This window comes from Zootoca vivipara, chromosome 7, assembly GCF_963506605.1.
Source record: "Zootoca vivipara chromosome 7, rZooViv1.1, whole genome shotgun sequence".
Taxonomy (NCBI): domain Eukaryota; kingdom Metazoa; phylum Chordata; class Lepidosauria; order Squamata; family Lacertidae; genus Zootoca; species Zootoca vivipara.
Window position 1 is genome coordinate 90,944,227 of NC_083282.1, and position 125,934 is coordinate 91,070,160.

The 125,934-nt window shown below is 46.2% G+C and overlaps 4 protein-coding genes across 7 annotated transcripts; 1 reads left to right on the plus strand and 3 right to left on the minus strand.

Moving 5' to 3' along the window:
- Positions 1–16,615: 16,615 nt before the first annotated feature.
- LOC118088993 (uncharacterized) lies at positions 16,616–31,704 on the minus strand. Its single transcript, XM_035123286.2, has 6 exons — positions 31,284–31,704; positions 24,790–24,940; positions 20,567–20,618; positions 19,554–19,614; positions 18,259–18,695; positions 16,616–17,671 (listed from the first exon to the last, which is right to left on the minus strand). Exons 2-6 carry the CDS (start codon positions 24,900–24,902, stop codon positions 17,258–17,260), a joined length of 1,077 nt encoding a protein of 358 aa, XP_034979177.2. The 5' UTR covers positions 24,903–24,940; positions 31,284–31,704; the 3' UTR covers positions 16,616–17,257.
- A 399-nt stretch (positions 31,705–32,103) lies between these two features.
- On the minus strand, positions 32,104–43,308 carry ZGPAT (zinc finger CCCH-type and G-patch domain containing). Of its 2 annotated transcripts, XM_035123284.2 has the most exons (7): positions 43,048–43,308; positions 41,343–42,092; positions 40,611–40,744; positions 38,867–39,025; positions 37,665–37,796; positions 35,953–36,370; positions 32,104–35,055 (listed from the first exon to the last, which is right to left on the minus strand). In XM_035123284.2, exons 2-7 carry the CDS (start codon positions 41,936–41,938, stop codon positions 34,917–34,919), a joined length of 1,578 nt encoding a protein of 525 aa, XP_034979175.2. In that variant the 5' UTR covers positions 41,939–42,092; positions 43,048–43,308; the 3' UTR covers positions 32,104–34,916. The 2 variants fall into 2 exon arrangements, with proteins under 2 accessions (XP_034979175.2, XP_034979176.2); XM_035123285.2 differs by lacking the exon at positions 43,048–43,308 and having other exon boundaries at positions 41,343–43,035.
- Positions 43,309–43,510: 202 nt separating this feature from the next.
- On the plus strand, positions 43,511–63,830 carry ARFRP1 (ADP ribosylation factor related protein 1). Its single transcript, XM_035123293.2, has 8 exons — positions 43,511–43,598; positions 47,076–47,175; positions 48,412–48,499; positions 49,318–49,400; positions 50,183–50,264; positions 51,980–52,050; positions 61,538–61,638; positions 62,837–63,830. Exons 2-8 carry the CDS (start codon positions 47,083–47,085, stop codon positions 62,922–62,924), a joined length of 606 nt encoding a protein of 201 aa, XP_034979184.1. The 5' UTR covers positions 43,511–43,598; positions 47,076–47,082; the 3' UTR covers positions 62,925–63,830.
- Positions 63,831–85,767: 21,937 nt separating this feature from the next.
- TNFRSF6B (TNF receptor superfamily member 6b) lies at positions 85,768–103,172 on the minus strand. 3 transcript variants are annotated; one of them, XM_035122833.2, is made up of 5 exons: positions 102,912–103,172; positions 96,817–96,979; positions 95,022–95,397; positions 90,557–90,769; positions 85,768–89,904 (listed from the first exon to the last, which is right to left on the minus strand). In XM_035122833.2, the coding sequence occupies exons 2-5, from the start codon at positions 96,859–96,861 to the stop codon at positions 89,618–89,620; spliced, it is 921 nt and encodes a 306-aa protein (XP_034978724.2). In that variant the 5' UTR covers positions 96,862–96,979; positions 102,912–103,172; the 3' UTR covers positions 85,768–89,617. The 3 variants fall into 3 exon arrangements, with proteins under 3 accessions (XP_034978724.2, XP_034978726.2, XP_034978725.2); XM_035122835.2 differs by lacking the exon at positions 102,912–103,172 and adding an exon at positions 102,589–102,839; XM_035122834.2 differs by lacking the exon at positions 102,912–103,172 and having other exon boundaries at positions 96,817–97,910.
- Positions 103,173–125,934: the final 22,762 nt, after the last annotated feature.

The window sequence follows — 125,934 nt, forward strand, 5'->3', positions numbered from 1 at the left end:
CTACATGTACATGATTCCTAGCAGCACATTCTGGCTAAGAGGTTGGAGGCCACAGTTCCTTCACGATCAAGTGGGTTAATAATTAAGAATTGTTATCTAGGTACTGTTGGTAGTTCCTTCGTGTGGAGACCAAAGTTGGCGGCTTGTCTTGTTTGAGCAACGCGTGCATTCCCCCTTGGCCCCAGTGGCATTCAGATTCAACGGCGGGAAATGATGCTTTCATGTTGCTGAAGAGCCCCCATCAATACCTTACCTGGGAGCCAGCCAGAATTAACCCACCGACAGCTACGCAGGTAAACAGAGTGCATCTCGGTTGCCTTCATCTCTGCAGTGGAGTGCCAGGAACCCAGTTTCGGGACTCCAAGCCAAAAGGATAACATTTGCCAAGGGAACGGCATTTCACCGGCCCCTGGAATAACAGGATCCCTCATCCAGCAGGCTCTTCGTACGCAGGGGGGAAACTGAGGCTGTAGTCACCGGACTACAGTTCCGATCACCCACCAACAGTCATCGCTAGGAGGACTCAGCTGCACCACCAACGCTGAAAACTTATAACTATTATTTACCTTGGATTCAATGGGACTTACTTTTGAGCAGATGTGGAAATGCTCTGTTAGCATTGACCAGGAACAGAAGCACCGGGGTCCAGTTTTGCTTCTCAGTTCATTTAAAAACTTAAGGATAAACAGCCACGATTACTCAACACTTAAGACAGCTGAGCAATCTCTGTGTCGGTTTAACTCGCCCATAAAATGCATACATCGAACGCAATCCGAATATAGCTTTCTTAATGTCCTCTAGTTTGCCTCGGAACCAATGGGCCTAGCTATACAAGACAAAAGATGTGAAATATTTAATAGGCGCTAATGTTGGGTCAAATGGAGCTGTCCAGCTGTTCACCAGGGTTAGCAGGTGACATCAGTAGTCATGCCTCGGTTTGAGAACGTTCCGGCATGAGGAGCCTACTTTCAGTTTAAGTACTCTCTGATCTGTGTGGTTCGCGCATGCGCAGAAGTGCTCTATCGGCGCTTTGTGCACGTGCGGAAGAGGCACTCGGTTTAAGTACTTTTCAGGGAGTGAATGGCTCCCCGGAACCAATTGAGTACTTAAACCGAGGTACCACTGTACCCCTCACAAACGCAACCTCTCTCCAGGTAGTTTCCGGCACGACTCATGACATTGGAATTAACCTATAAGAAATAATAATAATAATAATAATAATAATAATAATAATAATAATAATAATAATTTATTATTTATACCCCGCCCATCTGGCCGGGTTCCCCCAGCCACTCTGGGCGGCTTCCAACAAAACATTAAAATACAGAAATCAAACATTAAAAGCTTCCCTAAACAGGGCTGCCTTGAGATGCCTTCTAAAGGTCTGGTAATTGTTGTTCTCCTTGACCTCTGGTGGGAGGGCATTCCACAGGGCAGGTGCCACTACCGAGAAGGCCCTCTGCCTGGTTCCCTGTAACTTGGCTTCTCGTAGCGAGGGAACCGCCAGAAGACCCTCAGCGCTGGACCTCAGTGTCCGGGCAGAACAATGGGGGTGGAGACGCTCCTTCAGGTATACTGGACCGAGGCCGTTTAGGGCTTTAAAGGTCAACACCAACACTTTGAATTGTGCTCGGAAACGTACTATAAGGATCTGAGTCTAAGGCAGCCCTCGCCAACCTCATAGAAAGCCTTTCATAGATCTCTGACAGAATCACAGTGTTGGAAGGGACCCTAAGGGTCAAGAGTTTGGGTGTAACCTTTGATGCCTCCCTTTCTAAGGAGGTGCAGGTTACAGCAATAACAAAGGCAGCATTTTTTCATCTCCACCAAGCTAAGCAGTTGGTCCCTTACCTTTCTCGCCCTGACCTAGCCACTGTGATCCATGCGACGGTCACCTCCAGGCTCGATTATTGTAATTCGCTCTACGTGGGGCTGCCCTTGAAACTGACCCCGAAGCTCCAGCGGGTACAGAATGCCGCGGCGTGGCTCCTCACGGGGTTTTCACCGCGGGATCACATTCATCCGGTGCTATACCAGCTGCACTGGCTCCCGGTGGAGTACAGGATCAGGTTTAAGGTGCTGGTTCTAACCTTTAAAACCCTATATGGCCTGGGACCTTCGTACCTACAGGACCACCTCTCCTGGTATGTCCCACGGAGGACCCTACGGTCTGCAAATACGGTAACAACACCCTGAAGATTCCGGCCATGTTGGTTTGGATTTGGAGTCCAACAATACCTGGAAAACCAAAGGCTCCTCACCCCATCCCCCACCCTGTCTTAATAGATCTTGCCCAAACTCACCCTTCAGATCAAAAACTGACACTTAAAAACACACTAAAAACCACCTAAATGTACCCGTTTGTTGAACAGTATCACTGCAGGGCAGTGATCTAACTACTGTGTGTTCTTTTTGGTCTCTCTAACTTCCTATTATACAAATTCTGCTGAGACCGGAGCTAAAAATGATTGTGTTTAAAGGCAGTACTGTACGTGCTTCCTGTTAAAACTCCAGTGAACTGCGTTGGTTCGTGACTCTGCTTCTGATAAAAAGGAAAAAGAAAAGAAAATTCTTTTAAAATCAAGAGACTTATGTACAAGAACTGCTGGTTGTAGCCAGGGGACTTATTTGAATAGTTTGTGTTTATTGCTTTAGGCAGAATGCTGCAAGCTTCGACAACGCTGCCTCCTAATTCCCTTAGGATGGATCCTTAGGGATCACGCCAAAAAAGTGGCTCCAACGAGCACCCAGCCAAATGCTTAACTTCAGAAGAGTCTGGATGCTGGATCAAGCATCCTGGAAGTCCAACATCCTAGAAGCGGGTTGGACTAGATGACCCTTGGGGTCCCTTCCAACTCTACGATTCTATGACATTGCTCTCATGGTGGCAAACCAGGTTCCCCAAGTCAAAAGGGCAACAGCCGTGCTCTCCACGCAGGCAGGGCACAAAAAGCTGCAAGCCCTCCCACAAGGCTTGCCCGTCAGCAGCTGGCCTTCAAAGGTAGACTGCCTCTGAAACTGGAGGCTCCATTTTGCCTAGGGAGGTGGAGACTCAAGCCCAGGGGCCAAATGCAGCCTTTCTTTAAACCCTCCAGTCTTTCCCAAGCCACACCTCTCACCTTGTTTCTCCCCCCCCCCCTTTGAATGTTTTTGCCTTGCTGGAATATGCCCTTTGGGTTGGAATTTCGGTCTTGAACCGCGTAAGGCTTTGTAGAGCAAAACCAGCACTTTGCACCACAGATCGGGCCACAGCCAACAATCTGGCCACCCTAGTCTGCACAAACGTGCATTTCCAAACCGTCTTCAAAGGCAGCCCCATAGAATCATAGAATCGCAGAGTTGGTGTCAACTAGTATCAGGGTGGATTTGAGTTAAATCAAATCAATTTAAATCACGATTTAAATTACTAGTCAGTAAGCCTTGATTTAATTTTTTTTTTTAACAGAAAGACTCATTCTTGCTGGTATAATCTTAATATTTACAGCCAGATGAAGGTTTCATTTTTTTTAACAATAAATTTTCAGAGTAGTTTTTACAGTTACATCAAAAATTACTGATTTGGTTATACTATTAGAAATACATAGACTGATAATTATGAAATTATTGTGAGGTTTAATAAGTTAACTGTTTCTGCTGTACTTTATAGGAAGGAGGAAAATAATCATTTCCTTAATAACAATTTAAACAATTTATTGAACTAAAACAATAACATTATAGCATATGTATACATGTTTGTTAACTGATGATTCAACATTAAAAAACAAACATAAAAAAAACATAGACTGAATTTTAGCACACAGGAAAAACTTAAAACAAATCTTATTTCCTGATGAATAGCCTTCGGACTACAATGTAACTTAAATAGACAACTATCTTTAGAAAGGTTTTTCTTCCAGAAGCATTTAATTTTAAAAATCAAATTTAATTTTTTATAAAAATCAAATTTATTTTTTTTAAAAAATCAAATTTAAATTTTAAAAAATCATTTTTAATTTTTTTTTAAATAAAACAAATTGTTGATTTTTATCCACTCTGACTAGTATAACTGCTTTCAATGCAAGAATCTCAACTAAAGCACCCCTGACGTGTGGCCATCCAACCTCTGCTTAAATAACTCCAAGGAAGGAGAGCCCACCACCTCCCAAGGGAGATTATTCCATGTCCAACACCAGAGCCGGATTTAGGTTTGATGAGGCCCTAAGCTTCTGAAGGTAATGGGGCTTTATATGTCCAGCTGTCCTTTGTCAACAACAAAGTGTCGCTGTTTTTTGTCTTGAATTTATGCTATATGGTAGTTTATGGTAGGTACCTAAAGCCATTTGCACATAACAAAATACCGGTATGTATTTTATCAACGTAATTGTCGAACTGAAATACAATTAAGAAGAAGCATATTAATAGTGAAATAAGTATTAACCTCTAACTTAAAATGATTTTTTAATTCATAACAAAATAGTGCAAACACATTGGCATTTGGCAATAATAAAAGTTCCTTTAGAAACACAATTTACAAAGACTCATAATCTAATCTTTAGACACTTGCTATAATATGAAATCATAACAGGTGTAAATATATGATGCAAACTACGAATAATTATAAATGGCAGAATGTAGGCACCCTATATACAGAAATGAGGAAACCCGTGATATTTTAGGGAGCGGGCTAGCAGGCAGGGCCCATGACATACATCATAGGAGCCCACACAACACAAAACACAGTTGCTGTAGGTAGGTTTGATTTTATTTGTTTTTATCTTATGTTTTGGAAATGTACATCCAGTTCCCCCCCCCCTGTAATTTTTTTGGGGGGCCCCTAAGAGAGTGAGGCCCTAAGCTATAGCTTGTTTAGCTTACACAAATCCGGCACTGTGCAACACATTGCGCCAATCCAACCTAGAGGTTAACAGAGCATAGACACCATAATTTAGTATACCCCTGCACACCTGGGCCACCAGTCAAAGCTGATGGAAGGCACTTTGAGAGACACAGAGCCTAGGGCTTGCCAATCAAAAGGTCGGCGATTCGAATCCCCGCGATGGGGTGAGCTCCCGTTGCTCGGTCCCTGCTCCTGCCAACCTAGCAGTTCAAAAGCACATCAAAGTGCAAGTAGATAAATAGGTACCACTCCGGCGGGAAGGTAAACGGCGTTTCCGTGCGCTGCTCTGGTTCGCCAGAAGCAGCTTAGTCATGCTGGCCACATGACCTGGAAGCTGTACATCGGCTCCCTTGGCCACTAAAGCGAGATGAGGGCTGCAATCCCAGAGTTGTCCGTGACTGGACCTAATGGTCAGGGGCCCCTTTACCTTAAGGAACCCAGAAGGACCCCCAAACCACATACCTGCTCCTTCCCAGGGAGTGTAACCTTACCCAGAGCAAGGCACAACCCATTCATGCCTCAGTCTTGCCCAGTCTTGCCCAGATTAAGTTTCAGTTTATTGGCATTCATCCAATTACAGAGGCAAGACATTGATCTGGCATATAATCTACCGCCATACAGGGGCGTAGCCAGGATGAAAATCAGGGGGGCCAAGGGGCGGGGCCAAGGGGCGGGGCCACATCGGAGCAGCCCGAAATCGGGCTGCTCCGACTCCCTCCTCCCCCTCCGCGATCGGAAGGGACGAGGGGGAGCCAGGATCAGCCAGAAATCGGGCTGCTCCGACTCCCTCCTCCCCCTCCGCGATCGGAAGGGACGAGGGGGAGCCAGGATCAGCCAGAAATCGGGCTGCTCCGACTCCCTCCTCCCCCTCCGCGATAAGAAGGGACGAGGGGGAGCCAGGATCAGCCCGAAATCGGGCTGCTCCGACTCCCTCCTCCCCCTCCACGATCGGAAGGGACGAGGGGGAGCCAGGATCAGCCCGAAATCGGGCTGCTCCGATCCCCTCCTCCCCCTCTGCAATCGCTGGGGCAGGTGGAGGGAAAGCCCCAGAGCCGCGCAAAGCGGTTGCCTGGCTTTCCCTCCGCCCGCCCCACAGCCAGCCGGCTAGAAGGGACGTCTCCCTTCTCCCTTGCTGGCTGTGGGGCGGAGGGAGGGAAAGCCAGCCAAACGCTTTGCGCGGCTCTGGTGCTTTCCCGCCGCCCGCCCCACAGCCAGCCAGGGAGAAGGGAGACGGCACCGGGCGGGCAGTGGGGCAGGCTGGCCAGTGGCCCTGCTTCTGGGGGGGGCAATTGCCCCCTCCTGCCCCCCCCTGCCTACGCCCATGCCGCCATACCTGCAGATGTAAAGGAGAAGCAGAGCTGTGTGTCATCAGCACATTGCTGACAACTTCAGCATAAGAATTAAACAGAGTCTCTTCTGCCTTTTGCAGCAACCTTGCTGCAAGGGTAGGGATGGGGGACAAACTTGATTCAGTTTGCATTTGAAGGCAAACGTACATATTTTGCACTTTGTGCGATCCAAAGCACAGATATATTTCAAAATTTGCACTCATATGGCTCTTGCAGAGCGGGTTCTCCAGCCAATTAACGTGCACGAAAACGCACACGCCGAGGTAAAGCATGCATAAAAGCGCATATAATAGTGGGCACAGCATACAAAAATGCATTACATTCGGGGGAATGGGTCTGCGGAAATGTGCTTGCTACGCACAATTGCATACAAAAAGGTGCATAAGGATAATTTTGCTTGAAAATGCAGATCGATTTCATAAGGACTGTTTAAAAATTTGCAAAGGAGTGTGGAAATGTAGAGAACTGAAGATTGGGGAAATGAGAAACTGAAACGGACAAATTTGCCCATTCCTGTTAATAGTGCCAGGAGCAGAAAAGGTGGTAAAAATAGTGCCAACTGCAACAAAAATCCCTCTTGTTGGACAACTTTTAAAGGTCCCAAGGCGGCAGATCTCCTCCTGCTGCATCTTCTCATCCCCTGTGGCTGCTGGTTCTAGTTTCTGTGCAGTCCAAGTTTATTCCCCCCCCCCCCACCTCCCGCAGACTGTACAACTCTTCGTAAAGTTTTGCTTCATTCATTCCCTTTTGCCAGCTGGCTCTGATCAAAAAGCTTTTAATATTACGAAACAAAGACTTGGGGGTGGGGAGAAGAGGAGAAGGGTGAACAGGCTGCAAGGAATCACTAACCGGTCCATCCTGGAAAGAGTTAACAGGACAGTGGTATGTTATTGGCCAGCAAAGCAACCGCCTCTTTGGGATCCTGGCTTATTCCCCCCCCCCTTCCTTCCACCTCCTCTTCCCCTTTCCCTTAAATTATTATCAGGCTAACAAGTCTGGGCTGTTCTTCAGCCAGCTCAGGGTGTCAACTTGCAGGCTGCTGGTTCTTTTCTTCCCTTCCTTTTCCTCCTTCTCTTCCTTTCTTCCAAATCGTGTTTAATCTTTAACTAAAAAAAAATGCTGATCTGGCCTTTAAAAAAAATTTTTATTTAAAAATCAATTTACATATTATGCAATCACAGCAAATACAGGCATTTTGCAAGAGAGGGTAGTGCAAAATGGCCTGGACTTTGCTGGCCGTTGCTCTCCCCACATTCTGGCTCAGAAGGTTTCTACACTCCCCAGCCTCCCCATCTTTCACCCCCAACCCCAGCCTGAGAAGTCCGAGTGTGGACGAGAGAGAGAAAGAGAGAGAGTGTCCCCTTTCAGCAGGCATTTTAATGGAAACTATCCGATTTGCAGTTTCTGAAGCAAAAGCACAGCTACCCTTCAAAATCCACGCTTCTCTGCGCTTCGCAAAGTCGCTCTCCAACTGAATAACAGGGCTGAAAATGCACGTTAATGAAAATAAATGCGTTCGATGGGTGAAATTGCCTGCAGAAATGCGTTCATCAGAATTCTGACAAATTTTTGTGAAAAAATTGCAAGCCGATGGAGAACAGAAATGAAGACTGGAAAAGTGAGAAACAAGGAGAAAACGAAATTGGCAGATTTCCGCCCCCACCCACCCCCGTCATTCTGTGTGTCTGGCAGGTCCTGTATTTTTCTCCATTGCAAACCCTTCACTAGCTTCAAACATTGGAGCCACGCAAGGGCCCTTCATAGCTTCACCTGTGCTCTTCCCACAGCACAGCCAAGCCACAGTTGTTGGTGTCCTATCCTGCAGGGCCGGCCCTGCTGTTAGGCAGAGGGAGATGGCCAACTCAGGTGGCAGGTGTTGGGGGGCAGGCACAGAGTGGCAGGGACGGATCAGAGGACAGAATTTGGCAGGCCATGCAGCTTGCCTTGCTAGCCGGCTAAACTCCCATCACCTCTGCAGACAGAAGATCCAGTTGCTGCTCTGATCCGCTTCAGTACATGGGATTATGGGCCTCTTGTCCCTTGCCTCAGGCAGCAAAATGCATTGGGGCAGCCCTGATCTGAGCCAAACAGTTATGGTCCACCTAGTGGAGAACAATGTGGGTCCTGCTTGCAGATTTTCCATGGGTATCTGGTTGGCCCCTGTGAGGCAGGATGGGCCACACAGGCCTAATCCTTCAGGTACTTCTTATGTCCTAGACTCAATACCCAGCATCTCCAGGTGGAGCTGGGAAAGGCTCAGAAACCTTGGAGTAGCGTAGGGCAGCATAGTAGGCGTAGACAATATGGCTTGATAGACTAATGGTCTGGCTCAGATTAAGGCAACTGCAGATGTTCCTAAAGCTGCTTCATGTGTCCATACAGTGGAACCTCGGTTTATGAACACCTCGGTTTACAAATTTTCGGTTTACGAACGCCCCGGACCCATCTGGAACGGATTAATTCACTTTCCATTACCTTCAATGGGAAAGTTTGCTTCCGTTTATGAACAGACTTCCGGAACCAATTACACCCATGCTTCGGGTTAAGTACGCTTCAGGTTGAGTACTCCATGGACCCGTCTGGAATGGATTAATCCACTTTCCATTACTTTCAATGGGAAAGTTCGCTTCAGTTTATGAACGCTTCAGTTTAAGTACTCCGCGGACCATCTGGAACAGATTAATCCACTTTCCATTACTTGCAATGGGTCAGACCTCACCTGGAGTACTGTGTCCAGTTCTGGGCACCACAGTTCAAGAAGGATACTGACAAGCTGGAACGTGTCCAGAAGAGGGCAACCAAAATGGTCAAAGGCCTGGAAATTATGCCTTATGAGGAACGGCTTAGGGAGCTGGGTATGTTTAGCCTGGAGAAGAGAAGGTTAAGGGGTGATATGATAGCCATGTTCAAATATATAAAAGGATGTCATATAGAGGAGGGAGAAAGGTTGTTTTCTGCTGCTCCAGAGAAGCGGACACGGAGCAATGGATTCAAACTACAAGAAAGAAGTTTCCACCTAAACATTAGAAAGAACTTCCTGACAGTAAGAGCTGTTCAGCAGTGGAATTTGCTACCAAGGAGTGTGGTGGAGTCTCCTTCTTTGGAGGTCTTTAAGCAGAGGCTTGACAGGCATATGTCAAGAATGCTTTGATGGTGTTTCCTGCTCGGCAGGGGGTTGGACTGGGTGGCCCTTGTGGTCTCTTCCAACTCTACAATTCTATGATTCTAAGTTCGCTTCAGTTTATGAACGCTTCAGTTTATGAATAGACTTCCGGAACCAATTGTGTTCATAAACCGAGGTACCACTGTATTCCCATCCTTTAAGCTATAGCATGTTGGCGGTTGATGGTGGCACCCATTCCCCACTATTTCCCAGACATATCTGAAATCTCCTTGCCCACGTTCTTGGCTTCCCTGCCCTCCCCACTGCCTGTCTCAATGCCTCCTGGTCCTCCTCACCCTGGCCTGAGTGATGGGCCCGAGATGCCCTCCTCATGGACCTTTCGCAGGGCACGATGTCAGATGTTATTCAGAGTCACAAGACGAGGGGTTGAGTCAAACTCTGTTCCAGAAGCTCTCCGGGACACACAAGCGCAGTTGTTGTTCGGAACAACACCAATTTGTTCCAGTCACCCGGCCAGCACTTCTCCCGCTCAACTTCCATCCATGCGGTGACTCGGTGGATTACAACGAGGACATGAAAGAGAAGTGTCTTGCTTGGTTCTCCTTGTCTCTGCAAGAAGAGCCTAGCTGCTCAGTCAGGCCGATGGACCATCCGGTCCGATGCCCTGTTCTCAAAATGGCCAACTAGGTGCCCTAAGGCAGGGCTTGCCAAGCTTGGGTCTCTGACTGTTTTTGAACGGCAATTCCTGTGGGGAGCACGAGATAAAGAACACAGCGGGAGACAGAATGTGGATCCGGAAGGTCGCCCAGAATGAAAGCAGGCACCCCCTTTTATTGTAAAGTTTCAGAACTGTCAATGATTAACTAGAGGTGCATCCTTCATCCAATGACAAGTGGTCAACTCCAAAAGAGGTGGTGTCCTTGCATAGGTCACATCCTGCCAACACCCCAAAACTCCGCCATAGAGGAAGTGCCTGGTCCTCACATACTCCTCAGACCTCGCCCTGTCACATGCCTACTCCTTAAACATCCCCCTCCTCTCAATCTTGTGATCCTTGGGGTTTTTCCACCACTCTGCCATTTTCCCATTGTCTTCTTCCTAACCTGGGTCTGACCCTTCAGGCTTGGACCAGCCTCCCCTGTTCTAACCTGCTCTAACCAGTTCCATCAGGATCCTCCCAACTCTGGCCAGCCCAGTAGTGACCTGCTGCCCTCTAATGTCCCCCTGACCCAACTTGTGGATGCGTGTTTGTGCATACTGACGTACAGGAAGGTTTGCCAGCACTGTACGTTGTGTTTAATAGCTGAGGTTTTTGATAGCTAGTTTTATCTGATGCGGTTTGCCAGCATCAATCTAAAATCACTGCTACAAATTCCCATCATCCTTCGCTAGCAGGACCAGTGGTCAGGGATGATGAGAGCTGCGATGCAAAAAGAGCCAGAGACCCAAGTTTGGCAAACCCTGCAATGCTAAATCCACAGCAGAATTCTCCTCTCCTGCAGTGGAGCCTGCTGGATCAGACCACTTGCCCATCTAGTCTAGCATCCTGTTCTCACAGTGGTTGACCTGTGGGATACCTGCAAGCAGGACCCAAGCACAAGAGAAGCTCTCCCCTCCTGTGATTTCCAGCAACTGGTACTCAGAATTGCAGCCATCAGCAGTCGTTAACAGCCATCTACAGGTTTACCACTCCCATCAGCCCATCTCCCATTCCCACCCACCCCCACCACCCTCTGTATATATATAGGGTCTGACACTTCTGTTTCTAGTGTATCTGAAGAAGTGTGCATGCACACGAAAGCTCATACCAAAATATAAACTTAGTTGGTCTTTAAGGTGCTACTGAAGGAATTTTTTTATATTGGTATTCAGAAGTATAGGTGCCTCCCAACTGTGGAGACAGAGTATAGATTTCATGGCTAGCAGCCATTCATAGCCTTCTTGTCCTTTAGTTTGCCCAATCCTCTTTTTTAGACACCTGGCTCGGTGGCCATCACTGCCTTCATGAAGCTTGCAAGCATGCAGGGACTGGCTGCAGATAAACACTCTGATGGGGATCTGTCCTCCTCCACACCCTTCTCCCAATTAATCTCTGTCTCCAAGACCTGCCCCTGTGGCATCACTAGAGAGCACCTCCAGGTCTCAGATTTGGGCTCTACAATCTCAGGGTCTAGGATGATCCTCAAATTCCTGATATAGGTAGGTAACCGTGTTGGTCTGCCGTAGTCGAAACAAAATTTAAAAAATCCTCCCAGTAGAACCATTGTTGTTGTTGTTTAGTCATGTCCGACTCTTCGTGACCCCATGGACCAGAGCACGCCAGGCTGTCTTCCACTGCCTCCTGCAGTTTGATCAAACTCATGTTTGTAGCTTCGAGAACACTGTCCAACCATCTCATCCTCTGTCGTCCCCTTCTCCTTGTGCCCTCAATCTTTCCCAACATCAGGGTCTTTTCCAGGGAGTTACATGTAGGTAGCCATGTTGGTCTGACATAGTCGAAAAAAGAAAAAAAAATCCTTCCAGCAGCACCTTAAAGACCAACTAAGTTTTTTATTTTGGTATGAGCTTTCGTGTGCATGCAAGGAGTTTTTTTATTTTGTTTTCCAGTGAGTCTTTTCTTCTCATGAGGTGGCCAAAGTATTGGAGCCTCAGCTTCAGCGTCTGTCCTTCCAGTGAGCACTCAGGGCTGATTTCCTCCAGAATGGAGAGGTTTGATCTTCTTGCAGTCCATGGGACTCTCAAGAGTCTCCTCCAGCACCAAAATTCAAAAGCATCAATTCTTCGGCGATCAGCCTTTTGATGGTCCAGCTCTCACTTCCATACATCACTACTGGGAAAACCATAGCTTTAACTATACGGACCTTTGTCGGCAAGGTGGTGTCTCCAACTACCGTAAGTTTGTTATTGGTATGAGCTTTCGTGTGCATGCACACTTCTTCAGATACCACAAGCGTGCATGCACACGAAAGCTCATACCAGTAACAAACTTAGTTGGCTTCTAATCCCTGTGGATGTTTCAAAATAGCTTTTCCAAGGGAACCAGGAAACGACCTCTCCAGGCAATGAGAGGTTTCTCTCTAACCTTTTTACATCCTCTGCTTCTTGGTTCACCTCTCCTGCTTGGCTGTTGGCTGGCTGCAGACCCTCCTCCCCTCCTTGTGTCAATCACAGGTGACCTGACCGCATCCTCCTCCAACACACCCAAGGGCATGCAGGGCAGTGCAGATGGCACATGCATTGCTGCCTTCCAACAGCGGCTGGCGAAACTCAAGAAGACTGGCCATGGCAGCTGCCACCACTATTGCTGTTGCTGCCGCCACACTTCCAAAATCTGCCGCCCAATGTAGTTTCCTCACTCCATCTAAAGATAGGGCTGGCTTGGTGGCGTTTTGAAGCCTCCCAGGACCCTGCCTGCCCTCGTGGGCCACTTCCATCTACCCAATCCATCCATCCATCTCCATTCCACTGGTTTTCATTCCCAAAATATCTTGCAGCTGTTGAGCCTGCTCATTTCTTAACAGGCTGTTTTTGCAAGGGAGTAAAGCCTTTAATTTTGATTTTTTTTAAAAAAAAGTATTTTTACAAATCTCTGGGTTTCCCCCCAGGCATGCTGGGACTTCCCCTCTTGTTGACCAGTGGGCCTGTTTCATCTACAAAGGTGTCATCACTCTAGGGCTGCATTCAGCATTAAAAGAAAAGGTGTGAATCCAGTCTATCGTACCAGGACTATTATTTTCCCCATACACCTATGTGAAAATATGAAGACCAGAAATCTTGCTATTTCTACTGGCAGGCCACGGTTGCCAATTCTTTCCCTGGCAGTGTCGCAATGCCTTTAACAGTTGCACGACCAGCAGAAATTCATTCAGTGAAGTTTATTTTCCTGGTTCTGGGACAGTTGCATGTGATGAATAGCTGTCTATCATGTAGCTGTTAAAGACACAGTAGCCCTGCTTACTCAAAAGGCGGCAGCCGCCAGGATGTTAGAATATTAGAATAGAATGACATTCTCCATTTCCTTTGGAACAGAGTGAGTGGAGACAAAAGCCACATCGTTTTTCCTACCTTCTTTATTTATTTACTATTTTGCAACTTCATAGGTGCACCACCATAACCAAAGAGTTTGATGTGAGATAATCGACGCAGCGGTTCACATACCTGCAGGTTAAATCCAGCCACCTGAGCAACAGGCCATTGTAGGACTGCATTTATTGACTGAGCATCTTTGACACAGAAGCGCTAGAAACACGGAATGCATATATTTTAACAAACACCCAGAATTTTAAACACGGCTTATTAAAAACAAACATGGAGGCTGAAGGCACCCCACTCCTACCCCACCCCAATAGATCACACACAGCCGCCAATGAAACCCTGGCAGGATGGGCACAGATGTTAAGGGAGACAGAACTGAGATTCTGGACAATTCTGCTATAACTCATTAGGAGGTGATGCCAAGCAAGTGCTCATTTTCAGCTTTGGTCCCCCACCAGCAAAACTCATACACTTTATGGCCGGTGTGGGGAATGTTACTGAACTACAGTTCCCATCAGCCCTGGCGGCCATGGCCAATGCCCAGGAATATGGGAGTTGTAGTTCAGCAATACATGGAGTGCCAAGTGTTCCACAAACACACCTTTCAGCAACCTGGCACCCTCCGGGTGTTGCTGAACTACAACTCCCATCTGGAGGGTGCCAGGATAGCATCAGCTGCCTTACAGCATTTCTGATTGAAGAACACAATATACATACATGAAGTTCAATGGCCACTTTTTTCTATTTACGGATTTATTCTAGGCAAAACCGAATTTTTCTTGTTGAACCTTGTCTCATTAGATAAGTGTTAAAGCATTCCCACTCCTTTTGGACTACATCAATGGGTTTAATTCCTTAATGATTCGTTCATTTTTGCGAGTTCCAAGTACTGTACTCGCTTAACTTTAATTCCCATTCTTCTCTAGTAGGGATCTGTTCACTTTTGCTTATACCAAGATGAGGACATGAATTGAAATATGGGGGGGAATTGTATTAGATAGATAGAATGAATCATGGTGAGATAGATGGAAGTCGAAAACAAATAGAATAACAAAAGAGATCTATTCCAAAAGGGAAAGTACTTTGTTTGAGAACTGATGGCATGTTTATATTTGCACAAAAACTCAATTAAAAAGAAGTTCAATGGCCATTTATATAAATGCTAATTAATAATTGCATCATTATTAGAGTTAGTATTACAGGGACAGCTCAAGGATAGCAAGAGGTACTGTATTCTCAGGATTCTGATGCCACAGCACCCTCTGGTGGTGGCTAGCCTGAAGTGCTACAGAAGCTTTGTTTCTCAAAGTTTGGAGCGGGGCACAGTTTCCCTTCGCCGCTTATTAAAACTGTAGCAGCCTTCTCCAAGCTGATGCCCAGCTGTGGTGGCTGGGGCTGATGGGAGTCATAGTTCAAAACATCTGGAGGGCGCAAGGCTGGGGAAGATAGAATCAGAGGCTCCCTCCACCTAACATATATGCATTTTCCCAAATACTTCCTTCCCTTGCCCCAGACAATGAGCAGGTACCCTCGTTGCCTTGCAATTATGGAACTGCCCACTTAATATTGACATGATCTGGCACCTCACCTCTCCTATTGCCTGGCTAGCGAGAATCCTGGTATGTCTTTCATTCCCTCCTTCAGGATATGTAAGGGGGAGGGGATTTTGATTTCGTTCACATTGAATGGAGAACCTGCTTAACTTTCTCTCTCCAAGACTCTGTGCGAACTGAAGCACACCCATCCCGAGAAATTCACACGCCTCCGAATTTTGCAATGCCGCTCTACAGCCGAAGAAATGGATGTAAAATTGCAAATATGCAGGTAGCTGAAAATGTATGGATCAGTAAAAATTAACATACAGACATGCATTCTATTTGGGGAGATGGCTTTGCAAAAATGAGTGTGTTAGGCAAAATTGCATATACGCATGCATATATTAGAAGAATTTGGCACTGAAATGCTGATTGATTTGCATGGAGACATTTTCTTCTTTTTTTTAAAAAAAGTTACAGGTAGGTAGCCGTGTTGATCTGACGTAGTCAAAACAAAATAAAAAAATTCCTTCCAGTAGCACCTTAGAGATCAACTAAGTTTGTCATTGGTATGAGCTTTCATGTGCATGCACACTTCTTCAGATAAGAAGTGTGCATGCACACGAAAGCTCATACCAATGACAAACTTAGTTGGTCTCTAAGGTGCTACTGGAAGGAATTTTTTTATTTTTTTTCTTAAAAAAAGCTAACTGATATTGAACTGTGGAGAACTGAATTTAAGATTTGAAAAATTCGAAACAAAAATTCACAGATTTGCCCACCTCTGCTCAGGAAGGAAGTCTTCCTGGGCCTGGGAGATGATGACGACAAAAAAACGAGGTGGGGGTGGGAGTGGCATGACATGGCAAGAAGACTGAAGACAGCACCTCAAACTGCAACATTTTGTTGCAGACCAAAATGCATTTGGAAATACAGGCATTGAGCTACCTGGTATTTGCAGCAGCAGCATACGTAATTAATTTGCTGTTACCCATTTTTTCTTTTAATTATGCTGCTTTCTTCATAATTTGTGGGGGGGGTATGCTCTCCTGGAACCCCAACTGGTCCCAGTTTTGGAATCATTGGTCTGAACCCACAACAGGTCAATAATGCACACATGCAAGGAAGAGCAGCTTAAAAAAATGTTTAGGGGGGATTAAAGTAACAGCACACCTAGCAGACACATAAGATTTGAAGGCGGGATTTGGGGAGGAAATGCAAGGACCAAAATGCAGGGACCGACAAAAATATACACATAATAAAAAAGGGCTCTAGTAGTTTTACAGTTAAAGTCCCATTCAAGGTGGCTCTGCTGGCACAAACACCAGTTCAAGAGTCTATTTCATTCCCATTCATGCCCCTTAAGCTACCTTTCATTCATTCAAAACTTCCCTGAATGCTACTTGATCTTAAAGCAACACAGCAGCTGTTCTCCAGTCTCCAGTAACCTGTTCTCCTGGGTGTCCCTGTTGCTTTTAGCCAAGGAGGCAGGTACTGCCTCGTGAGAAAAGACCTGGAAGGCAGAAAGTCCTTTGTTGCAAAAATTAATACCTGGATTTGCAAGGGGTGGGGAAAGGAGGGAGGATATTTTTTGCAGAAAGTTTAGCAGTGCTTAAAAGAGGGGAGGGAGGATGAGAGCTCTGTTCTCTCTTCATAATTTTATGAACCTCTATTATTCATTTTCCACCACCCCCTTCTGAAAAACAACTGTGAATGCTTTGCAGCAATAAGTAGGGAAATGGCAGCTCTCTGGGTGTTGGACTGCAGCTCTCATCATTCCTGGTCATTTCAATCCGTGACAACTCAGATCAGAAGGGGAAGTTCCAGTGAGGCTCTTAAAGCTTACTCCCAAGTAAGCAGGTGCAGGGTTGCAGCCAGACACGTTGATGCTCTTCGTAAAGTTCCTTGTGGTGCTAAGTGATCATCTGAAATGTCCCCCAGCACTGAGGTTCTGCTCTGGCACCTTCCTCTCCTCCCCCGACCACGATATTTTAAGGCTTTTTTTTATTGGTCTTTGTCATTCTACCAGATTAATTGATGCCAGTTGTCATATAAGCTCCCTGCAAACAAATGAGAAGAAATGCTTAACAAATAGCCTAACCTCCGTGTAAGCTTTGTGCAAGCAGATACAAGAAGTGGTCAATAAAAGATGTCGTCTGGAGGTGCCCTTTCTCAGTGTCTGGCATGCAGAAATCAGCGTTTCGGGGGCATCTGCCAGTTAACATGCAACTGCAGTCAGCGTTTGATGGTTTCCGAGGGCTGACATGCAACGGCATTTAGTAACCATGTCCACTTAATTCATTTACATCCGCCTGAATAGGTAAACCGAACCAAAGAGTCAGATTTCAAAATGGGCCAGCATGTTTTGATTCTGAAACTGAAATGCCAAGTTTTCGATGCTTTCGTATAGGTTTTCTGCTGGGGCGTTCCTCTTTGGCTTTCTTTTCCTCCTTGAGTTTTTCCAGTAAGTATCTACAGCCTCATAAGCAGGCTCTGCGCTTGGCTTCCTGCCATTGCCTACCCACGATTCACAGCCAACAGACTCATAGCAGGGTTCGATAGCGGGAGGCTGGAAGAATGAGGGCTGGTGCCCTGCCCTGCCATCTGATTCCTGATGGGCAGGTGCCACCAGGGCATTTCCTAGGCTTTTCTCCCCTTGGGATGGTCTCTCTCCACTGTGCCCATCAGAGCCCTCAATTTTCTTCTTCTCCTTCTTCCTCTCCTTGCGCACCACTGAATACATTTCTTCTACCTACAAGAGAAGCGGACATTAGGGGAGCGTCAATAAAATGGTTTTGGGGGTCAGTTTCGTGCACCTTTGATCCTATGAAAGCCCTCAAAGCAGGACAGCTTTTCTCTTGCGATTCTGCACACACGGGATACCCCAGGGCACTGGGGAATTTGATAGATAAAATAATAATAATAATAATAATAATAATAATAATAATAATAATAATAATTCAAAAAGGCTGACAGATTTTCAAAATGACTTTCATTTTTTTTAAAAAAACAAAATAAATTGCAAACTGGAAAAAGAGACATGGGGCAAATCTACACTGGTTGGTTATAACGTTAAAATGTGTTATAAAGATGTGGCATTGGAAGGCGCTGCAGAGCAGCAGTACACTGAGAATGGGAAATTGCATAGAGAGCTATATTATGGTTTTTTTATAGCCTTTAACAGGGATTTTACAGATCAGTGTAGATCCAGCCATTAATTGACAGATTCGCACTTCCCTCTTCCAACCCCAGTATAATTAAGAGCAAGGACCCCCCCCCTCCATCTGTGGTGGCGGTTTACTTCAATTGCACAGAAATGGGAGGTCTCTTATATTGTACCTGCACTGCTTGAGAAGTGTGAAATGTCGTTGCTAGAGATCCCTGCTGCGATGCTTCAGAGGTCCCTGCCTCCATCCTCGCGTGCTGGTGGGCCTTCATCTTCTTCCCTTTCAGAACACAGGCGTACTCGGCTCCTGTTGCTCGGTCCTCTTGCCCCATAGCATCCTCCTCCTCCTCCTCCTCCTCCTTCGTGATAGGGCTCGGTTCCTCCGTCACTTCTTCCGACGCCGTCATGGATTCGTACAGCACATCCTCAACTCGATTTGGGAAGCTCAGGTTTGAGTAAGTCTGATCTGGAGACAGCGGGTCCTCTGGGGGGATCCGGGGCAGCCCCCTCTGAGGCAGGATGATGAAGCTGCAGCTGGATATCGTCCCATCGTCTTCGCTCAATGAGTAAGGGATGTTGCCACTGGTTGACCTCAGATCTAGAGGAGGAGCTAGATGCAAGTAGCATAAGAGGAGGAGACTCCAGAATCAGAATTCAAAATGACTTTAACAGATTGGAGAACTAAGCGCAAGTTGACAAAATGAATTTAAATAGGGACAAATGTCAGGTTCTGCGCTTAGGCAGGAAGAACCAGGTGCACAAAGAGAGGGTGGGGGACACCTGGCTTACTAGCAGTACATCTGAAAAGGATCTAAAGGGTCTTGATGGACCACAAACTTAACGCGAGTCAACAGGGTGATGCAGCAGCAAAAAAGATAATGCTATTCTAGGCTGCATCAAACTCTAAGCTGGGTTTCCCTTTCCCCAGCCACGCCCTGCTCCTGCAACCACAAAAGTGTTGAGTCCTTGCAAAGGAGATGCTTTAGGATTTGTATGTGCACAGTCAAAATTGTATGTGCCTAGTTCTGCCTGTTGATATCAGGCGGTTGTCTTCTCTGTACGCTTTCTGGTTGCCTGCTAAAAACACTCTTGTTTGGTCAAGCCTACCCAGGTGCTTAGAGTTTTAATGTGATGTGAGTTTTAATCTGTTTTTAGTCTATTGCTATTGCAACTTTTCAAATGTTTGGAATTTTTATTGTTCGTTTTTCTTAGGAATGTTTTTTATTTATTATTATTTTTAATGGCTTGAGGGTTGTTGATGTTTTTTTAGCAATCAAGCAGTGCATACATTTTATGAAACAGATAAATGAATAGCCAAAATAAGCTTGGGAAATGACTCATATATTATTTGCAATTTGCAGCGGCCTGGGCAAATGCTCCTTTGCCTTCAGCCTTTGTTGCCTCTCAACTTGGAATCCGGAGATTTGAACTGGATGCCAGAGTCTTTGGGAAACATGCAACAACTTACTTTTTGCCTTGAAATTTGCCCTGTACAGCTGGTGCGAGTTGACGACCGTCAAGAGCTCCGCCTGCAAAACAAGAAGTTGTGTCTGGGTGGTGGGCACAGTGGCTTAGGAAGGGGGGTGCGGGTCGCCCCGGGTGTCATCGCTGAGGGGGGGTGACAAAATGCCAAATTTATGTGTTTCTGAATAAATAACTCCCGCACCCACAACACCCACCCTCCTATGCCACCACAGGAGCACCCTCCCCCCAAGGGATTTCCAGAAACCAGGAATATTGCTGCCTCCAACTTTGCAGGCAGAGCACAGCCTTTATGGCTAGTAGCCTTTGACAGCCCTCTCCTCCATGAATCTGCATAATCCAGAGACACAGCTAGGTGAGACAGGGGGCACTGGGCGTCACACCGTGGGGCCTGTAGCGTGCCTGAGCCACACGTCTCTTCTGAGAGGGAGGTGGCGGGCAGACTTCCTGCAAACTCCATGCTGCGTTTTCGAGCAGCACAGAGTTTGCGTCTGCCCACTGCCTCAGCCGCCCTGCAGCTGAGGGGGAGGCTGCGGCGAGGCTACCTTGGCTTGTCCTGCCCCCATGGGCAGTTGGCCCCGCCCCTCTGGACAGCTTGCTCCGCCCCCAGCTGCAGGGCGCACACGCTGCCACGGGCACCTGTGCGGCTAGCTAGGCCGCTGGGTGGGCGGCTGTCTGCATCCCTGGAATTGCCGCAAATGCTGCGCACACACCCAATCAAGTAAATAAATAAAAATACTTAACTAAAAGCAGAAGTAATCAGAATGTTTTAAATCAAAATGCTTGCTGAGGTCACTTGGATGATGTTGTGGCGCATTCTAGCGACGCAACTGGCAACCCAACTGAGCAGTAGCATGGCTTCTGCAAACCAACCCATCACATCGGAGGTAGCTTGGTCCTGGCCCCCACCCCACTCCCAAATCCTGGCTACGCCCATGTGCGCAAAGAATGTACTTGTTATTGGGAAACCAAATGTAGAAAGGAAAGAGGTCCACTCACTGCTTCCTCCAGCATCACACCATCTTGTGGAATTGCCCTGTTCTTCTCTTTCCTGAATGGCAGAAAGAGAGTTGGAACGAATCATTCATATCACGGGGCAGTTTAGCAACACCCTGGTCAGCTGGTGGGAGTACAGAAGGTCCACGTATTTTTGCTGGACTGGATAGCCATCTGATCAGGAGGCCCATTGCACACAATGTAGGAATCAGGCCTTTTCTGTGGTGGCACCTATTCTTTCGAACTCTCTCCATTTAAACACCACACAGATGCTCTCTCCATCCCCTTTTTGTTACCTGCTAAGAAAACCTTCCTTTTTTTTGGCTAGCCTTACAAACTTCTGTCATTTTCATGCCTCCCCATTACACCTCCCCCCCTCCCAAAATAGCATCTTTTTCTGAACTCGGAATCTTCAAATGCTTTAGTGCAGGAGTGGGGAACCCAACCCGGAGAGCCACATTCTCTTTTGGGCAACTTTCTGAGGGCCACATGCCAATAGGGGTTGGGGCAGAGGTAATTGCGTGAAACAGAAGCAACGGACGTGAATCTTGGCTTTCTATAGCAGGCTTGTTTCTAAGCACACTCCTCTCCAAGCAAACGATATTGAGATTCTTAATTTTGCACATGTGAAAACTTCTGGATGAACAAGATGCTTGTATTGAAATGAAAATTCTCCAGTCCAAAAATATGGTTCAAAAAGCTTCACTTACAGAACTGAACTTAAAAACAAATAAAATTCTATTCACTCAATTGCATATTTCGTATACTGCTCCCAGCATAAGGCATCTAAACTTAGCTTACATATTGTCACATATAAAACAGCTTTATTTGCAAAAGCAGCTAAAAGAATTCGTGCAAGTCGTAAAAGACAACGCTGTAGATTATGCAGCATTCGTGCAAAATAATTTGTGCAAGTCGTGCAAGTCGTAAAAGACAACGCTGTAGATTATGCAGAGGACTCAGTTAATTTGATTTATTGTAAATGGTTGCTTATTTCTGGATTTTTCTTAATAGGTTTTATTGGATTTGCTGCTTTTGTACTGTAACTGGATTGGTAATGGCTTTTGTTGTTGTTTAGTCGTTTAGTCGTGTCCGACTCTTTGTGACCCCATGGACCATAGCACGCCAGGCACTCCTGTCTTGCACTGCCTCCCGCAGTTTGGTCAAACTCATGTTCGTAGCTTCGAGAACACTGTCCAACCATCTTGTCCTCTGACGTCCCCTTCTCCTAGTGCCCTCAATTTGGCTTTTAGTCAAATACAATAAATGATTGATTGATTGATTGAACTTAGTTTACAAATAACTTGCATTCTGAGCTAAAAACCCTTCTCCGGTGCAGCCTCTTTTAACTTTTTGCTGGAGACAGAGACAAACACATCCATTCTCTTCAGCGCCTTAGAACAAAAAGGCACCACACCCAACATGAATGCCTGCAGATTAGCACATGCATAGACTTGAAATGCTCTATCTTTCCTGCGGCTATGAGGTGTTGATCATCCTGTGACTAAGCCACAGAAATACAGCCCCACAAATGCTTAAGGTAAGCTTTTCTCTAACTTCTTGAAAATCAATGTTAACTGGAAATAAACTTGTAATACAAGCAGCATGTAATAGGGGAAGAAACGGAAACATCTGAGAGAGTGGGAAGCCAGTTTGGGGGGGGGGATTGTATTGAATTTGTTTTAATTTGGCACTGATGTGTTAGAAATGTGGGAAATGAATAAAAAATTCATTAGCATGAAATTTCCAGACATGCTTCACACCATATTGTACAGACACATTATATACCTTCCATTTCAATGCACACTAAACCAGGGGGGACAACTTGAATAAAATAGGGGAGGAGGGAGTAAGCCCTACTCTGCATAACTGATCACTCACTGCTCACTCACCACCTTAGAACAAATCTACACCACCAGGTGCCATAGAAAAGCAATAGATATATCAAGAGATCCAACGCACCCTGGTCACCATTTCTTTCAGCTCCTGCCATCGGGACGGAGATATAGATATGCAGGCAAGAACGAGCAGTCTCAGGAACAGTTTCTTCTCTAGAGCGATTTTGGCCTTAAATGGAAAGCCTGGACTTTGACGTCATCTTATTTTACTTGTTATTTTGTATTATATTTACTGTTTTTAAAATTTTGGATTATGCGGAATGCTTTATCGGAGTGGATGTAGCAACCGAGTAATTTCGTTGTTCCCGCAAGGGGACAATGACAATAAAGATATCTTATCTCTTATCTGATCACATGATGCCATGAATGGACACCATTTTTGGCAATGCCCATCAAACTTTGGGAGGGCCAGACCCCTTGGCTGCTATGAGTTGGCTCCTAAGCACTAAACATTTGTACTCAACAACCCAGAGACATTCTCCATGCTCAAGGCCACATTCCAAGCAAAAGCAGGCAAAAAAACCCTCGGAATGCAAAGGGGTGTGGCCTGGGCAGAGGGGGTGTGGCCTGGGCAGTGTCCCAAGGGCCATGCGGAGAGGTTTCGAGGGCCACATTCAGACCATGAGCCTGCAGTTCCCCCACCACTTTTGCGCTTCTTTGTCGTAAGGAAGACACCCAATTCCCAGGATTGTTTCGCTAGCTCTTCCCAGCAGCTTTTTCAGCTAAATGCTGCAGTAGCTTTAGAAAGACTCAGCGGAGAAATTGGGGGCAGGGGGGGGTGTCCTCCTCAAACCAAGCTGCTGCTTCCTGCCCAAACTGCCCTGATTTCTGTTGCTGGCTGCTCGCTTCCTTCCTGCCACGAGTTCCGTCTAGCAAAGGGGCTCCTTGCCTCCGAAGAAGTTCATTTTCCTTTCTCACTCGTCTCCTTTAGCAACTAGTTGTAGTAACTGTTCAACATACCAAGCAGTCCAGACCTTGAAGGACGAACCGTTAAAAAATTCACCGGATAAGAGCTGCCTCTGCCGGTAGTTGGAGTGTTGTAATCCTATCACGGGAGCCGGCAGAGAGGACATTGCACAGACGTTTCGGGGGGATGGGGGGGGAGGGACCATTTTTGGCCCAGCTGTGAACCCAACTGGTCCAACGTGATTCCATCGATTGGATTACTGCAATGCGTTCTGCATGGAGCTCCCCTTGGTGCTGCAGCTCAGAGGCGGTTTTCGGGGGGCACGACTGGTGGAAATACATTAGGCACCTCGCTGCGTGGGATGCCACAGCAGTGTTTTAGAATAGAGCGCACAAAAGGCAGGGGGCCAAATTTTAGCATCAAAGTCTGAGAGTTCGAAGTCAGCTGTGCTGAGGCACATCTGCTGCCAGGAGTGAAACCCTACATTGGCTGACTGTTTGCTAATAGGCCAAGTTCAAGGGGTTACGATTGGTATCTAAAGCCCTTGATCCCTTATCTCCCAGAGTGAGCTGTACTGCCCCCTGTTGGTGGGGGGGTGATCTAGCAGGGGCTGGCAGAGGGGCGCTGGAGGTGTAAATGACTATCAAACTTTGAAAGGCAGGCATCACTGGGTCAAGTCCATCTGTTTTGTTGAACTAATTAAACTAAATTGTTTAATTATCCACTTCAATTGGCGGAACTGGCACTGTTCAAGGGGTTGCATATTCCGCCCGTGCAAGAAACCAATCTCTTTGTGTGGCAACACCCGGACTTGGGAACTCCCTGCCTCATGACATCAGGCAGATGTCTTCACTGTACACTTTTCGGTGTTTGCTAAAAACCAATTTTGTAGCCTACCTAGACATGCAGAATGCTGGTATGTGCTTTAATCTAATGTTTAGCTTATCAGTGGTTTTGGTTATTTTTTAAGGCTTTAGGTTGTTTGTTTAAAAAAATGTTTTTATTAAGACTTTCTTGGGTAGCAACAGGGCATACAGAGTCTCTGTTTATTAAATTGTTGTTTTAAACTCTCTTTTTTTAACGATTATTTTTGTAAACTGCTTTGAGGTTTTAGATTCAAGTAGGTAGCAGTGTTGGTCTGACGCAGTTGAAATATAAACAAACAAACAAACAAAAACTGGTCAGTGGCACATTAGAGACCAACTAAGTTTGTTACGAAAGCTTATACCAAGAACAAACTTAGTTGGTCTTTAAGGTGCCACTGGACAATTTTTTTATTTTTTTAATATGCTTTGAGGTTTGTTTGTTTTTCAATCAAGAGGCATGTAAATTGTATGAATGAAATGAATGGGATGTTGCAGAACCTTGCCAATTAAGGAGAAGGCTTGCCAATTAAGGGTGAGAGGAGATCAGATGCTTACCTCCTGCAAAGTGCGCAGAGGGCCAAGAGAGAGGCGGTTATGCCAACCAGAGAGACAACAAGGAACGAAGGGAAGAAGCCGCCAGCCCCCACTTCCTCCAGGGGTGGAGCCATCAGTGGATTCCCCTGCGAGATGCACTTGGCATAGGATGCTGTGGAGGAGAGGAAGCACAAAGGACCATCAGACTCCCGGGATGCAGTTGGCCTCATTCATTCATTCATTCTGCCTTATACAGCAGGCACGTCCAACAGGTAGATCATGATCTACCGGTAGATCACTGGATGTCTGTAGTAGATCACTGGTAGATCACTGGCTCCCCCCAATGAAGCTCAACAACTATGCCTCCCCTAATTTACGTTATTTACATTATATTACGTTTCAAGATTATTGTCATTTATTTATGATTTGGTATGTTATTATTTCTATATTATTGTTTTTTCTTTTTTGCAAGTTATTGTTATTATATTATTTTGTATGATATTATTTCTACATTATTGTTGTTTTAGTGTGTTTGTGAATGTATTTTAATTTGAATTCTAATAAAGTTTATTTTAATTAAAAAAAACAAAAAACTATGCCTCCCCTTTAAAAAGTTCATCAACATTTTTGCCCTGCAGCCCATCAAAACGGTGCTTTCCTCCTCCCTAAAAAAAACACTCAATAACTTTGACCTAAACCCCTAAAACATGGGCCCTCCTCCCCCCCAAAAAAGCTCAACAACTTTGACCTGAACCCCCCAAAAAGGGGGGTAGATCACTGCCAGTTTTTAACTCTGTGAGTAGATTGCAGTCTCTTGGGAGTTGGCCAGCCCTGTTATACAGGATCAGACCATTGCTCCATCTGGCTCAGTGTTGTCTGCAGTGAATGGCAGTGGCTCTCCAGGGTTTCGGGCAGGGGGTCATAGAATCATAGTATTTTAGGGTTGGGAGGGGCCAAGGGTCATCTAGTCCAACCCCCTGCAATGCAGGGCTCTTTTGCCCAACGTGAGCCTAACTGAGCTAGTATCCAGGTCCATCCTAGCCCAAACTGGAGATGGTGGGGATTGAACCAGGGACCTTCTGAATGCGAAGCAGATGCCCTACTACTGAGCGGCGGCCCTTCCCGGTAGGATTTGTACCCTGCCCACCAAACACATAGGGTGGCATTCAATTTCTGCATCTCATCGGTGCAAGGGTTTGCCGTTGCCCAGAGAGAATCCCCCCCTCCCTTCCCATGCAGCCCAGATAGACAAACACACCAATGATGGAGCAATGAAATGTAGTGCCTAAACTATACTCAAAAGTCAGATTTAAGAGGCAACGTGAGAGAAGCACGCCGTTAAACTGCGGAACTCTCTCCCACAGGAGGCAGGGGTGGCCACCATCCTACAAGGCTTTAAAAGAGGGCAAATTCATCGAGAAGAGGGTCTCAATGGTTGGAGACTGAATACCAGTCGCTGGAAACCACAGGAGGGGAGAGAGCGCTCTTGTGCTTGAATCCTGCTTGCAAGTTTCCCCACAGGCACCTCGTTGGTCTCTGGGAAAATAGGATGCTGGACTAGATGGGCCATTGGCCTGATCCAGCAAAGCACTTCTTATGCTTCTGTGCTATTTTGTTTTCATGTTTTACCCCCCATAAAGATGGCCCTCGCAATCAACTTGTGGAACCCACAGGCAAAATGGATTTTAAGCAAGCTGGTTGAGCGGTGGATCCTCGGCACAACAGTGGAAGCTGAAAGGCTCCTCCTTGCAGGCTTTTAACGGAGCATGCAAAATATCACGGGCCCCAGACACAGCTTTGCGGGTTGCACTCTGCTTGGCCGTGGGTTTCCTGTGCCTCTGAGCCACAGGGCCTGCAAACCCGAGGGAGCTTTCGCTGCATCGACAAACTGCCAGCCACCACTGAGCTGTGGTCTCTGCTGCTCCCCGTGTTGCAAACAAGGACGACCTGCTATGTGCATGTGCTCAAAGGTCAAACAGCACACAGGAAGCCGAGTGCGGCATTCGCCACCAGGCTCCCCCTAACATGACTCTCTTTGTTTCCAGTACCATAAGGACAGAGGCGGATTTAGGGCATCGCGGGGGCCTAGGACACACCTTCCCGCTTCCGTCCCAAAGCCTAGTTAAGTGCTGGGCTATACAGCTGCAAATAAAATGTTTTAAATGTGTTTTAAGTGCAATATACAATGTGGCACTAGATGGCGATGGCGAGCCTTATGGGAAATTCAATGTATTTTTTTTTAAAAAAAACGCTAAACAATAAGAAGCATTTTCAAAATGGTTTTTATATGTGTGCAGATCCCACCCTAGAGTCCTCCTGCCACCTTCCCAAAGCCTAGTTATCATGTTCCCTGCTTTGCAAAGGAGGGTGCTAGATCCCTGCCAGAGCCTTGTGCCTCCTCCTTAAATCCCGGGGCCTCCCTTACCAAGTTTTGGGAAGGGGGCACAAGGACCAGGAGAGGTACCTAATATTGGCCTTGCACAGGGCGCCATATTGCCAAGCTCTGCCCGATAAGAACAATGAGAGGAGCCTGCTGGATCAGGCCAATGGCCCACCTGGCCCAGCATCCTGTTCTCACAGAGGCCAACCAGATGACTGTAGGAAACTCGCAAGCAGGATTCAAACCCAGGAGCACTCTCGCCCCTCCTGCGATTTCCAGAAAGCGGTATTCAGAAGCATTGCTGCCTCCAAATGTGGAAGCAGAGCAGAGCCATCATGGCTGGGAGCCATTGAGAGCCCTCTCTTCCTCCATGCCCTCTCCTTTCTTATCTTGATTGGCAGCCGTTGCTGCCTCCTGTGGGAGGGAGTTCCACAGTTTCACTGTGCGCTGCACGAAGGACTTTATCTGTTCTGAATCTTACAACATTCAGCTTCATTGAACGTCCACAAGTTCCAGTGAGATTATGCCAGTTCTAACCTCATAAATTTCTACCTTCTCTTTTCTCCTACTCCTACAGACCATCCAAGTGTCCCCATTTTCCAGGGAAGGTTCCGGATTCACAGGTTTTTTATTTGATCCCTGAATCAAATTTTGATCCCTTTTCCTTAGGGGCGTCCCTATTTTCATTGGAGAAATGTTGGAGGGGATGGAGTTATCAGACTCCCAAGCCATCTGAAGGCAGCCCTCTATAGGGAAGTTTTTAAATGTTTAATGTTTTTATATACATTGGAAGCTCCCCAGAGTGTCTGAGGCAACCCAGTAAGATAGGAAGGGTATAAATATATAATAATAATAGGACACCCCTATTTTCATTGGAGAAATGTTGGAGAGTATGGTCCTAGCAATGACGATAGTGTAAACCCATAAGCCCTGTTGGAAGGTCCACCTGTATCAGTTTCCAGACTGGCAGCCATGTGTCCATCTGTGGAGTCTTCCAGGGGCCATATGCCAATGGTGGGCGGGGGCCAGAAGCAAATGTGGCTGAAAACGATGCAAATTATACCTTCGTGTGGGAAGCTACTTTCTATGCACACACTTGCAGGGTCACCTACCTCTGTTCTCCATCCAGGCAACCTAGAGAGACTTCGAGGGCACATTGTAGCCAGGCAAAAACACCCCAGGTGGTTATGAGTTAGGGCTGGTGAAAAGGTGCTGTTTGACTTCGTCCCTTGAGGCGCACTCCCTTGTGTCTCAAAACAGGCGGGTGCCAACTCTGAGCAGAACTAACATTGGCTACAACCCCCAGCTTCCAAGCCTTTCCCACTTTCGGCGTGTTAAGCAGGGCTAAAAAAGCTCAGTGCCTACCGGTAAGCACTTGCTTTGCTTTGCAGAATGGCTGAGTTTCAGCCCTGGTTTCTTCTGCTAGAGATTTGTGAGGCCTTCCTCGTCCTGGGACCTTGGGAGAGCCTGTGCCAGACACCAGGTGGGCAAATAGCCTGGCCTGCTAAATGAAGATAGAAAACTACCTTGTACAGAGTCAGGTCATCGGTTTGCCTACCTCAATATTGTCTACACTGACTGGCAGTGATGCTCCAAGGTATCAGAAACAGGATCTTTTATGCCCCCCCCCTTACATACAATGTTGTAACTTGGAGGTTTTTAACCTTTTTGAGTCCACGGCTCCCTTGACCAACTACATTCTTTCTGCGGCTCCCCTGTGGGGCTCAGGAGCCCAGTTATGTCCCCCCTTGCCTGCAGATCTGGCAGTCCCTCACCCTTTTTGGACACCCTCCCCTTGCGGAGTGTTCCCTCAGCCTCCTCCCCTCTCCTTGGGAGTCCTCCGGGCAGCTGCCCCTGGCCTCTGAGCCGCCCTCCCCAGCCCCAAAGAGGGTGCCACCTCACACCCCTGGGAAGAGGTTGCCCCCAGCTTTAGTAGCCCGACGGAGACTGGCTCCCCTTGGGAGGCAGCAGGGGGCCACAGAGCCAGTATGGCAGAAATGCTCCCTTTCAGCGCTGGGCACTCAGCTCCCAGGCAGGCCTTGCACACAGCAAGCACAAGAAAGGCCAGCGCATCGCCTGCCTGCCTTCCCACTTGTCTGTCCATTCGCAACAGCAAGGGCTGGCGGACTGGACGGCTGGCCTCCCTCACCCGCTTGCCTGCTTACTCTGAGGCTGCCTCGGCTCCTGGCAACCAGCACTCGCTGGCCAGCCCCAAAGGCACTATTAGCCTGGGGAGCTTGCAGCCAGGGCTTCTGCAACAAACAGCTGTGCAAGCCTTTGGGAGGCAGAGACGCGAGAGGGCATCAGAGGAGGGAGGGAAGGGAAGAAAGAGGGACAGAGGCCCGTGTTGCCCACAGCACCCCTGACCTTCATTCAAGGCACCCCAGGGTGCCACGGCACACGGGTTGAAAACCACTGCCCTAACTAACCTGAGCCCTGTTACCGAAAATAAACCCACTCAGTCTTGCCACAGCCTGATGGTTATCAGCTTGCGGTGACACAGAGGCGGGATTTTTCATTGCTTCCTCCAGCGTTACAAAATGCAGTCCCTGCTCCATCGGTTTGGGCGTTTTGATGGTTTTGAAGACTTACCTGCTTACGGAAATTCCCTTGCTCTCTCAACCAGAGTCTCCTGTTTTAATTGCTGCGTTTTAAAGGGATTGTCTTATTGTATGTTCTAATCGCAGATGCTTCTATTTAATGTTTGTGTAACTGGTTTTTACACTTTGAAAACCACTGGGAAGCCTTTTTTTAATTTTCTCGACCTTGCTTTTTTTTAGCAGCTCTGAAAATACTTTTGTAAAAGGAAAGGAAGATGGTGAAGTCAAATGAATTTTAAAAATGCAGTTAAGAGGGTTAGCATCACAGGATGTTGGATGCCCAAAAACTGGAGCCTGAAGCAGCCCAGGGTCCCAACACAAGCCTCCCATCGACTCATCTCCTCCTAACAAAACGAAGTCACAGTCACTGCCCCTTGTGAAGAGGCTGGGGCTGGACTAGAGGACTCTTTGAATCCCTTCTAACTCTACAATTCTAACATTAAAACAGACTGGATAATCCAACCTCAAGATCAAGAAACATTGATTGGAATTGTGTGATAGCTCAGTCAGCAGAGCATGGGGCTCTTAATCGCAAGGCTGTGGGTTCGAGCCCAGCATTGGGGGAAAGATTCCTGCACTGCACGGGGTTGGGCTAGATGAGCCTTGGGGTCCCTTCCAACTATAATTCTATAGTTCTACGATAGTCCCCCCCCTCTTATAAAAAAGCTAATGGGGCATATGTGATTCTTCCCCTCATTTCGGTCTCACAGCAGGATTTAAAGCTTCAGAGATCATAAATTTAGGGCACTTCTCTTGCTCTAAAGCAGCTCTCGCCAACCTGGTGCCCTCCAGATGTTTTCGGACTGCAACTCCCGTCATCCTGTCATAGGGTTGTCATGGCTCGGACTGGTGAGCACTGAAAGCCCACAACATCTGGGGGTTGTTGGAGGATGCTCTAACATTGCCGCCAATTTGGAAATAGATGTATTTATGGCATTTATAAAATAAAAAAATTCCTTCAGTAGCACCTTAAAGACCAACTAAGTTTTTATTTTGGTATGAGCTTTCGTGTGCATGCACACTTCTTCAGATACAAATGGCATTTATATCTCACTCCCCACAAGGAACTTAAGATGGCTACATAGCTCCTGCCCTCCTCATTTGGCCCCAACAACCCTGTGAGGTAGGCTAGGCTGAGATGCAAGGACTGACCGCCCCAAAGCTCACCTACTGAGCTTCATGGCTGAGTGGGGATTTGAACCCTGGCCTCCCAGGTCCTAGATACACCCCACTGGCTCTCCTGAAATGGCTGAGCTCTTCCCTCCCTCCGCTGCCAAGTCCTGCTTACAAAGCAGAGAGCCACCTCTGAAAATGAACATGCTAAAGGCATTGCCTGGTCCCTAACTGGACAGAGGCTTGGGGCAATTGCAGCAGCATTTTAAGCACTTCCCACAAGTCCAGCACATTTCCTTGAAAATAAATCCCCTGGGATGCTCATCCCAAGCCGAGCATGCCTAGAATCGCAGCCTTAAGACAACTTTTAGAGGCGTGGAGAACCGCCACAGTTCAGGAGGTTACTCGTGAAGGTTACTTACTTTAGCAGTGCAGGAGGTAGGAGGAACAGAGCCAGGCATAGAGCATCTCTGTAAATCTTCCCCAGCAATCGGAATCCCTTGATCGTTCGGCTTGGCCTCCCCGTCTTCTAGAATAAAAGGTCAGGTCCCAGCTTTCTGGGTGGCTGCAGGCAGCTCTATCGCACGGCTGACTTTCCCAGGGTGGGTGGCTGCCTCTGAGCAGAGGCCACATGCACCCTGTGGCAGAGCCTGCTTCCTGCCAGCATCGCCCAACTGCACGCTGCTTTTCAAAACCAAAAAAATGAAAAGCAAAAGTACCAGGGGCAGGTAGATGCGACCAGAAGTGTGCTACGCTCCCCCCCCCCTTGTGGAACATCTCAGCAGGGCCTCATCCCCTTGGAGGGTAGGTTTATCAACGGCCAAGGTAGCTGAATGGAGCTTCCAGGTGTGTATCTCTGAAAGTCAGCTGCTGTGAGGGGCGGGGTGTTGTTCCTTCCCACCTTGCCTATGTGCTTCCCAGAAGCGGCTGGCCAATATAAAAATATATATATATATGCTGTGTTATGTGGACACGTGGTTTGACCCAGCAATCGTGAGTTAAATTAAGAGCTCTGTGCAAGTAACCTCATCCTATTTCAGGCCAGAGGAAGAGCAGATTTATTTCACTGAGGTTCTCGCGGGAGAAGAGAAACACTCCCATGCTTTCTGGAGCCAAAGAGGGGCCCAGTATTATTCGGTTGGAAGGAGAAGGCTCCGACATGAAAACCTTTCCCCAAGTAATATCAGAGAACCACTAACCACCCTTTAAAACATGTTATCTACCACACATAAATGTAGCCTGAAAACTTTATTTTGGATGCAAAATATGAGGTTCCTTTCCAGATCTTGGTTCTTTTTTTTTTGGTAAGGAATAGATAACTAACAGACAGACAAAATAACCTTTAGTTCCCACTTACTAAGGGTAGCAAGTGAGGGTGGTCTAAGGAGTGAATTATGACTGGCACAAAACCTGGGGAATCAGGACTCTTGCTTCCTTTCCCCAATTGGGAGCTTCGTCTGGCTAGCCTTCCCCCCCCCCCCCATGAGAACTGGAAACCTGCTCAGCATTTAAGACCAGGAGAAGCTGGTGCTGCCAACCTTCCACGATGCTTCAGGCATAGCATGTGCCCTGTGGTTTACGTGGACCCGGACGCAGAACCTGCTGTCATGTGCGTATCTGTACTGCCCGACCTTGAGCACATTTGCTTAGAATAAGCACCACTGGATTCAGTGGTTCTTAGTCCTAGATTTTTTTTTTAAAGCAAAACAAGCATTGCAGCCTTAAACAAGAACGCCGGTGTGTTGAAGAACCTGACAAGACCCAGTCACCCTAGCAAAGGAGTAGCTTTTTCAGATTTACTGAGGATAACACCCCACCCTGTTTTAAACAGGGAGCTGAACGTATTGTACCCAGCAGGGTGGGATTTGGCACCTAGCACAAATACAGCACATTTTAATGGGCAGATTAGGAGAGAATTCCTTACGTTTGTCTCTATGTCACTATTCCTCCTTTACTTTACCAAAGGTGTCATGGGCTTTGAAAACACTCAAACTCAGGACGCAAGGGAGAAACGTGCGAAGAGGAAGGCACGCTTGGCAAATCCACACCGTGTTCAACTCCCACCCGGAAACCAATGTCCCTACTGTGGAAGGACGTGTGGATCCAGAATTGGCCTCCACAGTCACTTACGGACCCATTGTTAAAACCATGTTTATGAAAGACAATCTTACTTGGCTATGAGGGATCGCCAAAGATTGCTCCTTTAGAAATGGGAAATGGAAGGAGAACAAGATGCCTCTCTAACAGAATTCAAGGATGTGGGGGGAGGGATGTAACAGGAATTTAAACCGAGTGGCTGCTCTTCTTCTGGCCCCCAGTGCTTTTTACAGGGTAGATTTATCTCTATTAGATGGCCCAGGCACAGCTGAAGAAAACCAGACCACTTCCTTGCTGGGGAATTATATTTTGCAAACCCGACTGCAAATGAAGATGCATCGTATATCATACATGCAAAAGCACACACACACACACTAGAACCTGAGCTACGTAAAAACTCCCAAGACCCAGAAAGGAAACTCCCAAGACCCAGAAAGCAAAGGAGCCAGCATGACAATTGTTCTTTTAACTCAAAATAATCTTTACCAACCTGAAAGGAAACATGCACAGGAAGCTACACAGATGTCTAAGCCTGCCCCGAAACACAGAACCCACCATTGTTCTTCACCACCGCACAGCTCAGCAGAGCATTCTTCCTGAGACCAAACAGTTTACCCACTTCTCTGATGCTATCTCTCCCGTGGGGCTGCAGGGGTGAGCAAGAATGAGAGTGGCTTTTCTCTGCTCTGCTGTCAGTATCTGAAGGCAGATACTTCAGAAGGGGGTTGCATGAACACAGAAGAACTCACCACCTGGTGGTTGTTGTTCTGGGGTGGGGGTAGACATCACCTGAAAGCCTCTTGTACTCCTTCCTCCACCCCGTCCATAGGATTCCAGGCTAGATTTGGGAGCGCGGCAATGCAGGCCCAGCCTGCGCCTGGAGGCCACACGTGACCAGCTTTGCACACCGTTTCAGACTGCAAAGCATGTGGCCATCCCCATGTTGTTGGGACTCCAACTCCCATTAGCCACAGCCAGTGGTCAAGGATGATGGGAACTAGAGTCCCAACAACATGGGGACGGACGCAGATTTCCCCACCTCTGATTTAAGGAGACCTTATGGGGGGCGGTTCTGCCTTCAAACTTGCCGGGATTGGATGTGACAGAGCACAGGGGACTATAGGCCAAGAATCCACAAAGAACTGAACTGCTGCTGGTGTGGGCCAGTGAGAACGACCAGCCGTCCTCCGAGCTTCTTTTCACATGGCTGTTAAACCCTCCCTGCCCAGGAGTTGCACAGGGAGGCAACACTGCCACACTTCTAGCACCTGACTATTGGTGCGGATGCCGCGCACGATGCTGCAGCAGTTCCTTCCGCCAATCAGGAGGACTGCACGGGTGCTAGAGAACCCGGCACAGCACCACCCTCTCTCTTCCTTCTTCTCATGGTGCTTTTCTTTGCTGCAAGTTGGATGGGGAGATCACCCACCATCAAGAAGTTTGCCAAGGAATCCTGGGAGGCAAGGATGGAGAGAGCCGGAGACAGACAGGGAAATGGCCAGGAGAAGGGCAGGATTCTGCTAGCGGCTCCCATGCCTGATTAACGTTCTCTGCAGCTCCAAGTAGGTGCATCACCTTGCAGCTTTTCTCTTTAGGAAGCCAATTATGCATAACAAAAGAGAGGCAATGACCTGGCACTCTCTGGATGTTGCCAAGCTGCCAACACTCATCAGGCCCTGTCAGGGATTATAGGAGCTTGAGCCCAGAGACACCTATTATACCCCACATTGGCTACCTTTGCATTAAGGTGTCCACGGCTCTGGGCCACTCACCTCATCCTCAGCACCTGTTTCTCAGCCCTGCTGTGCAGCCAGGACGAAGCAAGAGCAGGACTAGCCTGTCTGCCAGCTCAAGAGATAGCAAGGTCTCCCTCCCTCCACACTTGTAGAATAGCATGGCTGCTTCCAGACCAGCGAAAATGGCCCAGCCTGATGAAGGGCGGGAGAGAAGAAGAGAGGCTAGAACTCGGTCATTTTCTTGTGCGTGTTGGCTTTCTTCTGCTCTCGCTGGAGACTGGCCTCCTGAGCCCGCAGCTCGCTCAGTCTCTTGTGGGCTCCGGCAAGCTTCTCCTCCAGCTGAGCTGTGGCAACCGTGTGCCTGAAAGCCCCAAACCCAGAGAATTAGAAGGATGTCCCGAGAAGAGAAAAGGAACATGCACAGGGAGGGGCCTACTCTATTCCCTCCCCATCCCTACATCAAACCAATTTCTGGGCACCACAATTTAAGGATATTGACAAGCTGGAATGTGTGCAGAGGAGGGCAAGCAAGATAATCAAGGGTCTAGAAGCCAAGCCTTATGAGGAACGGTTGAAGGAGCTGGGTATGTTTACCTGGTTAAGAGGCGACTGGGAGGAGATATGATAGCCATCTTCAATAATCTCAATGGCTGCCACATGGAAGAGGGAACAAACTGGTTTTCTCCTACTGTGGAGGGTAGGACTCAAACCAATGACTTCAAATTACAAGAAAGGAGATTCAAACACCAGGAACAACTTTCTGAAGGCAAGAGCTGTTTGAAACAGTCTCCCTTGGGAGATTGCGGACTCTCCTTCCTTGGAGGTTTTTAAGCAGAGGTTGGATGGCCATCTGTCATGGAAGCTTTAGCGGAGTTTCCTGCATTGCAGGGGGTTGGACTAGATCAGTGTTCCTCAACCTTGGGCCTCCAGCTGTTTTGGAACTACAACACCCATCATCCCCGGCCACTGGTCCTGCTAGCTAAGGATGATGGGAGTTGTAGTCCCAAAACAGCTGGAGACCCAAGGTTGAGGAACACTGGACTAGATGGCCACTGGGGGTACCTTATAACTCCTAGAGTTCTATGATTATGTGATGCAAGAGCCTGGTGCTCTTCCGGATGTTTTGGACGACAACTCCCATCAGCCCCAGCCAGTACTACTGAAATATTTCCAGCTAAGCCAGAAATATTGGGAAGCCAAAACCCACAGTCTCCATTCTAGATCAGATGCCACATGCAGAATCGAAAGGTCTCATTACCTCCCGATGTTGCGTGCCAGGGCTTCCTGGATCCCTCGGATGTCCTTCTGGGTTTGGTCGATTTTCTCCACCATCTGGAAGAGGCGGACGCTCAGAGCCTTCTTTGTGCTCTTGCTGGCGTGGTAGATCTCCTTGCTGCTCCTCTCTAGGGGCGCCAGCCCTGCCTCCTGCTCACCGAGGTCCTGGCCCTGAAGCTTCTCATTCAGGAAGTCAAACACATTTCGGGAGGGCTTTGGGCCCTGCCGGGTAGGCCGGGCAGCTTGGTTGCCTTTCGCCCGCCGTTTTCTGGGCTTGGCTGGACCAATCTTCCCCTCCCTCTTCTTCTGGAGGATCTCGGCACACTCATCCAAGGACTTGCCTTTGGGCAGCACAACGGCTAAGACTGGCTCCACTCTGCCCTCTGAATTCTTCCCCAAACCTGAAGCAGGAGGAGAGTCATGGATGGAGGACTTGACCTGGCATGTGTAACAGACTTGGTTGGATGAAATAGATGGGCCTGTCCTTGCCACTGCTTGTCCACCAGGTTTCTCTTAAGCACAGCAACCCAGGTGTCATATTTGGGGGGGGGGGGTTTGCAGTGATTTTTAAGGAAGTCATTAGCTTGCATCAGGCGTCCCTACTGGGAGTCATTTTGGACTCACAGCTGTCCATGGAGGCGCAGGTCAATTCCGTGTCCATGGCAGCTGTCTACCAGCTCCATCTGGTACGCATGCTGAGACCCTACCTGCCTGCAGATTGTCTCTCCAGAGTGGTGCATGCTCTAGTTATCTCTCGCTTGGACTACTGCAATGCACTCTACGTGGGGCTACCTTTGAAGGTGACTTGGAAACTGCACTTAATCCAGAATGCGGCAGCTAGACTGGTGACTGGGAGCGGCCGCCGAGACCACATAACACCTGTCTTAAAAGATGTGTTTCCAAGCACAATTCAAAGTGTTGGTGCTGACCTTTAAAGCCCTAAATGGCCTTGGTCCAGTATACTTGAAGGAGCGTCTCCACCCCCATTGTTCAGCCCGGACACTGAGGTCCAGCACCGAGGGCCTTCTGGCGGTTCCCTCGTTGTGAGAAGCCAAGTTGCAGGGAACCAGGCAGAGGGCCTTCTCGGTAGTGGAGCTCGCCCTGTAGAATGCCCTCCCATCAGATGTCAAGGAAATAAACAACTACAGTATCTGACTTTTAGAAGACATCTGAAGGCAGCCCTGTTTTGGGAAGTTTTTAATGTTTGATGTTTTATCGTGTTTTTAGTGTTCTGTTGGGAGTCGCCCAGAGTGGCTGGGGAGGCCCGGCCAGATGGGCGGGGTATAAGTAATAAATTATTATTTATTATTTATTATTATTATTATTACTACTACTACTATTATTACAGTGGTACCTTGGTTTAAGAACAGCTTCGTTTATGAACTTGGATTAAGAAAGCTGCAAACCCGGAAGTAGGTGTTTTGGTTTGTGAACTTTGTTTTGGAAGCGGAACATGTTCCGCTTCCTGTTGAGTGTGTTCCATTTGTAAATTGAGTCCTCCACTGCTATGGGAAAGTACGCTTTGGTTTAAGAACGCTTTGGTTTAAGAACGGACATCCGGAATGGATTAAGTTCGTAAACCAAGGTACCACTGTAGTATTATTGTTATTGTTATTATTATTATTGGCAGAAGCAGATAAATTACTTGGATAAGTTGCAGAGATAACCACCTTTTGCGTACATGCAAATGCTTACCTTTGCCAAACTCATACCCCATTTGAACAAGGAGTTTGGAGCCAATGCCACGAGTATGCGCCTCCCAGCTGCCGAAGGAGGAACTGCAAGAGGAGGTCCCTTCCCCATTCTCAGGGGTGCTGGAGTCGATAACTGTGAGGGCACAAGAGGAAGTTTAAGTGGGGGAGGGCAGCAGCATTGGCAAAACCAAGCAGGGTGGGATACCTAATGCAGAATCCTGGAAGCAGGAAGAACAACTGGCTTCTCTCTCAACTTTTTGCTGCCTTGATGACTAGAGTTTGTTAACTACCCTAATCATTCCAGCCAGTGTGGTGTAGTAAGGAGGATGTCAGATTAGGACCTGGGAGACCAGGGTTCAAATCCCCACTCAGCCATGAACCTCACTGGGTGACCTTGGGCCAGTCACATTCTCTCAGCCTACCCAACAGGGCTGTTTGGGGGAATAAAATGGGGAAGAGGAGAACCATGTATTCCACCTTAAGCTCCTTACATAAATTGCATTTATGATTACATGTATATGGTTCAGCTTTCTGGCCAGCTTGCAGACAGCTTTTATATTACTGCCTGTGACTGCCTCTTCAATTTACATGCAGCAGATCCCAGGTTCAATAGTAAGACCGGGAAAACACTTAACTCTGAAATCCTAGAGAGTCGCTGAGCTAGATGGACAAAGACAGCTTCCTTTATTCCCCCTTTTAACAATATTTCCTTCCCCTTACAAACTTATTTCTATGAGTGTGCTGGCAGAGCATTTTCAGCCTCTTCATAAAAATACAGTTCCCTGGTATCTTTGGGACACATGCATTTATAAAGTTCGTTTACATTTACAGCGCAGACATGAAACTACGTTCCAATGATTTTTGAACCCCCTTTGTCATTTCTTCGCAGTCACAACTCTGGAGGAATCAAATTTCCTGGGGTTCGTTTGCTCCCGAGATTGCTTTGGTTCTTTTTAAAGACTTGCTGTGCACTGAACAAACCTTTGCTGTTTTTGAGAGGGAGGTGACCTTGGCTAAAGCGAGCCATTTTGCAGATATAAACAGCACGCAAATCTCCAGCATTCCAAAAAGTCTACAAGTAGCAGGCCCAAGATGAGAGATTAAAGAATGCAGTTACACTAAGTGAAAGCAGAAGTTCAGAGCAAAAGGGGAAGCTCCCCCCCCCCAGAAGCCTTGGGAGGCTTGAATGCCCACACCTTATACCTTTGGCATATCCGGCATCATCCACTTCATCACCTTCCGACTCCGAGGAGGATGAGCTCTCCTCGCCACGGAGAGGAGGCATGATGCCGTCTCCCTCCAAAACTGCTTCTTTCAGGAGCAGCGAATCAAATTTCACTGTGTAGTAACCGCTGTCAATGTCTGAGGAAGGGAAAGCGAAATGGTGAGGCTGCAATTCAATGCGCAAACTGGGCAGGGGCGTGTGAAGTGGGGGGGCGGAGGGGGGGGCTGCCCCGGGTGCCACTCTGGGGTGTTGTGTGTGTGACAAGATGGCACCTGCCTCCCCTCAGCTGTAGAGCGGCCAAGGGAGAGCTGCGTCTGTACAGGCTGCCACTCTTGCGCGCCGTCCCTACGGGCAACCGTAGGGGCTGCAGCACATGCGCACTCCATACGGGATGCAGCCCACACAGCCGCCACGCAAGCGTGCGCAGCAACCCATATGGAGTGCACATGTGCGGCATCCCGTACAGACTATGCACGCGCGGCAGCATATGGGATGCCGCACATACACAGTCCGTACGGATGCCATGCATGCATCACGGAGCAGTTCGCCCTGCCACTCGGCATCCCGCCCTGGATGCCGGAGAGGGTTCCTCCGCCACTGCAACTGGGGTACCCATGTGCAATTAGAAGAAGCATTTTTCTTCATAAAGCTCCAATGTCAAGACACGCATCCCTCACAGCTCCTCAGCAAGAGGTGTGTGCAAGAAATGGTTTCAGATCAATACCTCTTGCTGCCAACGTTGATCTGGGAGTAAACTCCACTGAACTCAGTGGACCTTGAACTGGTATAGCATTGTGACTTTGTTTCCCCAGTTCCTGATGGGCTATTTTAATACCCATTACTTTTTAAAAGTGGGACGTGGGTGGCGCTGTGGGTTAACCACAGAGCCTAGGACTTGCCGATCAGAAGGTTGGCGGTATGAATCCCCGCGACGGGGTGAGTTCCCGTTGCTCGGTCCCAGCTCCTGCCAACCTAGCAGTTCGAAAGCTCATGAAAGTGCAAGTAGATAAATCGGTACCGCTACAGCAGGAAGGTAAATGGCGTTTCTGTGTGCTGCTCTGTTAGCCAGAAGTGGCTTTGTCATGCTGGCCACATGACCTGGAAGCAGAACGCCGGCTCCCTCGGCCAATAACGCGAGATGAGCGTTGCAACCCCAAAGTCGGTCACGACGGGACCTAATGGTCAGGGGTCCCTTTATCTTACTTTTTAAAAGGTATGATATTAAATGCATCCTTAAAGTACAGGAGGCATTAAAAAAAAACACCACACACCCCCATATACATTGGGGAAAGCACTTTGGTGGAGCAAGTACACTGCATTCGAAATAGTTCAGGTCCCAGTTCTCCAGTTAAAAAGGACTGTGGGTATAAAGCCCAAAGAAAGAAACATGCTTGTGCCCGAAATCCTGGAAAGCTGTTGCCAATCAGAGAAAATAAACTAGCTAGATGGACCAATGAACATGTTTGGAATAACGTAGCTTAGTTACTACACGTGGAGTAGTAACTGAAACGTTTGCAGGCAGCTACGGTAATGTTTGGATTTCTTTGCAAGAGTGCATCATGGAAACACCTTCATCAGAGGAGCCACTGATAGTTCGGGTATGCTTTAGGGTCCCCTCATGCCAGACAGGTATCTTGCCTACTGCACCCACAAGTCAAGCTAGAAATAGGCATAAACCACCCTCCAACCTCACAGCAAACGTGCAAAGCGAAACAAACTCACCTGTGATTTTAGCAGCATACCAGATCCCATCCTGATGCCTTGCCAGGCAAGCTGAGCCCACAGCAAGGCAGCTGAGGTTGGGCTCCTCAAAGGGGCGCAGCTCCTCCACAGATACAACTTGCCCATGGGAGAATCTGCCAGAGGGTGGGTGGGGGGAACACAAGGACAATGAATCACAAGCGCCAGCTGCTGGGAATCACAAATGGGGAGAGGCCTGCTGCACTTAGGTGCTGTTTTCAGGCATCCCAGTGGGATCTGACTGGCCACTGTGGGAAAAGGATGCACCTGAACTGCAAGCTGCACAAAGGATACTGCAAAATTAAACTGCAGAGATGCTCCAAATTGGACCCAGCGCCTTCCAAGTATCGTGGCCTACACAGCCCATTTCTCTAACTGGCTTCTCTAGCTGGCTGGAGCCCACGGGAGCTATACTACCAGATACCTAGAGCAGGGTTTCCCAAACTTGGGTCTCGCTCTGTTTCTGGACTACAATTTCCATCATCCCTGACCACTGGGCCCTGCCAGCTAGGGATGATGGCAGTTGTAGTCCAAAACTGGAGAGCCAAGTTTGGGAAATCCCAGTGTAGAGGGCAGCAGGTTGGAGAAAGCTTGGCATAGCATCCAGGTCCTTGGTGGAGGGGAGGAGGGTGAGGGCAATATTATGAAGACTTCCCTGACCTGTTGGGAACCCCGTCCCTACCCCTTACCCAACTCAAGAGTAATCCTGATTACCTGCAATTCTCTTTAAACCGACACTTGTCATCCAGGAAGAAGGGGCACGGCTTCAAGGATTTGTGGGTGGGGTAGAGATAGAGCACTCTGACCCCACGGCTTCCATCTTCCAAAGATTCACTCCCCACAATCATGGCATTGTGGTACTCTAGGGTGCCCCAAGAACTGTAGTATGGGGCTTTCACTTTCATCCCACTGGCTTCTTCCTCCTCCTCCTCCTCATCTTCCTCCTCCTCCTCCTCCTCTCCTTCTTGCTCCACATCTTGAGCGTCTGGGGTCTCATCCTCTCCACCCGTTTCAGCAATGGCTTCCTTAAAAGCGGCATATTCATCATCTGTGCTCAGTGGCTTGTCTGGCTGGAGAGGATTGGATGAAGATGTGGAGAGCGTTCCTGGGTCCAAAGTTGCACAGAGCTTGCTCTTTTTCACAGAAACCAGGCTGGATTCTGTCAGTTCTATCAGCTGCTTTAAATCCGCCTGCAGCTGGATCAGGTCAGGTTCCTGTGTTGGGTCCGGCACAGCTCCCAAAGCCAGCTCCACTTGCTGCAGCTGGGCATTATAGGTCTGGATTGCTGCTTCCAAACTCTCCTCATCCATCGCTGCAGAATGAAGAGGTCCCTGCCCCCTTTTGGGCTTCAACACATCTTCATCTTGACAGGTAGCAGGAAAATTTGAGGCAAATGCTTGCCCAAAGCAAGATCTTCTCAGTTGTCCAGCAATTCCCTCTTTGTTATCAACCAGGCACACCTCTCTGCAGCAAAGGTGGGTTAGTTAAGGTTACAAAGGGTTAGAAGTAAGACCAAAATATTACAAACCAGCCCCTAGAAGCTATTCATAGAATCATAGAATCATAGAGTTGGAAGAGACCACAAGGGCCATCCAGTCCAACCCCCTGCCAAGCAGGAAGATCAATAGATCACTTAAGGAAATTCAATAGATCACTTAAGGAAATTCAATAGATCACTTAAATTCAATAGATCACTTAAGGAAAGACAGCCATTATTCCACTCTTTCAATGTGTGCAAACTTGCAGCAAAGTATGTCCCACAATTACAGCCTCTGCGCCAAGGAAACTATTCACCAGAGCAGCCAGTGTTGCCACCTTTCTTTTACTGGTTTTGCTCCTGTGCCGTTAATAGCAACCCGACTGTAGAAATGAAGCAAACAAAACTTTCCCCATCCCTGCCTTGTGGCCCCTAACGTGGAGCCCATAGTAACCATAGCACTCCCAGCCACCTCTTGACACTCTCCAGGGCCTCCTGCCACTGCTGCAACATTCAGTAGGTATGTAAGCAGAGCAAGACATCCTTGTGTCACACGATCAAAGCAAGCTAAAAGGAAAAAGCTTTCCTTTTTTGGAGGGGGGGGGCGGACTTTTCAAACAGGGAAAAAAATACATACATTCACACACACACACACACTTTAATCTTTACCCCGGTGGCAAATTCTTAAAAATCGGTTGCTTTGTTTTATTCATTTTTCTTTAGACCTGCTTTGGGGCGTCGTCTTGGAGAGCAGGATCTAAACACTCCCCTGAAGTGAAGTAATTATGTTGTGTATGTTTGTCTTCCTAGGCTGAAAACTTTTGGAGACGGAGGCTCCATCCCTGAGCTGGCCCTGCGACAGCCGCTCTCTTCCCTCACCAGGCCCCGCGCCTGCCAAAACCTCCCCGAGAGACCCGGCAACCCCGCTCCCCGGTGGCCTACCTCGCAGGGTTGTTTGCAAGGTTGGCTGGAATTACGAAAGGCACAGCTCCTTGAACACTCCCCCCCCCCGCTACGGATGTTCGACGACGGTAGGCCTCGCGCAGATTCCGCCTCCTTCCTGGCCCCGCCAGGCTCCCTCTCAGCCCCCGCGACCAAAGGCACCAGCAACCACACAGAGGAGGGAAGACCCAATTCTATGCCCGGAAGCCGGAAGGCGCACGAGAGGCGAGCGCCGCCATCTTGGGTCATCCAGCCTTTCCATTTCCGTTCTCTCTCTCTGGTGCCCGACGCGCACGTCGGCCTAAGAGGCGGGGCTTGTGCGTTTATGCGCGTTTTCGCGCGCGATGCACGCTGGGTATTGTAGTGCCGGGCTGTCAGACCACCTCGAAAGCCGCCGCGTAGCGCGGGGGAGATGAGGACTGCATTTCCCAGGGTGCCCTGCGTGGGGCGGAATTTACCACAGCAGCAGCAGGAGGAGGAGGAGGAAGAGGAGGGGGGAATGAGGAAGGCGAGCAACGGCCGTTGAAGTCGGCTTGGCTGAGGTGGCTCAGGTAAGTCGTACGGCCTTCCAGCGACTCACCTGGGCAGGTGAGCCGCCCCCGCCCCGTCGACCGTTACTCTTCGGCGGCAGCGGATGGAAAGAGGTGCCCGGGGCTCATGCCCCAGCCGAGCTGCCTGGCATTGCTCAAACGGGGGCGCGGGGAAGCGCCTTCTACGCATGCTCGGGTCCATTCAGGAGGGAAACACTTTGCACATGCTCAGAGGCCCCTCCTTGTCGACATAAGAAGAGCTCTGCAAGATGAGGCCAGTGGCCCGTCTCCCGTTCCAGCCTCCTGTATTCACGGTGGTTGGCCAGATGCCCATTATGGGGAACCAGCAAGCAGGATCCGAGGCCAAGAGCAGCCCTCTCCCCTCCTGTGGTTTCCAGCACCTGGTACTCAGAAGCATGGCGGCAGAGAGCATCATGGCTATTTACTGTATCTAATCCTCTTTAAAAGCCGTCCAATTTTGTGCCCCCCTCCCCTCTGTGGGAGTGAGTTCCACGGTTTAACTTTAGTGAAATGCTTTTTAAAATCTGCCCTGAACATTCCCACACGGCTTCCCTGGACGCCTGCGAGTTCGAGTGTCAGGAGAGAGGGAGAAAACCTTTTTTTCTCTGCCCACTGTGCCCATGCCATTCATAGTTTTATAAACTTCTGTCCTGTTGCCTCTTGCTCACCTTTCTAAGCTGAAAAGTCTGAAACCTTTTTTTTTTGCTCCATCCCCTTGATCATTTTTCTGGTTCTTTTCCAACCTAACAATAGCCTTTCTGAGCTTAGGGGGGCCAAAGATGTACACCAGGCACCCCCAAACTTCGGCCAAATTCCATGTGTTTTGGACTACAATTCCCATCATCCCTGACCACTGGTCCTCTTAGCTAGGGATCATGGGAGTTGTAGGCCAAAACATCTGGTGGGCCGCAGTTTGGGGATGCCTGCTGTACACAGTACAGTACTCCAATTAAGTCTGCACTATAAATTTGTATAACAGTTTTATACAAATTTTGTATTGGGAGTTTTATTTTCAGTTCTTTTCCTATTCCTAGCATAGAATTTGCCTTTTTCATGACCACTGCATACTGGGTCAACATCTTTATGTATATCACACAAGTACAAGTACCGGTATGTAAAAAGTGTAATGTAAATTCCTCCATTCCCCACTTTGCTGCTTCACATATTTGTTACAATGCCATGATTTTTATTTAATATATTTTTCACCATTCATCCGAAGATCACAGAGCGTTCGTTATAAAAAGTGTATATGAGAGAGAGAGAGGTCCTGCCCCAAGGAGCTTACAGTCTTAAAATGTATTGCAGGGCTGATAAAGAGGAAAGGTGAGGGTAGATGGTCATGCAGAATTCAGTTCATTTTGTGGTGCTGGAAAACAAACTCTGGGTCTGAGTCCTGCATCAAGTTAAGTTGCGGTTGAGCTTAGAGGAGCTGACCAGGGGTGGGAAGCTTCAATATGCCTTGAACCTAGAGGGAGACAATCCAATTAGCATTTCTATAATAAATCACTTAAATTAAGTGACAAATTCTTTACATAATTGAAAATTCAGCCCTTTTTAATGGACCAGGGAAACTTTCTCTGCTGTGCAGAGCCCCTTGTCCCACCTCACTAAATATTTGTTCCACCTGGGACCTTAACCCGGATGGAGATAGCTTCGCATCAATTGCAAGTGCTCTGGTAACCTCCCGTTTAGGCAATATAGAGCTCCAGTCTCCTTAGGATCACCTGTTTCACTGCATGTTTCCTGCAGTGTGGCTCAGCTGCCGTACCTGCAAAAACAAGATTATGTTCAGGGATTGTATTATCATGGTGACTGACTATAAATTAGCAGTGCTTTATGCACTGGGGGCACTATTCCTCAGGGGATGATCAATTGTGATGTAAATGAGAGAACAGCCTTGCAAATAATTCAGCAGAAGTTAGCCTGCAAAAAGATACCTCCTTGCTTGCTCTGACACTTCACAAGCACACTCACTCACTTATTGCATGACATCCCCCCCCCCCGGCTACCACAGTAATTCTGTGCACTCTGGGTTCTGTCACAGTGTGTCGTTGTGCCAGAAGCGGTTTAGTCATGCTAGCCACATAACTGGAAAGCTGTGTGCAGACCAACGCTGGCTCCCTCAGCCTGAAAGCGGAGATGAGTGCTGCACCCCATAGTCAAATTTGACTAGTCTTAACAGTCCAGGGGTCCTTTACCTTTTACCTTTACTTTGAAGCTAGTGATTCAAGGCTGTGATAGAAAGTGGACAACTTGCACTTTATAGAAATGTTTTCAATGCAACTTGTGTGTTCCAAGTTTGCAGTCAGCACCTGTAATTCAAACATGATACTTCAGTGACTGCTCAATCATGTACAGTCATACCTCGGGTTACAGACGCTTCAGGTTCTGGCTTTTCCCGAACCCGGAAGTACCCAAACGGGTTACTTCTGGGCTTCGGCGCTCGCGAATGCACAGAAGCACTAAACCGCGCTTTGTGCATGCGCAGAACCACCGAATTGCAACCCACGTGTGTGCAGACGCAGCGCTGTGGGTTGCGAACGTGCCTCCCGCACGGATCACATTCGCAACCTGAGGGTCCACTCTACTTGTATTCATGAAATGATCTCACACCTAAAATAATGAATGATTTAATGGCTTTCTCTGTGGTGTAGTGGTTAAGAGCAGTGGACTTGTAATCTGGTGAACCGGGTTCCCCTGCGCCTCCACATGAAGCTGCTGGGTGACCTTGGGCTAGTCACACTTCTCTGAAGTCTCTCAGCCCAACTCACCTCACAGAGTTTGTTTGTTGTGGGGGAGGAAGGGAAAGGAGATTGTTAGCCGCTTTGAGACTCCTTAGGGATAAAGCGGGATATCAAATCCAAACGCCTCTTCTTCTGTGTATGTAATTAAATACAAATTCTTGCAAAGCAAATCTAGGAATGTATGTACTCTTTTCACTAGATGCTAAATATAGTTACATGTAAGAAAGAGACCACAGGCTTATCTGCCTTGGTTCAGAAGGCTGATGTTATCTTTTTCAAATAGGCTATATATATGTTCATGGGGAAACTGCACCACCTGCAGCTGGTTCTTTTTTCATCGTGTTTTTATTTTCTAGCCAACACTGTGGTTTTGAAACATCTTCCTACCTACACCACAAGAACATTGGTGTTGTACTCAGATGAGGCTTACTGTAACTGGGGGGTTAAAATGGCCGGGTAGTTGTAAGCATGAAGTTGGTGCTCTCTCTGCCGGACTGGTTGCCTTCCTTCCAGCAGGCAGGTAACAGCTGACTTGACTGCAGTCTGCAGGATTGGCCCCTGCTCACATCAGTGAACATGTTTCCCCAAGGTGCAGAAAAGTAGCTCTTACGTTGTTTGGGCGGCATGCATAGAGCCTCACGTCATGTCCTCCTGAGATGGGTCAGGAGAGTAATGTGCTTTGTAGGGGAGGGGACATTTCTAGCAATCTAATATTTGATATTTTTGCTTGTAGGGTCAGGATGTATACACTGCTATCCGGGCTTTACAAGTATATGTTCCGAAGGGATGAATACTGCATCTTGATCCTCGGACTGGACAATGCTGGTAAAACGGTGTGTTCCAATGTTTGTTTGGTGGAGAAGGAAAGAGAACCCTCTCCTCTTCCTCACTACCTTGTCTGGTTTCATGTATCTTATAGTAATTTCCAAGGTGCTAGGTAAGATGAGTTAATCCCGAATTCTAATTTTAGGAGGATAAATCCTTCAGGCATAGAGCACACAATTAGCACCATTAGGTCAGCTGTTCAACCCCCACCCCCCGAGCTCTTCATTGGTTTGAGTTTCTGGTAATTTTCTTGCATAGTAATATTTTTGTTGCAAGCGGATATAAAATTAAGGGTCTCAATCCTCTTGGGTTTTGCTGGGTAAAAGTTTGCTCAGAATTCCTGTAGCAAAGGAATCCAGTGTTCCAAGAGCAGAAGGCAAGAAAGAGCTACTGAACACTCTGGACTGTTTCATACAGGACTGCAGTGGAAGTCAGGGGGAAATTGCTTGAACTTGGGTTGAGTCTGTTATGCCTGATTTTGGGTGATTGCCCCCCATCCACCCACTGCAGTCCCATCCAACATGGCCCATGATGTTTTGTAGGTTTCACCACCCCCCTGAAGAGGGGGGATGCAGGGGGGGCGATGCAGGGGGAAATGAGGGGAAATGATAGATCCATTGCATGAACTTGCTTTCTGCTCATGCAGTGTTGAAGTGTCTAAGGACTGCCAAACTCTGGTCTGGTTTGAAGTGGAAATGGCTTCGCGCAACCTCTGGGAGAGGAAGTTGTGGCTGCCTTGCTCCTTGGTCGTTCTGCTGTGCGCTGAGCTCAGTCATGGTTTGGCTTAGCATGCCATTTGAATCTAGGCTCATGGTTTACAGACAAAACTGTAAACACTTAAGACAAACCATGGCTTAGCTCAGTGAAGCTGCAGAATGATGGTTAGGGTGGGTTGGGAGACTACACACCTCTGTCTTACTAATGCTTTATTCTGTCCCCGTGTTCTCGGTTATGGATCCCTGCCACTCTATTCCTGCTTTATATGTTAAACCTCCATAATATTCCATAAAAAGGAAAATCTGATTTCAGTGGAGATTACGTAAGATTGCTAATTTGGTCACAGACTTTTTGGTTGTTGGCTAGCAGCAGCTAGATTTGATTGATTGATTGGTTGGTTGGTTGGTTGATTGCAGAGTTATAAATCTTGGAATTCCAGTTTTACAATAAAGTTTTCCTGTGTCCTAGAAAGCACTTAGTTTAACAACCTGCTTTCCTTCTCCCTTCCCTGCTTCCATTGTTTCCAGACCTTCCTTGAACAGACTAAAACAAGATTTAACAGGAACTACAAAGGAATGAGTTTATCCAAAATCACAACTACTGTAGGCTTGAACAGTAAGTGAATCTAGTTTGGTGAAGCGAAAATAAGGTTTAAGATGATAAGAGTTTACCTTGACAGGGTGAGGTGGGGAGCTATTCAGAAAAGTTTAAAAAGGAAGTTCAAGCAGCTGCTTGAAGTATCCAAGGCCATGATATATGCATTCTGAAGATAACAGTGTTTCTCTTAAGATTGCCAGGGGGAAAAGAATACAGCTGTCCATTCACAGACTTTTCTCTCTAGCCTATCCGATTTAACTAATGACTCTGCACTTTAACAAAAGAAAAAGAAAAAAGAATTCATTGTGGGCACTGTCAACTCTCCCTCATTGCTTGCCCCCTATTCCTGCTTCAGGTTTCAAGTGTTTTTCATTGGCTTTGGAGCAGTGGTTTTCAAAACCTCTCTTCTTCAGGAAATAAATCAAACTTCTATCTCCCATTGAGGGACCTCTGCATATTGTGGAGGATTCTGGGTAGTTTTCTAGTGGTGGTTCTTGACAAACATCACCTCTGGGGGAGTTTTGGATTTCTCTTTGTACAAAAAAGAGGCCCATATTGGGTTATTGCAGGGGTAGGCAACCTCAGGCTCGTGGGCCGGATGTGGCCCAATCGCCTTCTCAATCTGGCCCACGGACGGTCTGGGGATCAGCGTGTTTTTACATGAGTAGAATGTGTCCTTTTATTTAAAATGCATCTCTGGGTTGTTTGTGGGGCAGAGGAATTCGTTCATTTCCCCCCAAAAAATATAGCCCGGCCCACCACATGATCTGAGGGACGGTGGACCGGCCCACGGCTGAAAAAGGTTGCTGACCCCTGGGTTATTGTCTGTCTCCTAGTTGGCACTATAGATGTGGGCAAGGCCAGGCTAATGTTCTGGGATCTTGGAGGACAAGAGGAGCTTCAATCTCTCTGGGATAAGGTAGGGATGACGGCTGTATGTTCAGAAATGCCTTGCCATCTTAATAATGGTCCCTTTGAAATTTGTAGCAAGAGTTAATTGCGCTTCCCAGTCAGTGTGGGCAGCACACAAGGAGTTGGATCCAGACTAAGTTCATTGAACCGAAACCCAATAGGACAAGTTAATCATGACTTGACTTTTGATTTAATGGGGAATGAAGATCCACAAAGTCCGGACTCAACCCAAGGTGTATTGGGACCATCAGACAAGAGCTTTGCGAGAACAATAAATAGCTTTTATCCAGGCTATCAAGTATTGAAAATGTAATGTTGCTTTTTTTTCTAATAAAAGTAATGTTTTACTGTCCCCATGGTTTGTTTTAATGACCCAGGAGAGCTTTATGTTTTTGCTCTGAAAAGAGTCAATAGCCTTGTTGGTGTTCATTGGTATGTATGTATGTATATTTTTGTTTAACAGACTGTATAGACTGTTTAATCCTGGGAATTTAACATCTGCTTGTTATGTGCAGCTAGTTTTCTTTCTGTGAGCCATTTATAGCTACACACTTGGTTGCACTCTTTTGGCATATGACCCTGGGGCTTTAGTGCGCTCCTTTGGCTTCTGCTTGTAGCGCAGAGCGTTCTGAAAGGACTCTGTGCTTGCTAATTTGCAGGGAGTTAATTGTGCAGGCAACTGAGTGACAAGCAGCTGGGCAGGATGAGGGTTTAGTTTCTTCTGACCCTGCAGTCCCATGAAATACATGAGGAGAACAACTTGGTTTAGCTCCTATGTTGTGCTTTCAGTATTATGCAGAGTCCCATGGCGTCATCTATATTATCGACTCCACCGATGAAGAAAGGCTTTCGGAATCAAAACGAGCTTTCGGTGAGCATGCGGGGCGCTTTCCTGGAATTCATCTGTGCAGGGTGGGAGGGACATAAAACAGCTTGAAACAAGCAGTGTATTCCTGTGACTTTGCCAACTGCAAAGCAAATGTTGAATGCCCCAATTGAGTCCAGAGATGTCCAAGCAAAGATATGTGTTCTCCTTCTCTTTCTTCTTGCAGCATAACGTCATTTTAAAGGTCAGTGCAGCCAGCTGGGTACATGATTGGCCTTTTCAACATAGCTTTCCAAATAAGCAGACTCTCCATCATTTATTTACAGTATTTAAAATATCTGTATATATTGCCATTCATCAAAAGGTCACTGGCTCTTTACAATACACGTAATAAATTACTAATAAACACATAGTGTAATATTTGTACAATACAAAAACCTAAAGCAGTTATATAAATAAAATTCAAAGGGTGGGATTCAGCTAGCAAGCCCCACCACCCCACACAAAGACTTCTGTGTTGCAACAGGACTTGCTCCCTTGCACATGCTTCCCAAAACTGGCTCTTGGGGTGGGAAAACACCTAGAGCAGCATGTGGGGGAAGGAGAGGGCAGATTTTTCCATGACACAAGCAGAAATACTTGTGCTGATAGACCAGTCTGCTTGGCACTACGTTGACTTCTTCCCAGCAGCAGTCAACCCAACAATAAATTCCACAACTACCCCCTGTGAAGCAAGACAGTCTAATAACTTCAGTTATTATCTACTCATTTCTGATGAAACTATAAAACGGTATACTTGTTTAACAGCAGTTTTATGAAAAATAGTGGGGAGGGGGAGAGAATCTGCAGCAGGATTCCCAGAGAGCCGAAACAGCATGCAAACTCCCAGAGTCGCTAGTTTTCCTGGAACCCCTTGTTTAACTTTTTTACTCTAGATGTTCCCCTCAGCTGAGCATAGGCTACAGTTTAGTTGCAGACAATTGGATCAAAAATGTGATATAAATGTGTAGGGGAATATCTAGGTTCCCTTACTGGAGGCCAATAATAGCAAGGCAGTGAATCAATAAGCATTTGTTTGCATGTGCAAGGTGGCAACCTCAATGAAGAAGGGTTCAGATGTAATACAAGTACTGATATAGCAGTGTAAAACAATCAAACCCACTCTTTAAGAACAGTCTTAAAGCATTATTTCAGGAATGCTAACCAATTAGCAGCTTGTACATTTTTATATGCACATTTACTTCCCTTTGTTGCTACCCTATTTTACACAATCAGCTTTGCAGAAGTGCATAATCTGCCATTTTCACTGAAGCTTCTAAAACATGATTTGTTGCATTCTCCCATCTCCTGATGTCTGCAAATGTTTTCTTATCTGTAGCATAGCTTGATTGCTCCCTTTCAACCCTGTCAAATATGGCCTTGTTTTCTTTCCACCTAGCAGTTTCTCTTCAAGACAGTTCAACTAAACGATTTAACTCTTTCAGTCCCTACAAATGTCTTCTTGCCACTGAGTCTTCAGTGCAAAAGCGTTTTCATTCTGACATACACAGGATCTCTGTTAATGGCCTGTTCCAGAGAGGAGCTTGTTGTCATTTTATTCCTCCCTGGTGGTCTTTTACTCCCATGCTGAGCTGAGCTAAGCCAAGGTTTGGCTTAACTTGCCATCCAAATGTATGTTCGTGGTTAAGCTCTCCTCCTTGACTACAAGCTGTGGCCATGGATATAACCCAGTTTTCTTCTCCCTTTCATCTTCCTCACAGAGAAGATGGTAACTAGTGAAGTCCTGGAAGGTGTTCCATTGTTGGTTCTGGCGAACAAGCAAGACGTGGAGGTGAGATCATTATTTGTTTCAAAATCGTTCCCAGTTGTTGTTGTTTAGTCGTTTAGTCGTGTCCGACTCTTCGTGACCCCCATGGACCATAGCACGCCAGGCACTCCTGTCTTCCACTGCCTCCCGCAGTTTGGTCAAACTCATGTTGGTAGCTTCGAGAACACTGTCCAACCATCTCGTCCTCTGTCGTCCCCTTCTCCTAGTGCCCTCCATCTTTCCCAACATCAAGGTCTTTTCCAAGGATTCTTCTCTTCTCATGAGGTGGCCAAAGTATTGGAGCCACCAAAGTATTGGAGTGTTCCCAGTTACAGTAGTGGCATTTTAAAATTTCTCATTAGTATTTCTTTTCTGTTAGTACTTTTCTGTTGCTTTCTAAAGTAGCTAGCAAATTTGAGCACAGCTAAAATGTAAAAGCAACAATAAGGGGGAATAGAATGGCGTAAGAACTTGGCAGCAAGAAATCTAAAAAATGGAACAGAAACCATAAGGATACATATGTCTTTTCACTGATACGTAATCAGTAATCTCAGCCTGTGCCTCTCTGGCTGTTTCTGTTACAGTACTTTCTAGTTACCAGACATAGCTACTGTGAGCTACACATTTCAGTAACTTCCAGGAAATGTGACCTGAAATATTTCTGTCCTGCCCTATGCATTCTGTGTAAACTGTGGCTGTTGGGTGTTTGTAGTGGTCTTGTGTCAGGTGACCTCAAACCAGGAGAGGTGGTCTGTGGTGCAAAACAACAATGTACTTTATTGGAGAGGAGGTTTCCCAGTCTGTCTTGCCCACTGCCTCCAGAAAGTAGGGCCAAATACAGCTTTTTCTATCTCCTACTTCCATGGAAAGGAGTTGGTGTGCTGGGATTGTACATGTTTGCCTAACAAGTGTGTTTTTGGTGACATAGGTATCAGTTTACTGCCCCATAACACAGGAAGCCAGCCCTCCAGTGGTGAGCATAAAAGCAGGTGAATTCAGAGCAAAGTCTCAGCCAGGGAGAGGGAAACTGCTGCCCTCCTGTGTTGCTGCATCTGCACTCTAATCCCTGACCCTGAAGCTCAGATCTATCCCAAAGCTGATCTTTCTTCAGTTTTGGCTGTAGTGAATGAAATATGCAAGAAAAGAAGCTAGGAGCAAAATATACTCTCTAATGCCCTGGCTGTGGTACCCAGTGTGCTAGGAATTCTGACTTAGCCTGTCTTCCGTCCTCATGGCTGTGCTGGTTGGGGCTGATGGGAGTTGTAGTCCACAATACCGGTATCTGGAAGGTTGGGGGAAGCATCTGGAAGGTTGGGAGAAGATTGGCATACTGTAGTAGCTTTATTCAATCCCAACAGCTGCAGTGCCCCCATGCTGTCCTCTAGGGGGAGACAGTCACTCATTGAAAACGGGATAGACCCTACAGTACCGTTAAACTCTGCACCTTGAATGTCCTATCTGACTCTGTGAACATGTGCACACATAACTTTTGCAGGAGGATGCGCACAGTAATCCAGCCGAGACTCTCACTTCAAGCACTTGGTGGTTTGCAATCCACAAGAGTTTATACCAAATAAACATGTCACCCAATTTAATGTGGCAACTAAAGGTCTTCAGAGTTCCCCTGCAGAAACTTTTATGCATACAGAAGTAAAATGTGCACATCGGAAGCTCTGGGATGAAAAGCATCTATCCTCGAAATAAGGAACAGCAGTCTCCTTATTCACCGTAGCTCAAAGATTCTCAGCAGCTTTGGCAGACGGAGCAAACCCTTTTTGGAATTTCCCCTCACAAGGCTGGTGACGATTACTGACATACATACAAAGGAAATGCTACATTTCTGGCACCAATTTTTTTCTGGCATTCCACTTTCCAAATGCCTTTTGTCTAAAGGTTGTAGCTTGACTCAGTAGCAGGACTAGGTGGGTGCTGCCCAAAGAAGGTGCTTTGCACAGTCTGGAATGTGGAAGTGAAAATTAAGCAAAGCCTGGGTCATGCTTATGCATTCTTTTGTGCTTGCGTCAAATGTTCCACTCCGGTTTACGTTACGCACGCTTTTGTAACGAATTGGCGAAAGTGTTGCAATGAGTGCCTGCCAGGGATGAAATCCGGCATCTGTGGAATGTGCCAGACTAGCGTGTGCCCTCACACCAGCAAACAGACTTGCACAGTGATCTATGTTTCAAATGGGGTGCCAGCCAAATTGTTAAGCCTGATTGGGACGGATCTGGCCCCCGGGCATTAGTTTGCCTACCCATGGTCTAGACCAGGGGTCCCCAAACTTACCGCGCTTCGTGACGGTTCCCGAAGTGCACACACACTATTTCCAGCACACTTCCGGGTCGCCAGAGCACCGGAAATAGCTTGTGCTATTTCATTGCAGATATCAAATCAAATCAAATTTTATTAAACGGTCACAGACCAAAACAACTCATACAACTGATCAAAGAAGGATAACACAGGGATAAATAGCTTGTGCGCATGTGCATGGGCCTCCGACCTGGAAGTGCGCCGGAAATGACATTTGCGCATGCGCGTAAACTATTTCCGGTGCTCCGGCAACCGGAAGTGGGCAGCCGTGCCGGTAAGAGCGGGCGGCGGTTGCTGCTGGCCAGATAAATCGGTCCTTCGGGTTGTATCCAGCCCACAGGCCGTAGTCTGGGGGTGCCTGGTCTAGACTACCCTTTGGCATAGGCTCCTCCTGTTCATTATACCCCATTACCTTTTCAGCTTCTGACACTTCCTCCTCCTAGTCCACTCCCTCTTCTCCCTGTGACTGCTCAATGTCGTCCCACCACCACTAATCCCCTGGCTCTGAGCCTTCTTCCCTTGGGGGTTCCCCAGCTGCTGCCTCCCACCACTCCCCTTCGTCCAGCCGGTCAATAACAATTGACAAGCCTACTTCTCTGTAACAGTTGCTTTGGGGAGTGCCAGGACCTCCTCTGAAGACAGTGCCTCCAGGCAGTTAAGGATGCTGTAAATGACGTGCTAATCTCCTTTGGAAGGTTCCGTCTGCTATCTTGGTTCAAAATGGTGTCTCATCGGAGTTCCGGTTTCCGCCGGCAGGAATGGCGGACCTGTTTTCCATCCCTCTGACCTTCGTAAGGAATTTGGCGGTTGCTAGGGGAGTAAATGGCAACCCCCTACCCTCTCCGGGGGTTACGGAGAGGGGCCGCTGGCCCGCGATGCCCCCAGACCCACTCCGACTGTTTATGGAGTGGGGGGAGCTTGGGCTGAAAAGCACTTACGAGGGCCAGGACTCCCGGACGCTAATCTGCATGGCGGGGATTTCCATGGTTAAAGAAGATAATTAGGCTTAAATCTATGGACATACTTCAGAAGGAGGGGAAGAAGCGCTGTTTACTGCTGAGAAATTTATGCTGCTGAGGGAGAGGAGTCAAAGGCTGTATATCATCTGGAAGAAGGATTGATGGGGACGGAGCGATAAGGGAATTGAGTTTTTTTATATTTTTCTTCATATGAGTTACTTCGTACCTTCCCAGACGCGATGTCCTGGCTTGTTTGGAGTGAAAGAGAAGCAAAAGACTGTGTGAGTTGAACTTTATAAACTGTTGTTACTGAGCATATTTTTTAAAGATGTGGAGTTGCCGATGAGAAAAGCCCCCCCCCCCTAGTCGGACGGAAGGAGTCCTGGACGCGTTCGGAGGATTTATGAGCTGTGACGCACTTTGAATTGGAGCAGCGACCTGAAGCTAAGTTCAGCTATAGGGCAAGGAGATCCATTAATTTACCAAGAGTTTATGGTTTGATGTTTGGGTCTTCTGCCTGGAAAAGCTGTAAATTTTATAAAGATCGTTAATCTTCATGGCTATGAGAGAAAACGAAAGTGATTTGAGCTTTTTAAGATGGCGCTGCTTCGACGCAACAGGGAGCTCCAGACTAAGAAGATTTATGGGGAGGCTGGACTGATTAACCCACACAGGAGAAAGAACATTTGTGAAACCTTGTTTGATATTTATCTCAGCAGCTGGGAAACAATCGGTTGAAAGTGGAAAACATCTATGTGACTGTAAGGGGAAGATCTGGATTATTATGAACTTGGAGGACGATTTGAACTTTAGAAAAAAGACGGCAGTGGACGGTTGCGAGGAATCCCCAATTTCTTGAAGCATGGGAACCCAAATAAAAAATTTTCTGGACGATTTGGCATAACATTCGGTTTGATTGATATATATATGTGTATAATTTGAAATAATGAATGTGATATAATTGGTTTTAATTGGAAAATTAATAAAAATATTTTTTTAAAAAAACAAAACAAAATGGTGTCTCATCGGAGCAAAACATAGACCCAGACCTGCTCCTCGATCTCAGGATCCGCATCATGCAAAGTTTGCTGACTATATATTAAGAGTTGCATGGGCGTAGGCAGGGGGGGCAGGAGGGGGCAGCTGCCCCCCCTAGAAGCAAAAAATTATTGTATTTTACAGACCATAACCAGCACTTTTCCCCTCCAAAAACTGAAGTGGAAAGGGCTTTGCTTTAGCGAGAGCAGCTCTCCACTTGCTGGGGGGCGGGGGGCGGGAACACAGCTGTAACAAAAACACATCAAATAAATAAAGCAAAGTGACTACCGGTACTTAAGCAGTTAAGACAATGGAGCAGAAAATCCCTTCAGGCAAGGTTTGATAGCTGACCAATTCACCCTATTGTTCTTCAGTGGTAGTTGTTAATGAGCATTCAGGGATCGCATTAAGAGTTCTATTGGCGATTTAATGAGGGTGCATTGACTAAGGTGGCTCTGCAAGGCTAAACGGAAATGAATAAGAAAGGGGGGGCTGTAGCTTTTGATAGACACAGTGATGTTTATAAAAAGCAGAGGTGTTCCAGTCTGCCCCTCCTCCTGCATCTGTATACTGTAAATCAGGGGTGGCCACCTCCCAAGAGACTCTGATCTACTCACAGAGTTAAAAACTGGGAGTGATCTACCCCCTTTTGGGGGGTTCAGGTCAAAGCTGTTGAGTTTTTTTAAGGAAGGGAAGCCCTGTTTTTTTGAGTTTAGGTCAAACTTGTTGAACTTCTTTTAGGAGGAAGGGAGGCCCATTTTTGTTTAGGGCTTCAGGTCATAGTTCAGCTTTTTTTAGGGAGGAGGAAAATTTTGGGTGAGCTTTTTTTAGGGGTGCCAGTGATCTACCACAGACATCCAGTGATCTACTGGTAGATCACAGTCTACCTGTTGGACGTGCCTGCTGTAAATCAAGCAGAGAGAAAGCTGCTTACAAGGCTCCTGTACAGGTGTACCAGTATCTTCCTCTTGCTGCAGAGTTCTAGCATCACAGCGTCACCCAGAGGCACCCACAAATGTGAGTTATCCCTCTCTCTATTTCTTCCTTCCTTCCCTCCCTCTTCCGTCCTTAATAAAATACGGGGGGGCAGATAAGCCCCACATAGAAAGCCCATCAACATGGGGGGTGACTCTTTAAAATACAGTATTTACCAGTAATTAGGGGGGGCACCTAGGCCTCTAGGAGTTGGCTGCTATGCCTAGGACAATTCAAGAAAGCAGATTGATGCATATGCTATGGTAATATATCAATAGAATCATGGAATTGTAGTCGGAAGGGACCAAAATTTCATCTAGTCCAACCCCCTGCAATGCAGGATCTTTTTCCCAAGGTGGGGCTTGAACCCACGACATGGTTGAAATATTATGCTGATATGCAGCAACACCTCGGAGCTGTCGTGACTGCGGCCGTGCCTTCCCTCGCCCTCGTCCGCCCTGCCACCCCCTCGCCTGCCCGACCCTCCCGTCCTCTTACTGCAGAGTTCCAGCATCACAGCATCACCCAGAGGCACCCACAAATATGAGTTATCCCTCTCTCTATTTCTTCCTTCCTTCCCTCTTCCATCCTTAATAAAATAGGGGGGGCAGAAAAGCCCCACATAGAAAGCCCATCAACATGGGGGGTGACTCTTTAAAATACAGTACAGTCGTACCTCGGGTTGCGAACACCTCGGGTTACGAACAACCCGGGTTACGAACTTCGCAAACCCGGAAGTATTTTCGCCGTGCGCGTGTGCGCAGAAGCGCCGCACGCCTTTGCGCATGCGCAAAGCGCAAAAATAGCGGAAATAGCGTTTTGCGCATGCGCAAAGCGGCAGTTCGGGCCCTTTTCGGGTTACGAACTTTCGGGTTACGAACTGCGACCCGGAACGGATCGTGTTTGTAACCTGAGGTACCACTGTATTTACCAGTAATTGGGGGGGGGGAGATGCACCTGGGCCTCTAGGAGTTGGCTGCTATGCCTAGGAGTAGGACAATTCAAGAAAGCAGAATGATGCATATGCTATGGCTATATATCAATAGAATCATAGAATTGTAGTTGGAAGGGACCACAACGGTCATCTAGTCCAACCCCCTGCAATGCAGGAATTTTTTCCTAAGGTGGGGCTTGAACCCACAACATGGTTGAAATATTATGCTGATATGCAGCAACGCCTTGAAGCCGTCGTGTCTGCGGCCGTGCCTTGCCTCGCCCTCGCCCGCCCTGTCACCCCCTCTCGCCTGCCCGACCCTCCCGTCCTCTCCAGCCAAGCAGGGTAGCCGCCGATGCTGCCAGCCCCAGAAGCACAAGGTGGCCGCTGCCGCTGCCGCCGCCACGATATCATCAGGCCAGCTGGCCCTGTAGCCCTGCCCACGTTCCCACTTCGGGGGCCCGCCCCTGAACGACCATGGCTTGCCCCCCCCTAGTTTTGATCCTGGCTACGCCCCTGAAGAGTTGACTGAATGTACAGAGAACAGACGGACAAACAACTTTCCAAGCTTAGAGATTTAGTGCTGTTGAGTCCAGAAACCCACAGGCACACAACTGACTGTGTTAATGGATCTGTCTGGGAAAGGTTTCATTGGCGTGTTTCCTGAGGATTGTGTGACGTCTAAAATGCAGCATGCTGGTTCTTTTACAGGGATACCTTTGTGCTCTTGTGTACTTAATTGTTATAACGTCATGCTGCTCCATTAGCTAAGTGTTCCCATCCCTTTGTCCTTAGATGACCTGGAGGCTTTTACGGGAAGGAATGTTTTAGACTTAGTTCCAAGCATTCTATGTCAACCCGCCTCCTGCCCCTCAAGCACACAAACACTACAAAGATGATATCTGCAATGACACACAGAGACTTAAGAGATGGACACAGGAGCCTATCCGGTCTCCTTTAGCATTCAGAGTTCTGGTTCTGACTTTTTTTTTTTTTTAAAAAAAGCCAAGCTGTTTAGTATCCATATACCTATTGTTCACATGGAGGTGCTGCTCTGTATTCTGTAGTTATTGGATGCACTGCCAGGGAGGTGCCCCCAGACTTCGGAACTCCCTGCCTCAGGAGATCTGTCTGACCCCCATCATCTCCGCACCTTTTTAATGGAAAACAACATTGTTCCATAAAATCTGACAATGGCTGTGGCCTTGGAAGGCTTTAAAAAGGAATTGGATAGATTTGTGGAGAAAGAGAAGTACACCAGTGGCTGCTACTCGTGATGGCAGTGTTATGAAGTGGTTAGAGTGTGAGACTAGGACCTGGGAGACTAGGATTCAAATCCCCACTCAACCATGAAGCTCACTGAGTGATCAGCCAATGTATCTCAGCCTGAGCTACCTCACAGGGTTGTGGTGAGGATAAAATGGGGAGGGGGGAAGCATGCAAGTGGGGCAAAAATGCACTTAATTAACTAATTCTGTGGCTCCAGAGGCAGCATGAGTAGAGCTGTACTGTAGCCCATAGCAGTTTCTGCCACAGTACTGGTAAATGGTGTCTCGCTTGCCCCTGGAGCCAGACGCAAACCCCAGCTCTGGGCACTCTCCACCCAAGGCGCCTCACCGAGTTGCAGCGAGATGGCTTAGGCTAGACCGAGAGTGTATATAAAGGAATGGCAAAAGTGCTTTGCATTTTCCATGAGCAATCAAAATCTCAGGGAAATATCTCACCAAAACCCATCTGCTGGGTTTTTGTCTTGGTTCCTGAGCCTCTTCCAAACCCTGCTTTCTTCCATGAATGCATGACGGCTGCTGTCTTCGTTATGTTTATTATGTCGTCCTAACTGAATACCCAGGGGACTTAGCCATCTCTGTCCTAAGGCAGTTCGCTGGAGGTCCTTCGGTACAAATCCCTCTCAGTAATTATTGCTTCATGGACCTCTCCCTGCTGTTTTGGAACTTTTGAATTTTCCTTGATGACATTGCACTTAAACACAAATGACTTAACCTACATGGCCAAGCAGGAACACAGCTTTGCGCAGATGTGGACCATTCTTCTTCTTTATCATCCCAGCAATCTGACAACAGCTGAGGAGGTTTCTTTTAAAACATCTTTTAGAAGACATCTGAAGGCAGCCCTGTTTAGGGAAGCTTTTAATATTTAACTATTATATTTTAATATTTTGTTGGAAGCCGCCCAGAATGACTGGGGAAACCCAGCCAGATGAGCGGGGTATGAATAATAAATTTTACTATTACTATTATTGTTAATTATTATCTTACTCGTATTCCCTTATCTATTGCTCAACTCTAGTAATATATGTCAGATTTGCCACTTAATCGTAAATCCCTGTTTGTCTCCCAGCAGCTGCGGTTTAAGTGTGGGATGGTACAATTCAGACACATTTTTAAAAAGTGAACAAAAGAAAGCATGATACTTTTAATTACTAGGTTTTATCCCTTACCTGTCTTGAGTCTTACGTGTTCCGTTTATCCGTATGTTTTATCTTGTGCTGGTCTGTGACCGAAATAAAGTTTGACACCGATACCTGTAATATCTCTGGCAGCTTAACTACAGCCATCAAGAGCCTGCCCAAATAAAACACTGTGAGAATTGCTGTAAGGAGGGCAGAAATAACGTCTGGGCAGCATTTTGAAAACTTAACTTGGCGTTTGCACTTATAGCTTAAAATCATCAGTTTCGTTTGGATCCCTGTTTAAACATACGGACTGTGTCTTTTAAACTATACTTTGAACTCGGGGTCAATGGAACATTTTTATTGTTAAAGTCAGCTGACATTGTTTCGTTTTTTCCCATCTTAAGGTATTTGCCAAAATAAAATATGCATTAAAAATAAAAAGTTGGCGCACACGTTTGCAATGTGCAGTGACAGGGTTCTAGGCTATTAGGAAACCTGAAAAAGCAGAGTTCCCAGTTGCATGGCGCTCTGGCGCCCCGTGTACATTTGTTTACAGATGTCCTTGTTTCTGCAGAGAATAGCCTTAATGACTAAAAGGGGCTCAGCTTAGCATTGCATTGCTTCCTAAATATGAGCAGACTCATGCTTTGGCTAGGCTTCTGAGTAAAGTCGAGTTGCACAATTCTCTCTGCGGCTTGCGTCTGGCAGTGAGTCTGGGCTAGATGATTTTCAGGGTCTTTAGAGTTTGGCTCTGTGCATAAGCTGATCCAATATATCTTGCCCTGGCTTACAATTCCAGGGAGACACGCTGTAGGTGAGCAAAGGAGGTGCTTTGTAAGAGGACAAATCTCTTGACAGTTGCTCCCTCGTTTTCTCCTGCAGAGCTGCCTGTCGATCCCTGACATCAAAACGGCTTTTAGCGACTGCATCAACAAAATTGGGAAGAGAGACTGCCTGACCCAAGGCTGCTCTGCTCTGACAGGGTAAGTGGAGCCAGCATACAGCTTCCGGGTCATGTGGCCAGCATGACAAAGCCGCTTATGGCGGACCAGAGCAGCACACGGAAACGCCGTTTACCTTCCTGCCGGAGCAGTACCTATTTATCTACTTGCACTTTGACGTGCTTTCAAACTGATAGGTTGGCAGGAGCTGGGACCGAGCAACAGGAGCTCACCCAGTCGCGGGGATTTGAACCACCGACCTTCTGATCGGCAAGCCCTAGGCTCTGTGGTTTAACCCACAGCGCCACCCACAAAAGTGGGAAGCCCACAAAAATACTGACTAGTCTGTATTTGTGTGCTGGCTGCAGAGAAGGGAAAGCCAGCACTGACGCACCATCAGGGTTCCATCTCCTTCGCCACCAGCCTGCTGTGTTTCTGTCCTAGTTGCGGAATATGAAGCCTCCCTTCCTCCATGGCTCACAATGGAAACCTAGAGGGCTGGCAGGGAAGGAAGAGGGAAACCTGGACTCCTTCACCCACTCATGCCCTCACCTGCACTGACTTCCTGGTCAGCTGTGGCTACCCAGCAAGGTGACCTCGTATAAAAATGACCCAGCCTGTGTTATGCAACCTTTTAAGTTGCATGACCTGGAGCATCAGGCGCCCCTGTGTGATGTTATCCTATTATTATTATTATTATTATTATTATTATTATTATTATTAGAATTTATATAGCATGTTTGCTCTCAAAATGCACCCTCCCACCACATAGATGTAGACAGCAGGAGATGGGAAAGGGAAGGGGCTATGGGGAGACCCTAGACCCATGATTCCCAAATTGGGAGGTACTTGGGGGGTTTCCTCTAGGGGAGTGCTGGAAGTGTAAATGACAACCAGACTTTGAAAAGCTGGTACCAAGTTTACCGGTTTTGGTTTTACTGTTAAATGAATAAAACTAAATAATTTTAATTGGATTTTTAATAAATATGCGATGAGTTGTTACTGTTTTGAACTTTAAAGTGTTGTCATCTTCCTTAGGGGGTCATGCAAACCGCTATTCTGAGTAATGTTTTTTTATAGGGTGAGGGGGGATGAGTTTATGGAACCGAGGGGGTGGTAGCATCAAAAGGTTTGGCCTCACTGCCTAGAGGGTGATGGGAAGGATTTCTGAGGGCAGAAGGAACACTGCAAAGATGGCGATGATAAGGCGTGAACCTGCTCTTTTTGTGTGTGTCCTCAGGAAAGGGGTGAACGAAGGGATCGAATGGATGGTGAAGTGCGTGGTGAGGAATATCCATCGCCCCCCCAGGCAGAAGGACATCACGTAAAGGACCACTGAGGAACTGAGCACTGGGCACCTATGTCCCGCATGGACTCACTGCTCTTTCTCTTTCTTTCTTTCTCCCTCCCCACCCTCTCTCTCCCACCCCCCAAAGAGATCTGGCCTGGGCTCAAGGCACGAATGTCCTCTTTTGGTGGCTCACAAGAGAACTCCTTGACGGGAGAAGTCAGACTGAAGTCTTTACCCTGAGCTCTTAAGGGATGTGGCCATCACCGGCTGTGCTTGTGCACCTGCGCATTGTAAGAGCACAAGCCTTGAGCTCCTTCTGTGTCGCTTTAACCTGTGGAATTGACTGAAGGTCCTTGCGATGGCTAATCGGATGCAAATCGGTGTTTGGATTTGATTGGGGGGGGGGGGAGGCAGGGACTCAAATCCCTATTTGCTGTTGGAAGTTGCCCTCCAAAATCCAGAATTGCATTGACGGCAGAGGCCCCCAAGGGTGTTTGTAAGACAAAGAGGGGATTGGCACGGGAGATGACGGTTCCTTTGTAACAAAGAGAACATGTCACAAATCCTAAGGTGGGACTGTGGCATCGCTGGGGCTAACGGGGAGTTGTGGTCCACAATATCTGAAGGGCACCAGCTTGGCTGAAACTGCTGTGTAGGGTCAAAATTGATATATTTTTTGTGTCTTATATTTCCAGTTGGTTTTGCTGATTTGCTCTGCAGCGTTGCAGAGACCAAAAGCCAAAGCCTGCCCTGTGATGTTGTGTTCCCACAGTGGTCTTTGCTAGAGGGAAGCTGCCCCTTCGGAAGACATTTTGTCTCTTGTCTCAGTTAAATGAAGAAAATTGTGATTCTTCTGTATCTGGCTGGCATTGAGATCCTCTTTGCATTTCCCGGGGGTCCAAGGGTTGTTGTTTCAATAAAAGTTTCATATTCCTCTGTACAACTTTGCAGAATTCATGGCTATCTCTCTCTGGCAGAGCTGGTCAAGTATCCCTTCTTACGAATGAAAGTTGCTCACAACAACCTTTGCAGCTTCTGACTCCTGCTTTACCTAGATTATTCATTCGTGATGCAAATGGCCTCTGAAATGCCCTCTCTCTAGGGCAGCTTTTGCCAAGCTGGCTCGGCCTGATAGAAGCCTTAGTCAGTGTGAAGCACCTGGACGGTGCTAGCTTGGCTTAGGCTGCCCCAGAGGCACGGCTGATGCCAGTGTTGCCATCATTTTGTGGTCAGGTGGAACCTGTCCATTTGTCCAGGCTTTTTGAGAGGGGCAGGGAAGAAATTCCATCATGTCTGCAAATGAGGAGCTGTGATTGTAGCTCTGACTGTTCCCCTCCCACCCACCCACCCAAATTCTGTATCTGCTGTCATAAATTGTGGTTTTACTCCGCTGCAACCCACCCTGAGAGTATCAGATGATGTAGGGAGAGGGGGGGGTCTAGAAGTTACCTTATAAATAAAGTGTGTTTAAATTGTCCTTATCCTGCTCTTCTTCCAAAAAGAAACAGCTCCCAGGGCAGCTTACATATCAATACAAACAAGATAAGTCCTTGCCTTCAGGCTTACAACAATAATAATAAAAATTTCAAAAAACACCGCACACAAGGAAAATGGGTTGGGGAGGAGGAGGAAAGAAGCAAACTCAGGTTTGACCTCCTGGTTGCCAGCTCTTTAATAAGCAGCTGGGGTGGATGAGTTCAAGGAGAGGTGGGGCCAAGGAGTTGGTGGTCTCTGCTGCAACAGAGTGCTTGCTTCCTTTGGTTTTTATCCCTGCTGTAACCTGATGTGATAGCTGGCAGCAGGAAGAGCTTTGTCTTCAGCAGAGCTGGTGATGTTACTGAGCTGGAAAGCTGCTGTCGGTGTGCTTCTCCTGTTTTGTCAGCTGTGGGTTACGTTTTCCAGGTGATCCAAGAAGCATCTGCCATCATTCTATTTGCTCAGATCCAAATTACTGATTTGGATACGGTGTCATTCATATTTTTATAAATATTCCTCTCATGAGATGTTGAAACCAGTTCAGACTCAACCTTACTATTTTTGAACCCTACTCTGAAGCATATATGCTGTTCCAATTTGTACAAGCATTCATGTTTAGAACACAAAGAGTGTTTCTTGCCAGGCTTGGTTCTGCAGAGAGCCTCATTTTTATAGAATCGTAGAGTTGGAAGAGACCACAAGGGCCATCCAGTCCAACCCCCTGCCGAGCAGGAAACGCCATCAAAGCATTCTTGACATATGCCTGTCAAGCCTCTGCTTAAAGACCTCCAAAGAAGGAGACTCCACCACACTCCTTGGTAGCAAATTCCACTGCCAAACAGCTCTTACTGTCAGGAAGTTCTTCCTAATGTTTAGGTGGAATCTTCTTTCTTGTAGTTTGAATCCATTGCTCCGTGTCCGCTTCTCTGGAGCAGCAGAAAACAACCTTCCTCGCTCCTCTACAACCTTTCTCCCTCCTCTAGTATTATAGTATTGCAAGAAGCCCAAATTGAGTGACTTCGACCTGGATTGTGAGAAGAGGGTGTGCAGCAAGGAGTTTGTTTTTTTTCTTCATCGAGATTTCTCTCGAAACTGGCTGAGTAAGGTTTACCAGCAACGCTACACACCCTTCTTTCTCTAATGAAAATTATGCATAGTTGAAAACCCTGCCAAGTTTTGACTTTTAAAAGACCTTTGGAATTTATTCTTAGTAAGGGAAGAGGTTGGTGGAGAACAAGACGGGAAAGAAAGTCATTGGTGAGATCAGGGCCCAGGAGAGGAATAGCTCTTGGCGATGGAAAGCATTCTATGTGCTCCCAAGAGAAGATGATGCAGGAATGTAATGTAAAAGTGCTGTCTAAAATGTCTAAAATATTCCTGGAATGGAAGACAAAGGATGAGCAAGTAAAATCATCAGTGATACATTGGGTAATAGATATTGGTCATAATATAAACTTGGAGGCATGGGAACGATTGTATAATATGGGTATAAAATTTACAGCATGTTATGGTCTAAAAGAAAATTATATGAAAATGATATATCATTGGTATCTAACACCAAGTAAAATGGCAAAAATGTATAAATCCAAATAAGTGCTGGAAATGTAAAGAGAAAGAAGGTTCTTTTTATCATGTGGTGGCCTTGTAGTAAGGTTAAAGCTTACTGGGAAATGATATATAATGAAATGAAAAGGATGTTTAAAATAACCTTTGTAAAAAAGAAACCAGAAGCTTTTCTTTTGGGAATTTTGGGAATTATAGAGACAGAGCTAAACTGTATAGAAACTTATTCATGTATGCTACTACAGCAGCAAAAATGCTACTCGCCCAAAAATGGAAAGAAGCAGAAGTCCCAGCAAAGGAGGAATGGATACAAAAACTTATAGAATATGCAGAAATGGCGAAACTTACTGGAAGAATAAGAAATCAAGATAACAATTTTTAAAATAAAAGAATGGAAATGGTTTATTGCATATTTACAGATAAATTGTAAACAGATAAGAACATTGGCATGATTATTGTAATAGCCTGCAGTTTCATAAGAGTATATATTTAAAGTAGATAATTAAATGAGCAAATTAAATGAATTTGGATATGCAGAAGATATTAAAAAATAAATTGAAGGAACTGCAGAAAGGGGGAAGGAAGTCAAGTTTTGAAATGTCAAAACGATGGTAAAATTAGTGAAATGTATAAACTTGAAAAGTATAAATAAAAAAAGAGAGAGAAGATGATGCAGGAGGACATGAGCCCAGTTGCAGCTGTTTGCAGCCTTGTTGCCTGCTGCCAATCAAGTGAGCATGTGGGTCTATTGGTCCCTTTAAATTACTGGAAGCCTGCAAGGCTCTGTGCAGCAGAAGGGAAATATCTCCCCAGGCAATCTAGGCGCTTCCTTGCAAACATGCAAGGCCCTTTCCTAGATCCTTACGATTTATCACAGGGGATACCTTTGGCCCTCTAGATATTGCTGATCCACAACTCCCATTATCCCCAGAAAGCTGAAGTGCAGAGTGTCTGAGGAACGGGACATTTGCAGGGAAACCAAAATGCTCGTTTCCACAGCTATTGTACTAGCAACCTTACTGTATGCTTGTGAAACATGGACCACTTACAAACGCCATCTCCAACTCCTTGAAAGATTCCATCAACGGTGTCTCCAAAAAAATCTTACACATCACTTGGGAAGACAGGCGAACTAATATCAGTGTAATGTATGAATCAAAGATCACCAGGGTTGAAGCAATGATTCTTCAACATCAACTTCGTTGGACTGGTCATGTTGTGCGGATGCCTGATAATCGTGTTGTGCGGATGCCTGATTCCAAAGCAACTACTGTACTCTATTCCGAACTTAAAAATGGAAAGTGTAATGCTGGTGGTCAACAAAAGGGGTTTAAAGACTGTCTCAAGTCAAATCTTTTAAAATGTAGTATAAACACTGACAACTGGGAAACACTCTTTGAGAACAGCCTTTACCAAAGGTGTCATGGACTTCGAAGACACTCAAACTCAGAACGCAAAGGAGAAATGTGCTAAGAGGAAGGCACGCTTGGCAAATCCACACCGTGATCAACTCCCGCCCAGGAACCAATGTCCCCACTGTGGAAGGACTTGTGGATCCAGAATTCGCCTCCACAGTCACTTACAGACTCATTGTTAAACTGTGTTTATGAAAGACAATCTTACTTGGCTATGAGGGATCGCCAAAGATTGCTCCTTTAGAAATGGGAAGTGGAAGGAGAACAAGATGCCTCTCTAACAGAATTCAAGGATGGGAGTCGCAGTTCAGCAACAACCCCACCTCTGGTATATCAGAAGGGGCCGTGCAGCCTCTGGCAATGTTAATGGGAGTCGCAACAGTTTTATGCACTATGCCTGAAGCACAGTATTTGGACTTTCAAAAAAGGCTTTTGACAGAGTTGCTCCTTAACTCCCAAATAAACCTTGCAGACATGGAAAATGTGGCCTTTTTAATGAAATCAACAATTGGGAAAAGAACAGGAAGCAGAGAGTAGGAATAAATGGAGCATTCTTGCCATGGAGGGTTGTAAGAACTGAACCACCCCGAGACCTCCAGGTCTCCTAAATAAATAATATTTTTTTCCATACTTATAGTTTTTGTCTTCTTGGTTCCTGAGCTTTCCAGTCAGTTTTGCCATTTCGGTGTAGTCCATGTTATTTTAAACATTTTTATCAATTCATTATACTGTATATCATTTCCCAGAAGGCTTTTATTACCTTTCCACGACCACCACATATGATAGAAGGTATCTTTTCTCTCTTTACATTTCCAGCTGGTATTTTTACTTGCTTTATACATCTTTGCTAACTTACTAGGAGTCAAATACCACTGGAACACCATTTTCTTATAGTTGTCTTTCACCGTCCAACATGCTGAGAATTTCAAGTCTGTTTTCCATAACCTTTCCCAATCTGAAAGTTGAATATTATGCCCCAAATCCCTTGCCCAGTGTATCATTACCGATTTAACCTGTTCGTCTTTGGTATACTGTTCCAAGAGCAATTTATACATTTTCGACAGTAATTTTATATTGTTTTCGAACAAATCTTTTTGAAATCTTGAGATCTCATAACTGAAACCTTTTTATTTTTGGTCTGTCTTGAAACTAAAGGCATCTTGTGCTTATTTAACTTTTGAGCCTACAGGAAGAGGGTGGAGTTGCTGGAGAAGATAAGCAGACATTGGCATGAAGCACACACCGCAGGAGCCTGGGGGGCGAGGAAGGGTGGCAGCTCTCTCTCTGCATTGCTGGAAGGGGGAAAAAGAATCACCTGCTGAGCTGTGAGCAAGCGGAATTAAGTGCATGGAAGGTGTGGGAGGGAAATGAATGAGCCCCCAACACGCCTGAAAAGCATCCCAGTCTGTGCTTCTAATCCCCTGCTTGCATCATTCATTTGGGGAGACGGCAGATCATCTCCTTTGCCTGGCTGATCATAAGCAGCCCTGAGCCTTGAATCAGATCTACAAACACCCACTAGGAGATGGGAGACTTTCACTTTCTTCAGGTGGCCTGTCCAACAATGTCCTGATAAAACAGGTGTGCTTGCTTCCCATCCCACGCTGTCGGTCCTGAATTCAAGGAAACGGGCAGGGCTTGTTTACACTGTCACGACGCTCTTTGTTTCATTTTCTAGTCCACAAATAGGTCTTCGTAGGTGTGCATCAGAGCAATATGTATGCTAAAAGAACTTGAGAAAATCCCCTTCTGGCTCACGCCACGGATATGATTTCATCCAGCATCCTGTTCCCACTGGGACCAGTCATGTGCCAATGAATTGCTCGCCATGAATTCCTTTCAGCCACACTGCCTCTCATTATAGCTGTTTACCTAATAGCTCCTGTTATGAGAGTACATAATCTCCTTTTAAAGCTACTAAAAATTGCATACTCTACAACATTTCTCCGATGAAAATACGGACATCCTTAATAATAATAATAATAATAATAATAGTAATAATAATAGTAATAATAATAATAATAATAACAATAACATAATAATAATAAATTAATTAATGTGTTTGGTTTATTAGTGAATTCTTGCTTTGGTAGATTTAGTTTATTGCTACACAGAACACATGGTTTGTATACAGAAGATTTGGTATTCAATCCATTTCCTGCCCTGGAAGCCAAACCGAGCCAGATATAGCCAAATATAGTCCAACCATCCAAATCCATGGAGGGATGTCCTCATGACTCAGTTGATAATTAATAGTGATCTGATGAATCAAACCAGTAATTCCTTGAAATGCAAAGCAGGTTGGAAGAAAGGGCACCTTTTATTTTACTATATTATTATTATTATTATTATTATTATTATTATTATTATTATTATCATCATTATTATCATTATTTATTTATTTAATTTATATGCCGCCCTATACCCAGAGGTCTTAGGGCAGTTCACAGAAAATCAAAATATAAAACCACAAAATATATAATCAAAATAAAAACAACCACCCAATAACGCCCCCCCCCAAAAAAACCCACACTTTAATAGGATTTTACTAGGTTTATATTTCCTGAAGGCACAAAATGAACCATTACATTCCTTCCTTCTAATTAACTGAGTCATCTCAGGAACTTCCACTCTCCTGTTTAACATATTGTCCAGCTGGACTTATTTAACTAGGAGGGGAAAGCTTTCGAACAGTGAAACAGCTATACAAAAGCAAGGAAGTTGTTTCTGTTAGGGTGGGAGGCTTTCAAGGTTTGCAGAAGTGTGTAGCTGTTCTTTAAAATAAAAAAAAATCCACCACAACTTCCCATTCTCGTGACTATTCTTGGATTGAACCTTCTTACGTTCGAAAGTCATGTCTAACCACGCATTACGGAGCAAAAACAACAACAAAGTCGCCCCTTGGTTCTTTGATCTGCCTTGCTATAAAATGTTTTGGTTACTCAATGAAGTCTTAAACAATTTTTTTTTAAAAAAAAAATTAAATTAACCACAACAATGGCTTGTGCCCCTACAGAATGCTGATGGCAGTGAAACCAAAAGAGCAAGTTTTATCAGCTAAAATCTATGACTAAGCATCTGAGGTGCAGAACATTGAAGATTAGAGTATCAGTTGAAAACAACCCCCCTGACTTCTGTACCTTGCTGTCATGAGTCTTCTAGGGCCTAAGGGTTTGCGGCAGTGCTTTTTTCCTACAAAAATGTTTAGGGGTACTCTCATTTTCCTATTCATATCGAAATACTGCCCCTCAAAGAGGCCAAATTTAGATTCACAAAATGTTCAGGGATATGCGTACCCCCCCCCCCCCCGAAAAAAAGCACAAGTATGCGGTAACATTTTGCTGCTGGTTCCGTTGGCAAATGTGTGCGTGTTGGAAGCTTGTGGCTTGCACATTCCTGGAAATGATTGGCCATACCAATGCAAAAAGGCTGCTGCTCTGCCAGGGAGTGTTTGGGAGGACTGCTCCCCCTGAAGCCCACTTCCACCTGGGGCTTGGGGCGGGTCCCCCACTCCACCACAGCTTTTAAGGCTCCTGGGAGGCCTGGAACATTGCTGCTGCTGCTGCTGCTGCTCTGCCAGGGAGTGTTTGGGAGGACTGCTCCCCCTGAAGCCCACTTCCACCTGGGGCTTGGGGCGGGTCCCCCACTCCTCCACAGCTTTTGAGGCTCCTGGGAGGCCTGGAACATCACTGCTGCTGTGAGTACTGGAAGGACTGCTCCCCCTGAAGCCCACTTCCACCTGGGGCTTGGGGCGGGTTCCCCACTCCACCACAGCTTTTAAGGCTCCTGGGAGGCCTGGAACATTGCTGCTGCTGCTCTGCCAGGGAGTGTTTGGGAGGACTGCTCCCCCTGAAGCCCACTTCCACCTGGGGCTTGGGGCGGGTCCCCCACTCCACCACAGCTTTTGAGGCTCCTGGGAGGCCTGGAACATCACTGCTGCTGTGAGTACTGGAAGGACTGCTCCCCCTGAAGCCCACTTCCACCTGGGGCTTGGGGCGGGACCCATACTCTACCACAGCTTTAAGGCTCCTAGGAGGCCTGAAACAGTGCTGCTGCTGCTTTTCTTGTAATTCTGATGTGTTTGTAACTTTTATTGTTTTTTGTTTTTGTTGTTTATCGTTTAGTTTGTTAGTTTGTTTTCTGTATTGGTTTTAAATTCGATTTTAAGGGGAGGGGTTAATTTTAGTTTGTAATTTTCTGTCTTTGTATTGTTTTACTGTATTTTTTGATTTACATAGGTTTTAGGGAGGGATTTTTAGTTGGGTGTGGGAATCTGTTAAATTTTAGTGTATTTGTAATTTTTATTGTTTTATTGTGTTTTTTGTGTTTTTATTTTGTTCTGTTCTTTGCTGTTTTTTACAGAGGTTTTATTTTGTTTTTAAGGGGAGGGGTCAGGGCTGCCCGGGAGGGGGTCCCAGCAAGCAAAATGGCTGGGGCAGATTCCACAGGGGGTGATGCACTGGGACAACCGATCTCAGTGGTCACGGGTAGGAGGAGGAGTTATGCTAAGACCAGACCATGTCATTACCGAGGAGGCAGACTTAGTCGTTGTCTGAGGACTATCCCTGCCTCCGGGTCTGGTCCTGACCGGACGGATATTGGAATCAGCAAGGGATACCCACATGACCTGAAGGTGCTGCTGTGCAATGCCAGGTCGATGATGAATAAGACCACTGCCATTCACGACCTGATTGTGGATGGAGGATTTGACCTGGCATGTGTGACAGAGACCTGGTTGGAGGAAGCCGATGGGCCCGTTCTTGGCGCTGCTTGTCCACCAGGTTTCTCTTATGCACAGCAACCCAGGCCATCTGGGCGGGGAGGGGGGGTTGCAGTGATTTTTAGGAAGTCATTAGTTTGCACCAGGCGTCCTATTGGTAAGACTGAGTTTTCTGAGTGCATGTTCTGGAAGTTGGGCAATAGGGGCAGTACAGGATTCCTTTTGGTGTACCGACCTCCCCGCTGCACCAAGGATTCCCTGCCCGAGCTGCTTCAGGTCGTGTCGGATGTGCTCCTGGAGACACCTAGCTTGGTTGTCTTAGGGGATTTTAACATCCATGCCGATACGACCTTACAAGGTGCCGCTCGGGACTTCGTGGAAAGCATGGCCACCATGGGGCTGTCCCTGAATAAGTCTGGCCCAACTCATAGCCGCGGACATGCCTTGGACTTGGTGTTTACCTCTATGGATGTTGGTGATCTGACATTAAGTAAAAGCGAAACAAAAGAAGTGCCATGGTCAGATCACTTTCTGGTGCAACTGGACTTCTCCACAACCCTTCCCCTCTGCAGGGAGGTGGGACCGATTCGGATGGTCCGCCCCCGCTACTTAATGGATCCAATTGGCTTCCAGAGAGTGGTAGGGGATGTTTTATCCCATGTCGATGGCCTTTCAGCTGATTCCCTGGTGGCCCGCTGGAATGCGGAGTTAACCAGCGCTATTGACTGTCTGGCTCCGAAGCGCCCTCTCAGATTGCATGGAGCCCGGACAGCCCCGTGGTTTTCCCCGGCGCTGAGGGCGATGAAACAGTCGTTGAGACGGCTAGAGCGCCGGTGGCGGAAAACTCATTTTGAATCAGACCGGACACGGGCTAGAGCTCAACTTCGAGCCTACCAAGTGGCAATGGCGACGGCGAAGAGGACCTTCTTCACCGTCTCCATCGCATCTGCAGAAAACAGCAGCAGGAGACTCTTCCAGGTGGTTCGCAATTTAGCGGAACCACCTGCTCCATCCAGGCCCAGTACGGGCCACATGATCTCCTGCAATGATTTTGCAAAGTTTTTTGCAGATAAAGTCGCTCAGATTCGGGAAGAGGTAGACTCCACCGTGGGAGCAGGGCCGGGGCGGGGGAGTGCTAGAGTCCTGTCTAGTCAAGTTTTGTGGGATCAATTTCAATCTGTTACCTCCGAGGATGTGGACAGGCTGCTTCGACGAGTGAAACCAACCACCTGTCTCCTTGATCCTTGCCCATCCTGGCTTATAAAAGCTAGCCGGGAAGGGCTGGGCGATGGGCTTCGCGGGTTGGTAAATGCTTCTCTCCATGAGGGAGCCTTCCCAGACCCGCTGAAAGAGGCGGTTATTAAACCACTTCTTAAAAAACCATCTTTAGATCCGGCCAATATGGCCAACTATCGCCCAGTCTCAAATCTTCCATTCTTGGGCAAGGTGATTGAGCGAGTGGTTGCTGAACAACTTCAGGCACGCCTGGAAGAAGCGGACCATTTGGATCCCTTCCAGTCAGGATTCAGGCCTCATCATGGGACTGAAACTGCCTTGGTCGCACTGGTCGATGATCTCCGGCGGGCTAGGGACAAAGGTAAGAGCTGTTTCCTTGTTCTGCTGGATCTCTCAGCGGCTTTTGACACCATCGACCATAACATCCTTCTGGACCGTCTAGAGGGCTTGGGAGCTGGGGGCACTGTCATGCAGTGGTTCCGCTCCTTCCTCCTGGGCCGTGTTCAGAAAGTGGTGGTGGGGGATGAGTGTTCAGACCCCTGGGCTCTCACTTGTGGGGTGCCTCAGGGTTCTGTCCTCTCCCCCATGCTTTTTAACATCTATATGCAGCCGCTGGGAGAGATCATCAGGGGGTTTGGGCTGGGTGTCCATCAGTATGCTGATGATACCCAGCTCTACCTCTCTTTTAAATCAGAACCAGTGAAGGCGGTGAAGGTCCTGTGTGAGTGCTTGGAGGCGGTTGGAGGATGGATGGCGGCTAACAGATTGAGATTGAATCCTGACAAGACAGAAGTACTGTTTGTGGGGGACAGGAGGCGGGAGAGTGTGGAGGACTCCCTGGTCCTGAATGGGGTAACTGTGCCCCTGAAAGACCAGGTGCGCAGCCTGGGAGTCATCTTAGACTCACAGCTGTCCATGGAGGCACAGGTCAACTCTGTGTCCAGGGCAGCTGTTTATCAGCTCCATCTGGTACGCAGGCTGAGTCCCTACCTGCCCACTGACTGTCTCTCCAGAGTGGTGCATGCTCTAGTTATCTCTCGCTTGGACTACTGCAATGCGCTCTACGTGGGGCTACCTTTGAAGGTGACCCGGAAACTACAACTAATCCAGAATGCGGCAGCTAGACTGGTGACTGGGAGCGGCCGCTGAGACCACATAACACCGGTCCTGAAAGACCTACATTGGCTCCCAGTACGTTTCCGAGCACAATTCAAAGTGTTGGTGTTGACCTTTAAAGCCCTAAACGGCCTCGGTCCGGTATACCTGAAGGAGCGTCTCCACCTCCATCGTTCTGCCTGGACACTGAGGTCCAGCTCCGAGGGCCTTCTGGCGGTTCCCTCACTACGAGAAGCCAAGTTACAGGGAACCAGGCAGAGGGCCTTCTCGGTAGTGGCACCCACCCTGTGGAATGCCCTCCCACTAGAGGTCAAAGAGAACAACAATTACCAGACCTTTAGAAGGCATCTCAAGGCAGCCCTGTTTAGGGAAGCTTTTAATGTTTAATGGATTTCTGTATTTTAATGTTTGATGGATTTCTGTATTTTAGAATTTCTGTTTTGTTGGAAGCCGCCCAGAGTGGCTGGGGGAACCCGGCCAGATGGGCGGGGTATAAATAATAAATTATTATTATTATTATTATAATTGGACAGCGCCTAAAAGACCTTGAGCAACAGAACAACCTGGCCATCGTAAAGAAATCCTGCCCTTGGTTTACCTTCTTTTCCCCCTCCCAGCTGGAACCCCTGCCACGATATCTGTATAAACTAACCATTCCAAAATTCAGACATGCTTTTACACTAGCCAGATTGGATGTGCTGCCCTCCGCCGTACTCGAGGGCAGATTTCAAAAGATTCCAGCAGAAAAACGACTCTGTCCCTGTGGAATCGACAACACAGAAACGGTGGCTCACATCCTTCTGTCATGTCCTCTCTACAAAGACTTGCGGCTCGATCTCATTACACCCCTACTTCTAACTATCCCAGGCCGCCCAACTAAGGCCACGTTGTTCTTCTATCAGATCAAAATGACCTGAGAACAACAAAAGTTGCCCAATTTATCGAGGGTGCAATGAGACTAAGGGCTACCTTTTAAACGTCAACCATAGTCATATGATCTTTTTATCCTTGTTGTTTTTAATTCTATATTGCATGTATTTTGTTGCTATGGCTGTTGGCTAGGCAAATAAAGTTTATTGTATTGTATTGTATTCCTGGAAATGAATTGTTTCAGCACCAGATGTCTTTACCTAACCTCGTATCTTATCTCAAAACATGTAGGAGTAAATTTACCTGGGGCTGCAATTTGATGTGAACCCCACTGAACTTGGCAGGGCTTGCTTCTGTGTAAAATATGCGTAATATCATCTTGTGCCCTTGCTCACCAGGTGGTCTGACATGTCCATTATGATAAGTATCTGTCTAGCAAGCTCCGATCCACTTACAGTTATAGAAAACGAAACTGTACATAAAGCTTGCTTTTATACAGCTGTTTTGTACTACACCAGCCTCAGTCAGATGAGCCATTGATAGATGAGACTGGTGGGAATTGTAGTTCAAAGAGCTGGAGGGCGCCAGGTAGAGGAACGTTGGTCTAAGACGAACCCCATATAGAAGCAGGGTTTTTTGGACAGCTTCCTGTTTTGTTGCTATAGAAAGGATGTTAGCAAGAGTAAGCCACAAACTATTCTGGAAGACATGTGTGATTTATTTCTCATTACGAAGTGACCCCAGAGAGGTTTCGATGTCTCAACAACAATCTGTTTAAAGAAGAAGCAAATTTCATGTTTCATGTAATTTATAAATGTTTGGGCCACAGGTCATCCACATATAAGATAAATAAGTACAGTACAGAACCCAACAGTTAAAAATACTTCATAAAATCACACCGCTGCCTAGAGACTCATACACAAAACCTACATCTTTAAAATACTACGTAAATCACATGATAATGATGGTTTTATTATTTATACCCTGCCCATCTGGCTGGATTTCCCCAGCCACATATATAGAATTTACCTATTGAAAAGGTAAGATTTAATACAGATTAAAAAACATCAATTATTCAAAAATATTATGGTGAAATAAGTAGTTGACTGCAATCTCCTTAATAACTCTCGCCTGGATTTTCTTTGTTGCTAGCGAGAAAGAGAGACCTGGTGGGAATAAAATAATTTGACCAGTAATAAACAAACACAGGCAGCCTGCTGTTCATGCTAGCTGTGAAAGAGAAGAAACTTCCTCCTCATATACCAGCATAGAAACCAGCCTGTTTGCTGGGATCTATACTGCAAACTCAAAGTAGGGTCAGGCAAGCTCTTCAGATCTTGCGAATAGTTCATCGTGTGATTCAGAGCAAACTTTAAGACAACAGGGTCCAAATGATTATTGCCTACTTCCTGGAGCAAATAATTAGACTAAGACACAGAGATGGGGGCTGAGGATGAGGAAATGTCCTCTTTCTGATCTTTCCTGCCCCTACTGCCTGAATCGATGAGCGGTTTCTGAGGAGCTTCTGTGGGGTCTGGCTGCTGTGATGAAAGCTCAGTCAAAGCATAGGCAGCTCATTGTCCCCTGGAAGGTACGTGGTGAGCTCTGTGTTGTGCTAAGCAATTGGGGGGTTGGGGTGGTGGTGGATTGTATTTCTGTGCCAGTCTAAGACGTTTTGGCACCTGAGGTGAACCACGGCCTCGCTACCCGTTTAGTGAGATTGAGGTGATGGTACAGGGGGGAAAGTACAAAACCAGACTTCTAAATGCAACTCCAATACACACTGCTCTGTAGTCCCCACACAACGAAGCTCAGAAAATTCAAGCTGTGGTGCTTTAGATGTTTATTAGTATATGTGGTGCTTCAATTCAAGTTGTGGTGCTTTAGATGTATATTAGTAATTTAGTTCGAATACTAATAAGACCTGGTTTATACCACCAGTGAATGCATTAAACATAACAGAAAGCAGAAGGAGAAACTACTGAAGAAGCCCGTCATATGGGCGAAACAGGTGAAAAACGCCGGCAGCCTGTCTATCATTGACACTTTGTTCGACCTGCTGCCACTTTGCTGACCGCTACATAGCCTCAAAGACAATAAAGACTGGTTTGCCTTTCGGTATTTATTTGTATATGCTATCTGCTTAACGTTTGGTTTTGGCTTCTGTGTCAGCGTTTGTATATGGTTCTCTTATTGTTTTCTTTTTGTACTAATAATACTCGATTGAAACTTGATTGAATCTTGTGCCCTTGCGTGCTGCTTGCATTGTATTGGACTTTTGAAGAAATTGGCAGCATTAGCCCATTATTTCAGTTTTTGTTTTGACCAATGAACACAGCAACACATTGATATCTATCAGGTTCAAATCCCAGTTTCCCCATAAACCTTGCATGACCATCTTGAGACAATTACAAGATTGTTGTGAGGAGAAAAATGTGCGAGGGAAGGGATCGTGTACAAAAACCTTCAACAGCTACAGTAAATGGAAATAAAATTTTAGCTGTAGGCTGCCTTGAGTTCCTGTCAGGGGAAAAGGTGGGATATCATTCATTCATTCATTCATTCATTCATTCATTCATTCGATTTCTATTCATTCAAAGCACTTTGGTCCTCCTTACTTTCAGCTCCCCAAAACTCCCAACCTTGTAACTTGCCTCATAAGGGAGTTGTTCTGACTGCCTTCATCTGTTTGGTTGCCCTTTTCTGAACCTTTCCCAGCTCTGTGGTATCCTGTTCAAGGTGAGGTAACCAGAAGTGTGGTTGTGTGATAGATGTGCACAAAGGCATTGTGACATACTGACCCTTTAATTTCCACCATGGACAGCCTCCCCGCCCCCAGGAACCACACACTGTGTCAACATCTTCAGGGAGCCATCAACCACAACCACAAGATCCCTCAGGAGTTCATGATTGCTGTGAGAGCCGTGACACTTTCTAAATCCAATGTCAGCAGCTCAAATGTTGACTCAGGGTCACGCCCTAGACCTGACGTTCTGGACCAGGCAGAGAGTTGATGGGAAAATTCTTGAGAATTCATTCGTCATGGGTGGATCAGTTCCTGGTGAGGTTTATGCCCTTTGTAGACCGTCCCAAGAAGCTGATGAATCCAGATGGATTCTGAATGGCTCTGAGATTTCCATTCCACATGACTGGTGCTCCTGTTGAAACCCTGTGAAACACTGAGTTTGACCCAGACGCTGGACTCTTATCACTTCCAACATCCTCCCACTGATTCCAGCTCTGCCAGACCATTCATACACCAGGGAGCTGGGGTTTATCACACCGCAATAGGGAAACAAAGGCAGATATGGGCTACATCTGACTGAACGCAAGTCAGGTCCCCCTCTAGGGCTCATCATGGGGTGGTAATGGTGGGGAAGCTCAGTTCCAGACATTCTTATTTCATTGTGGTTTCTGATCTAGAAGCAAAATAGCCTTGGTCACCTTGATGGGTGACTTGTACGAGAGTGATGCAGCTTAAATTAAAGCATTTACAAATGTTTCAGGACCCCGGAGAGCTCCGAGTGAAGCAAGGCCTGGAGATCAAATGAGGTCTCTTATTCTCAGTCCAGACTTTCCTTCCTAGGACCCACCCTCTCTCCAGAGATGGTTAAAGGATTGGTCCTCTGGCTCAAAACCTAGCTTCTCCTCTCCTCTCCAATTCAATCTGATTCATTGCCTGCACAAACGATCCAGTGTTGAGGAGCGTTCATCCCGAGATGAGTTGTGGGCTCTAGGGATGCCTTTTCAGAATTGTCTTGGTGGACAGGATCTGGCTAGACACAGTGTTGACAGCCTTCCATAATCTTCACTCCTAGTCCTGATCCAGGCCAGAGCTCAAACTGCTGCCCAGGAGAGGAATCAAGACATGCAAAGTCATGGGTATCCAATGTGGTACCCTCCAGATGTTGATGGTTAAACCCGATGACCCTTGGGGCCCCATTCCAACTCTACAATTCTATTAATCTATGAATCCTCATTATCCCTGACCACTGAGAACACTGCCTGGGTCTGAAGGAGGCAGTAGGCTTCTGAACCCCAGTTGCTGGAGACCTCGGGAGAGAAGGATGCTGTTGTGCTTCGATTCTGCTTGTAGGCTTCTTTTAGGCCTATTGGGGGTGAGAACAGGATGTTGGACTAAATGGGAACCTTTGGGCTGATGCTGCAGCTTTCTCCTTATGTTCTTATTATGGGCTGCCTAGGAACATAAGAAGCTGCCTTATATTGAGCCAGCTGAACAAAATAACACAACACGATGGCCAATAACAATGACACTAAACTACAGTATCATATGAGCACTGATCCAGAGCATATTTTCTACAGCGTTTATATTTACTTACATGTAAAATTGGCTTGTTAAGAAATTGAACTGCATCCTTCTCATCTTAATTCTTACAAGTCTGGCTGATGAAGAATTGATCAAGATTGGCTGATGAAGCATTGAACGAAACAGGTTGGTTATCCAGAAACTCTGTTCCGGCGATATTTGGTGACAGATTATGTACCTATATATGGAACTTTTGAATTATTCTACCATGACTGGTGAAGAAGATTTAGAGACTTTGGTTGTAATTTCTGATCATTTGTGTTTGTTTATAAATAGTGTTTAGTGCCATTGTTATTGGCCATCGTGTTGTGTTATTTTGTTCAGCTATATTGCAACACAGGGGTCTGTTTACGGATTATATTGAGCCAGAACATTGATCAATTTAGTGCAGTATTGTCTACACTGACTAGCAAAAGCTCCTGAGGGTTTCAGCCCTCACATAAGTATTAAATCTTCATCCAAGATATCATTCTAGAAATCCTCATCTTCTGAGGTACGGTAAGGCAACTGGGAGTGGTCCTTTTCCACTAGTGGAACCCCTTAAGTGAAATGCTCTGCTCCAAGAGAAGACCACCTCTCTCATTGCTACATTTTATGCACAAAAGCAAAAACCTTATTTAATGTCCTGATTTTGATTCTTTCTTTTTTCTTTTTTAAAAAAAGCACATCTGTTTTTCTTTCTTGGTTGGAAACTTAATTTTTTTTTCTCCTGCTATTTTACTCACCTGCCTTGTCATTTGCTGACTCATCTCCTGTCCCATTGCTATTTTATGCTGTTTTTGGATTCATCATAACAAATCTCAATTTATGTTTGCATTTATTAAAAAAATTTTAAAGAAGAAAAATGTGTTCATGGCTTCAGAAACATTTGAAGTCCAAATGACTGCCAGGAATCCTTTAAATAGCTTTAGTAAATTAGTCATTCTCCTTGGTCAAGTACTGTCAGGAATGAGTGTCAAGGGCAGGTCAGCAATAAATCACATGGAGTAAGTTAAGTTGGAGCGCTGCGTCTAATGAGTGCAGCAACTCTTCTTGGTAGATCTTATCCCTATGCTGCCTTCGCCCTTTGGGGGTTCCCCAGCTGGTTCCTTCCACCATTCCTCTGAGTCCAGCCAGTCCAGGACACCTGCTGAGATTCTCCTTTTGATAGCCTGTATCTTACTGGCACTGTCTGCTTGTGGAAACCTTCAGAATTTCCTGCATCCTTCCTTCATTGTGTCACCACAATGAAGTACTTCAAATCGCATCAAGTATTTTAAATAAACAACAACAACTTCCTTAACTGCATAACTGTTTCCTGCCTCTTTCAAAACCACAAAGCATGCATCCCAGCTATATTAACTGAGTGCCCGTTGTTCCACTTTCTGCAGAATGTGCAGCTCTTTGTCTTAGCAAAGATGAACTTTCTCAGAGTTGCAGCAATAAAAGTCGGGAAGAGGTGAACATCTAGCGGAAAATGTAAACGAAGGCAAATTGTTGCGGCATCGCAGAAAAACTTCCTGTTATAATAAACTCAGCTAATGCAGAGCATCAAGATGGTATCCAACTAACTCATTCCATCAGCACAAGGGTTTCTGCTCCCCCACACCTCCTGCTGCATACCCCTAAATCTGCTCTGGGGTTTCTTCTAAACCTCCAGAGTATATTTGCAAAAGGTGGTGCCCAGAACTAGACACTCCAGGTGGGGGCTGACCAAGGCAGAATAAAGCAGTACCTTCCCTTGATCTGGACACTAGATTTCTGTTGCTACAACCTAGAATTGCAATAGCTTCTTTTGTTATTTCCTGCTGCTGCCTCATCATGTTAAGCTTGTGGTCTACTAAGACCCCTAGATCTTTTTCACGTGTACTGCTGTCAAGCAAGGTGTCCTCCCTCCTATATTTGTGCAGAATCTTACCTAAGTGCAGAACCTTAAATAGCCATCACTATCCTTAAACAGTGGTGCCCAGCTGTGGTTTGCTTTGTTGTGGTGAGCACATCGCTGAAGCAGAGTGCCTGGGGCAACCCAGTCAGATGGGCGGCATACAATAGACTAGAACAGGGGTGTCAAACTCAAATTCATCGGGGGCCGCATCAGCAGTTTGGTCACCCTCAAAGGGCCGGTTGCGTCTGTAGGACTATGTGTCCACTCTTTATTATCATAAATTATTGTCACTGCATTCAATTATTACTGTTTTTTGTAATAATGTAAGCTCATTCCCGCCCCCACGCGGATCACATTCCTGCGTCGTGGCGCGTGTGTGGGAGGGGATGTAAACGAGGGAAATTTGAACAAAAGGTGGGGATCGACGGCTTCCGGGGGGGGGGGCTCAACTAAACCTTCGGCAGGAAGGAGAAAGCCACTGCTGGGATTAAAAACCTGCAGATGGAAAGAGGGCTTCCCTCTCCCACCCTGCGCACACCCAAACCCCGCTAGGCAGGATGCCACACACTGCAACCCACTCCATGCTTTGGAGAGGGGCAGGAACATGCGGTGCAGCGCCAACTCCCTGCTTTGCTTTTGCATCCTGCCTCCTCAGCGCCAGAGTCCCTTCCCCTCGCGCTGAGGGAGGGCAGCGGATTTCCTGAGGAGGAAGGCGGCGGCAGCCCCAGCGGACGTGCATCTTCGCCTCAGAGCTGCTCTTCCCCCCACCCGCGCTGTTGTCGTCTTCGCCGCCGCCTCTCCCTACCAGGACTGCAGGCAGAGGAGGCTTGAAAACCTCCCCCCCCCAAATTTCCCCTCCCACCTACTCAAACCGCGAGGCGACTCCATCTAGAGCCCTACATCACGAGGGGCTGAGAGGAGGCGGCAGCAGAGCGGGAAGAGCAGGAACCCGTGCCGTCGTCGCCGCCTCCCTCCCGGCCACCCCCGGGGAGCAGCTCCGCCGGAACTGAGAAGCCAAAGGGCGGCTCGGGGGTGGGGGGCAGAGCAAAAGCCAGGCACCCTCCCGAGTGTCTATGAGGAGAAAACGGGGGAAGAGAAACCCGGCTCCATCAAGAGAGCGGCTGTTGCGCTTCGCCTACTTCCCCCTCAGGCTCACTCCGCGTCCCTTTCACCCGCTCGCTCGCCCACCTCCCGGATGCAGCCGAGGAGAGGAAGGGAAGCGGCGGGCGGCGGCTCCCCAGTGCCGCCTCACTCGCTCTCGGAGACAACAGCAAAACCCGCCAAAAAAAAATCCAGCGCTGCTCCGTCCCGGCACCAACTTTGCCGGCGGCGCCTGTAGGGCTTTCCTACCTCCTCGGCGGGCTTCCTCCTCCTCCTCCTGCATCTCACTTCCCCGTCTGGCCGCTGTGCCACCGCCTCCCTCAGCCCCGCCCCCGGTTTTGACCCTCGGCCAATCGCAGGCTCCAGAAATACTGTCAGCGGTTATTGTCGGCGGCAGCTACGCGGGCCACATGATGAGGTCTGGCGGGCCGGATTAGGCCCCCGGACCTTGTGTTTGACACCCGTGGACTAGAATTAGTGGAAGTGAGGGAGATAAAATAGAGGTTGTGGATAATACAATGTTGTGAAATAAGTATTGTTAGAAGTAAATGATAACTTAATTAAGAAGTAAGACTTGGATACAATATAAAAGGATAAGATGTAAAAGAGAGAAATAAGATTATATTAACGTAATAATTAGAAACTATATAAGATTTAGAGTTTACTACGGATGATATGTAAAGAATTGCAGAAGGAGGAGGAATGAGGAAGTCAATAGATTGATAATAAGGGTCATAAGTTAGAATTTTTGTTTTTTGTATTTTTTGAATTTTTCTTGCATTGTTGCATTTTCTGTTTTTTGTAATCTCTTTTTGTGTTTTGTACTTTTGTATGTTTTGCTGTTTGAGAAAAGCCTTAATAAATATATTATAAAAAAAACCAAAAACAGATGGGTGGCATACAACTACTACTACTACTACTACTACTACTACTACTAGCTGGTCCTCTGCACCATTCACACAAGATGCCCTGATGTCCCAATCACTCCAGATGAAACTACAGAACCAGGGCCAATCTGAGGCTGTCTTGATCTGACTCGACCCAAGCCAGATCCCACCCATAGAATCATAGAATCATAGAATTGGAAGAGTTGGAAGAGACCACGAGGGCCATCCAGTCCAACCCCCTGCCGAGCAGGAAAATTTGCCTGATTCACTTTGGTATTCAAGCTTTGGCCAAATCTAGTGCACAGTCCTGCCACCTACCCACAATGCCTCCACCTGGCCAGGGTTCAGTTTTGGTTTCATGCATCCCCTCACTGGCCCAAGAGAGGCTTGACCATCCCTGTTTAGCTGAATACTACACTGACAGACCCTCCAAGTGTCCCTATCTTCCAGGGGCAGCCCCAGATTTACAGAAGCCATCCCAGTTTCAGATCTGACCTTGGAATGTCCTGCTTTTCCTTAGGACGTCCCTGTTTTCATCGGAGAACTGTTGGAGGGTATGGAGTTATGCAACCCTCGAGCCGAGGAGATAAGTAACTATGCAACCTTTAGAAGACATCTGAAGGCAGTCCTGTATAGGGAAGTTTTTGAATGTTAAATGTTTATATATATATATATATATATATATATATATATATATATATATATATAATATGTTTTAATATATGCTGGAAGCCGCCCAGAGTGGCTGTGGCAACCCAGTCAAATGGACGGGGTATAAATAACAACAGCAATGGAATAGGACGTTCCTATTTTCATCAGAGAAATGATGGAGGGCATGTAGCATTGTACTGATGAGGAAATAAACACTGTGTGCCTGTGTGGGCTTTTATACGTCATGTGACTGAAAGGCCTCTATCACATGCCCTGTTCACTCTGGGGAAAGGGAGGGGTGGATTATTCACACAATGTGTCCCCTGTCACACAGGAGTGTGACCTGTCTCCAAATCACTGCTAAGCCCCATTGAACCCATCAGTTCTTAAGCACTAATCCAGGCATCCCCAAACTTTGGCCCTCCAGATGTTTTGGACTACAGTTCCCATCATCCCTGACCACTGGTCCTGTTAGCTAGGGATCATGGGAGTTGTAGGCCAAAACATCTGGAGGGCCGCAGTTTGGGGATGCCTGCGCTAATCTTAAGCAACCTTTGTGGTACTAAACTCAATAGAAAATACTAGTCAACTTGCGATGAACGTTTTTGCTGAGCCACATCTAACCGTTTCCAGCATGAAAGTCATATTCCTCCAAGGGAGGAAGTAGGTGGTTTCGATAAAGAAATGAAGGAACCCAGAATGCAAATGAATGTCGGTTAAAGGTGACAACCAAAGCCCCATTAGATGCTGGCAAGCAACTCAGCCCTCCAAATCTAGGTCAACTTCTTAGGTATAGTGTTCTTCCAGAAGCTGCAGTTAGTGCAGGAGTGAGACCTTAGCTTAAACACCTGTGCAGAAGCAGCAGTACAAATCATTAAAACAGAGACAACTTAGAATACCAGCTGCAACTTCCTGCCTATTGGCATCTTCACTGTACTCTTTTTGGTGTCTGCTGCATTTTTGTTTAGACAAGCCTAGCCAGATATGTAGAATGTTGGTGTGTGTTTTGAACTGATTGTTGATTTTGATATTTTTAAATATTTTTAATGTTATTACATAGCCGCTTTTAAACTGCTCTGGGGTTTTGTGTGTGTGTGTGTGTGTGTGTGTGGATTCTTTAGAGTTTTCTTTTCTTATGGTGGCTTCATATTATTTGGGTGAAAGGTGAAATGGGTGCTAGTAGCTGCAAAGTGTAGGAGGAGGAAGATACAGGAAGCTAGCATGGGGATGGGTTGTCTGCTGCAGGTGTTGCACAAAAGAAGAGGGGGGGGAGAAATGGACATGGGAGAGGAGGTGAAAATGGGTGCAAATTGTGTGTGTGTAATCTCATAAACTGAGTGGTTAATGTGAGTAGCAACCGGCTATTGTGCACATTCACCAGACCTCATGTGGAATGTGCACATAATCCTTTCAATGAAGAGGGAATTGTGCACATCTTCCAGCCATTATGCATAACCGCTAACATGTCTCGGGAAAATATGCGCATCTTGGCTCCATTTTGTGTAATCTCTGGGAAATATGGACATTCTCTGCTCAGAATACATAATCTCTGAGAGGCCCTTTCTTTTATTTTGCTCGTCCCCCCCCCCCGGGTGCTTCTGGCCTACTGCCTAATCAAAAATGAGAAGGGGTGGGGTGTCTCCATATAAAGATCTAGTTTTTCTCCAGCCCTCTTCTGCCATTCCCTGCTGTTCCCCAGTCAGCTGAGTTGCTCAAGGAGGATTGCGGGGACAGGAAAGTTTTAAATTACAAAACTTTTAAAAAAGTGGTTAGGTTCAAATGTAGTTCATACTCTTTCTCTCCAGCCAGGGTATCAGATGATGAGCAGATCAAATCTTCCTCCCCCTGCCATTCTAAGGATGATTGGCCCCACGCAATGTGTATGTAGGAATTTGCATCAGGATTGTTGGAGGGAAGGTCTGTGACTCAGCCCAGATAATGTTGTTGTTGTTTAGTCGTTTAGCCATGACCCCATGGACCAGAACACGCCAGGCACTCCTGTCTTCCACTGCCTTCCGCAGTTTGGTCAAACTCATGTTGGTAGCTTCGAGAACACTGTCCAACCATCTTGCTTCACACAATTAACTCAAGGCAGTGTCAATTTACTCTTGGCAGAAAGCCAAGGTCTGCCTGGCCTGGCAACTGGCAACAACTCTCTGATTGCTTAATAACCAGCACTGAACTCTGTTATCTAGGAATGCTAGCACAGTTGTTTCTTGTTGGGTGTTAGGAGTAGGAGTGCTGCGTATGGTTGGAGAGAGAGAGTAAGGATTTATTTTGCTTTGCTTTGTATGCAGAAACTCTGCTTGTTTTATTTTCTTTTAATAAATCCTGTAAATAGTTATTCTGCGTCTAGCCGACTAGTCATTTCCACCTCAACTAGCTTCTGCGCTGTGCAGGAAAACTCTGCTACATTTGGGCTAAAGCCACTAGAGCTATGCCTGACACTTCAAAATTCTAAGAGTCTGAGTGTACAGTCATGCACTCAGTGCAACTGGGGATCCTCTCGTCATGCTCCTGCTTGCGCCTGCCAACTCTAGTTTCCAAGTGATTCAGCATAACTGCCCAGAGTGCTTCAGTCTGCGGTTGAAATGTATACAAAGGCAGCTCAGAGGGAGATGTGTGAAGTCTTGAAAGCAAGATCCCAAAGCATGTGTTTCTGTGGGCGCGTTGCCTGGAAACCCAGCCAGCAAACGATGTAGTAATTTTGATACGAAAATGCTGGCAGAACAATGTGCTACATACATATGGAAATAACCCCATAAAACCCTACCCTCCTTGCAAATAACCAGTCCTTCAGTGCTGCAGTGCCTACTCTCTGGAAATTCCTGCCCATTCAGGGACAAATGCCAATGCTTGCTCCAGATTTGCTATTCTGTCTTTACCCACAGGTTTGTGAATTGCAACACTTGTTGTCTTGCACTCCTTTTTGCAGTCTTAGCATAAGCATGGACACAGTAAAAAAATTGTTTTGTTTTTTTAATCCACCGGGCGTCATTTTATTTTTCTTGGTATTTTCTAACAATTCCTATGCTTGCTTGCTATGCTGCTGCAAAAGAGGAGAAGACGCACCCCCCCACACACACCTGCTTTCCTGCTGCTATTTCTGTCCAGCAAAGAAAACACAAACACTTTGAAACTCTGGCCCATCTGTGGGAGGAATCTGGGGCACTACAGGCCTTATGAAGAGGTAGCGAAATGTGCCTTGGCATAAAATCATTGGGATCTTCCATGCTGGAACCAGCAAGAACACCAATCTTTTAACTCACTGAGACTTTTAATAATCAGATTCCAGTCTATCTGGAATCTCCTGCACCAGTCAAAAGGAGGAAATGCACACAATTCATTTTGTGTCGTGTGGTTTATAAACAATGGAGACTGCATTTGTGTGGCTGCCCTTGTTATGCTGGGATACGACAGGAGTCCACTATCTGCACTTTCCAGAAACAACAGGAGGCATTTTTGCTCCAAGGGGCTTTCCCAGCTGGTTAAGTGGGCCATTGTGATGAGTGTCCACTTCTTGGGATTTTTGTTTTGTTTTAAATGTATTAGCCCTTTTATGTTTTTAATTGTCTCTGTCATACATTGTGTTGAGACCTTTATCTAGGAGGAATTAATAAATCAATGCAGTAATGCTGTAATCATCATCATCATCAAGACAGCAAGCCTTACTCTCAAGGGAAGTTCCTGATTCCTTCTCTCAACTTGCCTTTCCAGCCCATGTGCTAAGAAAACCTTAGAATTTCCACAACCAGACAGGCATTCTTGCAGTAAATTCCAAACATTGCCACATGGAAATCACCATTCTACTTTTTCACACCGCTTGGCTCAATATGCTACTTTCGTCGGTCACATTTAATCCAGAAACGACAACTGAGGCTCTGCAGTGGAGCAGAGCAGAACAGCAAGAATCGCACCACATGAGGGATGGGATAAAAATGCCCACAACTTTTATTGGTTACAGCTGACAGATTGGTGTGACACAAGGCAAGTATTCAGATCCGAGAGCACTACCTGGGGCAGCCATGCCAACCTGAGCAGGCTGGACCCGGAAGCACCAACCCAAGACCCTTTAAGAGGGTCCTTACCTCCACGATCCATTCATGCTTTCATCACCTTTATATACCAAGGAGCTCAAGGTGGCATACATAGTTCTCACCTTCCCATCTGATCTTCACAACAACCCTGTGAAGTAGGTTAGGCAGAGAGACGGGGACTGGCCAAAGGTCACACAGTGAGCTTAATGCCAGAGTGGGGAGTTGAACCCTGACCTCCCAGGTCTTAGTCCGACACTCTAACCACTATGCCACACTGGCTGTCAATCTGGACCCAGGCCTCCAGAGCCTTTTCGACCAGTTGAAATGAAATTACCGGTACAATGGATTTTTTAAAAAAATAAAAATAAAAAATTATGGTGTTAAGAATATTAAGAAGAGGACCTGCTGGATCTGGCCAGTGGGCCGTCTAGTCTAATATCCTGCTCTCACAGTAGCCAATCATATCCACAAGCAGTATTCGAACACAAGAGCCCTCTCCCCGCCTGTGGTTTCTAGCAAATGGAATAAAGCATTGGAAAATGATGCTGGATTTTAAAATATGTTGGATCTACTCTCGTCCTGAGGTCATGTTGAACTTCCTGAGAATCTCAGCTGTCGTTTGAAGAACCAGCTTCCAGCACTTTGGGCTCTTAGCTCGGGTGGGAACATCTCCTGGGCTCCATGCCAAGGTAAAGCTTTCAACTAATTTTGACCGGTGAAAGTTTGTCTGCATAGACTGTTCCTTGTTTCTCCCTTCCCCATGTTTCATTCATGTGGAACATGCTGTTGATACATCTGGCAATATTAGGCTTAAGTATATATTTCAGAAACATAAATGCACACACTGGCCTTACAAACAGATTTTAGCCTCTTGATAATCCTGTCTGGTCACCAACCTCTTGTTGGGGCAGTATAAAAACGCTAACAACTAAGAAAACCAGAGTTATGAACGGCAAGATAAATTTAAATATATATAAAAAAATGCAAGTGTAACCAATCCAACATAAACCAACTCTTTCCTGGAATAAAGGGCTGCAGTGATAGGATTGTAGCAAGGATAAACCAGTTATTATTGATATATTTATGCTCGCTTTGCGTGTTCTATTTGGGTAGCAGGGGAGAATAAGTAGCACATTTTTAAAAAATATCTAATACTGAGTTAAATGCTTTTTTTAAAAAAAACAATTCCTTGGAAGTTCAGGACCCCCAGGGTGCACAATTTCATCAGGGAATACATTGCAGCGTGGCTCAACCCTACCTGCTTGAGGGGAAATCATATTCGTTAAAAATTGTGTCCCTTAATTTTTGCTTCTTTTCAAAGAGGGGAATTTTTTTTTTTAATAAACAAAGCCCAAGGGAAGGCAATGTCCTCTTAGATCAAGTTCCGGTTGCAGAATGGTACTGGTTATCTTTCTCAGAGGTGCTTGTGCGTATCCTTTTTTTAATAACTTGAACCCAAGTCCAATCTCATGAACTCAAGAAAAGCTTTTGGATCTTCTTTTGTATATGCTGCAATTTCATGTGATCCAGGGCTTTCCAGAGCTTCTGCACCACGGCCTGCTTCCCAAGAGTGTCCTTGAGCTGCATGAGGAAGGCATGGAGTTCCACCTGCAGCACGGAGAGGCTCTTCTCGTCACAACCTGCAGCAGGTGTGGTTCCGTTGAGTCTGTGCAGCAGTCTCTCCAGCCGTCTCTGCGACCCGACTTGGTAAGGCACATAGTCTATTATGGCGTCTTGACAGTCACCCCCACTTCCTGGAGAAGGCAGGGTGGGGAACAAAACAGGTCTCGGTATTAGGTGGTGTGTATAAGACCTCTAGTGCCAGGCTCATATTACAGTGGGTGTACCTCTTCAGTAGACTTCTACGTGTCGTTTTTAGGCACCTGACAAGCCATGCTTCAATCCAAAAAGGTTACAAGGGCAGAAAATAGTTTAAGAATCCACTGGCAACTCAACAGACCAGCATTAGAGTGACGTTTTTGAAATTCCCAGGCTCTCTGGCCCAGCTTTAAAGTGTTGAGTATGAACCTTGCCATGACTACTGCAATGCGCTCTATGTGTGTGACTCAGAAACTACAACTGATCCACACCATATGTTACAGCAGTCATGGAGTGTTCTGGGAACTGCAGTTCGTTAAGGGTGCTGACTTCACAGAACTACAGTTCGCAGCACCCATATAGCAAACTACAGTTCCCAGGATTCTCCATGATTATTTAAGTGGAATAAGAGTGCTTTAAAAGCATGGAGTGGGTAGATCATAAGCCGGCAAAAATGGGAGTTCTGGAAAGGGCACAAAAGAACTCTTAAATTACAGGGCCCCAGATTTCGCTGAAGGCAAGTCACAAGTGCTTGATGCCCATTTGAAATGGGCAGGGGGGTACCTGTGCCCCCATACAGCTTCTCACCTGGTGCTTCAACTGTTTTGTCCTTGGTGCTGTTGGCTTTGCTCATCTGGCAAGCGGTGCAGAGGGTGTCATGGAACTGGTTCCCAGGGACGTTGACCGCCAGGCCTTGCTGAGAACAGTCCCGGTGGGGTTGGCACACCTCAGTGCTGGAAACGGAGTCGGAAAAGGTCCCCTGAGGACATGGGATACATGTGGTGTCCTCCTGTGGGTTGCCTGTAAGATACAACCACGGCAAAGAAAAGCTGTGAGCAAACACTGCATGCAAATTCCAAATGGAGCTGGACACTGTCTAAGAACAGAGGCTCCCAAATGATTTACCCCCCCCCCCCATGTACCACTTTTAAAATGGCTGAGGGTCTTGGAGGACCACTTCGTGCTGGGGTTCTCTAAGGGTGTGGCAGGAGAGGATGGCAAGTGTAGCGGGAAGATTCAAGGAAAAACAAACATTTAAACATTTCAGTGTAGTATAGCATAGTATAGTATCTATCTATCTATCTATCATATATATATATATATATAGCAGAATATGGATAGGTATCTTTCCTGTGTTCATATTATAAAGTAGTTGTGTTCTGTGTTATAAACCAAGCACTGCTCACTGTTGATTCTTTTTGTTTTCCAATGTATTCCTTATCAATAAAAAATTCGGTGTTGTGAGGGACAGAAGCTACAGACAGCCCCCTCCCATCTTAAGCACAAGCTCTTCTCCCAGCGCCAGTGGGAGCGGGGAGGGGGATGACTCCAGCGGGGAATCGGGAAGTAGAGGGCAGGGCTCAGGCAGGGTAGCTGAGCCACTGCTCCGCTTAGGAAAGGAAGGGGGAAGCAGGCAAAGTGCGACAAGAAGACTGATCCCGCCAGCCCCGGAATTGCGCAAGAAGCGACGGGGGCGGAGATTCAGTATTCCCAGGCTACTTTGTTGGAAGAAAACGTGGAAATCTCCATTCGGAGGTTCTGACCCAGACTGACAACATGTACATAGTACTGACTCTGCACTGTAAATAGTTTGCACATAATAAAAGCATGAAAATGCAACGTCGTGAGGAGTTGTTACTCTAGAGTAGCCACTACCGCACCTGTGACAGGTGTGGAGTGAACAAATTTTTATTCTGAAAGTGTGGCCAAGAGAAAAAAAGTTTGAGAAGCAGCGACTTAATGATTTTGTAGCAATTGTAATGTGCCGTGCTAGATTTTTAATTGCATGCTTTTCGTTGCTGTTTTTCTCTCTTTTATACTGCAGTTCAAACTGTAATACAGTGAAATGCAATATACAAAGGAGATGCAATTAAAACTACAGTTAGAAGCAATATGAATCTTTAATGTGTTGAATGCACAGCCTCCCATCATGGAACTCCCTGGTCTAATACATACAGTATATTGCAATGGCTTGGCTAGGTCTGTTCTTAATCTGTAGTGTTTATTTTCATGAGTTTAATACTCTGCGCGCAAGCTCTCTGGCCGGACCTTGTGGACGTGGGTCCACAAGGTTTCATTTCCTCCCACAATTTCTACGCATGCGTAAAGCTAAGGTGAACCTGTGTAACTTATAATCAGGTGGACTTCACTGTTGTGTGTTCCCCAGTGGCCGCAGTTGTTCCAACCAAAACAAAAGTGGCCTTAAACTTCACAACTGGAGGGGTTAATTGAAAAAAATCCACTACGCTAGCCTGATTCAGTAAAAGGCAGATTTCTAAGTCAGGTATGTTGTTGTTGTTGTTGTTTAGTCGCTTAGTCGTGTCCGACTCTTCGTGACCCCTTCATGGATCAATGCCTTGTCGTGGCGAAGGGGCTTGAATAACTCAGAGAAGCTATGAGCTATGCCATGCAGGGCCACCCAAGATGGACAGGTCATAGTGGAGAGTTTTGACTAAACCTGATCCACCTGGAGAAGGAACTGGCAAGCCACTCCAGTATCCCTGCCAATAAAACTCCATGGACAAAGACAACAGGCATATAAAAGTCAGGTATAGGTTCCCACAAAGTATATGAATAATATAACTTGTTTAAAGTCCAAAATCCATTTTATTACAAAACATATAGAAAAGAATCTCAGCAAAATACCACTAAACCACAAGCCGTCTCTGAACTGAGTCCACCCATTGAGCACACCCAGTCCAAGGCAGAGACAAAGGCCTCATCCACACTTGTCATTTGATGCCATCTCCCACTGAGCAAAACAGAGGACTTGAGCCATGTGGTCTATGACCAGAACGGTATTCCACAAAACACAGGTGCTTGCTAGAAACACTGGCTACAGGAAGGCAACTGAATCAAGGCTGCCAGACTGATGCCACATTGAGGGAGCATTTCTGGCCAGTATGCTTGCTTCTGCACCTGGTTTCAAACCCATGCGAAGCCCCGCTGGCAACTGTCTATTTTGCAGAGCCTTCCCAGAATTCGCCACTGTTCATGGAGCACAGAGCGTCACATTTTATCAGTCTTAATTCCACCTGCAAAGTCATTTGATTGGGAACCAAGAAGAGGGGAAATGAGCTGTCTGTGAAAGCTGAACCCAGCCCCTGCGTCTATGAAAGCCAGGCTGCCTTTCCAAGATATGCAACTTTCACCTTCACTGAAATATTATGCCAGGGAATCCCCCTGGCTAAGAAAGAAAAGAGAAAGTGGAACAAAGCTGGTCTCCTGCCAAGTCACTTGGTGATCCTGGGACAGACATGACCTCAGACACCACTTAGATCATGGCCAGGGGCACTTGCTGTTAGCAATGCAGAGAGCTCCGCCTGGTACGGGAACCTGTTTGGAATGCAGAGGTTTAGCCTTGCAATACCAAAAGCAGCTGTAAGAGGGGACTCTGGGCACAATCCCATTTCTCCCTCCCTACAGAGTAATCACAGCACATGTAAGAACATAAGAATAGCCTGCTGGATCAGACCAATGGCCCATCTAGCCCAGCATCCTGTTCTCACAGTGGCCAACCAGATGCCCCTTATAGGAAGTCGAAAAGCAGGACCTGAGCACAAGAACTCTCTCCCTTATTGCAGTTTCCAGCAACTGCCCAACTCTCTCCCATCCTGTTTCAAAAGCCAAGAATAGAGTATGCTCTTTATGCTAGGAGGGAAATCCCAACATCGTCCTACGATTCATTAGGCACCACGGCTCAAAACGAGCCTCGTTAGAGTGTGACAGGACAGGCTGCGCCAACCAGGTTGGCGAAGGTTGGTTCTACAGCTGCACCCTGAAGGGAATGGTAAGACCAACAAGTTGTAGAGGCTCCTCCGGGAGGGATGCAAATTTGAAAATAATGTTGTAACAAGACAACATCAAAATGCAAAACTAAGCTGGAAACCAAGCTTTATATATATATGTAAATATATCAGAAGAAGCCCGTTCTTCACAGCAGCACAGCACTGGATTCCCACAATATATGAAAGGTATTGACAAGCTGGAATTTGTGCAGAGGCAGGCAACCAGGGTGATCAAGGGTCCGGAAACCAGGCCTTATGAGGAACAGTTGAAGGACCTGAGTATGTTAAGCCTGGAAAAGAGCAGACTGAGAGGATATATGGTAGATGTTTCGGGACTACAGCTCCCATCATCCATAGAATCATAGAGTTGGAAGAGACCACAAGGGCCATCCAGTCCAATCCCCTGCCAAGCAGGAAACACCATCAAAGCATTCTTGGCATATGCCTGTCAAGCCTCTGCTTAAAGACCTCCAAAGAAGGAGCCCCCACCACACTCCTTGGCAGCAAATTCCACTGCCGAACAGCTCTTACTGTCAGGAAGTTCTTCCTAATGTTTAGGTGGAATCTTCTTTCTTGAAGTTTGAATCCATTGCTCCGTGTCCGCTTCTCTGAAGCAGCAGAAAACAACCTTTCTCCCTCCTCTATACGACATCCTTTTATATATTTGAACATGGCTATCATATCACCCCTTAACCTTCTCTTCTCCAGGCTAAACATACCCAGCTCCCTAAGCCGTTCCTCATAAGGCATCGTTTCCAGGCCTTTGACCATTTTGGTTGCCCTCCTCTGGACACGTTCCAGCTTGTCAGTATCCTTCTTGAACTGTGGTGCCCAGAACTGGACACAGTACTCCAGGTGAGGTCTGACCAGAGCAGAATACAGTGGTACTATTACTTCCCTTGGTCTAGAATAGATGCTATACTCCTATTGATGCAGCCCAGAATTGCATTGGCTTTTTTAGCTGCTACATCACACTGTTGACTCATGTCAAGTTTGTGATCTACCAAGACTCCTAGATCCTTTTCACATGTACTGCTCTTAAGCCAGTGCGTCAGGGATCATGGGAATTGTAGTCCCAAAGCACCTGGAGGGCCGAGTTTGCCTATGCCTGGACTAGATGATCCTGGTGAGCCCCTTCCAACTCTACAGTTCTATTATTCTAACCTCTGTGATTTACCAGGGACAGCCAGCCAAAACCAAAGGCTGTCCCCAGTAAAGCGGTGCCTGTTGGGATCAAGAGTGAGGGTGCCACTTGCGATACGTACCAGGCTGAGCAACTCCGGTTCCCAAGGGGCAGCTGGAGTGCTTTATGCAGAAATCCAAATCCAAGTGGTAGCCCGCCTTGCACTGGCATGCCCGGTTGTGTGTGCCATTGCACGGCCGCACCTCTTCTTCCAGGCTGTTGCAGAAAACGTTGCAGTACAGGCACTTCTTGAGGAAGTTCCAGTATTGCGTGTAGTGGAGAGCGGGGCACGGTTGGCAAAGGGTGTCCTTATCATTGGTGCACTCTTCAGCCACGTACGTCCCTGGCGGGCACTGCTTGCACACAAACACCTCATTGGTCCGGGGAACTCGCCTGCTGTAGGTGAGGTAGCTGCTGGAACATGGCGGGGCCAAGAGCAGGGCGTAGAGCACCACCCACTAGAAGGCAAAGGGAGAGAGCAAGTGAACTAGATGCAGCAACCGTGTTCCTTTTTCCCGTAACAGGTTGGCAAACGTTTCTGCCATTGGGTGAGATTTCTAACATTTTGCTAGTATGCTCATGGTCAGGCCCTGCTTGAGGGTTTTCTCCCAGGCATCTGGTTGGCCACGGTGAGAATGGGATGCAGGATTAGATGGGCAACTGCCCTGATCTAGCAGGTTCTTCTTAAAAAAAGATAAAGGTAAAGGACCCCTGACAATTAAGTCCAGTTGCGAACGACTCTGGGGTTGCGGCGCTCATCTCGCTCTATAGGCCGAGAGCTCCAGGTCATGTGGCCAGCATGACTAAGCTGCTTCTGGTGAAACCAGAGCAGCACACGGAAACACCGTTTACCTTTCTGCTGGAGTGGTACCTATTTATCTACTTGCACTTTGACGTGCTTTCAAACTGCTAGGTGGGCAGGAGCTGGGACCAAGCAACGGGAGCTCACCCCGTCACAGGGATTCGAACTGCCGACCTTCTGGTCGGCAAGCCCTAGGCTCAGCGCTTTAGACCACAGCGCCACCCGCGTCCCTTCTTAGGCTCTTCTTAGTTTCCTATAAAGAGCATAAGGCGGCCAGTCCACCACCCTCTTTTCCAGATGCCTCTGGGAAGCCCGCAAGCAGGGCATGAGCACAAAAGTCTTCTTCTACTGTTCATCCCCACCACTGTGACCCAAAAGCTAATGCAGGCTCCCAGTCCTCCTTCCCCTGCAGTGACAACCATCCTGAAACTAGGAATAGGCTACCTTTCCCTAAAGCAAAACATGCAGCCCTCACTTAGAATATTGAGTCACCTGCCCTCTGCCACCTACCGGGTTCCTTGTTTCTCTTTAACATATGCAGAACTCTGCTGGATTTGGCAGCATCCCATTTCAACTGCTTCCAGGAAATCCATACGACAAGTAGAAAGACAGCCCTCCTTCCTTGCAGTTCGCACCCCCCCCCGCAGCCTCCCCCAGGGGTCAAAGGCAGGCTTGCTTCTGAACATTAGCTGCCATGGCTAATAGGCCTTGATGCCCCTACCCTCGGCCAAGGCCTAGAGTCATGAGAAACATTTCTTCCATTCTCTCTGCACCAGGGTTTCCCAAATCTGGGTCTCCGGCTGTTGTTGGACTACAACTCCCATCATCCCTAGCTAGCAGGGCCAGTGGTCAGGGATGATGGGAATTGTAGTCCAACAACAGCTGGAGACCCACGTTTGGGAAGCCCTGCTCTACACCAAGGGTAGCCAATGTGGTGCCTTCCGGGTGATGTGGACTGCAACTCCCACGTTGGACACTCCAGCTCTACCCTGCTCAAGCGTATGCTCTACCCTGCTCAAGCGTATGCTTGGCAAACCCGGACCTCCGAAAGCAAAAAGGGAGCCGAGAACTCTACCTCCGAGAGCGTCCTGAAAGGGTTCCGCTTGCTGTAGAGTTGCATACTACTACCGAGGGTCTTGACAGTCCTACTCGCTCTCTTGCAATCAAGTGGGGTCTACTGCAGTGCGGACTCAGCTTACGGAAAGCGCCCTTCTCTTGCGTTCGCAGACGATGTAGTTCTGGGACAGAAAAAGTGAAAGGAAACTCAGCGCCATTTGTTACAAATCACATCCAAACGCGGAGCCAAAAGATTTGTGTTAAGAGACCGTAAAGAACACAGGGTGCAGGCATGCGGAGGGACAGAACGTTCTGTTCTTTGGAGAGTAGAATGCACCCTCTTAATTTGTCCGATGTTGGCTGTTTCCCTTTTTTTGGGGGGAGGGGGAAATACACAGGACAGGAGGCTAGTTTTCAGAGCTGCCCTGACCCTTCCTCAAAACCACAGACAGGTGTCAGGATTAGACAAGTGGAGGGTCATGTGAAGAGATGCTATCCATGTCTTGTACTGAGCTGATTGAGTACTTGGAGGGTTGTGTGGTCTAGGATGGTGAGCTGAGCCCCTGGGAATGTTACTCCCTCATTTAAGGAAATTGAAGTCTGACTATCTTAGAGTCCTTATCTCAGCCCTAGCAGCATCCCATCCATCCATCCACAATGTAATTAGTGTCAGGGCTGGATTAACCATTAAGCAAAATAAGCACATGCTTAGGGCATCAAGGGAAGGGGGGGGCACATAAATTTCCCATCACTGGATTTTTAACATAAATGGTCACAAATTGCTCAGTTGAGCATTCATTTTCCCAGCTGAAGTATATTAAAAATCCCAGCAGAACAACTATGCAACAAGGCAGGCGGGATCCCTTACCTCGACTAAGCATAGAAGCAGATGCGTTACGTAAGATTAGTTTTGAGGATCTGATCAAAGGCTTTGCAATTAGAAAAAGTAGAAGAATGCAGAAGGTACATAAAGAATGGAAAATATTTAAAGACTATTTGAAAAAAATATTGTAACAACAAAAATCTCCTGGCAGACCTTGAATGAATCTTGCAAAATTAAGGTGATAAATAATAAAGTCCTCTTGATAAGAACTGGGAAAGCAAAAATAATAAGAAGGTGCTGTGTGTAAAATAACAAAATGAGAAATAGTACAATGAGGAATAATCCTCATTAATTTTATTCATTTTAATCTTTTTTCTTCTTTTTCTTTTCTTTTCTGTAAAGTAGATATGTGTAAAATTAGTGTTTGGTGATGTATATATTGTATTGTTGTGTAAGTTAATGTTGACTGTTAAATAAAGTTTTAATATTTTCAAAAAAGAAAAAGAACAGAAAAAGTAGAACATTTTTCAAATGTAAATGAAGCGGAAGCATGCAGAAATAAACATTATTTTTCCTCTTATTGTAGGTTTTGTTTCATTTTTTAAAAATAAAATTTTACTTTATGGTTTATTATTATTGTTGTTTTTATTTTGCATCAAAAACCTTTAAGTGCTTAGGGCCTCTAAGGTCTTAATCCAGCCCTGATTGGTGTAATGACTCACAGCTGGACTGTCACAGCATCATCTCCCCACCTGTAAGTGGGAGGGAGGGAGGAATTCAGCCCCTGAGTCTTGGTTGGTGGATACTGTGGACAAGGGTCTAAAATAGCATCTACCTCATGCTCCCAGAACCTCCCCCTAGTTTTCTCCTATGTCCTATCCCTCTTGTTCCACTTTAGGCTTTTTCTTTTCTTTTCTTTTTACAATGAAGGCACATGAACCAGCTTTTGCCTGTTGGACAGGCAAAAGCAGGGCAGTCCAGGTTCGTGAGCAGGTATCTGGCAAAGCTAAGATAGTCCTTTTTTATTTTCACATCCTGCACTCCCAATACTCTTAAACTGTAATAATTTATTATTTATACCCCACCCATCTGGCTGGGTTTCCCCAGCCACTCTGGGCAGCTTCCAACAAAAAATTAAAATACAATAATCTATTAAACATTAAAAGCTTCCCTAAACAGGGCTGCCTTCAGATGTCTCCTAAAAATCTGGTAGTTGTTTTTCTCTTTGACATCTGATGGGAGGGCGTTCCACTGGGTCTTAGGATCCTCTCCGTGTTCTTATTCCAAATAAAAGTTTGTTGCTTTAAAAGCATTGGCATAAGTTATTGAGAGAAGGAGGTCCAATTTCTAAGTCCAGTGCCCAGACTTTTGGCCACTGAGTAGGCTAGGGAAGAAGTTCTTCCATTTTGTGCTAGCTGATGAAGCCTCAGGCATAGAGCCCCTTGCTTAGGGATGCACAAATCTCTGAGATTTCCCAGGGAGCTTGCATTTTGTTCTCAGTATCTTGGAGAAGCAATGGGAGGTGGCACTACTACCAGGAGGTTCTTTAATTGGACCCTTATCCTGACACCAGCTGTAGCCCCACTTACAGTATTTGCTAAACAGATGAACTCATGCACGTACAAGCTGTCAAGACAACTGTTTATCTGCTATTTCTGACAATACATTTGGGCATTTCAGGATTATGGCATAGCTGGGTTTTATTGGGGACTTTCGAGCGACCATCAACTAGTTCCACACAATCGAAACAATCTATGGTGTAAATCTGTCCACTGCCTGTTCAATTCATTTCCCTCTGAACTCCCTAGTCTACATCCCCCTGCCCCAAGAAGCGTGTAACTTCTTGCTACCTAAGGATCCCACCACCCAGCCTTGGATCATAGCCAAATTGCTTATCTTAGAATGAGGTTTCTTTGAAGACAGGTGCATTAAGTAGAAGATACACAAAGAGACTGGAGCTGACATACAAAAGGTAAAGGGGCCCCTGACCATCAGGTCCAGTCTGGTCCGACTCTGGGGTTGCGGCACTCATCTCACTCTATAGGCCGAGGGAGCCAGCATTTGTCCGCAGACAGCTTCCGGGTCATGTGGCCAGCATGACAAAGCTGCTTCTGGTGAACCAGAGCAGCGCACGGAAACGCCGTTTACCTTCCCGCCGGAGCGGTCCCTATTTATCTACTTGCACTTTGATGTGCTTTCGAACTGCTAGGTGGGCAGGAGCTGGGACAAGAGCAACGGGAGCTCACCCCGTCGCAGGGATTCGAACCGCCGACCTTCTGATCAGCAAGCCCTAGACTCTGTGGTTTAACCCACAGCGCCACCTGGGTCCCTGACATACGACTCATACACAATGTTAAATAGGAACTAGCCACCTATCTATCAATGGACCCAAACCAAAGGCTTCAAATGACAAGAAATGAGATTCCAATTAAACTTCGGAAGAACATTCTGACAGTAAGAGCAGTTCAACAGTGGAATAGACCCCCTCGGAAGGTGGTGGACTCTCCTTCACTGCAGGTTTTTTAAAAGAAGTTGGATGGCCACCTGCCATAGATGACCTTTGAGGTCCCTTCCAATTCTACAAGTCTGTGATTCTGTGAGTCCATCAAGTCCAATAATGTCTACACTAACTGGCAGTGGCTCTCCACCCGGAGATGCCAAGGATCTGGCATGCTCTGCCCCTGAGCCACAGCCCTTCTGCAAACACATGCTAAACCAAGCAAGAAACAAGATGAAAAGTGTGTGTTATGCTTATGTGAAACAAGACACAGACCTCATATCCTAATAGCACAAGGATCTGGGAAGCATCCAGCCACACAGATCTTTTCAATTAAGAATATATCTTCACCTAATAAAAGTTTATTGCTTAACTAAACTGTATGTGAATGAATCCCAGACATCTCTGCTAGGACCAAAAAAATTAATCACAGTAGCCCAACTGAAGTCATCTCAGATACCCTCCAATGTTTTGGGTTACAACTCCCAACAGCCCCAGCCAGGACAGGGTTACTAAGAGATATAAAACCAGAGCAGGGTTGCATGATCCGGAAGGCTGGCTTAAGAGAATGAAGAAAACCTCACTCTTTGTGAACAAAAAGAATATAGTTGCCACAATGGAATACCAAGGCACCTTTTGTATTGGAGTATTATTATTATTATTATTTATATACCACTTTATATTTTAAAGGGAAAAAATCTCAAAGCAGTTTACAACACTTTACACATAAAATAAAGCAATCCAGAAGTAAACAAATTCAAGCTTCAAGGAAAATATTTCAGATCCTTTCTCTAAGTGACATTTTGCTTTCCCCATATTTATTTCCCCATACTTAATTTATGGAGCTGCCCCACCGCTGAAGTGCTCTAGGAAGCCAGTGGTGTGTGTAGTGGTTAGAGTGTCGGACCAGGACCTGGGAGATCAGGGTTCAAATCCGCACTCAGTTGTGAAGCTCACTGTGGGTCATTGTAAGGATTAACTGTGGAGAGGTAGGGGGTGAACCATGTACTCCTTGGACAAAAAGTTGATATATGAATGCAATAAATAAGCTCTTCTGCTTATCTGCTTAAGAAAGCTGGAGGGCCCAACCAGATGGAGATGTCAGTCCAACCTGGCATCCAGACATCTCCACATGGTTGCAAAATGTGCCTGGGGAATGCACGTACACACTGCTTTTCTTCCCAGCTTATATACTTCCCAATTTAAATGTATAATGTTACATGACTGGGCGGGTAGCTTAGACGGAAAGGCATTTATATCCGTAAGACAGGATTCTTTTGAAAAAGAGACTTGATTAAGTGGTCAAATCAGCCTCTTTGGGCTGATCCACGGCACGCATTCCACACAAATTTTAAGGCACTTCTCTCAAAGGATCCTCCCATTACAGAGCTACAATGCCAGCACCCTTAACTACAGTTCCCAGAATTCTTTGGGGAAACCATGTGTTGAATGTGCTTTAGAATGTATGTGGATTTGCAGTATTATAGCACTTTAAATAAACCCTATAATATAGCGGAAGAATTCTGCTCAACAAAGGACAGTCTCTTTTGTACACCTGATGAACATTTTACGACAGCCTCATATGCACATCTGTGTACACAAACACGCACGCATGCACCACATGAAAACTTCATGTCCTCATGACAGCATCACATGTACACCAGCACAGACACACACATGCCTCATACCTCCCACCAGACATAGACGCACATGCACCAGTCGCACATGAACACACAGGAAATTGTCATCTCCGCCAGGAAAACAGCACTGAAGACCCCTACGTTCCCTTGGAATGCACATCAGCACAGGGCACCATGCCAAGGATGCTAATAATAATAATAATAATAATAATAATAATTTTATTATTTGTGCCCTGCTCATCTGGCTGGGTTTCCCCAGCCACTCTGGGTGGCTTCCAGCACATATAAAAACATAACAAAACGCCAAACATTTTTTAAAAACCCTGATACAGGGCTGCCTTCAGGTGTCTTCTAAAGGATGTGTAGGTCTATCACCTTGACATATGATGGGAGGGCGCCACTGCAGCATAGCTGCCAAGTTATCCCTTTTTTAAGGGATTTTCCCTTATGCTGAATAGGCTTCCTCGCGAGAAAAGGGAAAACTTGGCAGCTATGCACTGCAGAGAAGACCTGGTGGTGATGTTGATGATGATAACCAGCTATGTTTATACGGGTACCTACTGAGAAGTTCAATTAAAAAGCAGCTGTGCCAAAATGTGGAAATAATAAATATTCAGGGGCGGCGCCAAACTTCGTCCTCGCTCAGGGCGCCGTATTACCAAAGTCCGCCCCTGGCCTCCTGACATGACAGCATCATGTCAACACCTGTATCTGCACACATACCTGGCTGGCACCAGACACGGACCCACATGGAGCCGGCGCGACCACGCGAACCCTCAAGAAACGGTCATCTCCGCTGGGAAAGCAGCGCAGATGATCCGATGACCCTACCTGAGACACGAATCATCATCACGCGTTCCCACGGAAGGCGCATCTACCGGTACGCGCGCACCCGGCTTTCTATTCACGGCAGCGCCAGAAACGCGCGCCGCTCATAGCTGCCAAGTTATCCCTTTTTCTTACAGGGATTTTCCCTTATGCTGAATAGGCTTCCTCGCGAGAAAAGTGAAAACTTGGCAGCTATGGCGCCGCTGCGCGCCAAGGCACACACCGAGGCGCACGCGAACTGGCGGACCCCGCCGAACCTCGCGCGCCTCTTCCGCCGCCGGAGACTACTCGGCCGGCGCCCCGCCCCGCCCCTGCCCGCCCTTTACCTCGGCTTGCTGCGGTTTCGTTGGTGGGCTCGCCTTGGCGCGGCATTTGCTCCCCGCCGCTTATATGGTTTCCAGGTGGCTCCACCCCAAGGGAAATCCCAAAATCTGGCACCCTGAAGCGCAACGGAAGGGACGACCCGCCGCCGCGTTTCCTGGAAAAGCGACGAGGACAAATGGTGAAATGCAGAAAGCAGCCTCGGTTCGAGGATCAGAAGCCCAGCGACCCGCTCGAAACAGCGGCAATTGGGTGATCGATCGCCCAAGGGGCAGTTGACGACCCCCGCCCCTAGATGGCTGTGTTCAGGTCCCATTCTGCGGTTTCTTCAGCCATGGCTCTGCATGGCTCTGCTGCCGCCACTCTCATGTCCGCAAAATTCATCCGGATGGAGCTTATTATCCCTTCCCTAAATCTCTGGTTCTCTGCTCCCAGCCTCAATTCTGGCATATGTGCTCAAGCACTTTAAAAAATAAATAAATCCCAGTGAGACAGCAAGTGCTAACGTAAGGTTGTAGCTGGGTGGTAGAGCGTCTAGCTTGCATTGAGAAGCTCCTGGGTTCTATTGCCAGGTAGAGCGGAGAAGGTCACCTGGCTGAAACCCTGGAGTGATGCTGTGTCAATCAGTGTAGGCAGTAAAACGGGTTGATTTCATGAGGCTAGGTTCTTAAGTGTTACTAACCATGACGTTGGTGGGGGCAGGCGTGAACTTCTTATTAATAATAAGTGTGAACTTCTTATTAAAATTTCTTTTTAATAAGAAGAAATACTGAAGCCTTTTGCAAGAGTGATTTTTTACCAAAGGCAGGGATTCCCAAACCGGTCTATGGACCACCATTGCTTTGTTTAAGTGCTCCGCAGTGTATCTGTGGATACTTGATTGAAGACAAGAGGCGGCACATCTGTCACATTAAATATCAATACTGCATTTAAATTGCAGCTTTTATTTCTTACATTGTGTTTTTATTGTGTTTCCAATTTGAATTCTGTTGAATGCAAAAGAATACAACAGATAAGAAATTTCTAAAAGCAATAAAAACGCATTTAACAACCATGCAGCATCTAGCACAGCAGTTTATGATTGCTACGACAGGCACAAAAACTATTACGTGATCTGCCAAAACCCTCAGCAATTTTCAGATGGTCTGTGAAAGTCATAGCTTAGGGTCAATTATTACAAAAGCCTGCTGCACAGTATGTACTGTGATGACAATGTCTGAAGTGCACTGTGTAGAGATCTTGACAACTCCCCCTGTAGCCAGGCTGCCTATTAAACATTGAACTCCTTTCTGGTGAATTTGGCTCCAACCCACAACAGTTTTTTGTTGTCTAAAGAGCCACAAGAGGGAGTACTGTATAAATTTCATGCTAGATAGAACAAAGTCCAGTACTAGGATTTAATCTGTGGCAGTGTCTCTAATTCAAAGGGTCAGGATAACAACCTGCATAAATGTCAATAAGCAGGCACAGGAGTTGCAGGTCAATGCTATGCCTGTTCATTCAGAATTGTGCTCTGTGGATCAGATTCCCAAATAAATATGCATAAATAAATATGCCCACATCAAATTAGGCATGCCCTCAATTCTCTTGTGCTGAAATCCATCTTCAGCTTTACCTAAAGCACTTTGCAAAGATTTTGCTTTACTCATTCAATTCCCATTAGCAAACATCATAAAGCTTAGTTTGTATGGGCTGTGTGAACTGTCTCTCCTGAAACAGTATTGAGATATTGGACATTAATCCAATATCTATGATAGTTCTTAGATAGTTCTTAATTAATTAAGATTAATCTATGATAGTTCTTAGATAGTTCATAGATAGTTCTATGATAGTTCTCAAGCAGAGACATCACCTTGCCGACAAAGGTCCGTATAGTTAAAGCTATGGTTTTCCCAGTAGTGATGTATGGAAGTGAGAGCTGGACCATGAAGAGGGCTGATCGCCGAAGAATTGATGCTTTTGAATTATGGTGCTGGGGGAGACTCTTGAGAGTCCCATGGACTGCAAGAAGATCAAACCTCTCCATTCTGAAGGAAATCAGCCCTGAGTGCTCACTGGAAGGACAGATCGTGAAGCTGAGGCTCCAATACTTTGGCCACCTCATGAGAAGAGAAGACTCCCTGGAAAAGACCCTGATGTTGGGAAAGATGGAGGGCACTAGGAGAAGGGGACGACAGAGGACGAGATGGTTGGACAGTGTTCTCGAAGCTACGAACATGAGTCTGACCAAACTGTGGGAGGCAGTGGAAGACAGGAGAGCCTGGCGTGCTCTGGTCCATGGGGTCACGAAGAGTCGGAGACGACTAAACGACTAAACAACAACAATCTATGATAGTTCTTGTGTGTGTTTGTGGCATGAGACATCATGTTGCTGTGCTCCTAAGGCAGGGGTCGGCAAATTTTTTTAGCCACGGGCCGGTCCACTGTCCCTCAGACCTTGTGGAGGGCCAGAGGAGCGGCACCCGGGGGGGGGCTGGAAGAAGATGCAAGGGACGCTGGTCGTCCTCCCCCCCAACCCCCAGCTGCTGCGCTTACCTTCCCAGGGGCTACCACCACCACTGTCGCTGCTTCTTCTTCTTCTTGTGGGTAGGCAGAGCAAGCTCCTCCGCTCCGCTCTCTGGTCCACAGGAGCACCAGGGCAGTGGCGGCGGCAGGATGCTGAGCAGCACAAAAGGGCTGGCTCCAGAGAGGGGCTACTTAAAATGGTACTCAGCCAGCTCAGCCCAGCCTCCTCTAGGCAGGGCAGGGGAAAACCAGGAGGAGGGAGGGAGGAGGTAGTAATAGGGGGAGGGGGGTGCTGCCCCGGGCAGCAGGCTGGGCGGGGGGCAGCAGGCTGGGCGGGGCTGGGCACCGCCATGGAGAAGCAGCCCTGGCGCAAGCGCAACTGCCTCTCTCCGCAGATTGCTCACGGGGTTTGCCGTGGTGCCGCATTGCATGCCTCCTGTGTGTGCATATGCTGCGCACCGCAACACGCGCGACGGATACCCCACCCCCACCCCCCGGGCGGGAAAAAATGGTACAGCCTGAATGAACAGAATCCCCACGCCAATCCATGGACAGTCCGCGGGCCAGATCCTGAAGGCAACTGGGCCTGATCCGACCCCCCGGGACTTAGTTTGCCAACCCCTGCCCTAAGCAATAGGTGTACACAGGTATCTTGCTTTAGCTGTGAGCTGTTTTGCCACAGGAATGTCAGTCACCATTAAATAATACTTGATGACTGTTTCTGTACCAGTAAGCGATCTACTCCAAATCTTCTAAACTTCCAACTCTGTTTCACAGGATCCTTGATTACTCGGAACTGGATAACAACGTAAATAGTTGGAAAGCAGGATGCTAAACGAGACGGTCCTTCCATCTGGTGTAGCCGGGTCAAATTAGTTCTATTGCTGGAACTTCCAACATTAGCATTATACAAACACCGGATTACTTCACTTCCAATGAAACTTCTGAGTAGGCGTGTTCCGTAAGGGTGGCAACTTGAAGCCAGGTCTCCAGCACCCTTGTCCAACTCTCCAACCGCAAAGTCACACTGGCTCTTTGTAATGCACACACATTTAATAAGCATCTGTAAAGTTTTCTAGCAGCTATGACCAAAGACTAAACAACAGAGCCCTTCCTTGCAGGCTTTCAATTTAATACCAGAACAGAACCACCTCTTCCATGAAGCATGTGGGGACTATTCCCTCAGGCAACAGAAAATTGGCAACGCCACCATTCCAGGCCTCTGGTTTACTTGCTTAATTTTCTCCCTGCCCTGTTCCTGCTGCTGCTCGTAACTGCACACCCAACAAGACCCTCTGCTACGCGCTTACCTGTCACGAACCTCACCTGTTACTTGTTACTTTTAAGCTTTTCTTCTATGTGATAATAATAATAATAATATTTATTATTATTTATACACCCATCTGGCTGGGTTTCCCCAGCCACTCTGGGCGGCTTCCAACAGAATATTAAAATACAATAGTCCGTCAAACATTAAAAGCTTCCCTAAACAGGGCTGCCTTCAGATGTCTTCTAAAAGTCTGGTAGTTGTTTTTCTCTTTGACATCTGGTGGAAGGGAGTTCCGCAGGGTGGGCACCACTACCGAGAAGACCCTCTGCCTGGTTCCCTGTAACTTGGCTTCTCACAGCGAGGGAACCACCAGAAGGCCCTCGGCGCTGGACCTCAGTGTCCAGGCTGAACAATGTGGGTGGAGACGCTCCTTCAGGTATACTGGACCAAGGCTGTTTAGGGCTTTAAAGGTCAGCACCAACACTTTGAATTGTGCTCAGAAACGTACTGGGAGCCAATGTAGGTCTTTCAATACCGGTGTTGTGTGGTCTCGGCGGCCGGTCCCAGTCACCAGTCTAGCTGCCACATTCTGTATTAGTTGTAGTTTCCAGGTCACCTTCAAAGGTAGCCCCACATAGAGTGAAAATGTTGAAAACACATTTCTGTGGCAGCACAGGCACTCTCCTCATCACCTAACTGAGGAAGGACCCACATGGCCCTTTCTAAGAATAGGCAGGGAGGCAGAGATTCAGCACTATTGCCACTGCTGATCTGGCAGCAAAAGAGGGGAAAGTGGACAGGAGTGGGGGGGAGAGGAGAAATGGGGGCGACAGCTCAGGTGGTGCAAACTCTTGTGCCGGGGATGTGTAGGCATGGGGAACATGAGACCCAGGGATTGAATGTGGTCTTCTAGGCCTCTCTGTCTGGTCCAGGGTACATTCCCCAGGTCACACACACACACACACACACCCATTGCCGGCCCTCTTCTGAGCCGTCCTTGAGTGCGTTAGCCTGGCTGGACCATGTACTTGAACTTTCAGAATGTCTCTAGCTTCCCAGGTGGGAATGTTGCATCTGTGTGTGTTTGCAGAAACCTCTGGCTTAAGTTTTGTTATAAGGTCGCCTCCTTGGAGTGCTCACTTTCCCCTCTGGTCATGGCCATGGCTGGAAATGTAGCCTCTGGAAGGTAGCCCACAAGAGAACATGGACCTTGGGCTGAAAAAAAACCCCCAACCCCAGCTCCCCAATTTAATCGGGACAGTACAAAATGAAAGATTGTTTTGGAGAAGCAGGAAACACAAGTAAATTCAGGCACAATAATAGTTTTTTAAAAATCCGGCGCGATTGTGACTGTTCAGAGGACAATGACAGGAAATGTTCACTTCCCCATGTCTGAACAGCCACTGCTGCTCCAGAGGTAACATCACACGGTACTTTTATAACAGGGCATTCCATGGTCACCAAACCTTACTGCATGACCTCAGAATGAGCCGTTGAGAAATACAAAAGCAGGTAACTTACTAGATCAGCATGCCGATCTCGAAACATTGCCTGCTCACCTGGAGGTGAACATCATCCTATGCCTTTTTTTTTGTAAATGCTGGCAGATGTTATGTTTATTGCTAGGGATGGATTAGGGGAACTTGGGGGAACTTTCTTTGGTTGTAAAGTGTTCAAATTACTTGCCCTCAGCAGTGTATTTGAGACACAGCATGTACCGTAACTAAAACTGAGTCAGCCTTGGGCGCAGGCGGGTTGGGAAAGGGTTTAAATATATTCAGGAATCTGTAGGGGTGTCTTCTTCCTGGGGTGGAATTTCTTTCCCCCCCCTCTTTGTTTTGTGGTGCTAGAGAATTTGAGCGGTTCCCCCACCCCCACCCCGGAAAAAAATAAATAATCATTTGAAATAGTGGTGGTTTCCCCTTAAAACATCCCCCGTCTCATTTGGTAATATAAAAGCAAAATATGCAAATTAACCTCGCCTGCAAACTGTCAGTTGGTTTACAGCTTTAGTTAGCTAACTTGTTTTTACTAGCCTGGCCAAATTGTAGCTTCAGAGGCTGGGATTCAGAAGCCCCAGCAGCATTAGAGAAAGAATTGCAAATGAAACCACCAATGCTGTTGCGAAAACCTATCGTGTGACTGTGTTTGGAATACTGTGCACAGTTCTGGCAGCCTCACCTCAAAAAATAATAATGGACCAACTCCCCTATGAACAATGTTTGCAGCGTTTGAGACGCTTTGGAGAAAAGGGGAGTAAGAGGTGATAGAAGTTGATAAAATTATGCATAGCATGAAGAAAGTGGATTGGGGGAAGTCTTTTCCCTCGGAATACTATAACTCCTGGACATCCAGTGAAGCTGGTTGATGGGAGATTCAGGGCAGATCCTTATTCACAGAGCGCATCGTTTATCAATGGAGCTCACTCTCCCAGGACTCAGTGACGGCCATCAACTTGGGCGACTTGTAAAGAAGATTTAGACAAATTCATGGAAGAGATGGCTCTCAATGGCTATCAATAATGACGGCTGTGCTCTGCCACCACAGTGTGGAGGCATTCACGCTTCGGAATACCAGTTGCTAGAAATCACAGGAAGCGAGAGTGATCTTGTGCTCAAATCCTGCTTGCGGGTTTCCCACAGGTATCTGGCTGGCCACTGTGAGAACAGGATGCTGGACTACATGTACCATTGGCCTGATCCAGCAGGGTCCCCTTCTGTTCTTATGCCCTGCGCAAGGACTGCTGCTTACACAATGGTGCTTCCTCCCTCCCTCCCCCTCTGCCCCCTTACAAGTGGCTCTGGCAGAACCCCCAGAATAGTGCAAAGTGGGAGTGCCACTAAAAAAATTATAGCTGCAGAACGTTAAAACCACAGTAGAACAGACTAAAACAAATTAAAACTCCTACGAGCTTCCTAAACATGTGGGTAAAGGTAAAGGGACCCCTGACCATTAGGTCCCGTCATTACCAACTCTGGGGTTGTGGCGCTCATCTCGCATTATTGGCCGAGGGAGCCAGCCTACAGCTTCCGGGTCATGTGGCCAGCATGACAAAGCTGCTTCTGACGAACCAGAGCAGCACACGGAAACGCCGTTTTTACCTTCCCGCCGGAGCGGTCCCTATTTATCTACTTGCACTTTGACGTGCTTTCAAACTGCTAGGTTGGCAGGAGCTGGGACCAAGCAACAGGAGCTCACCCCGTCATGGGGATTCAAACCGCTGACCTTCTGATTGGCAAGCCCTAGGCTCTGTGGTTTAACCCACAGTGCCACCCGCGTCCCTAAACATGTGGGTAGGCTTGTCTAAATAAGAATGTCTTCAGCAGGTGCCGAAAAGAATACAGTGAAGGTGCCTGCCTGGTGTCAAGAGGCGGGGAGTTCCAAAGTGTCGGTGCTGCCACACTAAAGGATCGCATTCTTACAGATGTGGTGCAGGTATTTTGTAGTATGTGCAAAAGTGCCAATTCTGCTGACCGAAGCAGCAACTAAGTAGCTTGGGCTCTCCACCAGTGCCGGATTTACGTATAAGCCAAACAAGCTATAGCTTAGGGCCCCACTCTCTTGGAGGCCCCCAAAAAATTCAAAGGAAAAAACCCCTGGATGTACATTTCCAAAATCTATACATATATAAATGTAGAAGGTCCATGTTTGTTATAGTACAATGTTCTCCGAAACCGCTTACCCGATTATTCTCAAATTTGGCCACAACCTCACATTCCCCTATGGGAGTGTTTCCATACACTTACATTGGATAGAACTCAACTTGGACAGGTAAAAAAACCTGGATTTTTGTAAAAAATAAATAAATTGCGCCCTCCAGTGGACATCTAACTCACACACGACAAAAATACTTCCACAATCCCGCCCACTGCCCATCGACCCCAACCACCCTAACACACAATCTGCCCCATAGACCATGCCCACCCCAAGACCAGGCCAATCCCCATCCCGGACTGTCCACGGAATAGGCCGCTGTAAAGCCCTTGCCCGTACTGGAGATCGTGTCCCCACAAAGGACCAGGCTGACCCGAGGCCACCCACCTCCCCAACCCCCTCCCCCCGGAGATTACGCCGGTGCCACGGAGCAGGCTGCCCCAAGACCAGGCCAATCCCCATCCCCCGCCCACCCTGGAAATCGCACCGACACCACAGAACAGTCCACCCCAAGACCAGGCCGAGCCGGACTCACACGCATCCCGGAGATCCTTCCGCCGCCAACAGGGACCAAGCCGCCCTGAGACCAGACCACCCCAGAGCCCCCATACCCCAGGAAATCCCGGGGGCCAGGCCAGACCACAGGTCAGACCCCGACGCCAATGCCACACCTACACAACGGAGGCCGGGATACCCGCCTCCTCCCCTACCACCAACCCCACCACCCCCATCAGAGGTAGTCCGGACTCCGCCGGGAGTCACAGGGATGAACCAGGGAGATACAGGGTGGGGGGAGTCTACCGAGGGGTGGGGGGAGGAGGGGGTACAGGAAGGGGGATCAAAACAGTCACAGGGATATGCCAACCGATGGGGGGGAGGGGCCACTGCAACACATGGCAGGGTACAGCTAGTATAAGATTTTAAAAAAACAAATAAAATAAAACCTACATACAGCAACAGTGTTTTGTGTTGTGTAGGCTCCTATGATGTAATTAATGGGCCCAGCCTGCTCCCTAAAATATCACTGGTTTGCTCATTTCTATATATAGGGTGCCTACATTCTGCATGGACTGGTTGCATGGCAACATGGGCAAATGGCTTGAGATACCTATTAGGTCCATCAATTACCACACAGCATATATTCAACACAAAAAAACAGTGACAATTTGTTGTTGACAAAGGACATATAAAGGGCCCCATTACCTTCAGTAGCTTAGGGCCTCATCAAACCTAAACCGGGCCCTGCTCTCCGCCATCAGAAATTGCTTGCTACCATCCAAAGGAAGACTTGGGAACTCAGTTCTGCCCCTCTTGGGACCAAGTAATGCTTGAACTCTACACCTCCCTACAAACAAAACCAAAAACAACCCAGGGGCCAATCTATCTCCCCTCCCCACCCACTTTAAATACTTTCCCCAGAAACCCCTCTCTACAAAACCACCCTTGTACCAGGATAGCCTATCAGTGAACTTCACCACCAGAACCGGGAAATGGGATGTATCTGTGATAGCTTTCTTCCTTACAAGGAAGAGAAGCGGAACCCCAATTGGGAACATGTACAGAATAGCACAATGCAGATATTAATGATTTGTGCTGTGCTTCCTTTCCTGCCGATTGTGTTGTCGCTTCTAAGGCAACCCAGTGCGTGCCCTGCAAGTGGGAGCCATGCAGCCATTGACCCAACTTCCTCTTCCTTGGAAAAGGTCTTAGAACATGTTGGGTCATTGGTTCATCTAGTTCGGTGCTACTGAAACTGGTAAGTGACTCCCCAGTTTCAGGTGGATCTTGTCCAGCACTCCAGGCACCTTTCAACTCTGCAATCCTACGATTCTAAGAAATGTGAGCAATTGAACCTTGGGACCATTTGCATGCAAACCGGGTGCTCTGCCACTAATCTCCAGCTCTTCCTCTTTATCAGGAAGGATTCTTACACACACACACACACACACACACACACACACAGCACAAATCCTTGCAGCCACCTCCTTTAGAAATCCTTGGACTCCTGTGACAACCTGTGAGAGCCCCCTGCGGTGTAGTGGTTAGAGTGTCAGACTACAACCGGGCAGACCAGGGTTCAAATCCCCCACTTGGCCATGAAGCTCACTGGGTAACCTTGGACCAGTTATTCAGCCTAGTCTACCTCAGAGGGTTGTTGTGAGGATGAAATGGGAACTATGGAAGCCTCCTTGGGATTATTACATTTGTATTCCTCCGTGGAATACAAATGTAATAATAAGAGTAATAATAGGAGTAGGGTAGTAATAATAGTAGGGTAATAATAGGAGTAGGGTAGTAATTACCGGTAGCATTCCAAACAAGGGCTCTTCCTACAACCAGTGGCAGAGGGCATTGCCCCACTCTTGGTGGGTATGCAGAACAGGGCCGTCTTGGTAGCTGCTCCCAGACTTTGGAACTCCCTCCCTGGATAAGCCAGACTGCCTCCCTCCTTGTCCTTCTGCTGGCAGTTGAAGACTTTATTGTTCCAATAAGTTTGGGGGGAACTAACTGCTTTTAATGAAAGGGTTGGTGCTGTGATGTTTGTTTTGTTAATTATATGTATGTTTTAATTGACCACACACACACACATGCATTTACTAGATTGTGTTTAATGGATTTTAAATGGACTCTCCAATATTTTAAACTGCTCCTATTTTATCTGGAGGCCACTTTGAGTCTCCGTCAGGGAACAAGGTGGGTTATAAATAAATACAATAATACAACAATTGCCTACTAATTTCCTTATTTGTAGTTTATTTCTTTTAAAAAACATGGTATCCTGCTTTCCCTCAGATACCTTTTTTTTAATAAAAGGGGGGGGGGAGAAGGATGACTAAAAGCATCAATAAGCCAATAGAACAAAATAAATTAGACGAGGCCAAACAGCAGGGAAAGAGGGACGCATTCTGCATCAGAGCAGCAGAGAAGGTGAAGAAGCAGCCAGGCATCAGCCCAGCAAGAGAGACATGTTTTGTTGCAGCTGGGCAGCGGAAGACTTCTGCACCATGGCCTATCTTCTCTCTGCGCTCCTCCTTCTCTGGTCACTGCTATGGATATGTGACCGAACCGATTGCCTCCAGGCTCCGCAGTTATCTTATGGTTATTGCTTTCATAATAATAACCAAGGCTTTTTTTCAACCAGAACTCAGTTCCAGCACCTCTCGGGTGGGCGCCATCACCATTATAAGAGAACAAGGGAGGCGTTCATGGGGAGTTCTGGCACCTCTTTCCTCAGAAAAATAGCACTATAATAACATTCTTTTACATACTGCCTGTCATCTCTTCTGATGAAGAGCTGCACATTGCAACAGGGACTTGTCAGGTGTAGGAAGTTCTTTAAAAATGAGAGGCACAATAGCAAGTTTTGGGATTCACCCAAACTCTTTTTGATTTAAACCTCTGCTACATTCTTCCTTTTCCTTGTGAGTCACTCTCAAATTATCCCTGCCTCACAGAATTGTAAAGAACTCTAATCCCTTTGTAAGGTGGGTATTGCAAAATGGGAATGACACACAGCAGAAAGCTGTTTACTTAGAACACTATACAAAGCCCTTTATATGGAGCTCTAGTGTATAGGGGAGTGGTCTTTCACAGCCGTTCCCTAGAACCGTTCAACCTACAGGTGTCAGGATCTGAACCTAGCTAGGCCTTCTGCAAGCCGACCACCAAGTCAAACCATTAGGCCACCTAACCTTGGAATGTGCCCTCCAACTGGCTCTACTTCTTACAGCTGTCAGGCAGAAGAGTCTCTTTGACTTGCTACTTCAGAGCCATTTAATAGATGGTGGAGTTGAACCCGGGACGTGCACTGTATGCAAAACATTTGATTTGCCACTGAGGTGCGAGGCCTTTGCTGCATAATAAGGTCACTGCAGAAATTAAGGGCACAGCTGTTGAAATTAGTCAGTTCCCGGCAATTTGGTTAATTTGTATATTTCCCAGCAAGGCGCGATGGATTTATTATTTTGCCTGTTCTTGTTCCACTTGGGTCAACAGGGATGCAGAAGAGGAAGACAAAGACTTCTAGTTCTCCATTGCAGTCATTAAGCTTGGGAGTTTCCATGCCAGAATATTTGTTTGTGTCCATGCACAAACCTCAGAAGACCAAAAGACGTGTGTGAAAGTCCTCCCTGAGGGACTTGGCTGGGGAAATTCAGCTGTCATTCCTGCCACAAAGCAGAACTGCTCCAACATTTCTCTGCTCTGCCCGGCAACCCCTTCCCAGTAAAACATTATATTGCACCAGGACACGTCAGAAGTCACGTATAGGGAGTGCTATGGCCAGGTCTACCAGGAATTTAACTGAATTCTGGTATTTGACCTGCAGAATCATACTAAGTCAAAACATTGCATTCCATCTTCGGGGGGGGGGGATGTATGCAAATCCTTCTATAAGTTTCATAACCCAAAGCTAGAAGGAGAGCTAGGCAGAATGTCATCCATAATCCCCGGTAAACAGAAATTTATTGTAAGACATATTCCAGCCATCCTCACACTTAAACTAATGTTTAAAAGGGGACAGAATGCACTACTAGAAGGTTTGGGAGTGTCTTTTCCTCTTAATTAGCCAATGTAGAAATTATTATTATTATTATTATTATTATTGGTTAAATTTATATACCACCCTTCATCAAAAGACCACAGGGCAGCTTACAAGAAGTAAACATCTGCAAACATGTCATGTAATTCTGGACTGGTGAGATGTAGGCAGAAAAAAAGGCTAGCACCTAAACTTTTATCTAATGTCTTCTGCAAGCCTTAGCCAAGTTACACTTTTCTACAGAAAACTAAACTCTGCTGAAGCTGCATAATTCAGGAGTTCCTTATGCCAATTAATTGAAAACCTGATAAAACACCGGCAGATATGTCTTCTTAAGAGGCTAAGGTCAAAGCCTCATGAAAATTGAAAAGGGATAAGCCTATCTTTCAGTTTCATCCACCCAGTAACTCTTCAAACTCCTCACAGACTCATGACATAATTTTATAATTTATTTTAAAATGCAGCTATGTAGAAGAGTTAACTGCTTTTGTAAATGCTTCCACATTGATATATTACGGGGTCTTCCCTTAGAAGAAAGCCCTTTTGAATCTTCAGGGGGAAATCCTGAGGGAATATTTGTCTGTTTGTTTGTTGGACTGTGGCCCTCTGAGGAGAATTGCCCTTGGAAATGCTCCTCTGACTCTTTCAGGACTTGCGGGGAGAACGAAAGAGAGTCGGATCTCTAAAGGGAGGCAATTAAATCCTTATATGCTGGCACCTTCAGGGAGAAAAAGAGCGGGAAACTCCTCAGCTGGAGGGCAACTCCATGTCTCTGCCCACATGATTGCTCACATCCTTGTCTGTTCTGAGGAGAAAAGTGTCTCCCTTTTCTCTGCAGAAATAAACATGGAACTCCAGAGGAGATCCCACAGGATTGCCACTTCAAGGAGATTCCTCACCAAACGTCTCATGCCTTTCTGAAGGAGGCGATAAGCGACACAGATCACTCAAAGCAGGCATGTCCAAAATCCGTTCTGGGGGCCGGTTTTATCTGGTCCCTGTGGCAGTTTGTTTATTGGGGTCAAATCCTTAAAGCTCAAATCTGGCCCTCTTTGAAAAAAGTTTGGACACCCCTGACTTAAAGGCTGACAGGTTTTGAGGGCGTCTCCTTGTAACCCCTTGACACAGAGAGAACACACTGGAAATCCATATAGCCGCAATATAACATATGCCATGTGGCCTTTCCTCAGTGATTATTCCACATACTGTAAATCCATAGTCCCCCTCCTTGAACCTGTCCCCCTGGTGTTTGAGGGGTGGAAAACAAAGAGGAAGGGGATACTTTGCCACTTTGCCAGTGCTTTCTGACTTTATATTAATCCTTCATGATTATCCTTCATGCATAATCTCCCAGTGGGCTCCCTTTGCCCTGGCAGAGAAACTCTGAGCAAAAAATCCCTAACATCTGCCATCAAGGCAAGAACAAAGCAAAACAAGACCACTTAGATATGTTGGAAAGAGTCCACTCAGACTTCCAGAACATTACCGATGTTTTGCAGGGAAAACACTGTAGATGGCTAGGTGGGAGCAGAAGGGGAAAATTATGTTGTTGTTTTTTAAGTACTTGTGCCCTTGCAACTCAGCATTTAATCAGGCTGAGAGAAACAAGGTTAGCTGTGCCAAGCCTCTGACCATTCCCAGCTGCAGACAGCCTCTGGCACAGTATTTCGAGTTAAGTGAATAGAACCTTAGGACGGGAATTGCTGGAACCAAACAATGTTCCTGGTTTTCTGGAAATCCACCACAAATGCGAAAAAGGCTTTCTGGCTGATCTGAGGAATTGATTTTGGCTGAGTAGCCAAATTGTACAATTCTGTGACAAATCTACCCTCATGCTGCAGAGGGAAAGTGTGGATTTGGAGCGCTCAGTTTTTTTCCTGGAGAAATCTGGGTATGTATCCTTAGATGACCCCTGGTGGTTTTCAGAAGTTTTTTTGGGGGGGGGGGCTGAGCCTCACAGTTGTGTTGGATGCATTTACTGCCACTGCAAATTACAAAGAAGAGGGTAAGTTTGTGAGGAGAGAGCAGCTGAAGTAGCAGCATAGGTGTGAAAAGTAGAGAAAGTGAAGCGTTCCCTCAATGTGGGAGATGCAGCAGGAAGCAAGAGGGAACTCTTTCTGGCTTAAAACCCAGTGACAACCAGAAAAGTAAACTCCTCCTTCCAAGAACAGCTATATTCAGGCAGAAGGAGAAGAGGGAAGAACTTTGCCCAGTATTGTCACTGAGAGTTCAGTGGTGAGAAGACTTTCAACCCTCACCCAGGGTAGATTCAAAAGCAAGCAGGGCTCTGCACCCTGTCAATTTTTTTCCATCTGGAACAACTTCTGGATTTGGAGAGCTTGCCATTCTCTAGTTCTCTGAGGGCAAATAGGCTGAATGTTTTGATTTTACATGACAGCTTTCCTTTTTCCCCAGTCTAAAAATTCATGAATTCTCCAGGCTTCTGACTGGTCCTCCATTTCGCAGTAAATTAATGAAGGCCTATGTCAGGGAAGAAGGATTAACTGCCCATTCTTTTTTTGGAATGCACTCTTTATTTGCATGCAAACAAACAAACAAACAAAAAACCCAAAACAGTTGTTTTGAAAACCAAACCTGAAAAGGCAGAGAAACCTTTTTGCATGAAGCTGTGGTCTAAACCACTGAGCCTAGGGTTTGCTGATCGGAGGGTCGGCAGTTCGAATCCCCGCGACGGGTGAGCTCCCGTTGCTCAGTCCCAGCTCCTGCCAACCTAGCAGTTCGAAAGCACGTCAAACTGCAAGTAGATAAATAGGTACCACTGCGGCGGGAAGCTAAACGGCGTTTCAGTGCGCTGCTCTGGTTTCGCCAGAAGTGGCTTAGTCATGCTGGCCACATGACCCGGAAAAACTGTCTGCAGACAAACGTACAAACATCGGCTCCCTCAGCCAGTAAAGTGAGACGAGCGCTGCAACCCCAGAGTCATTTGCAACTGGACTTAACTGTCAGGGGTCCTTTACCTTTAAAGCCCACATGCTTGAATTTATTTAAGTGCAGATCCATTTCCAATATTTGCCTTAGCTTCTGGGCAACGGGGCTGCAGCTTTCCCCATGGAAGAGGGTTGATAGGCAGCTGCTTAGGAGAGGTTAGCCCAGAAGCTACCGCCCCTCTCCATTTTGTTCTTTCTCCAAGGCTAGGCCTTAATGGTGCCATTGGACCTTGCCACCCTCTGACCTGACCAACTCTGCCCTGCCACAAAGTTCCCTACCCACCTTGAGGGGATGGTGCACAGCTACAAGGTTCGTGCCCAGTGCCCACATGCTTCTTGTTTCGATGGCTGCTTTCCCATCTTGCAAGGGAGCCAGTGGCTCTGCAGGAATGCTCTGTCATCCTCCACAACACTGCGCCCCTCGGACTCTGAGGTGGGGCAGAATGAAGTCCTTGCCCAAAAGAGCGCCCCTCTTGAAAAAGAAACCAACTGCTGAAGTTAAAGGTCTAGCGGCGGTGTCACAACAGCTGGTATTCCAGAAGTTGGCCAGCAGCCTTCTGCCTCCTAGCTTGGCAGGGCTGAAGGGAAGCCCTTCCATTGGGACAGTTGTCACTGGAAGCCCCTTCAGTCTACTGGAAGGTGGTTTTTTTAGAGAGCAGAGACTGTTCCACCCTGAAACCTTTGCATTTCCACAGTGTAACGATTGCCTAGAAATAGCGTAACAATTGAAGCCGTGTAATTCCATAGTGTAACCATTAGGAAGGGCAAAGTATGGTAAGATGCCATCGATCTGTGACATCGATCTGCCTCCTGATGTTTTCCACCGTTAGTTAAATGTGGGGTGACTCAAATTGGATCACGGCAGAAGTGCCTTTTTTATTTTAGCGTGTACACACACACACATTTCCCCTGCCATGCAATTTCCCCCAATTTGAATTGCTCTCCTGAAGTTACAGTATTTGCAAAAATGAATAAACACATCACCCGCTCATACAACATTCCCAGCTGCAGGTTTGCTACCCCCATCATCTGGATTGCAGCCTTATTGCTTCCTTCCTCATAGAAGTCTATGACACCTATTGATTTCTGTTGAGACAGACTGAATGGAACCCCTTCATAATCCTAGTTCTTCCTATCAACCTGTGTTGGCAGGGCTCTCCAACATCAGATCGTAGTGAGGGTGCGTGTGGTGGAATGCTCTTCCATACTTGCCCGTGTCCTTTTGCATAGAAAACTAGCATGTCTAGGAGAAGGGTTCTAGCTTGTCTTCTCCCACTGACACACTGGTTTTCTACGTGCAAGCGTGTTTTATTTTTAAAGATCATTTTCATTCAGATTATCAGAATGGGGAGCATTAAATCATGTGATCCACCTGATGCATTGCAGTCAAGGCGACAGAGATTTACCACTTCATGAGAACTAGGCCACCGTGACAATCCTGTCAGAGGTCTAAAAATAAAGAGACACTATCTCAAAAGGAGCCACACATGTCAGAATGATTCTAACTGGTTTCATGGGCATTCCGTTTAGAGTGAGATGTCTCATGACTGAGACATTATGATTTAGAGGCCCTTATAAGCAACTTCCTTTAAAATACCGCTTTGTCATCCAAGAGAGAGACAGTTGATATATAACTCTGGTGGTGATGATGAGGAAGTCAATTGGCTGGGAGTGCTGATAGCAAGGGACTTTTTACAAACCCAGCTGTTCTGCATTAGCTGCATTTTCAATTTGCATTAGGTCTGAATCTTGTTTTGGAATCACTGTTATATATGCTTCTTTCCATGTTCCTGGGATTTCGCCTGTCTTTAAAAATCTCATTAATCACATCTTTCAATGGGAATAATAATAATAATAATAATAATAATAATAATAATAAACACCACACCAACATGATGAAGCATGGGGACGTTCCCACCATGAGTAGGAAAAAGTCTCTCTATTCCCACATTTAGTAAATCCTATGAGCTCAGCTTAAACAAGGAATACCAATGCTTTTCCTCTGTGGCCCCAAAGTGTTTTGAATTTGCTTAGAGCTGTAGCAGCCAGGGCTTTAAAAGCCTGATCCATCAATGTCATGTCAAAACAGGTAGATATGTAGCCAATTTAATCACGGGACACTTATGTTTAATTTGTTCCAGAGAGGTAAGATTGTCAATAACATAAATATCACACAATCTAAAAAGATTCCCCCTCCTCCCACGATACAACAACTTTATGTAAAGTCAAGTTGTAGCAGGGGCCCAAAGGGCCCCAATTAAGGTAATAATGTAATTCCCTATAAATCCTGGAATATGCTTATATTAGTGAATTATGGTAACCTGTTGCTTTAAAGAAACTGATGATTCAGCAAGAAGCCGTCCCTACTGGGATAGAAGGTCAGCTAATACGTAAATCACAAAGAAGCAATTAATAAACTAGAACATAAACTGTTACATCCACACGTAACACAGGTTCCCATACATGCAAACTAACAATATGTAACAGATCACGGTAAGAATCAAAGTTTAGTTAGCAACGCTTATTGCGCATGCGTATTAGATTAGGTAATGACATACGTATTAAATATGAAATGATATGATGAATATTAAATATAAAATGATGTAATGATTTATGTGATTGGTTAAATTGAAATTCTTTGTCTGAAATGTTATAAATACCCCTGCCCGATCTTTGGGCGGGCGGGGTTTCAGTTTTGCAAAAAGATTCGACTGTAACCTTATTGCTTTGCAATAAACATAATGGACTCCTAACTCCTCTTGTCTCTGAGTTTTATTGGGCTAACTCAGAAGATAAGCCATTTTTGGCTTGCAACAAAGTCAGTGACCCAAGAGGAAGCAGTGGTAAACAGAGGAGAGAATGGCAATGCTGCCATTTCTTCCAAATCCTGAATGTGTTTGGAGTATATGGATAGCAAATTAGATGTACACCTGAAGAAGATCATTTGCAAAAATGCAAAACACATATGTTGTAAAAATTTTGCAGAGCTACACGGCCCTAGAATTAAGTGGATCCTCGACCCAGGAAGAGTCCAGGTATCCTGGCAAGCAGACAAAGTTTAAGCGTCTCCTGCCCACCAAATAACAGAGACCAAACCAGGACGTGCGAAGCAAGGCACTTTTATTTTTGCTGTTGCAACAGGGTCCTTCCTCTCACACAGGAGAACAAGGAAGGAACCCCAAACAAAGATGTCTTGTCCTTAAAAAGAGATTTGAAATTGGTTTCAGCCCACCCCCCAGAAGCATCATCCATATGTCACAGAAGGGGTGTAGGCCAAGACCCCTCTCCCTAGATTCATCATAGGTACATCATGGAAGGGGAGGTCTGGTGGCAGTAATCTGAGCATCCTGGACCCTGCCCCCTGCCCCCAAAACCTAATCAACAAAATTGAGAGATATTTACATTTCCCTGTTTCCCAGCCAAGTTAATCACACCCTTTTGTCTGGCAGTCAGGTATCAGGATGCCAGGGATTATCACTTTAATTCCTGAGACAATGAGAAGGTTCCCCCCACCCCACTTCTTCCTTGCAGAGGAACACCTGGTCAGAGAGAGTCAAAATGGTGTCAGTCAGGCCTGTTTTCCTGTGCTGCTTCAGACATGTTTCTGTACATTCATGTACATGTTTTATGAACAATTATTATATATATATATATGACCTCAAAATTCTTATAACAATATCCCCCATTTGGGGCTATAATTTTTCTTAAAAATTGTTGCCCCACAAAAGAATAACCAGATGTGTTGTTTTAGTACTTTGGGAGAAGCATTTCTCAAAAATGGTCTACGTATTTCATTTAACAGGATGGTCCACCAATATTGACTGGAAAGTGCAGTTTGTTTGTTTACCCTTTTGTGTGTTCTTCAGGTGTCAAAAGCTAGCTCTCCTCTGGTTGCACACCTCCATCGTGGCACAACAGCAACAATCCCTGGTGAATCCCCTTAGGGCTTTCATATTGACCATGTCGCCTGGCACCCCCCATAGCTGCCACAGGTTTGGACATGTCATGAGAGAGATGCCTTTGTCTTGGGCTTCCTATGGGCCTTTATTATAGGCTCTGGCCTTGCACTGTAGGGAGTTGCCCAGTTGCTCTTAAAGGAAGAAAGCTACTTGCACCTTGGATACACTTGCCCAATTAGAACTGAAGCCAAATTAAAATTTATACAGCCCCATAAAACATGTCCAAATTAGTCAAATTTAACTCTAAAAGGGATCATTCCTGTTAAATCAAGACATAAATACCTTCAATTATCTGGTGTTTCATGGATCTTGGAGCTTATTCTTGGTAAAATGAGTAAAAACAATTTTAAAAAATGTGTAGAGAAGGTTGGCACACTGCAGAGTGCCAGGTGGGACAAGAAAACATGGTCATAAGTTGATCTAATCTAAATACTGGACTATGCAATATCCTGATCCTTTAAAAGGCATACAATGCATGGCAATAATACAAAAAAAAAACATTGGGACACTATACATTAAACATTAAAAAACAATTAAACACAAAATTGGTTCACCCCCCCCTCCTTGTGGAAATAACATACTGTCAGACATAGTTCAATGTTTCTGTCGAATATCACACAACATAAAACATAATCATATATCAGTTGTATGTCTTGAGGCCATCATGATCTTGAGACAATTCCGGCTGCTTTTAAATCCTAGGGCACAGAGTCTTGAGGTCAAGGAGAGAGAATGTCCTTGCAATTCACTTTCCCCCTTTGTCCCAAAGTCATTTGACACATTTCAGTATTCCTATATAACACATAATGCACAAAACCTTCAAATTATTAATTATACGCCAGTTGTATATCTTGAGGCAATCAGGTGAACTTGAGATAATTCTTGCTGCTTTTGCATGTATCTCCAACAAGGGGGTTTTCTTGTCTGCCTTGAGTCACTGGGAGGAAGTTAACAGTACTTCTATAACAGCACTTCTAAACCTTGCTGAAACGTTATAGCTGAGATAAAATGTCAATTTGGTTTCCTGTAAAACATCCTTTTGAAAATAGGCCTGCAGGGGGTTGGGGCCTGAAGATATAATTAGTTAAAAATAATAATAATAAATAGTCAAGAAAGGGGAGAATATTCTAGAAATTTCTTCTTGGGAAGCTGCAAATAATATAAGATTATAGTTAGGCATTTTATTCATTTAAATATTACTATTATCATTCATATTTAATTACTGCTGTTATTGTCTACTCAGTCAGTTTAATTTACTTCACCTAGTTTGGCTGTGGAGGAAACAAAGGACAAAAATTTTGTTAATTATGACACAATCGATAAGTTATTAACATTTTCCTTATGTGGTTCTGAATTCTCTTTGAGGTTCACGTATCTTGTTTGAAAGGGATTATTATTATTATTATTTACAGGAAAGAATGACTTAGATGCTACATTTGTATGTACAGAAAGAAAAAGTAGAAATACCAAAAAAAGATACAAAAATAAAATAAAATTTAGATTACCACCCACACAACAATTTTTCAAATGAAATTGGACTTGACACAAAGATATCAGATTTTTTAAAAAAAGAATTATCATTAAATAATACAAAGACATTATAAATTGGAGAGGAACCTTAAAGATCTGAAGGTGAAATATCCAATTAAGATGGAAAAATGGTAAAATAACGGAAAAAGCTTTGAAATTCATCATGTGCTATCTGATAAAAGAGAACTCTTTGGGGAAAAACACAGATGGTACCTGAACAATCATCAGTAATAAGTGTTTGGATATGCAATAAGTGAAAGACCTCATTCCACGTGATGGACTGGTGGACATGCCCCAAAATATAGCAAAACAAAACACTTACCAATAAATAAATAACTGCTAAAACACACAATTTCTAATAATGAGCATCACAAAACAATACCTGGTTATTGTTAGAATAATTTCATAGACATAATGGAAAAACTGATTTAATAAATGGAAGCAGATTATAAGCTAAAGAGAAGAGGCAAAACCAAAGAGAAATGAAATTACTGTTTGTATCTCCTCACTCCTCACTTTTTTTTTTTTTGCTGTGGAAGAAAAGAATTGGCAAAACACTCAATCATTGCTACATTAGAAAAGGGAGGGTTATACTAACATAGGGTAATGCTTCGGGGTGAAATGCAAATGAGAGAGTAAGTACATCTGCTAGGAAAGAAATGGAGCCTTTTGTTTGCATAGTCTGTCAACTGGTAGACAGCAATTTTCTATGAATTTCCAAGTGTGGGGGGGCTTGTTTAGGTGGCGTCTGCCCCCCCCCCCCCGAGATAATTTTGCATTAAGGTCCTGAAAGAATTTCTGCACCCTGAATCTCAGCATCCTGCTGGAAAGGGAAAATTATTTCATGTGAAAATCAGTCAGGAAATGTTCCTAAAATGTACAGAGTTTTGCATGTTGAACTGGAATTGGCAGCTTCTAAACAGTTGATGGTTCTCAATGGTTCTTTATCTATTTATTTTTACATGAGGAAATTTGAATTTAAGTTTCATGTGCAAAGCATAACCTTGAACCTCTTAATTAATTTATAAACTACTCAAGAGACAGACTTATAGTAGTACTCTGCTTTTTATACCTGTGGAAAGAATCTGGCATGTTAAGATTTTGAAACTTGGCAACCATTTAACTTTGATGGACCAGTAACATACATGAGGTTGTTTTCCCTCAGTGGTTCAAAGCTTTACATTAAGAAATTTGAATAATATTTCATGAGCAGATTATAACTTTTTCGCCCCTTAGTTAAAACCTCCTTTTTCTCCTCTATTTTCCTCTTCAAGCTGACATAGCCTCTGTGCATGTACAGAGTTCATGATTCGGCAGTCTATTGTACCATTTTTTTTTTAAAGTGCTGCACCTCTTGACAAAATTACCATCTGAATAAAGGAAGGGAAGGGGAAAGAGTAGATTTTAAAATAGGGTTAGATTTCAAACAAAAGATAGAAACATAGCAGTGTTTTTTTTTCAGAGCCAGTTTAAATTCTTTTTCCTTGTTTGGAGTCCTAATACAATTTGATACATTGTTTCTTGTTTCTTGCTGCTTAAGAAGCAGGCTTATAAACCTTAAACTAACTTGGAAGCTGCAATAAAAGTTGGGTCAGATTAAAGTCCTAATGAAGTCACCAAATAAACATCTCGTACCCCAGGCAAAATAAATCTCGATTTGCCCCCTTTATCTACAGGGTTCGGGGTGAATTCGTAATTGCAAATGTTTCTGTTTGTTTGTTTTTAATTAATTTATTACAGCCATGGCAGACTAAATTCTCTGCCCCCTTATCTATGGGTAATATGGCCATAGAGCCAGAATTCATAAAATCCTTTGCATTCTCATTGATTTTCAGCCTTACCAATTCCAGACAAAATTTTCTGGCCCTTTATTTACAGGGATGGTCAAGGCTCATTCTGCTTGATTATGAATTTGTATGTGCTTGAACTGTTGGCTGGAGTTTTGCAGTTAAAAAAAAATAGCTGACAATATGGTGGTAAAAATAACACCAGACATTCATTTTCAATGTATGATATACCATCTCTACCTCTTTCTAAGTGGCACCTCAAACTCTTCATGCCAAACTTTAAAAATCTATCTTTCCATCCTTCTCCACCAAAGAGTAATGCTTGACTGAATTCAGGTCATTTCACTAAGCCACCAGAGTTTAAACTCACTTTTCAGTGCTTGAGTAATCTAGTCCACCCCTTCTGAAATATGGGGATCTCAACACTATCACCGCCCTTAGGATACACATACATTTGAGTACAGATGCCTGACTGGGAAGGAAACACGGGCTATGCCCTATCACGGAAGCACACGTGTGTACTAAGGGAAAAATAAGGAAGGGGAAGATTAAAAGTACCAACGTTATATAGAAGTCTTTAGCAAACCTTAAGATTGGATAAACAGTTTAAGAGGGAATTTACTTCCTTACTAAAATCATTCTGTCCATTTGAATCAAGGTTAAAGTGACTCAGATAGACATTTGCTGGCTATGGAGCATTTCCCTAGAAGGAACACCACCATATTTCATAGTCACATGGTGAAACATTACATACAGAGCACATGGCTCCCTTGTGACACAGACCTTAAATATTGTGAGTTCACAAACAAACATTTTCAAGGTTACAATTTCCCTT

Bases quoted from the DNA above. Each gene is read 5' to 3' on its own strand.
- LOC118088993 (XM_035123286.2), bottom strand. From the start codon at position 24,902: ATGGCTCCACCCCTGGAGGAAGTGGGGGCTGGCGGCTTCTTCCCTTCG. The intron at 19,615-20,566 runs GTGAGTGGACCT...CTTGTTTTGCAG, and splicing joins GTGTGATGCTGGAGGAAGCA to GCGGAGCTCTTGACGGTCGT. The intron at 17,672-18,258 runs GTACAATATAAG...CTTCTCTTGTAG, and splicing joins ACACTTCTCAAGCAGTGCAG to GTAGAAGAAATGTATTCAGT.
- ZGPAT (XM_035123284.2), bottom strand. From the start codon at position 41,938: ATGGATGAGGAGAGTTTGGAAGCAGCAATCCAGACCTATAATGCCCAG. The intron at 37,797-38,866 runs GTATAAGGTGTG...GTGCCCTCACAG, and splicing joins TGATGCCGGATATGCCAAAG to TTATCGACTCCAGCACCCCT. The intron at 35,056-35,952 runs GTAATGAGACCT...TGGGGCTTTCAG, and splicing joins CTGGCACGCAACATCGGGAG to GCACACGGTTGCCACAGCTC.
- ARFRP1 (XM_035123293.2), top strand. From the start codon at position 47,083: ATGTATACACTGCTATCCGGGCTTTACAAGTATATGTTCCGAAGGGAT. The intron at 48,500-49,317 runs GTAAGTGAATCT...TCTGTCTCCTAG, and splicing joins AACTACTGTAGGCTTGAACA to TTGGCACTATAGATGTGGGC. The intron at 49,401-50,182 runs GTAGGGATGACG...TTGTGCTTTCAG, and splicing joins TTCAATCTCTCTGGGATAAG to TATTATGCAGAGTCCCATGG.
- TNFRSF6B (XM_035122833.2), bottom strand. From the start codon at position 96,861: ATGCAACTCTACAGCAAGCGGAACCCTTTCAGGACGCTCTCGGAG. The intron at 95,398-96,816 runs GTAGAGTTCTCG...TTTGCCTTCTAG, and splicing joins CTTTCAGGACGCTCTCGGAG to TGGGTGGTGCTCTACGCCCT. The intron at 89,905-90,556 runs GTGAGAAGCTGT...TGCCTTCTCCAG, and splicing joins CAAAACAGTTGAAGCACCAG to GAAGTGGGGGTGACTGTCAA.